The 116212-nt window shown below is 37.5% G+C and overlaps 2 protein-coding genes and 1 long non-coding RNA gene across 5 annotated transcripts; 2 read left to right on the top strand and 1 right to left on the bottom strand.

The window, feature by feature from the left end:
• The first annotated feature begins 19003 nt into the window (after positions 1-19003).
• LOC135615361 (uncharacterized) lies at positions 19004-25542 on the top strand. 2 transcript variants are annotated; one of them, XR_010487991.1, is made up of 5 exons: positions 19004-19141; positions 19227-19277; positions 19382-19415; positions 20633-20650; positions 25416-25542. It is a non-coding gene; the product is annotated as an uncharacterized LOC135615361 (long non-coding RNA). The 2 variants fall into 2 exon arrangements; XR_010487990.1 differs by lacking the exon at positions 25416-25542 and adding an exon at positions 24031-24076.
• A 953-nt stretch (positions 25543-26495) lies between these two features.
• On the top strand, positions 26496-94253 carry LOC135615362 (calcium-transporting ATPase 3, endoplasmic reticulum-type-like). Of its 2 annotated transcripts, XM_065113719.1 has the most exons (34): positions 26497-26622; positions 26705-26755; positions 26859-26892; positions 29215-29232; positions 42915-43051; positions 43887-43961; positions 45539-45584; positions 47209-47268; positions 47352-47432; positions 51517-51602; positions 53588-53689; positions 63633-63686; positions 64342-64443; positions 65074-65132; positions 66930-67074; positions 69623-69730; positions 71663-71815; positions 71923-72027; positions 72403-72599; positions 76340-76451; positions 76726-76824; positions 76900-77045; positions 77466-77523; positions 77658-77750; positions 80201-80251; positions 80364-80495; positions 81014-81115; positions 83155-83209; positions 86460-86545; positions 89709-89857; positions 91949-92054; positions 92186-92239; positions 93566-93614; positions 93858-94253. In XM_065113719.1, exons 1-34 carry the CDS (start codon positions 26590-26592, stop codon positions 93920-93922), a joined length of 3003 nt encoding a protein of 1000 aa, XP_064969791.1. In that variant the 5' UTR covers positions 26497-26589; the 3' UTR covers positions 93923-94253. The 2 variants fall into 2 exon arrangements, with proteins under 2 accessions (XP_064969792.1, XP_064969791.1); XM_065113720.1 differs by lacking the exons at positions 83155-83209; positions 86460-86545 and having other exon boundaries at positions 26496-26622.
• A 17159-nt stretch (positions 94254-111412) lies between these two features.
• On the bottom strand, positions 111413-113304 carry LOC135615363 (lecithin-cholesterol acyltransferase-like 1). The gene is made up of 2 exons (XM_065113721.1): positions 112948-113304; positions 111413-112487 (listed from the first exon to the last, which is right to left on the bottom strand). Exons 1-2 carry the CDS (start codon positions 113259-113261, stop codon positions 111596-111598), a joined length of 1206 nt encoding a protein of 401 aa, XP_064969793.1. The 5' UTR covers positions 113262-113304; the 3' UTR covers positions 111413-111595.
• Between the last annotated feature and the right edge of the window lie 2908 nt (positions 113305-116212).

The following is a 116212-nucleotide window of genomic DNA, read 5'->3' on the forward strand; positions in this document are numbered from 1 at the left end:
CTTGAACCAATTTCCACTTGAAGAACTAAATGGTTCATTGATCACATATGAAATGACGTGCAATGCACGTGAAGAACTTGAGAACCACCTTCCAAAGAACAGGAAGGATTTGGGACATAGAACATTTGAAGACCACTCAAGCATAAGCTCAAGTGATGGTGAACTTAAACTACAAATGAAACAAAAATTAAAAAGTAAAAAGAATGGAACTACTTGCTTTGAACGCAAGAAGAAGAACAAAAATTGGGATGAATCGAGCTCCTCCGAAGACGAGAAGAAAATCAACAAAGGTAAGGTGGCAAACTACGCCTTTACGCCTTTCGACGCTGAGGTAATCAAAATGCCTTTAATTTACTTTGAAATTACATAATGCTTTTCATAATGCATTTTTCTTTTTTAATTTTCTTGAAAATTACATGTTTAATAATTTTATAATGAAAATATAAAAAATTAGGAATCATGCTTATCATTCTAGTAATTTTGAAAATAATCATGAAAATTGCATGTTTATGATAAACAAAATGATTTTAATTAAAAAAAAACCTTATGAAATCATGCTATATGTGGTTGAGAAGTAATAATGTGTATCATGTTGATTTCCATTGTTGTTTCTCGATTTTGAGTATATGAAATCATATATTTTTGAAATTATGTATGATGATTCTTGATATTTATGGATTATCTGCTAGTCATAAGTGCCCAGCAAGCCAATCACGTGAGTGATGGCACGTGTGACTTGATACAGAATCTTTTTGCTTATTATATTTTTGGCGTATATCACTTTATAACTATTGCATAAATGCATATGTATAGTGATGTCCTTGGATTTGTGCAATGGGAATCGGATCGTGATGAGATCACGATAATGAGATCGATTCACCTTTAAACACATATCCTAAATAATCCCGGTCATAGGTTACTCGAGAGGGACATCGTGATAACCGGATAGACTGGTGTGCTGTATACCCGTCCATATGATGGATGCAGCTGGTCTCATAGCTGCTCGTGTAGGGACACTAGGGATACAGTACAGGTGCTCATTGGAGAATGAGTTCACTGATTGATCCGCTTACGGAATGCTGGATGGTTGATGATGCCTTATTGTCAGACAACGATTCCGTAGTCCTAGTGGTGTATCTGGTTCTTAGACTTGAGACACCAAGGATGTCCTGTATGAGTGCTCCACTCTTTGATACCAGACTTATAGGTTTGGCTGTTTCCAGATCTAGTACAGCTGGTCATTGGGAGTGGTAGTCGACCTTACGAGGGCTATTGAGTGTCGATAGAGGATCATCCACTCTCGGTATCATGAGAGGAATATCCCATGTGTTCTTGCTCAGACAAATCCCTGGCCAGGGTCATTCGGGTTGAGAGAGAAAGAGTTCTCCGGGAGAATCCGATTAGAGCGAGACTCGAGTAGAAACCGTATGGGTCTGACAGCACCATACTCGATATACGGTCTCTGGGATATTAGATGGATGAGGGACTATAGGTACATGGTAACTGAGGACAGACAGGTCCAATGGATTGGATTCCCCTGTATCGTCTGGGGACTACGGCGTAGTGGCCTAGTACTTCCGTAGTCGATGAGTCGAGTGAATTATTACAGAGATAATAATTCACTTAGTTAGAAGGAGTTCTGACAGGTATGACTCACGGCCAGCTCGATATTGGGCCTAGAGGGTCACACACATATGGTAGGCATTGCGATGAGTAGAGGTTCGGATATGAGATATCCGACGGAGCCCTTGTCTTATTGGATGCAGATCCAATACCCACTAGGGAAAGGACCCATTAGGGTTTTGACACGGGATCTCTATAAATAGGAGGGATTCACAGCCTCATAGGCTAGAGTCTTTGCTTGCCCTTCCTATTCTCTTCTCCCTCTCCACCTCAGAGTAGGCCTGGAGTTTTGAGGAGCGTCGTCGCAACCCTGCTGTGTGGATCACCGCTAGAGAGGAGGACGCTTGACCTCCTTCACCCTCTCCTGAGGATCTGCAAGGAAACAGGGATATACGATCTCCCTAGGTAACACAATCTCTATACGCAGTTTTGTGTTTTGCGGATTTTGCGCACCAATCTTCGCACGACGACGAACATCTTTTTGGGAATCGGGGATTTTTGTTTTCTTGTTCTTCCGCTGCGCATATGATGTCGCCCCCCATGATTTCCCAACAGTGGTATCAGAGCCAGGTTGTTCGTGCGAATGATTGGTTTTGAACTGCGTATGTTATGTTTAGGAAGAATTTTGACGTCAAAATCGTTGACGCAAAAGCGAGGAAGGGCAGCAACAGTTGCTGCCCTCGATCTGCATGCCTGCAGCCACCTGCAGCGGCAGCCGCAGCCGCAGCCAGGCAGCACAGCGCCGGCGCATGCGCAAGCGCTGTGCCTGCAGTAGCCGGCCGGCGGTCTGCTTGCAGCAGGCTTGATGCTGGCGGGGCTGGCAACCCACGGGCAGAGGCGCCGCAGGGCAGCGGCGCCTGCCGCCGAAAGGAAGCGGCGCATGCCGCCGTGGGGCAGCAGCGCGGGCTGAGGCACTGCAGGGCAGCGGCGCCTGTGGCCGCTGCTCCCACGGGCAAAAACCCCGCAGGGGCGGCCGCCAGCGAGGCAGCACCGCCTGCGGGCGCTGCCTCGCCGGCAGAACTGCCCGCGGAGGCGGCGACGCCCGCGGGGGCGCCCACCTGCAGCGGCAGCGCCGCCAGCGGGCGTGCCGCCCGCAGGCGAGGGCAGCGCCCCGCCCCTCGCCGCACAGGCCGCCGCCAGCAGGGTGGCGGCGGCAACGGCAGCAGCAAAGGGCAGTAGGAAATTAGGGTTTTCTGGGCAAAAGATAGTTTTACCCCTCGGAATTTGAGAAATTCCAGTTTCTGTCTTTTGTCCAAATTACGAAAATACCCTTAGGAATTGAGAAATTCCCTATATATCCCTGTTTTTAGAAAATATTAATTAATTAAAAGGTTTAGTTGATTATTATTTTTATTATCTAGTAGTCCTACATAATGACGATTATTTATACATGTGATGTATGATGAGTGGACGGATGATCATGGACCGTGTGATGTGTGTACTTGTGATTATTATTATTGAGGTCTGCGAACCTCCATTATATTTCTCGTTTATTGTCGGGCCTGCGTGCCTATGATTAAGTTGTAATCACATGAGGAGGCGCAGCGGGAGCGTGGAAGCCATAGCGGGACCCACGAGACGGACGATCGTGATGCATGAAGATGCATCAAGATGTCGACGGAACCAACGAGGACGAGATGGACGATCACAAGGCATGGAGATGCACCGTTGCACACATAGATCTTGATATGAGTGATTAGGCCTACTGGCTCGGGCCTAATCATATTAGGTTGTGGTCCATGATCATCTGGTGTGATTGCTTATACACATACTAGATATGTATATATATTTGCATGCGATGTAGATATATATTAAATATGTACATGTGTGACATGTCATAATAGGAGACCAAATCATAGAAACATCTCTCGATAATATTAAGTCGGTAAACGTGAGGCAATTAGATTGACCCACGTGGCCTTCCATCGTTATGAGTAGGAACCGAATCCCGGTGTAGGTTGAGTTGGTCGAGTCCCTCGAGACTCACCTATATCGCGATTCGCTATCTTGCTTACGACATAGAGATGTCACCGGTGACCTGAGGGCATGATATGCTTGGTCGAGTCCCTCGAGGGTATATCATCAAATCAGACTCATCTTGTAACGAAGGTGTTGACTTAACCGAGCATCATGGTTGGTCGAGTCCCTCGAGGCCATGGTGATTCGGAGGCCGAACAGGACGGGAATCACAAGGAGTTATGATCGGCAAGAGTTGTCTACCTTTTAGGCTTAGTGTGATTGGTCGAGTCCCTCGAGGTTACACTAAGACGCTGATTGGATCCTGATCCCCACTAGAAGTCTGCCGGAGACTTCCGTTTCACGTGCTGAGGGTGTCGCATGACTCGTTAGTAAAATAGTGGGAGCATATTAAGATAGAAGTCCATATCTTAATTGTTTATTTCTTGCAAAATCTGCATGTTATTCATTTTTGCTACATCTTTATTTTCAGAAAATGTCGCTTTCAAATCCCTTACGTGGCATACTTGATGTCAACCGCCTCACTGGTCCAAATTATACGGACTGGCTCCGTAACTTGAGAATTGTTCTCACAGCGGAGAAAATCGTGTACGTCCTTGATACAGTGATGCCTACGCCCGAAGAAGGGGCAAGCGAGGATGAGATCGCTCGCTACGTGAAGTACATTGATGACTCCACTCTTGCTCAGTGCTATATGTTGGGCTCTATGACTCCAGAGTTACAGAGACAACATGAAAAGATGGATGCCAGATCCATTCTCCTATATGTCCGTAAATTGTTTGAGGAACAGGGAAGGACTCAACGATATGAGATATCCAAGAGCCTTTTCCGCGCTAAGATGACTGAGGGGACACCGGTTCAGAACCATGTCCTAAAGATGATTGAGTGGATAGAGAAACTCACAAGTCTAGGAATGGTCCTAGAGGATAACTTGTGTGTGGACATTGTGCTTCAGTCCCTACCAGATTCCTTTTCACAGTTCATAATGAACTTTAATATGAACAAGCTTGAGGTGACTCTCCCAGAGCTCCTCAATATGTTGAGGGAGGCAGAGAGTACTATTAAGAAAGAGAAGCCAGTTCTCTACACTGGTGAGACCAGAAAGAAAAGGAAAGCAGAAAGGTCCCTTAAGAAGGGAAAGGGCAAGGGCAAACAAGGTAAAGCAAAGGTTGCTAAGAAAGACCCAACAAAGGACAAAGGCCAGTGCTTCCACTGTGGTAAAGATGGGCACTGGAAGAGAAACTGCAAAGAGTACCTTGCAGAAAGGGCGAAACAAAAGCTTGATGAAGCTTCAGGTACATTCATGATCGGTCTCCATTTGTCAGACTCTTATGATAACACATGGGTATTAGATACCGGTAGTGCTTATCATATATGTAATTCGTTGCAGGTTCTGGCAAGGCCTAGGAGACTAGAGAGAGGCGAGATGGACCTCAAGATGGGTAATGGAGCAAAAGTTGCTGTTTTAGCTGTTGGCGAGGTCGCCCTACATCTGCCTAGTGGAGCTTTTATTGCATTAGATGCATGTTATTTTGTTCCTTCTATTATCAAAAACATTATCTCCATTTCATGTTTAACAGTTAGTGGATATAAATTTGTTTTTGAGAACAATGGTTGTTCGATATTATTAGATGATAAGATCATCACGAAAGGAACATTGCATAATGGTTTATTTATGTTAGACACCACTCCACATATCATGAATATAAATATGTCCAAAAGGAAACGAGTTGAGTTGAACAGTGCATACCTGTGGCATTGTAGGCTAGGTCACATCCATGAAAGAAGGATTCAAAAGTTGCTAAATGATGGATATCTAGATCCATTCGACTATGTGTCATATGCAACTTGTGAGCCTTGCATTCGTGGAAAACTGACCAACTCTCCATTTAGTGGAACTGGAGAGAGAGCCACTGAGTTGTTGGAACTCATACATAGTGATGTATGTGGACCCATGTCAACTCATGCCATTGGAGGTTACTCCTACTTCATTACATTTACTGATGATTTCTCAAGGTATGGATATGTGTACTTAATGAAGTACAAGTCCGAGGCCTTTGAGAAATTCAGAGAGTATAAGAATGAGGTGGAGAACCAGACTGGAAAGAGTATCAAAACTCTTCGATCAGATCGAGGAGGTGAGTACTTAAGTACAGAGTTTACTCACTTCCTCAAGGACAATGGGATATTATCCCAATGGACACCTCCTTATACACCTCAGCTCAATGGTGTCTCTGAAAGGAGAAATCGTACATTATTAGATATGGTACGGTCCATGATGAGTTTCGCTGACCTACCCATCTCATTCTGGGGATATGCCCTAGAAACCGCAGCTTACCTTCTGAACAGAGTTCCAACTAAGTCGGTGGTGTCTACACCATATGAGATATGGAAAGGGAAGAAGCCTGATCTTAAAGTAGTTAAGATTTGGGGCTGCTCTGCCCATGTTAAAAGACACAACCCCGATAAGTTAGAATCAAGGACAGGGCGATGTAAATTTGTGGGATACCCCAAGGAAACTTGTGGGTATTACTTCTATCATCTCGAGGACCAAAAGGTCTTTGTAGCTAAGAGAGCAGTGTTCCTTGAGAAGGAACACATTCTTGACGGAGACAGTGGGAGAATGATAGAATTGAGCGAGGTTGGAGAACCAAGCTCAAGCACCACTCTACAGCCCGAGTCTGTTCAGGTATCTAATACACAAGTTTCAACTTTACGCAGGTCTGATAGAGTATCCCATCCTCCCGAGAGATATGTGGGACATATTAGAGCAGAGGATGTAGAGGATATTGATCCTCAGACCTACGAGGAGGCTATTATGAGTATAGACTCCGGGAAGTGGAAAGAAGCCATGAATTCTGAGATGGATTCTATGTACTCCAATAAGGTTTGGAACCTAGTTGATGCACCCGAAGGTATTGTACCCATCGGTTGCAAGTGGATCTTTAAGAAAAAGATCGGAGTAGATGGAAAGGTAGAGACCTATAAAGCAAGGCTAGTGGCTAAGGGGTATCGTCAAAGGCAAGGTGTTGACTACGACGAAACTTTCTCACCCGTAGCAATGCTAAAATCTATCAGAATTCTATTGGCTATTGCAGCACACTATGATTATGAGATCTGGCAGATGGATGTGAAAACCGCATTCCTCAACGGGAACCTGGAGGAGGAGGTGTATATGATGCAACCTGAGGGATTCGTGTCCAAGAACTGCCCAGATAAGGTGTGTAGGTTGCTTAGATCCATTTATGGACTAAAGCAAGCTTCCCGAAGTTGGAACATAAGATTTGATGAGGCAATCAGATCTTATGACTTCGTTAAGAACGAAGATGAGCCTTGTGTATACAGAAAGGTAAGTGGGAGCGCTATTAGCTTTTTGGTGTTATATGTGGATGACATCCTCATCATTGGGAATGACATAGGAATGCTATCCACAATAAAGGCTTGGTTATCTAGACACTTCTCCATGAAGGACTTAGGAGAAGCATCTTATATCTTGGGGATTAGAATCTATAGAGATAGATCCAAAAGGATGCTTGGCTTGTCCCAGTCCAGGTACATAGAAACTATTGTCAAAAGGTTTGGCATGGAAAATTCCAAAAGAGGTCTCATACCGATGAGACATGGGATATCGCTTTCTACGAGTATGTCCCCAAAGACTCCAGAAGAAAGGGCGAACATGGATATGATACCTTATTCCTCAGCAATAGGGTCTATCATGTATGCCATGCTATGTACTAGGCCTGATATAGCGCATGCTCTGAGTGTCACGAGCAGGTATCAGGCGGATCCAGGCTTGGAGCACTGGAAAGCAGTAAAGTGTATCCTTAAGTACTTGAGAAGGACTAAGGATCTTTTACTAGTATATGGAGGTAATAGCCTTAAGGTTGAAGGCTACACTGACTCAAGTTTTCAGTCTGATGTCGATGATAGCAAGTCGAATTCAGGGTATGTATACACCTTGAATGGAGGAGCAGTGTGCTGGAAGAGTTCCAAGCAAGATACCACTGCTGACTCGACCATAGAGGCGTAGTACATTGCTGCATCAGATGCAGCAAAGGAGGGAGTCTGGTTGAAGAAGTTCATCACAGATTTGGGAGTCGTGCCGGATAGTGAGGAGCCGATTTCCCTATATTGCGACAACAACGGGGCAATTGCTCAAGCGGAGGAACCTAGGTCTCATCAGAAATCTAAGCATGTTCTGAGGAGGTTCCACCTTATCAGAGAGATCGTGACCCGAGGAGATGTAGCAGTGGAAAGAGTTCCATCCGAAGATAACATTGCAGATCCACTAACAAAGCCATTGTCTCAGATTGTCTTTGAGCGTCACAGGGGTCTGATGGGGATCAGACACATAGGTGATTGGCTTTAGGTCAAGTGGGAGATTGCTAGTCATAAGTGCCCAGCAAGCCAATCACGTGAGTGATGGCACGTGTGACTTGATACAGAATCTTTTTGCTTATTATATTTTTGGCGTATATCACTTTATAACTATTGCATAAATGCATATGTATAGTGATGTCCTTGGATTTGTGCAATGGGAATCGGATCGTGATGAGATCACGATAATGAGATCAATTCACCTTTAAACACATATCCTAAATAATCCCGGTCATAGGTTACTCGAGAGGGACATCGTGATAACCGGATAGACTGGTGTGCTGTATACCCGTCCATATGATGGATGCAGCTGGTCTCATAGCTGCTCGTGTAGGGACACTAGGGATACAGTACAGGTGCTCATTGGAGAATGAGTTCACTGATTGATCCGCTTACGGAATGCTGGATGGTTGATGATGCCTTATTGTCAGACAACGATTCCGTAGTCCTAGTGGTGTATCTGGTTCTTAGACTTGAGACACCAAGGATGTCCTGTATGAGTGCTCCACTCTTTGATACCAGACTTATAGGTTTGGCTGTTCCCAGATCTAGTACAGCTGGTCATTGGGAGTGGTAGTCGACCTTACGAGGGCTATTGAGTGTCGATAGAGGATCATCCACTCTCGGTATCATGAGAGGAATATCCCATGTGTTCTTGCTCAGACAAATCCCTGGCCAGGGTCATTCGGGTTGAGAGAGAAAGAGTTCTCCGGGAGAATCCGATTAGAGCGAGACTCGAGTAGAAACCGTATGGGTCTGACAGCACCATACTCGATATACGGTCTCTGGGATATTAGATGGATGAGGGACTATAGGTACATGGTAACTGAGGACAGACAGGTCCAATGGATTGGATTCCCCTGTATCGTCTGGGGACTACGACGTAGTGGCCTAGTACTTCCGTAGTCGATGAGTCGAGTGAATTATTACAGAGATAATAATTCACTTAGTTAGAAGGAGTTCTGACAGGTATGACTCACGGCCAGCTCGATATTGGGCCTAGAGGGTCACACACATATGGTAGGCATTGCGATGAGTAGAGGTTCGGATATGAGATATCCGACGGAGCCCTTGTCTTATTGGATGCAGATCCAATACCCACTAGGGAAAGGACCCATTAGGGTTTTGACACGGGATCTCTATAAATAGGAGGGATTCACAGCCTCATAGGCTAGAGTCTTTGCTTGCCCTTCCTATTCTCCTCTCCCTCTCCACCTCAGAGTAGGCCTGGAGTTTTGAGGAGCGTCGTCGCAACCCTGCTGTGTGGATCACCGCTAGAGAGGAGGACGCTTGACCTCCTTCACCCTCTCCTGAGGATCTGCAAGGAAACAGGGATATACGATCTCCCTAGGTAACACAATCTCTATACGCAGTTTTGTGTTTTGCGGATTTTGCGCACCAATCTTCGCACGACGACGAACATCTTTTTGGGAATCGGGGATTTTTGTTTTCTTGTTCTTCCGCTGCGCATATGATGTCGCCCCCCATGATTTCCCAACATTATCGATTTTCATGATAATAAAAGTGGCTTTAAAAAAAAAAATTTGATGCATGTTTTCATAAATGAAAAGGCATGCTAACATAAAATCGACCACTTAAAATGAAACACTTAAAAAGGGAGAAAATATATTATCAATGAAATCATGAATCTATTTATGTTATAAATTTTGTAAGCCATAAAAATGATTCTGATGATTTAAATTTGAAATGAGTTTTATCAAAATCATGATCTTGATTTATCAAATTGAATGAATTGAAAATGAATGATGATTTTTCTCTTGAATGATTTGTATTCATGATATGATTTTTATGCAATTCTTTATATTCATGAAATATTTATCTCATCACCCAATTATTTCTTTTCAATATTTCTCAAGTGATGATATGAATGCATGAGATATTCATGAATTTATTTTGATGTATGCAAATGAGAAGTTTCGATCATGCATGGTAGGATGCAATGTGACAAATTAATACCATGATGATTTGAAATATTTATGATTTGGAATGATGCATATGCTTTTTATTATGATAATGTATGATGTGTATCATGAATGCTTAAAAAAAAAAAAATTAAATAAATAAATATTTATATCATGTTAGATGGTTTTATATATTATGCATGATAAGCTATAATGATGAGTGAAACAATGATTGAAATAATATGAATGATGATTTGGAATCATGCATATAATAATGAGTTTATATGTTTTGAAAATGTGCATGTTTTAATTTGAAAATATAATGATGCACAAACCTTTGTCATGATTTAAAAATTGATGTAAAGGGTTTTTCCCTTCTTTTTGACAATGACAAAAGGGGAGATAGCTAGCTTGCACAATTCAAGAAGAAAGCAAAAATTGCACTTCTCAAAAGAGAAGAAATTGCTATCTTGAACATTACCAAGAAGTGCTATCTTGCAAATCTCAAGACATAAATGCAATCATGCAAAATTTGTAATTTTGCACATCATTAAAATTTATGATGCTTTGATGATTATGCATGTTCTAAAATGTTATAAAATTCACTAGCTTACATGATGTAGAACTTAGCTATATTGAACATCACTAAGGAATGCTATCTTGCCTATCTCAAGAAGCAAAAAGTTAACTTGCACATCTAGCAAAACATATATTTCAAGAAGCAAGAGTTGCTTTCTTGAACATCTCAAAATTGCTAGCTTGCGGGCCTTAAAATGTAGAAATTTTTTGGTCGCTTGTATATGGTAAACTTGCTATCATACTACCATGATGATGAGTATGCCTTATCTTCATGATTATATTTGAAAAACTATGGCAAAAATATGTCCGAATGATTAAACGTGTTAAAATTATTTTTCGGACTTTTTTGATTGAATGATCAAATCATTTGATTGCCATAATGATTTTACACAATTACTTGCCATGATTACATGTTGGAAATTATGTGCTTGAATACAAAAATTTCCATGATAATAAGCATATTTTACCTTCATGATTGTAATTGAATATCTCTAGTAAAACCCTGTCCGAATGTATAAAAGTGTCAAATTTCATTTTCGGATTTTCTTGATCCTAACAATTGGATTTTCTTGATACATTATCCTTTTCCGAACTTAACAAGCATATGTCATATCAAGTTTAACTCACATCATTGATCTTTGACATATGGAATCATCTAGCAAATGCACTTATCATATGAAAAATATTTTTCGAGAAATATATTTGATGATTCCCTCTTATAAAAGGAAGATATTTTTACATACAAGGATCTGACTCACTTACATATCTTAATTCTTGCAAAAATGAAGTGTGCTTTAATATCTTATCAATTTGAACTTCACATATGGCTTTCCTCCTTCATGTAAAAAGATAACAAATAAAAAGGAAGAAGCAATAAAAGCTATCTCCATGTCATGTTTTCCTTGAGATGTTTGCTAAATTGGTATCCTATCACTCACTATTGGAAAATGACATAAACCAACTTATGGCATCGCACTTATATTTAAAATTTGCTTATATCGTTCTCCTTGTTATTGATGACAAAGGGAGAGAAATATATAAATTGATACTATAAGTGCCATATTTGAAGAATATGAATAGATGTCATGAATGCCATATTATGATGAGATATCAAAAGCAGCATTCATATGAATAGGTGCTATGAATGTCATATCATGTTAAGATATCAAGAACTTGAATCGCAATTTTACATATTGATATCTTACCATTTAATAATAGCAAACTTGCATGATGGTAATAATATATATTATGTTTTTCATGCAATGAGTTAAACTTACATCACAAACACTTGATTGTGGTACTTCTCCTTTTTGTTGATGACAAAGGGGGAGAAGTATGTTGATGACATGACATGTTATGCATAAGTTTATGATGACATGTTGCTTGGATTTTTGAATCCAAGAGTTTCTATCAATATGGCATATTGATAGGGGGAGTTTGCTTAAACTCTGGGAGTTAAGGTTAACTCCGTTTATGATGACATGTTGCTTAGATTTTTGAATCTAAGAGTTTCTATCAATATGACATATTGATAGGGGGAGTTTGTTTAAACTCCAGGAGTTAAGTTTAACTCCGTCATCAAGTGGTTGTCATCATCAAAAAGGGGAGATTGTTGAATCTCGTATTTTGATGATGAAACTACTTGATATATGTTTATGATTTAATCTACGTTTTGAGTGACGCAGGATGCTTCGATCAGGATGAGACAATTAAAGCAGGAAAATCATGTTGTGCCGGAGGAACATGTCAGAATATTGGACGTCGGGCCGATGGATCGGTCGACATATCGACAGAAGGCTTCGGGCCGTGGACTCGGGCATCGGGCCAAGAAGAGCGGGTATTGTGCCAAGGATATCGTAGTTACGGAGTCAACTGGCCGATTGGGCAATAGGCTGCAGGAAAGGACGATGCGCCGAAGAATCGGACGAAGCGTCGAGGGACCAATGACATGCCGGACAACTTGGTTAATTGCTTAGGATTATTTGTTTCGATCGAAGTTTTTGTTTTGAGTGTGCAGGATTAACTACGATGGAAGAAAGACATGCAGCAGGAGTTGCGCCGGAGTCATGACAATGATCACGTTGGGAGTTCGAGAGCTCGACGGAAGTTCGGACAGTCGTCGGAGGTTCTGCGGGAACAAATCTGAGAAGTCCAGAAACTTGCCAAAGGAGCTCGTCGGAACTTGCCAAGTGGATCGTCGCAGTCTAGGAGTTTGCCGGAAGTCCGCAGGAGCATCACCGAGGGTTCATCGGATGATCGACGGAAGTTCGCCGGAAACTCGCCGGAAGAAGTGAGTGACGCACCGAAGCAAGCTGCAGAATATGTCTTAGGAAATAATCGTAGTTAGCACTTTAATTAAGTTAGAAATGGGAGGTGATCCCATTAGCTTAATCTTGGGGCAATTGGGCCCCTGAAGAACTCAAATTGGGTCGAATGGTTCAACCCATTCGGACCCAGGTTGCTATGGGAGGTGCAACCGCCCAGGCAGGGAGGTAGCACCGCCCAGGCTATGTCTCCCAGCGAGACTGGGCGGTACAACCGCCCCAGCCAAGAGGTGCAACCGCCCAGGGCTCAGTCTTCGAGCGAGACTGGGCGGTGCAACCTCCTCTGTCAGGAGGTAGCACCGCCAGAGCTCAAGTTTCGAGCTCTGCCAGGCGGTGCAACCTCCCCAGTCAAGCGGTGCAACCGCCTGAGCTCGGTCTTCGAGCTCTGGCAGAGAGGTGCAACCGCCCCTGATAGAGGTGGCACCACCCAGAGGCTCAGTCTTCGAGCTCTGCCAGGCGGTGCAACCTCTCCAGTCAGGAGGTGCAACTGCATGATCCCGGAATTCCGGGATTTGATCATTTTGAGCTCCAAATTTGAACTGGGTTGGGGCCTATAAATACCCCACCCATTCAGCACTGAAAAGATGTAGAACTACACCGAATTCTTGATCTTTTCTGTGATTCTAAGAGCTCAAATTTGTGTTAAGTCCAAAAGTTCTCCTCTTTCTGTTCTTCAAGTCTTGAATTGTAAAGAGAGGAGAGAAAGGTTCTGTAAGGGTTATCTCCTGAGCCCGTCAAAATGAGTGAAACTGTAAAAGGGCAGTTGGCCTTCGCCTATTGAAGGAAGGCCTCTAGTTGACGTCGGTGACCTCGTCGGTGGAGGAAGCCAAAAGTGGAGTAGGTCAAGACTTACCGAACCACTCTAAATCTCTGGTTTGCTTTTATTTTGAGCACTTTATCATTACTGCAAACCTCCTACATAGCTACTACTCTCTGCGCTTTTACGAACAAGTTTCTAAGTTCTGATCTTTCCGAATCTGCATTCAGACGTAAATCGATGTTTTCGTACGATCTTTACATTGCAGTTTACATTTACGTTTTGATTCTATTTATAACTGCAAACTGTCTTCTGCGCTTTTACGAACGAGTTTCTTTGTAGTTTACGTTTACATTTTGATTCCATTTATAACTACAAACTGCCTTCTGCGCTTTTACGAACGAGTGTCTAAGTTCAAATCTTTCCGAATCTCCGTTTAGACGTAAACTACGTTTTGACGTAAAACTGTGTTTAGACGCAAACTGCGCTTAGACGCAATCTGCGCTTAGACGAAAACTGCGCTTAGACGCAAATTGCGGTTAGACGCAATCTGAGCTTAGACGCAAACTGCGCTTAGATGCAAACTGCGCTTAGACGCAATCTGCATTTAGACGCAAACTGCATTTAGACGCAAACTGCGTAAACTGTGCTTAGACGTAAACTGTGTTTAGACGTAAATTGCACTTAATCATAAGTAATCTTAGAATCGGCTTTTGCATCAAAATAGTTTTTATCGAATGAACGCAACTTTCGTTTTTAATCGCTGAAAGATTTCCGCTGCACTAATTCACCCCCCCCCCCCCTCTTAGTGCTCTCGATCCTAACACATGCGAGTCATAGCGGTTGTATATCATCAATGTCATCCTCTCTTCTATGTACCACAACATTGTTAGTTTTTCCTTATATAGTCCGTAATAACCCTTGTAATTTGTCTTGTCAAACGAATCATATTATTACATTCAATTATAATATACATAAACATAAATGTAAACAGGATTAAAAAATAAATAAATTTAATTAAGCAAGAAAAATATCGATAATAGCATCCACATAAACATACATCGCTATATCTTTTATGACTTGCTTACAAGCCACATTCTAAGAACATATTCTTTAAATATTTTACATTGTAAAGCTTTTGTCAATGGATCAGCAATCATCATAGTGGTGCTAAGGTTCCCAATTGACACTTGTTGTTTCTAGAGTCTTTCTCTAACTACCAAGTACTTTATCTCGATGTGCTTGGAACCATTATAGTACTTGTCATTTTTAGAGGATGAAAACTACTGTAGTGTTATCATAAAATATCTTTAGTGGCCTGGTAACTGAGTCAACCACACCAAGTCCCGAGATGAAATTTCATAGCCATAAAGCTTAATTTGTGGCCTCAAAGCATTCCACAAATTTAGCTTCCGTTATTGACGATACAATAAGCGATTGCTTTACACTTTTCCAAGAAATTACCCCACCAGCTAACATGAATACAAATCCTGAGGTAGACTTCCTACTATCGAGGCAATTTGTAAAATCAGTGATGAGGGTAATAATGGCGACATGACGCGCCACGACGTCAGCCACGCCTGGACGACACTCTGCCCAAAGAGGGCAATAATGCCGACGCGATGTGCCCTGACGTCACCCGCTCTCAGACAACGACTTCATCGTCGTCTGACCCAACATGCTTGGCCGAGGCAGAGGAGAACGACGACCAAGGCACGCCCATGCCCTGCGGCAGTTCGGTTCTTCACGCAACGCCAACGACAATGTCAGACACCATCAGAGGTACGATCCTGCTCCTGCGGGCAAGCACATCAGGTAGTAGTAAGCTTCCCTATAAATACCTTCTCGTTCATCAAAGAAAAGGAGGGAGACACACAAACACTTCTTCTGAAACCCCCTCCACATCTTTTAACTTGATCATCGGAGGGGTTGGGTCGAGCTTCCCGACCCGACCTTTGTGCAGGTGCGAAGTTGAGGGTCCCCGCCGGTCGCGCGGACGACGAGCCCCTGCCCGGAGGAGACAGCGACGCAACGTCCCGACTTGACCACCGTAATCGGCCACCTCAGCGGTCTCAAGGAACGTCGTTTGAGATCCCCGTCCATTCGGACCCGAACCAAGCCGTGTTGGCCCCGAGGTCACGACATAAAGTTGTTTACACTAACAATCAGCATATGAATATCTTGTCACTTCAAGTTGATTTGATCTCCTATATGTGAACATATAATCTTTAATCCCCCGTAGATATCTCTTTACTTTCTCTGTAGTTTTCCAATATTCCATTTTTCGGTTACTATGCTATCATCCCAATATTGCAATTGTAAAATTGATATCAAGTCTTGTATAGGTTTAAGCATATAATAGACTTTCAACTACACACCCATGAGAAATATTCTTCATTTGATTCTTTTCTAAATAAATTTTCGGGTACTGGTTTTGACTAAAATTTTTACCTCTAGTAATAGGTATATCATTGGCTGAGCAAAGCTATATATTAAATATCTCTAAGATATAATTAATATATCCTTTCTGAGATAATCGTAATAATTCTTGAGATCGATCCTTGAATATTTCAATTACAATAATATAGGCCGTCTCATTTATATCAACTATCTTAAAGTTCTTATTGAGAAATATCTTGATTTTGTATAATAAATCAAGATCACTATTGGCAAGTAAAACATCATCCACATATAAGACCAATATAATAAGTTTGCTCTCACTTACCTTTAGATATATGCACTGATCAACAGTGTTTTCCTTAAATCTGAAAGAACTAATGATATTATGAAACTTTATATACCATTGTCTACGAGGTTGTTTAAGGCCATAAATAAATTTTTTAAATTTAAAAGCCCAACTTTTTATTTTCCTTTTCTATGAATCCTTCATGTTATTCCATATAGATTTTCTCATCCAGATCCCTATTTAGAAATGCTATTTTCACATGATTTTGATGTAACTCAAAATCATAATGAGCTACTAATGCCATGACAATTATCAACGAGTCCTTTCTAGAAAGTAGAGAAAATATCTCGTTATAGTCGATGTCTTGTTTCTAAGAAAAACCTTTTGCCATAAGTCTGGCTTTATATTGTTCGATATAGCTCATTGAGTTACGTTTTGTCTTAAAGGCTCATTTATAACTGATTATTTTATAATTATTGGGCAATTCAATGAGTTCCCAAATACCATTCTACACAATTGATTTTAACTCTTCTTTCATTGAATCATACAATTTTCCAAAATCATTACTTTCTATGGCTTGCGAAAACAATAAGGGATCTATTTTTATTCCTATATCATAATATGATTCTTATAGATATACCACATAATCATCAGAAATGGCATGTTTCCTTTTTCTTCGAGACCTTCTCAAAGTTGTCAATTGTGATTGTTCTACAAGATCATCAGTAGCAACACGTGAGAGTTCTTCGATATTATTATGTTGTTCACCCTCGTCAATACTCTCATTGATTTGAGGAAAAACAATCTCTCGAATATGAGATATATTGGTGAATTTACTTGAATCTCCTCAATATCAGAATTAATTATTTAAGATTTTTTACTCCCACTTATCTCATCATTTTTTAGGAATCTTGCATTACCAGATTCTATTATCCTCATACTATGATTAGGGCAATAAAATCTGTATCCCTTGGATTTTTCTGAATAACCAATAAAATATTCTAAAATAGTTCTTGGATCAAATTTCTTTTTATATGGATTAAATACTCTTATCTCTATAGGACACCCTCAAATATGTAAATGTTTTAAACTAAGATTCCTACGAGTCCATAACTCAAATAGAGTTGATGGAACTGACTTACTAGGAACCCTATTTAAGATATACATAGTTGTCCTAAGAGCTTCACCCTATATTGACTCAAGAATAGAGGAAAAACTTATCATGCTCCTAATCATATCCAAAACAGTACGATTTCGCCTTTCAACAATATCGTTTGACACATCTAGTAATACATATTGAGCACAAATACCTCGTTGTTCTAGGAATCTAGCAAAAGGACTAATATTCTGACTATATTCATCATATTTACCATAAAATTCACCACCCTTGTCAGATCTAATAATTTTAACTTTTCTATCTAATTATCTCTCGACTTTATTTATGTACACTTCAAGAGTATTAACGGTTTTGAGACTTTTCATGTATTAGATAAACATAGTCATATTTGGACAGATCATCTATAAATGTGATGAAATATCTTTCTTTACTAAAACAAGGAATATAGAATGGTCCGCAGATATGAGTATAAATAATCTCAAGGAGTTCTTTACTTCTTGTGGTATTTTTCTTTGCATGTTTAGTTTGCTTTCCCTTAGTACAATCTATACAAACATCAAAATCAGTGAAGTCTAAATGTTCCAAAATATTATCCTTCACTAAACTTTCAATTCTTTCATTGGAGATATACCCTAATCGTCTATGCCACAATATAGAAGATCTTTCATTATTAAAACTACGTTTCAATCCAATACTTGGTTGTAGGATCAATAATGTGTAACACAAGATCCATTAGACGACCTGTCTCTAAGCATAGATGACTTGTAACATCTCATTAGTCCCACATCGAAAGTGAGTAATATATATGATTGACTTATATAAGTCTAATGAGTATACTATGTTAACTCCTTCTTCAGCACGCTGTATATCAATAAATTACTGTATGTTTCTTTCTCTACATATCTTTTTGTTCACTATTTGATTGTGGTCGCCATCCTCGTCCCGTTTATAGGATCATTTAAAACCTTTCCAAAGTGGCTAAGAATATTAGATGATATTTAATACTGTAAGCTGAAAACGTCTTTTTAAAATGAAGACAATTTCGTCTCTTTGGAATCTGTTCGAAAATTAATACTGTAAGCTGAAAACGCCTAATTGTAAACTCATTTCAAAACTAGTTAAAGAATGCTTAAACTCCATTTTTAATTTGTTAAAAATTCAACACATTCACGATAGAATGATTTATGTGTTTGAACTCGAAATCCGAATTTTCTATCTGAATTTATATTAGATTTAAACATGGTTCATGTGGACCGGATTTAAATTGACATTAGAAAACCGGCCGTTGCCATCCCTAGCTTTACTAACAGACCTTTTCTTAAATAAATCCAACTTGATGCGATAATAACTATTTGAATAAATAGCATCCAGTTGTGGATCCTCTCCAATTGTGCTTTTATTTATGTCCCCTCCAATTCGCACCTTAACCGTTGTGATGTTAGAGCAAGATCGAGCCATCTCAATTAGGATCCTAACCACGGCGGCAACCGTGCGCATCCCGTGTGCGGCCAACTAACGGCGAGTGAGCCACCTGAGCCCGCTCCGTCAGTCAAGAACGCCTTTCGCGAGCTCACGCCACCGTCAGCTCCGTTAACTTGTCGTTGCCTCGCCAAGACGGCCCCCTCCTTAAAGCCCTAACCCCCGGTTCTTTGTCCGGCGAGGACACACCATTGCGTCAGATCTCCAGTTCCCCTTCACTCCTCGTCTCTGTCTTCATACTCTTCTCGAACCGCCGCTTCATCTTCGATGAACGACGCGTACGCCAGATCCGTCTCCGAGGTAATTCTGTCTCTCTCTCTCTCTCGATGTTGGATCTCGACCAATTCGTGATTCTAGTCCTCGTTTCTTCTGACCGTGGCCTCAGGTTCTCGAAGAATTTGGTGTAGATCCAACCAAGGGTCTTACTGATTTCCAGGTAGGAACGCGTGTCTTTCTTGATCTACTCGTTCGTTAACTCGTTTAGTCCGAGCTGTGGTCATAAATGGAGCGTTTCCTTATGCTTTTCCCTCCCTTTTTCAGGTTGCCGAGAATGCGTAGATATATGGCAGAAACGGTACGAGTTCTTGTTTCTGCCTTGTGTTTCACTACTGTTTTAAATAGGGAAAAGAAGTATTTGTCAGGTGGAGCTAATATCTTTATTAGGTCCAGAGACATACATCTAAGAAAGAAAGGAAATATAGTACTGAACATTTTGATAGAAGATAAGATTTCCCCAAGTATATGAGGAAATCTTATCTATTCTGTTGAAGATTTCCCCAAGCTCTCTTCTCTCTTCTCGTTGCCGACTTATCATTGTTGCTTTTCCATCGTTAGCCCATCGGTGCGACAAATAGACAATTGTCTTCTCCACTGCCACTCTGCCCCAACGTCCGTTCCCTTCATCTGCGGCGTCTCTAGTGCTGTGCTCACCAACATTGCCCCACCTTTCTTCCTCGCTGTAGCTACCTCCTACCTCTACTGCAGCTTCCTCCTCTGCTTCATCTCTGCTGCAGCTTCCTCCTCTGCTGCACCTTCCTCCTATGTTGTAGCTTCCTCCTTTGTTGTAGTAGCATCACTGCAACATTACTGTAGATTTCTCTTCTGCCATCATTGCAGTCAGCAGCCACAACCGTCGCCGTCGCAGCCATAGCAACAACAATAGCAGCAGCAATATGCTCTTGTCTTACTCATGAAACCTCTTGCTTGTAAACCATATTTTGCATCGATTCAAGATTGATATCCTTGTCAGGAGCACCGGGGCATGATAGAAGATAAGATTTCCCTAACTATATGAGGAAATCTTATCTATTCTGTTGAGAAAAATCCTCAATTCTATTGAGGAAAATCCTCCCTCCTAATCCCTATAAATAGGAGAGGGACATGCTAATGCATTTAAGCTAAAGTTACTTCAATAAAACTTTTTATCTTCTATTTTTTTTATCACATTTTTCAATATTTTTTTTGGCACTCTTTTGTGATAATAGTCTAAGGTGAACTTCAAAAGTTCATCATTAATTTCTTCCTGAAATTGCCAAAATATACATGAGAAGGAAATTCTTATACCTGTAATTGTAGCTTTCTCACCTTTTTCGACACCATCACAACTGAATAGCATTCAATCTATGTTGTTCTATTAAATAATAATTTAATGTAGAATAGTTACTCCTTGTCAACTCTATGTTTGTTTAGTAGCTAAAACTTTGAAAAATTTTGCTTTTTTATGCATTTTCTAACTTGACATCTGACTTATTTTTGTTGCTTCCTTCTCTTTGTGCGTTGCATTTTCTGCAGTACTGCCTCAAGAAGAAAGTAAGTCACTTCTCTGTTATCATTTTCGAAATTATCTTTTTATTAGATACTTGACTTTCATTACTTTGTCATGTATCTTTAATTTTCTGTAATCTTTCAGCTCTACGATGATAGATATTTATGTTTCATTTGGTCATCTTTAGTTTAATGTGCAACACTTACATGTAATTCTTATCTTCTCCTAGATCTTACGTAACAATCTTGTTTAATGCTAGAAATTTGGTAATTGAGATTAGTCCAAGTGATCTTATGGTTCTGCATGTGCATGCTCAAATGGTTAGGTTTCAACTTGACTGGCTTATAAAGCTTTTATGACTCTTACTTCACAATATGCCTAGTTTGCTTGGCATATGTTTTAACGATTCCATTTCAACGTGAAATGTAGAATCTTTTGTAAATCAAATTTCATATGACCTCTTTCTTATGCCTTGTAATTTTATGTCAAATACCTGTGGAATTTTGTTGCTTAGCTATAGTACTCCATAACATTTAAAGTTGAATATGCTACTGTAGTTCCATTGGATCTCTCTTCTTTATCATTAAATCCTGAGAAGCTATTTAGCTAATATGCTGTTATTGATTTTGTTGTTGTTCATGTATTAAGTTATCTAGCTCTACCTGTGGTTAGCATGTGGTTTATGGTGTACATCCCTGGTATTCTTTGGAACCATATGTAGATAGTTATTACAGTTTGAGAATCTATTTGTTAACTTTGTTGGCATTCTGCTAAGAATTCTCTTGAGTTGTGTACCGCTGAGTAATTAAGCAATTGCTCTAGCAGAGTAGGGATCTCTTGCAGTTCAAGCTTGAGAAAAGAAACCTTCTATAGTTGAGCGTAGGAGGATCTACAAAGTAAATTTTGTTGAAATTAATAGTATTCTTATGTGCATGCCAAGCTTGATGGTGCTAGTATGAATTTCAACATATGCAGGTTGTTTACAAGGGCTGGCAATTGAATCTGTTAATTAATGTTAAGTTTAGAGAGTGTCCACCTTGGTAGTCGTGTTTATGGTTGATGTTAACCTTGAGGGGATGTTACTTGAGCTAACTCATCTTTGTTTCACTGAAAAGGCTAAAAGCATTTGTAACCAGATTCAACTAGCATACCAAACTTCTTATTTAACAAGTGGCTTGGACACTGCTGGTATCTTAATGGTGCTGTGCAGTAAAGGTTTGTGGGCAAAAGAGGGCACTTGGGATACTTTTACATGGTGTAAAACTGATGTACTTAATATTGTATAAAAACAGGATTAAGTGAACAAACAAATGAGTTCCAAAATATTGGGACTTTTTTTGGTAATTTTCTCAAATTTAAAAGCAGGAAGAAGTCTGTTAAAAGAATGTGGAATAAGGAAATAAGAAAAAGACATCTGAAAGAGAGGCAATAGGAAAAACAACAATCTGAATGAAGAGACATCAGCAATAACTAAATCCATTAGCCATCAAAATTAGCCATCAAAACTCTTTTCGTGTTACTTAATCCTCTTAAGTCAAATTTGTGTTCAAACAGGAATGAATATATATATATATCCCTTTATTGAATATAGAAAATTCTAATCGTAAGCCTAAACCTAGTACTCTTGGACTTCAAAAAGAAAGTGTCTATTTCTTGACATGGATCAGTTACATACCTGTCCTAGGAAGTATCAAGCAGGATATCCATACTGACTTTACCAAGGCATGTTATTTAATGTGTACAGTACAAGTAAGGTATTGTGCCCTGCTCTTGTGGGTGTGCCGTACAGTACAAGTAAGGTATTTTGTCCTACTCTATTGAGGGTGTGGAGGCACACCCTTGGCAATTTGGGCTTGTTCTAGTTGGCACAAGGTTTGTGCTGTATTAAGTTATTTAATATGTTGATTGGTACATAGTAGTTGAAACTTATAAGGAAGTTTTCTCATCTCCAAAGAAGAGGAGGGAACCTAATGCCAGATTGATGTTAACAATACCTTTAAACTAGTTCAAACTATTTAAAAGTTTTCACTTTTAAATAGGGGAGAACATTACCTCCGGTTGTTTCTGGAGCTTATACACACTACCGAGCTGCGTTGGTGTACTTGAAGTGGAGAGAAAGAAGAAGAAATATTCTCCTCTATTCAAAAGTGAAAACTCAACTTGTCTCTATACACCCTTATCATCATCATTATTATTCTAAATCGTAATCATTTTCATCTTTAAAGTTATTTATGAAAGTGGCAAATTATTTCGAACTAATTTTCTTTTATATACGTTTTCTAAAGCTAACATTTTTCCCGAAATATTATATTAAATTTTATACAAAATATTCTTAACAATACGCCGTATCCTTTTCCGAGTCTTCCTTTATCACTCCATCGTTGAACAACCATACTCGGGCTGACTTAAAGGGAGCTGAATAGAATCGAACCGCACCGTCTCATCGACCGACGAATTGAGCGGTTTTTATAACATGGACCGATTCAGACCGGGTGATAAAATGAACCGTAGCTGAGTTCCACAGACTCCTTTGTTCTTCTACTTCTCTGCCCTATCACGGTTTGCCCTCGCTCCATCTCGTTCGGGTCTTTGCTCCATCTCCGGCATAACGAGATGATAGCCTTGATCAAAGGTGGATTCTTCTTCTCTCTTTCCCATCTTGAATGGTTGCAAACAAGGAATCCTCTTCGATTTCTTTGATCTTGATACCATGTTTTCCTGACTTTACATTCTGATTTAGGTTGGTTGGCTTGCGACTATGTCTTTCGCGATCCCAACTTTGTAGCTGTTATGTTTTGATTCTGGGTGAAAAAAACAATTTATCAAATGGTTGTCCTGTTTGATCTATCATTTCTTAAAATATGATTTAGCACCAAAATTTGATTGTAATATGAGTGTTCTCACTTTTATTTCCCTCAAATATATCAGGCACCATGTACACAATCTCAGGAATTGATATTAACTTTGCCATAATATATTGCTTGAGGGTAATACACAGATCGAAGACAGAATCGAAGGAATTTATTTTAACTTTACCATAGTATGCTGCTTGAGGGTAATATGCAAATAGAAGAAAAACAACAATAATACATACTTGGCAATTCAAAGTTAAAGGGCCAACCACTGAGTGTATAAAAAGAAAAATCTTAACATCAATCTGGCATTAGGTTCCCTCCTCTTCTTTGGAGATGAGAAGACTTCCTTATATGTTTGGTCGTGCTGTCTGTAAGCTGTTGATGGCCTTCTTCTACTTTATGAACTTGGAAAAGAAAGTAAAGAGGTGGATTTTGCGATGGCTGTTGGCTGCTTGTGTAAAAACTCTATGTGGTGGCTAGATACTGACTTCAAATATACACATTTTCAAGTTAGCTGGAATGTTTTCTTCATGCTTAGCTGCTTTTCCTTTATTTTGGTTATGGGCCAGGTGACATTACTGAGCTTATTCTCAAGTTCTCCATCGTAAGCATGGAGCAAACATCTGGAGATGCTTCTGACATTTTTGATTCCATTGTTCTTCTGGACGAAACCCTGTGCCAAGAAGGTTTCAAGGATGGGTATAGAGATGGCTTGAAAACTGGTGAAGAGGAGGGGAGAGAGGTGGGATTGAAGATGGGTTTTCAAGTTGGGGAGGAGCTTGGCTTTTATCAGGGCTGTGTTGATGTGTGGAACTCACTGATCCAAGTTGATCCAGGGTCATTCTCATCTAGGCTCCAAAAAAGTATCCAACAACTGAGAGATCTGCTTAAGAAGTATCCATTGTTGGACCCTGAAAATGAGCATGTTCAGGAGATGATGGATGCCATGAGACTAAAGTTCAGGATTATTTCAGCAAATATGGGGGTTAAGTTGGAATACAAAGGATACCCGAAATCATCAAAGCAGGGGATGGAGGATATGTAGGTGTTACGAATTGTTTCCTAATGCAAGCATTATGATGGTAGGTATTGATGTTTTGTGATGATGTAGTTGCTAATGGTTTTATATTGTTGTAAGTCAGATAATTGGATGTGAATTACGCCTTTACTATCCTGTCAAACATGCATGGGAGAGCAATAGTTGCATGGTTATGTCTTGATGGCTAAATATAGCCATTTTTGTAACTTGTATAAGGTGAAATTAAGAAACATTATTTATTTTTAATTGAAATGATACATCTGAGGTGTATGTGTGAAATTTCTAGGAAGTATGAAAAAACAATTAAATGTGTTCATTCATGAGCAATTAGGTTATAAAATATCGATAAAGAATAAAATAAAAAAAATCGTTAAATTTGGTTTGAATATATACTGAAATAAATATCTATAGATGTTGTTCTTAGACAATATGAGTTGATTAACACTAGTGTTTGAAGGATGGATAAGGACTTTATTAGAAACAATAAAAAGAGAGTTGAATGTTCTTGATATAAACGGAGATGTTACCTAGTATAAAGCAGAGTGATGGGAAAAATATGTATTAAGCGACTCCATATGGTTGCAACATTACAAGGTTTTAGCCTTTATACATACTCTTTATCTCACCTTTGGTTCTTAACATCTTCTGCACTATATTGGCTATTTCTTTGTCTTTCTGTTGTAATTCCAATTTTAGGATACTGCAAATAGCACCTGAATGTTCCTAATTTTTCCCATTCTAACAAGGGTCTTGTATGTGTTTAAACGATATTTTTGCCATCTTCGCTCTGCAAATTAAGATTTAAATGGGAAATATTATCAATATTCTGTGATATTTGATGAATAATTGAATTGTTTGGCTTGCAAATTTAAAGAGGTAAATGACACAGTTTCCCCTTTTTGTTGTTTGCTTTAGTTGTGTGGTCTATCATTCTGAGCAACAACTGTTTGTAAAGCTGTGGTCTCTTTCTGAGTAGTCCATCCGAAAGTAAAAAGACTCGGCATTTTGGAAGCTTCACCACCATTATATGCAGTATTTTGATACAAAATTAATCTGTTAGCACAGGTTGCATGTGGATGTCATGACATGTCATTGACCACATTGTTTCGACCCTGCAGCATGGCTATTGGTAAATTCTGTAACTACATTTATGATGTGAAGAACCTATGCACGCTATATATCTTCTTAAGTCTTCTGTTTCTCTCTTCAAATCTTTTTGTTCACAAAGTGTTGCTTAGATCGTATTTCCTTTCTATTTCTATTTGATTGTGGTCGCCATCCTCGTCCCGTTGATAGAATCATTTTAAACCTTTCCAAAGTGGCTAAGAATATTAGATGATATTTAATACTGTAAGCTGAAAACGTCTTTTTAAAATGAAGACAATTTCGTCTCTTTGGAATCTGTTCGAAAATTAATACTGTAAGCTGAAAACGCCTAATTGTAAACTCATTTCAAAACTAGTTAAAGAATGCTTAAACTCGATTTTTAATTTCTTAAAAATTCAACACATTGGCGATAGAACTATTTATGTGTTCGAACTCGAAATCTGAATTTTCTATATGAATATATATTAGATTAAAACATGGTTTACGTGGACCGGATTCAATTGGACATTAGAAAACCGGCCGTTGGCAACTTTAGCTTCTTTACTTACAGACCTTTTCCTAAATAAATCCAAGTTGATTCGATAAAAACTATTTGAATAAATAGCTTCCAGTCGTGGATCCTCTCCAATTGTGCTTTTATCTATGTACCCTCCAATTCGCACCATAACCGTTGTGATGTTAGAGGAAGATCGAGCCATCTCAATTAGGATCCTAACCACGTCGGCAACCTCGCGCATCCAGTGTCCGGCCCACTAACGGCGAGTGCCCCCACCTGAGCCCGCTCCGTCAGTCAGGAACGCCTTTCTCTTGCCCACGCCACCGTCAGCTCCGTTAACGTGCCGTTGCCTCCCCAAGATGGCCCCCTTAAAGACCTAACCTACGGTTCTTTGTCCGGCGAAAAACACACCATTGCTTCAGATCTCCAGTCCCCCTTCACTCGTCTCTGTCTTCATCCTCTTCTCGATCCGCCGCTTGATCTTCGATGAACGACGCGTACGCCAGATCCGTCTCCGAGGTAATTCTGGCTCTCTCTCGCTCGATGTTGGATCTCGACCAATTCGTGATTCTAGTCCTCGTTCTTCTGACCGTGGCCTCAGGTTCTCGAAGCATTTGGTGTAGATCCAACCAAGGGTCTTACGGATTTCCAGGTAGGAACGCGTGTCTTTCTTTATCTGCTCGTTCATTAACTCGTTTAGTCCGAGCTGTGGTCATAAATGGAGCGTTTCCTTATGCTTTCCCTCCCTTTTTCAGGTTGCCGAGAATGCGAAGATATACGGCAGAAACGGTACGAGTTCTTGTTTTTGGTGTTTTAAATAGGGAAAAGAAGTATTTGTCAGGTGGAGCTAATATCTTAGGTCGAGAGACATACATCTAAAAAAGAAAGGAAATATAGTACTGAACTTGTTATGCGATTTAAATTCTTTTGATAGAAATTTGTTGTACATAATTAGATGTAACTGTATAGTCAACCAAGCTCTTCAATAGTTTTCGTCTATATCTAGGGCTCAAGTCAAATGCTATATTGCTGGACAAGGGTCTACAATTTCTATTTGTAAAAAGTTGATATTTTTACCGGTGAATGTTGTTGGCCTTAAGGATATGTAATTAGGTGACAGTGGAGGAGGGAATTTAACATAATTGATGTAAGTTTGATAGATCGAGGGCCAGATTCTTGGTAGCATGAATTCAGACAAACCTTGATTCTATAGATCCATCAACCAGCTTCCTAAAGGGCTCAACACCCTGCGTTGGTCTCATAGTTTTCCCTAGCAAAAGCAGGAATCTTCTTAACTTGGTTTAATTAATCTGATCATGTTATGCATAACTATGATTGCTCATCGAGTTGCCGTGATATATTATTGATCTCTTTTCTATCATAGTTTTTACTAAGGGTCATTGGACAATAAGAAACTACTAATTGCTTATCTGTGAAGCTGCCCTAGTATGTGATTGATTATTTCTGTTTTTGAACAATTGATATCTTACCTTGATTAGGTTATTTGGATGAATCTAATGGAAGGAGTTCCACTACTATAATATCAAGGTGTGCCTTGTTGTAATGTGGAAGTAGAAATTTGTTTGTCACCACTTCCAACCTTCTTCATTTTGATTACAACAAGAAATTTGTTTGTCACCACTTCCCGTCTTCTTCACCTTCTATGATCTCTATTTTATATTTTTTTAATCTTTGTTGCTATCTTTTAACAAGCTAAGTTTTATGTTATCCCTGATAAAATATTTGTCATTGTTTACTATCTCTTATACATTATTAATTGGATTTATGGTTCTTGATGAGTTGATTTAATCACGACTTTATTGATTGGGTTTCATCCTGCGATTATTCAAATAAACGTAGATAACACTGAGACTGCCTTAGATTGGTACTAGAGCTGTTGTTGAACTTGATTCAATATGTGGGTTGGAACAAACAGTATTAGTTGCATGAGGAAATATTCAGTAAATTGAATAAGACTATTGAAGAAAATTTTACCAATTGAAAATATCAGGACTGAAGATTGCAGTGGAAAAGATGGAGGAACAAGATAGAAAAATAGATAATTTCTTGGCAGTAATTATTAATCTCTGGAATCAATTTAAAAGAAATACTATGGATGGTTGTGTTGTCTTGTGTCATCTGCTATGTTCCAATAGTGGGGAATCGACACTTGTGACATATCTATGCATCTGTACAGCTTTCATACCCACATATGGGCATTGGCTGTTTGACCATGCACATAAAAATCGTCATGTCATAACATACGTAATGTAGTCATCAACTGTAGTAGCATATGCTTAAATGCTACAAATTATTGTTGGGATTAGATCTGTTTGAGTTATTCCAAGAAGCAGACAACTGTTGGCAACTGCCGGTAGAAGCATATGACAAAGAAACTGAAAATCTAGATTGCATGTTGATGATTCAAGCAATTTGTTCAATGATCCATTTTTACTTTGTTAAATTGAAATTATTGCTATGGGCAGTCAATACCTAATTTTGATGTGTTTGGGGGTGTGAATTATGTTGTCAGTTGTTTTGACATTCTCTCCCATTGCACTTGGTGTTAGCATTATAATTACCATGACATTGGCAAGTTAATTGCCATGATTCTTGGGTTGTGCCAATTAATGATACCTGCTCAGCGGTATGTGGTGTGGGCATGCCTAACAACATGGTTTTTATGTACTTTACTGGTATGCATTTTTTTTCTAACATGCCACAACTGAATGCTTTAAATTTATGGTGTGAATGTTGTGTGCCACTTGTATTCTTCAATATTTTTTTGGCACTCTTTTGTGCTACTAGTCTAAGGTGAACTTTAAAAGTTCATCACTAATTTCTTCCTGAAATTGCCAAAACATACATGAGAAGGAAATTCTTATACCTGTAATTGTAGCTTTCTCACCTTTTTGACACTATTACAACTGAATAGCATTCAATCTCTGTTCTGTAAAATAATAATTTAATGTAAAATAGTTACTCCTTGTCAACTCTATGCTTGTTTAGTAGCAATAACTTTGAAAAATTTGGCTTTTTTATGCATTTTCTAACTTGACATCTGACTTATTTTTGTTGCTTCCTTCTCTTTGTTCGTTGCATTTTCTGCAGTGCTGCCTCAAGAAGAAAGTAAGTCACTTCTCTGTTATCATTTTCGAAATTATCTTTTTATTAGATACTTGACTTTCATTACTTTGTCATGTATCTTTAATTTTCTGTAATCTTTGATCTCTACGATGATAGATATTTATGTTTCATTCTGTCACCTTTAGGTTAATGTGCAACACTCACATGTAATTCCTATCTTCTCCTAGAACTTATGTAACAATTTTGTTTAATGCTAGAATTTTGGTAATTGAGATTAGTCCAAGTTATCTTATGGTTCTGCATGTGCATATGGTCAAATGGCTAGGTTTCAGCTTGACTGGCTTATAAAGCTTTTATGACTCTTACTTCACAATTTGCATAGTTCGCTTGGCTTATGTTCTAACGATTCCATTTCAATGTGAAATGTAGAATCTTTTGTAAATCAAATTTCATATGGCCTCTTTCTTATGCCTTATTATTTAGTGTCAAATTCCTGTGGATTTTGTTGCTTAGCTATAGTACTCCATGACATTTAAAGTTGAATGAGCTACTCTAGTTCCGTTGGAGCTCTCTTCTTTATCATTAGATCCCGAGAAGCTATTTAGCTACTATGTTGTTATTGGTTTTGTTGTTGTTCATGTATTAAGTTATCTAGCTCTACCTGTGGTTAGCATGTGGTTTATGGTGTACATCCCTAGTATTTTTCGGAACCATATATACATAGTTATTGTAGTTTGAGAATCTATTTGGTAACTTTGATGGCATTCTGTTAAGAATTCGTTTGAGTTGTGTGTCGCTGAGTAATTAAGCAATTGCTCTAGCAGAGGTAGGGATCTCTTGCAGTTCAAGTTTGATGGTGCTAGTATGAATTTCAACATATTGTCACGGACTTAGCTGGTTTTGCCTAAGTCGTGCGGCACCCTTGCGTGTCCGTCCGCAAAGGTCAGCCTCCTCGAAGCCTCCCATTGTCCCTTAGGACCAACAAAAGAGAGAAGGGGTTAGAGAGAACGCCTCAATCGGGATCCACAAACAAACATCTCCGAAAAACACTTCATAGACAATGCAAATTACAAACAGACTTTACAAGCTCTGAACAGTTGCACAACAAAGGGTAAAATGGTCCATTACAGACCAAAAATCTCTCGCACGTGTCCACATGACACAACCTTTATTTACAAGCCTAAAGAGGCCATCAACCCAACTAAAATGGGACTATTAAGCCTTCGGCCGTCCCTCTACATGCTGTACAAGGCATGAACATACCAAAAGATACGGACATACATAAGCATTACATCAAACATCCTGTTTAGAAGTTTGTCCGTGACATTCTCCCCCACTTATTCCTTCGACGTCCTCGTTGAAGCCTTTGTCGACACTACAACTCCTCGCCTTTGCTGAGTCTTCAATCTTCTACTCCAGCTACAATGCGCCTCTTGGCTCCTAGCTGCTCCTCGCTGCTGTTTTTGAGTAGTCGAACCTTTTGATCCGCCATGCTGCTTCAACTCACCAATGACTCTAACTATGGTGTGGGGTTGGCTGAGTTGTGTTGATCCTTGTTGATTCCTGTGGATCCCCCAGATGAAGGAAAAGACCATCCTTACTGCGCCAGTCTCTCAAATTCCTCATGCTGCTTGAACTGGGTGGATGCTTGTTGGAGCTTTAACGAGCATCGTCTCGCAAACTTCTAAAGTTTTGGATCCTTTCTCCATAAAATTTGCTCATTGACTCTTCTTTCACTTAGTTGTCACATCCAAGTAGGTTCGCATCACTTCCGCTTTCGATTGGCATTTCGTTGGGAAATGAAGCGGACAATCTACTCTCAGTAGCACTGATCACCATTGGTGAGGATTTGACAACTATTGTCTTCCATTATCTTCGAAGGGTCTTTGAACTTGTGCAGAGCTCCTCTGCTGGATAGATAAGAGAATTGGGGTACTCGGTTTCGCCCATTCTCTTAAGGGTTGAGAAGGCAAAGGTTACTTGACTTCGCCCGCCTCCTCGAGGTTGTATTCCATGCATCGAGCTGGTTACTAGCCTTCGCCTGCTCTTTGCTCACACTTCTGAAGCACTTGAAGTGTTTGCACTCTTTGCGTTGAGTTAGTTACTGTGATTCACCTTCTTAATGCCATCGAACTTCTGGAATGCAGGAAGTTTTCACCCTAACTTGGAGTAATTCTCTCATAGGTTTGGTCGCCTCTGGGATTGTACCGTCTTCTCCATCAACCCTGCTGCCTACTCCCCTGAGTAGCGAAGGTACAACACCGTGTACTGCCTGCTTCGTTCCTTGGTTATGCACTCTTGCATGACCCGAAGTCCTTCACTTTCGGCTATCTTGATGAGAAGCTCATTGACACCGGTCTTACGAAGTTCTTCGGCCTCTGCCCTTCAGCCTTGTCTCGGTACTTGGAGATTGCCTCTGCATTCTCCACCTCCTCGGCCCCTTTCACGACCAAGCGCTCTCCCTCCATGAGAGCAAGGGATCAATGACTTTCACGGAAGTCCTGCCTTTGCGGTACCATGGCGCTGCCATGCCCATGGCCCTACTATCCGTCGCCTCGCATCTACATCCCTTTTCTTCACGATTAGTAGATATGTCTCCGTGGCACTCTTCTGAGTCCACTTACATTCTAACTGATGCTTGATTTTGGGTAGCTAAGTCCCTCTGGACTCGTCGTTGCTTCCTCGCCCCTTTCGACCCCCTGCTTCAACACCTCTGTGTTCTCCAAGCAGTTCGTTTGGTCGATGGAAAGACAGACTGCAACTCCCATGCATGGCCTCTACCATCACGTTGTAGGGTTTGCACCGATTCTGTTCTCCTTAGCTTCCTTGGTAGCAACGTTCGCTTACTCGACCTAGTCCTCTTACTTGCCGGGCCCCCTTAAGCGAATATGAGCTCTGGAGCAGTTCAACTCTCCAGCTGCTTCAATCATACCTCTACATGATCAAGTCCCTCCCATGGGACTCACTGGTACTTGCATTCGAACTTTTCCCTTGGTGGAACACTGCCCCTATATGCTGATGACCAAGGTTTTCATCCGATGCAAAATTCAATGCACGCACGAAAGACCTGCCTCTACGGTACCATGGCCTTCACTCCTTGAATCCATAGCCCTTCTTGCCGTCGTGTTGTTCACTGAAGTGGAGCTTCCAGTTGCTCCCGATCATACCTCCATATGATCTAGTCCCTCACGGGACTATGTCGTGTGTATCGCATTGCCACGAACTGTTCCACCACGATCCGCTGCACCATGTCGCCTCCGGGTGACATCTCCATTGCATTCTGATCCTTGTGGAATAAACTCGAATTGTGAACCCTCCTTGTGTGGCCTCTGCCAATACATCGCAGGGTCTCTTCCACCTTCGATTTTGTTCGCTCCTTTGGCAATCGACCTTCATCCACCCACTCTTGGGTCACACCTAGATGAAGCATCGCTCTAGGACAGTCCGTCGCCTAGTAGCTCCCCCACTTGATCTCGCAATGCATCCACCAATGTATTCTCTTGAGCGAGATCATGCAACGACTCCTCGCTGCTTGCTCAGTCCATTGAGCTTCATGGAGTTGTTGTTTGTTGAGGTACTCCTCCTCAACTTGTGAGGTCCGTCCCACATGATTCTCCCACTAGAGAGCCGGGACTTATCCCTCTTGGATAACTGTCCCATTGGAGCAACATCTCTCTTCGTTTCGGAGACCATCATCCCCTTGGACTACTCCGATCTGCTGAACAAACTGTGTATTGTTCTGCCTCCTGCAAACACACTTGCTAGATTGCGACTCCACGTCAATACAACCCCCGCTGCACCACTTAAGGCCTAGCAACATGCTGAACTCGTTGCACACTTCAGCCTCCTACGGATGTATCCTTCACATGCCGAAGAGAAAGTTTCAATGCTCCATGGCGTCGAGTTTCGGTCACCTTGGGATGGCCACGAACATTCCATCGTCCGCATACAAGCCCATGCATTAGTACCAAATTCTTCGAGTTAGCAATTCCCCTCACCTCTGTGAGCTTTGCATAACTCTTTTGGTCGTTGAGCAACTCATTCCACCTTGCATGGTCTCATCCTTTACCAAGCGCCTCGCTTGCCTTGAGCACCATCAAGTATAGTTGTCAACGTTGAGCCGTAGCTCAACCTCAGCCATCCCAACCTTTGTGCGCTCCGCATTCTTCCAAGCTTGCCTGTTCTCGTGGTGCCTCTTGCGCGAAGGGTTGGCCATTCCTTTGAATGCCAATGTCAGATGCCCGCTCCTCCGAGCGACTCCTTTTCCCTACATCTCCATGCCCGTTTTCCCCCAAACGGTCGCGCGTGTGCTGACTGCCCTCAACGCAGCCCCGCTAGGTCTCCCACGTTTGCATGCTAAGTGTTTCTATGAGTGCTTGTCCCGCTCTAATACCATCTGTCACGGACTTAGCTGGTTTTGCCTAAGTCGTGCGGCACCCTTGCGTGTCCGTCCGCAAAGGTCAGCCTCCCCGAAGCCTCCCATTGTCCCTTAGGACCAACAAAAGAGAGAACGGGTTAGAGAGAACGCCTCAATCGGGATCCACAAGCAAACAGCTCCGAAAAACACTTCATAGACAATGCAAATTACAAACAGACTTTACAAGCTCTGAACAGTTGCACAACAAAGGGTAAAATGGTCCATTACAGACCGAAAATCTCTCGTACGTGTCCACATGACACAACCTTTATTTACAAGCCTAAAGAGGCCACCAACCCAACTAAAATGGGACTATTAAGCCTTCGGCCGTCCCTCTACATGTTGTACAAGGCATGAACATACCAAAAGACACGAACATACATAAGCATTACATCAAACATCCTGTTTAGAAGTTTGTCCGTGACAATATGCAGGTTGTTTACAATGGCTGGCTATTGAATCTGTTAATTAATGTTTAAGCAGTGATTTAAAAAGTTGCTCGAGCGCTCGGGCTAGGCAAGGCGAGCCCTTAACGCCTTATATAAGGGCCAGGCAGCGTGCTTCAATAAGGCATCGCGCCTCATATAATGGCCAGGCAGCGCGCTTCAAAGGCGTCGCTTGGGAGCTCACTCTAGCCTGGGCACCGGGCGATTCCTGTAAGGTCCTGGTTGATATAAGGCAACCGAGTTCGGTTAAATGTGCATTTGTTGGTTCGATTGAGCCAACTAACGCACGCAGTTACCTCAAAACCTGTGCGCGACCTTGACTCCCAACCCTAGCGTTCGCTTTCTCCCTCTGCCTCTGCCGTTGACGATTTCTCCCTTTGCCTTTGTTGTCAATGATTTCTCCTGCTACCTTCGAGTCTTCCTTTGTCATCGACCGAGTCTCCTTAGCTTCCGTTGCTGTTCGCTACCGCTGTCGCTGTTGTTGTCCGTGACTCTACTGCTACTGCCGTTGTTTGCTGCCACGGCTGTTATCCGCTGCTTCTCTTCTGAGTTCTGATTTCTTACTATCGATTTAATTGGGTGATATTTTGATCTCTTTTAATAGTTATATTCTTCCCTTCTAACTGCTGTTAACATTAAATAATATATTGCTAATAGTAGATTATTAATTACTGTACAAAATAATCTTTATTTATTAGATTAATAATATTATATGTTTATTATATTTTAATATTTTAGAGCGTCTCGTTTCACTTGGGCAAGCGCCTAACGCCTCGGGCGTTTTGGTACCTAGGCGCCAAAAGCGCTTTTTAAATCACTGTGTTCAAGTTTAGAGAGTGTCCACCTTGGAAGTCATGTTCATGGTTGATGTTAACCTTGAGGAGATTTTACCATACCAAACTTCTTAATTAACAAGTGGCTTGGACACTGCTGGTATCTTAATGATGCTGTCCAGTAAAGGTTTGTGGGCAAAAGAGGGTACTTGGGATACTTTTACATGGTGTAAAACTGATGTACTTAATATTGTAGGAAAACAGGATTAAGTGAACAAACAAATGAGTTCCAAAATATTGGGACTTTTTTTTGGTAATTTTATCAAATTTAAAAGCAGGAAGAAGTCTGTTAAAAGAATGTGGAATAAGGAAATAAGAAAAAGGCATCTGAAAGAGAGGCAATAAGAAAAACAACAAGCTGAATGAAGAGACGCCAGCAATAACTAAAACCATTAACCATCAAAACTCTTTTCATGTTACTTAATCCTCATAAGTTAAATTTGTGGTCAAACAGGATTGAATATATATACCTTTATTGAATATAGACTATTTTAATCCTAAGCCTAAACCAATTACTATTGGACTTCGAGAAGAAAGTGTCTATTTCTTGACTTGGATTAGTTACATACTTGTCCTGGGAAGTATCAAGCAGGATATCTATACTGACTTTACCAAGGCATGTTATTTAATGTGTACAATACAAGTAAGGTATTGTGTCCTGCTCTATTGTGGGTGTGGAGACACACCCTTGGCAATTTGGGCTTGTACAATGTTGATTGGTACATACTAGTTCATTCATGTATTTGTATCTTGCCTTATTGGTCCGAGTTGACATACCGACCATTGGCCGGCATTGCATGTGCCACCTCGTATCGATGTGTTGAGTGTCGGCACGGCTGGGCATGTCGACGACATAGAAAAAGCCAAAAATGATTTGAAATTATCTGAAAAATAGAAAAAAAATTAGAATAGGGTTTTTAAGTTGGAAATAAATGTAAATTTAGTATAATTTCATCAATAATATTCTAAATTAGGGTTTGCAAAATCGTATTGCACCACCCGATATGGGTGGTACGTATCGGTTTGCCAGCACACCGGCATGCAAACCGCTTGTATCGGGCGGTATCAGGCTTGTGGCCCCGTATTGGGCGATACAGGGCTGTATCAAGCGATAATGATCAAAATTTTGATCGTTACCGACCTGTATCAGTTGATACTAGTCGATTTCAAGGGTAAAGCTCTATCTCATTATATCGTCAAATCCCAATCGAAGCCTCTTTCACAAACAAGCTCTCGCTCCAAAGAAAAAGGGATTGTTCGGGAGAACCACACACTGGTAGTCTATGGAAGCCGGGTTCTGCCTTTCGTCAAGACTTGATGGCCGGGTGGAGAAGAAAACCCTGGAAACACATCATGGATCTAGAGCTGACCATGGCCCATGTGGAGAGAAGAGACCGTCACCGCTGACGTTAGCGGGAGCTTTGGAGGCTACCATAATCGATGAGGTTGGCTGAACTCTTCTCAGCGTTGATAAGCATTGGAGAAGAAGCCTAGGATTGAAGTGCGACTCCATGGTTGCTCAGGGATACCAAACGGGGCACATGGTGGAATTTAGTGGAGGGCTAGCATGTGGCCCTCGACGAATATGACCCTGTAAAGTAAAGTAAAGTAAGAGAAGCGTTGGGGGGATCAAATTAGGGAAATCTTGGTTCACGTCGCATTTGGATTAGGCCATGTCATGCTCGAGTCGAACCAAATTGTAGGTGGAACGAGCTTCAATCTTGAACCAATCTTGGATTAGGCCATGTTATGCCTTTTTTAGGTGTACCGCTCGGTACGTTGTACCGTACCGAGCAAAGCTTAGTACATCGATATGGTACGAGATTAAAAATCTTATTCTAAATTATGAAAGAATAGCGACACATATCTTTATTGGGCTTGGAGGAGTAGCTTTGTGGCACGTTCCTGATTGTCCTTCCGTTAATATTGAATTATCTAGAAAGAAATAATTTGAATTATTAAATTATGAGTTAAACTCTAAGATTGAAATGAATCAAATATTAAATGGATCGATTGATGGATATACTTGAATTTACCACCAAAAGAACGATGGGACTTCGCGGGTGGTGGATAGGGGTCTTCGATCCTATGTATTTGTATATCAATATATGTTTGATGGACCGAATTTTGAAATTGATCCCATGACATAGTATACTGATACACCGTATGCCATGGGTGCATCAATGTGGTGATGGTTGTAATCTGATCATCGTGAACCATACGTGTCTGAGGTGGCTCCTAATGTAAGTACGATTGTGGCATGTATTAGTGCAGAGGTTAGAGAATGTCAGAACTTCTATTTCTACCACTAATCTGTTGCTTTGTATCATAAGATTGCTTACTGTACTATTGCTCGAAGAAGAATTACTAACTATCACTATACTACTGTTGGTCATAAGATCCTCCGTCATATGATGGTTGGGAATACGATGTGCTCTGCTCTATGTCTATATCGTATAAGCTTTGTCGCATCTGCTCAAAATCATCCATTACCTTCCCCTTCCCCTTTCGTGTATAAACCTGACCAGTGCACGTCGAGCTCCATGATTTAAATCTTGGGCGGTATGCATAAAATATTGCTTCTCGATCCATGCACCACCCTTAAACTATGTGTGCACTTATGCAGGACCATCAACTCCCCGATGTCGTCGCCATCGTCGGTCGAGGCATTGTTGTCCCTGTCGCTGCCACGTCTACAGACCGAGCAGGTTGTTGAATGCGATTGAGAAGTTGTCTTATCGCACGACTTGATTCTTTCCAACGGTGTAGCTGATGCTATTGCCTTTTCTTTTGCCTTTGCACGTTAGGTGGACACTTGTGACGGTTGGGTGCCTCTGGTTTCTTGAGTAGTCTGACTCGATGTTGTTCGACTTCTTCTACCATGTTCTGACCAAGGGGGATCTTCCTCCTATTGGGAATATGTTTCTTCTTCTTCTATCTCCTCAATGGTAAAACGCTAAGGAAATGGAGGATCTCCCGCCTGATCAAGTAAAGGACCCTTTTGGTTCTCTACTGCTTCGATCCATTGTAACATCGACTGCAAATCTTCATTGTAATATTCAAGGTCGATGGGATCAATCTTTGGTTCCTTTGGCTCCTTGTCCAGCTCGGCATACTGCAACCTTAGTCGCATGTTGTATTGGACATATATCAGTTTCTCTAACCGTTTATACAATAGTCTGTTGCAGACCTTTGTGTGAATCAATACGAACGTTGATCAATTACGTTTGTAACTACTCGATGTCGTTATCTACGTAAATATGCGGACAGGGCAACTTTTGCATCGAAGAGTGGACTTAATGATGGTTATATATAAATTTTATGATCAATTGGGCTCGAACTATACACTTGCTTACTGATGGTAACTCACCAATATCCTTCGGCATTAGGTCTATGCAAATGAGTTGCACATGGAGTCCAAAATAATGTTTTTCTTCTTTCCATTAATTGTAAACCGACATATATTGAAATTAGCTTCATTGTCGGTGATTATATGGATAATGCATTGTGGTTCAATTTTCTCTACCATGGTGTCCATTAAGTTTTTAGTGTAGTTTGCATTTTGAATCTTATTAGAATTATTAACCGACTTATGAAAAAAAACCCATATATTGTAATACACAAGAAAATTGATTATACTTATTCTTGTTGGCTCTGTCCAACTATCACACATCAGTGTCACCCTATACTTGTCCCATTGCCTCTTGAAGTATTTGATCCAATCCTTCGGTTCTGTCATCCCATCTAAATAAATGCCATGGATCTCTTTCAATGTTGGAGGTTGGATCCTTGTGCCAGCCTTTTGGATCAAAGGCACCATGCTTTGATAATATGGACATTGGATTGTGTTTGTTGGAATCCTATAGAAGTTAAACAACTTAGCTGTTGCCTTCCTAATATCCTGCTTATTTTCTTTTGTATATGCATCGTCAATTCATATTTGTTATGCTGTTTATGGAGGATAGACTTACGAATCAATATCAACAATATCTGATGTTAACCTCTTGTTAAGTCCTTTGATAAAACCATAGATTTCACCCTGTCTCATACTACCAATTTTGCTTAATTAAGGAGAAGGGGCAGTTGGTTGCCTCATGTTGGTCGACCTTTGGAGTCCCTATGGCATCGACCCACTGTCGTCGCTATGCTCCCACTATGAGTGAGGCCGCCGATGCCTCATTGCATCCTCATACATGACTTTTATATTCATAAAAAATCGGTTCCTGCTTAGCCTTGTAGTGTTTTTCTTTTTTACTTGACCTTCTTTTTAATTACATCATCCCTTGCCTATTATAACTTGACTTCAAATAATTTACGGATCTCTGTCGGAACCTTTTTGCATTTTGTAACATTGGGATAGCCACCAGCCAAATGCATCTTCAACCAGGTGATTCCTTCACTCCGACTGATGTAGTCACAATGATGTACTGCTAATGATGATGGTACCTATCCAACTTTCGGGCATGATCTTTAGCGTCATAATGTCCTTGTTTCTTTGTATGTTCATACCAAAATTTATCAAATAAACCAATGTTTGTTGTGCCGCCCAAGTCGGTACGATATGGGCGGTATGTATCGGTCCAGCACACCAATAAGACACGGGTCGCCCGAGTCCTTGTCGGCATGCCCCGGCCAGTGATTTAAATAGGTGCTCGAGCGTTCGCTTAGGCGCTCGGGCGAGGCGAGGCGAGGCCTGAGCACCTCGTGTGGGGGCTAGGTGGTGCGTTTCAATGAGGCATTGCTTGGGCACTCGCTCGAACCCAGGTGCCGGGCGCTTTGGGCGAGCGCCCGGTTCAAATAAGCAAACTGAACTAGACTTTTAAGTCTGGTTCGGTTCAATAATGTAGTTTCTTACCCCACCCTTCACGCTTGTGTGACCTCGAGCCAACTGTAGCGCTACTTTTGCCTCCGCCATCGACGCTTTCTGTCGAGCCAACTGTAGCGCTACTATCATGTGTTGGTACATTGGTATGGATCGGTACATATTGTATTGACAAATCTTGGAGACGAGTATGATACACGAAATGTTGAACCTTGAAATAAACAAGCTACGATTAGCCCTGTTTTGAAATAATAAGTTGCAATTATATGTAATGAATTCTACTTTGCCACTATAAACATGTCAATCAACCTAATAGGCATTAAATACAAGAATTGACCTAATATAGGTAAAATTATGATGAATTCATCATTAAATATGCTAATCACGACATTAAAAAACTTAATTACTTCCTAGTTAGTCCTTTTTTACCTCTATAAACATGTCAAATACCCTATTAGGCATTTAAATACACTAATCACACCATTAAAAACACTAGGTACTCCGTAATTCACCATCTTTTACCAATATTAACATTAAATACATAGAATTGACCCAATATAAGGTCAAATTACGATGCATTCATCATTAAATACACTAATTACAGCGTAAAAAAATTTAATTAATCCCTAATTAGCCCTATTTTATAACAATAAATATGTTAAACACTAGGAGAGACATTATACACGTAAATTTGATCCAGTATAGGTCAAATTATGATAAAATCATCATTATACACTAATCACAGTATTAACATAGTTAATTACTCCCTGATTAAACCTCTTTCACCACTATAAACTTGTCGAAGATCCTAATAGGTATTAAATACATTGAATTGATCCAATATAGGTCAAATTTTGATTAAGTTATCATTAAAACCATTAATCACAGTATTGAAAAACTTAATTAAAACCTAATTAAACCTCTTCTACCATCACAAACCTGTAAAACACCCTAATATGCATGAAATACAAAGATTTCACCCAATACATGTTTAATTTCATTTAAATCAGCATTAAACACACTAATTACAGTATTAAAGGCCTTAATTACTCCCTAATTAATCCTATTTTACCATTATAAACATGTCAAACAATGTATTAGACATTGAGAACATAGAATAGGCTTAATCATCTCATAAATCAATAAAAATCTTGAAAAATAATATACCTTTGATTAGAGTGCCTTTCTCTAACTTAGTTGTTAATTCTCTCAAACTTGATCCAATCTACAAATTGTAGTTTTGTTGTGTTTAAGAGGGTGCAAGTGTGAGAATGAGAGAAAGATGTGAGTGGGAAAGAGATTGAGAGAGTAGAAGAGTTTGAGAAAGTGAAAGGAGAGTGAATGAGGGGATAGAAAGGGCTTAAATACCCTTAGATCTTGGTTCAAACGAGCAAAAGGACCATTTGAAATAGAGCTATCTCAACCCTTCATCGGTAACGGTCAAAATCTGATCGTTTTGCCCGATACAGACCCTGTCGGGCGATACGGGGTCATATGTCATGGACCGCTTGGTGCAGGGCGGTCCGTGTGCCGGTCCCCTGTTGGACCGGTACATGCCGCTGCTCGTACTGATGTGTTTCGGGTGGCACAGCGAACCTTGCTTGTATGTTACCTTTACAAGGATGGGTGGTCATGGATGTCTTCTCAAATTTAAAAAAGGTACAAATGCCCAAGCAGCTATTTTATGATAGTGGTAGATGTATGCTAAGCTATCAATAACACTAGACCTGTATGATGACAAATCTTAATTTTGGTCTCCTCTATGCATATGAAGTCTGATATTTCTAGCTTGAACAAGCAGTCACTTTTTAAAGCAATGTGAGCATTATGCGTCCTGCGAGACAGGTTGTGCAACAGATATTCACATGTTTTCTTTTAGTATTGATTTTCCTTAGATTTTTGTCCATGAATATGGTGGCCAAATGAGCTTTAAAAGCCCCAGCAGTCAATTGTCCACATAAAAGCTTTGATTAGATATAGACAATTAGTCATTCTCATCTTCCACATCCGAGGTTTTCCCTTTTTGGTCATTCTCATCCTCAAGTTTCCCTTGGTCTTGTTTGACATTTGTGATTATCTGTATTTTTGGGTACATTACTGTTGGTAGCACTATTGGACCATGCATGATTTTGATAACTGCGATAATGTAATAGTCAAGATTCTCTCTGTTCTAATTCTCTTTATTCGCTCTCTTCCAATTTCCAACCTAAGGTTATTCTAATCTCTTATTATTCCTTAATAACCTCCTCCCCCTCTAAATCCCTCCTACACTTTTACAGACTGTACAAGGACATTTTTGAAAATGGATACACCCAAAGACTGTTGAAATGAGAAGACCCAACCTAATCAAATACATCTAAACCCTAATATTACTCCCCGAGTCAGCCTAATTCTTGGATTTGTCCTTAGGTTGATTTTGTCCTAATTCATATCAAGGTTCGCAATACCGTACCGTACCGAAGTTTCGACCTGGGCTCGGTACCGGTACGGTATGGTATACCGCTCGGTACACCCAGGTGTACCGAGCGGTATATTCTACAGTGCTACAGTACTGTTACAGTGTCGGAACGGTAACCTATGGTCCGTGTACCGAAAGTCTGTCGGACCGGTACGTACCGCCCGTACCAGGCGGTACGGACCGGTACTGCAAACCATGATTCATATAGAGGCATATTTGAAAAGGGTAGTCTTGTGATTTGGCCACTAATAACAGATTTATAACAGTCAAGACTCAAGAGATGTTAGCTAACTTGGGCATTTGTTTGATTTGAGATATTGCAGGAATATACATGCAACAAAATTTTGTGACATCCATCATTTCCTACTTTTGGAGCTTTATACATGAAAAAAAAATCCTTTTGTGTAAATGTGAAAGTTCTTTTTTGACGTTTAGTCTTGCTTGACCTGTAAGGATTAATACTGACGATGACTTGTCTTATTGTACCAATTCTTTCTTCTTAAGTGCAACAACTAAGTATATTAATTGCTGATATTGCAGTTATCAATGTTTAGCATCTTGTGCTTGCAATGGCAAGAAGAATTTTATGTTCAGCATACTCTGAATTGTTGTCATTTTTCTCTCCTGTAATATTATTGGTTCCCCTTCAGCATATGGGGAAAGCTAAATAAATTTATGATATTTGCAGCCTTGGAATTATGCAATCCAACCTAAAGGCTAAATGTCTTGATGTAATTGCTTCGTGCAGGCACTCCTTTCTGGAAACGAGTTTTGAATCAGTTTGATGATTTACTTGTTAAGATATTGATTGCAGCTGCCATTGTTTCGTTCCTTTTGGCTTTGATCAATGGCGAGACAGGCTTAACGGCTTTTCTAGAACCTTCTGTGAGAACTCCTTTATATTATTTATTTAATGCTCGAGTTGCATGCCAATCAAATGTGTTTTGGTTTCATTGATGAAACACTGATCCTTGATTATATAATATGTAAGAGTCAATATGTGAAATTGTGAACCACACATGCCAATCAAATGTGTTTTGGTTTCATAGATGAAACACCGATCCTTGATTATATAATATGTAAGAGTCAATATGTGAAATTGTGAACCACACTCAATTTTACTCGCAACTCAGTTTTCAGAGTGAAATAATGATGTCCAGTACTAGGATTTGATTGTACATGTTTACTTGAATGTAAGTGCATGTTTTCCTCACAGAAGGAGCAAGGTGCTCGATGGATGATTTGTGCATGGCTACCTCTCGGTCTGGGCAAAATTTGGAACATGAATATGAGAATATCAATACTTAAGAATCTAGATACTGATGACAACTCTGTTACGTGTTGACATTTTCGTAATGTTTTGCAACTCTGCAACATCGAAGTTCTTTTTTTATGATGATCACGCTTATGAACTCTTTTTGTGGTTTTCTAATGTTTGAATCTTTTGGAATTTGGAGTTTCTTTTAAACCATTTTCGAGGACCTGAAATACTTGAAACTCCAAAGTAGAAAAAAGAAGCTTCGGAAAGGTCACTCTAGATGAAAATGGAGCCAATTGAGATGATCACTTCTTGTGATATGCATTTCTAGCAATTGGGTTGTCTTTGTTGGTGTGCATTTTTTTATTCTCTTTTGAAACAACTGCATTCAAGTAGAAAAATAAAAGATCAATCATTAACTGTTACCCTTCTATCTTTTACTGATTCTTCGAATAATTACAGGTCATATTTATGATATTGGCAGCAAATGCAGCTGTAGGTGTGATAACTGAAACAAATGCTGAAAAGGCACTTGTGGTAGTTCTATAATTCTTTTTTTTATACTATACTTTCTATGTTGCAATTTGAATATTTTTTGCTTCTATCTTATTATGATCGTATCAGAAATTTATTGTGCATGACATGTCATTTGCAAAGTTCTATATTTAGTTTGTCTTATGGTTCAACAGTTTAGCATGCACATGTTATGTCTGTGATTCAGTTTCTTTGCATAATAACACTTTTATCATGTATGTCAAATCAGTTGCTTAATCTTGAAAACAGGGTTAGAAATGCTCTATATAGTAAACAGAAATATCTAAAATATATAAATGTGTTTGTTTTACCAGCATGCTAGTCGAGTTTCTAGTTGTTGCAACTTGTACATGGCAGCAAGGTTGACTCTTCTTTATTTTACCTAACCTTTACATTTTTTGTTATCATCTTTGTGTATCCAACTGCTGGGCTGTTATTACCATTATTTTAATACAATAAAGATAAAATGTTGGTTTGACATCATTAATAGCAATTTTTTATTGACACCATTATGAAACCCTAACATACATTTAAAAATCATGTTTGCATATATGGCACTTTAAATCAAGTAGCACATTCTCGGTTAGTGGATTGGACTGTATCAACCTTGAAGTAACCAAGGTGCCAAGTGTTTGAAGATTTGATGGAGGAATGAGAGAAAAAATGTCACATATTTTGACTTTGATGGGTCCATAGAGTGATACAACACTTATATCTTGTTTTTCTAAATTCTGCTTTTGGTCCTTATTCAATATATATTTTGATTTTGTATTCTATTTTTTTATAGATCAGATTTACTTTATTTTTATCTAATATGATTTATATGTGTCAAGAAAAAGGGTGGAAGAACACTGAATTAGGGGTTTCCCCCTTTCTTTTGGCTTATTTTTCAGCATTTTATCTGATATTTGGTATATACCGGTGTACCTGTTATGGGTCCGATACCTGAGATTGTGTTCCTTGTATAAAAATAGTATTACTGCCAAAAATATAGTTGTATTACATTTTTTATTGGCATGGTTTTTTCTTGGCGTTGTAAGTTCCTTTAATTTAACAATGTGGTTCCGAGTTTCTCTATGATGACTCATTTAAGATATATGTTGGCAATGTGAACTTGGGGTCTTTTCCTTATCCAAAACTTGACATTGCTAAACAACACCTTTTAGTTATTGTTTGGCAGAACAGAATATAATATATGCATGAAACATGCAAAACTAGGAGTTGAAATTTTGACTTTTAAAAATTAAAACCAAAATGCCTCGAAGATTGGCTCTACACTCTGGAGGCTAACATAATGGAAGACTCATTCAAAAGCCAACTTTGTTTGTGTGTGCGTATAACAATTGTGATGCTTTCTAGCTTTTATGTGAAATTTAAACTGCTGTTGAAATTTGCTATATCACATGGTAATCACTGCTATTCATTATTAGTTTGCTAGCTTGCATTTAGTGTTTCTTAAGTTTTGACACCTTCTGAACTCTGTTTTGTACCTTAAACTGTACATTTTTCTCTACAGTATGATACAACTTATTTAACTTGTATTTATCAGCTTTTTCCCCTTCTATCGTGGTATCTTGTAGGAGTTGCGAGCATATCAGGCTGATGTTGCAACTGTCTTACGAAATGGTAAGAGTAGCTCCAAAGATTAGGCCTCTTGACACATTACAGCTTTGTTAAACACCTATTTAATGAGATTTTTTGTACACACTCTTCGAAATCATTGTTGTTTTGTCTAAATTGTTTTGTGTGGTAGTCTTAAAAGGTGCACCAGAAAGAATCACAAGTCAAACCATTTTTCAAGATAATTCTTGTGAGACTTAGTTGTTGTATGTGTTTTTCGTTGTTTCTTTTCAACTATTTCACATTCTTATCATGCATTAGTTTCTGTTTGACTAGTTATCGAAAGATAATGAAACAAGGTTGTCATTGAGAAAGAAAAATGATATGTATGTTTTTCAACAGATACACAGTGGAACTCTTTCTGTTTTGTATACATATATCTGAGATGCAAACCACCAATCCTGAGGTTGTGGGCCATGGACTAATTGGTGGTCTGAACTTGGTAGTATTACTATGTATCTGGACGAAAATTTTAATCTATGTCAAGATGGTTAGTAGCATGATTTTGCTGTATGATGCGAAACGCACTACTTTGCATGCAAATTTAGAAGACAGAGCCTGTGAAGTAGAGTTAAATGTTGCTTTAGCCATGCTTGATGCAATTCTCAGATAAAATATCAAACTCTTTGGGCAGGAAGCTACATGTGAAGACTTCTGCATGGAACTTTTAGGTTATGAATGGATATGATGATAGGAAAAGGCTAGAGAACTGGTACATTTTAGTGGAAGTTTAATGGGAGTTCATGTTCTTATTCGTGCACAGTTTTGTGATTTCAGAACCAATACATATTACAGATACAGGCATTTTAATCAACCTATGGCAAAACCTTACAGAACAGTCATACTCGACTAGTCAATTTTGGGAGTCTTGATTCTTATAGAGTTATTGTTACAATCAAAGTTATTGTATTTTTATGGTAAGCCTTGGAGGCATTTAGTGATTTGAATATAACTTTAGTTCCTTCTGCTAGTCTTTTCCTTCTCATATGCTATATTTCTCTTTGATAAATTCCTAGCAGTGAGTTCCTAAGCTTTGTATCCGTTGTTAGGCTCATTTAGATGGTGACATCTGCATCCCTTGATGTTTCTACTTGGGTTGTGGCATGGTTGTAGTACCGGTCCGTACCGGTATATCGATCAGTTATTGGTGTGGTACGTACCGAGTTGTACCAAGCATATTGACACATGATACACTAGCGTGTACCAATGTACTGTCCATACCGATCCTTTGTCATACCAGTACGTACTGCCCGTACCGAGTGGTACGCTTCGGTACATTAAACCTTGGGTGGTGGCTTTAGTTTTTTTTCCTTTATCTCACTTTATTTTTTTCCAACTCATCTTTAATATCATATCATACTATCTTGTATCGTTAAAGTCCGGGATTGACATGTTTTAGCCCTTGCTTGAAATTGTACTGTTGTTTCTTGAATTCTTTCAGTTTTAAAAAATGGCTCTTATCATGATATGTCCTTAAAATAGCACAACTCATATGAACTAATGCCAAAACAAGTATAGTCTCCATTTCCTCCATTAGTATAATTGATATACTATATCTAAAATAATATCTTTCTTGTTTACCAGAGTGCAATAGAGGTTGCATATGATTTGAATATGGTGTTCTCTGCAGGTTGCTTCTCAATACTGCCTGCCACAGAACTTGTTCCTGGAGATATTGTTGAAGTTGGAGGTATGTTTGCCCCATTTATTTAAATGCGTGGCTTGTCAAATTACTTATATTATCTGGAACGGAATTTCCTTTTTGTCAATTAGTGGGATGCAAGGTCCCTGCTGACATGAGAATGGTAGAGATGTTGAGCAGCCAATTACGTGTTGACCAGGCAATTCTCACTGGTATGCAGTTTCTTGTTCTTGACTGCTTTAATTTATAGTAGCAACATGGATGCTATGTCATTGGTAAATGTGGGCAAACAATTTTAAGGTTTTTGGTAGCATTGTAAAGTAATAAGGAAACTGGTTATTGTTAGTAGTCTTACTCTTTACAGCTTTGTGCTAATGAATTCTTCATTTTGCATAATGGTAGATTTCTTGGTTGTTACACCCAAGGTTTTTAATTACATATATTTATGAGTAATAATTACTATAAAAATTATTTATAAAAATATCCCCTTTCCATCTCGAGAGACGTAAAGGGGGTGATGGCGGAGCGGGCGAGGATGCGACGCGTTGCCTCCATCCCCAGCTCGAACTCATCCCCCGCAAGGCACTCCACAATGCTCTCGCAGTAGTCGGATCCGGCGGGGATCCAGCCCAGGGTGAGCTCATCTCCCGCTCCCCCGTCGTTGTTGCCCTTAGCGACTATGAGGAAGAAGACCAAGATGATGGTGAGAGCGAGAAGAGGAAGCAATAGTCCTACCTAGGCCAGGATCCCTTCCTTTGCCATCGATCGCGACCTCCCTGACCACAGCGGCCACGATCCCTTCGCCCCCTATTGTGTTTCGCCCAATGGATCAAGGACCCACCCCCTATAGTGTTTCGCTCGACGAAGCGAGGACCCACCCCTTATCGCGTTTCTCCCGACGGAGCGCTTCTTCGTGTCCTGCCATGTCCAACTCTCTTCTCTGTCATGCCTTCTTCGTTCAACGAGTGCCGCAGCCTTGTCTTCCTCGTTGTCGTGCTCCTCGTTCTGTCCGCCAGCTGATACTGCCCGGTAGCGAGCGGTCCATGTGCTGGTCAGCTAGCGGACCAGTACATACCGCCCAGTACGGGTGGTACAATTCGAAATTTAAAACCTTGGTTACACCACATGTAGACAACACCTGGTATATGTCATGATCATGGGCACATTTTTTTCTTATATGTAAAGATCTTACCTTTAGTCCATGACCAACTTTCTTTAGTTATTCTATCTGAGACCTGTTCTTCAGTTATATATGACCTAGTAGTATCTAAAGAATATGCAAAAGATATATGTTATTCGTTACTGTATTATTTTCCCATTTTATTCTATGTTTGCAAGGATCATATAAGTTGCTTATACCAGGTTAAGCACACATTCTTTTGTATTCAAATTATTCCATCAACACATATTAAATGTAAATAGTAAATATAATGTCCTTTTCACATCAGCATTCATTTTACCAAGTGGAAAACTAGTTACCTTTATTTTAAAAAGGTACTATGTGAACTTATATAATATGTTTTTTTTGGAACAAGAAAAACAAAGAAATTATTTATTTAAAAAACATTGCTAGAGGGTTAGGTGATGAGCCCTATCTCACCAGCATTACAAAAGAAGAGAACCATTGGTTCTTTCTAAATTTTCCTGTTCATGTGGTACATAATATGCTCCCACAATTTTTTCCCCCACTAAAACTGGGATATCAAGATTGGCATTGGGATAGCAATTAGTTAGAGATGAGACGATTGGGATCGAAAACAAAAGCTTTTAGTTCAGATTGGTATTATTAGCAGTGATTGAAAAAGGCGCTCTGGCACTCGCCTAGGTGCTCGGGCGAGGCGAGGCCCGAGCCCCTCGCTAATCTCCCAGGTGGCGCGCTTCAAACAGGTGCCGCCTGGGTGCTCGCCCGAGCCCAGGCGCTGGGCGCTTCGGGCGAGCGCCTGGGTAAACCAAGGCGACCGAACCAGGATTTTAGGTCTGGTTCGATTGGTTAGTTGGTTCAATCGAACCAACTAAATCGATATAACCCTTACCCAACCCTAACCCGCTGTTGCTGCCACTCCCGATCCCGATCCCGATCTCGCTGCTCGTCGCTGTCGCTGCTCGCAAACGCTGCCGTTGTCGCCGCTCGCCGCTGTCGCTGCTCGCAAACGCTGCCTCTGTTGCCGCTCGCGCCTCCTGCTGCTCGTCGCTCCTGCTCCCGCTACCGCTGCTCGCCGCTGTCGCTGCTCGCAAACGTTGCCTCTGTCGCCGCTCACGCCTCCCGCTGCTCGCCGCTCCTGCTCCCGCTGCCGCTGCTCGCCGCTGCCGCTGCTCGCAAACGTTGTCGTTGTCGCTGCTCGTGCCTCCTGCTGCTCGTCGCTCCCGCTCCCTTTCCCGCTGCCGTTGCTCGCCGCTGCTTCCTTGTTTCTCAGTCAGCAGGCTCAGTATATAGTATACTATTAATATTAAGTTTATTTGAAATGATTAATTTTCAATACTGTTAATAGATTTTCTTAATTTAATAGCATATTTTTATTTAAAATTTTAAATAATTATATTTATTAATTATATTATATATTTTTATATTTTAGCGCCTCTCTTCGCTCGGGCGAGCGCCTAGCGCCTCGGGCGTTTTTGGACCTTGGCGCCTTTTGGCGCCTAGCGCTTTTTAAATCACTGATTATTAGATTGATCAATATGCTTTTTTTAAATTCATAAAACAGCTAAATATTAGCATGATTTTTTACTTTCATATTACCTATTAATTACGAATTTTACTGCTCATTTTGTTTTTTTACTAATCATTACATATTTTTATTTGTCATCTTATTCATTTTTGGATATACAATACCAGTTATCTTTTACTCCACATTCTCCAAAATCTTTAATTCCTATTGAAAATTTTATTCACACTTATGTTTTCCATGTCATTTATTATTAACAATATTATATATTATATTACTTTTTATAATTCTATATATGATAGTTGTTTTTGTATTTCTATATTTTTTGTATTACTTTTTGAGGATTTATAAACTATTTTATTGTGTATTTTTTTTTATTACATGCATTATCATATATAACATGTTTGGAACATATACAAAAACTAATCAATTGATCATAGTCCTTTTTTATTTTTTTCTTCTTTGTTCTTCTCTCGTGCTTTTTTTTCCTTTTCTGGATCCTACCCTGGAACATATGTTATTCCTTTGCTATGTGTAACTGAAACAGTGGCACTCTTTATTGCTTAGCCAAGGAGAATTTCCTGCTGTACCATTTGCCTTAGCCAAGATTGTAAAGGATTGGCTGATCGTAGTCAATCCTTCCAATCTGAGGTGATTAGAAAAAAAAAAATTTGAGAGGTTGACTTTTATGGCAGTTTCAGAAGTGGACGGGACTGCTCCCAGTTTAGATACAACTATTTCTGAGTTCTGTTTTAGACGTCATAAAGCCCATCGATACATGCTCTGAGGTAAATCAAAAGAGCAAATCAAAAGAGCAATAAGCCCTTGCAGATCCAACACACTGCAACTAACAGTGGTTGCATAAAAAAATGTTTGAAATGACATGGTCTATCAGCTATATGTGGTTCTTCTTTCTTTTAAAATGGCAAATGCGATTGAACTGCATATCCAGCATTACCAAACAACTTTCACATTATCCATGTGCAATATCATTTTACCCCATACAGCTTATTATGTCTTTATGTATATATTTTTCTTGAAGGCTATCATTTTAATAAACTTAAATTTGTTTTTTAAATGATGGATGACTGAAATGTATTGTCTCTGACCTATTCTAAAAACATCGATGATTATATCATTTTCTTGGCTGATGATGATATGAGTACTATCTTGAGTCATGATTTCAAGAGTTAATGTTAAAAATGTGGTTGGTTTAGTCAACAAAAGGCCTACACTTTTAGGAAAGAGATGCATATAATGGCAGGTGTGGAGCATTAGTCTGGTACCATGCTTTTATCTGTAAGCTAGTGAGCATTGGATGATGTTATTGGCTTGTTGCAAAAACAATACCTTATTCAAATTAATATTAAACTTAGTTGATATAAAATATGTTCTAAGCGGTAATCTTTCTGCTGGATGTACTTATATGAAATAACTGTGGCCGTACCCTGTTTCGTTAGTTGGTTTGGCCGTTATGGCTGTACTAAGTTACTTACATATTGGTGCTTATGAGCAGATGCATTGTCAGATCTCAGCTTGCAAGGAATTCATGGAGTTTTCTGTATAATTTCTTAAAATTTTCATGTATCTATAATAGCACACGTCATACTGAGTCTTGTCTTAATATTAGGTGAGAGCTGCTCCGTGGCGAAAGACCTTGAATCCACTGTTGCAACAAATGCTGTATATCAAGACAAAACAAACATCCTCTTTTCAGTAAGATTATTTTCGATAGATATGTGCTTACTCTTTGTTTTAGCTTTTGTTATACTCCTTTTTGCTTCCATGAGGTACAATAAAAAATTGTCTCTCTATAATATGTTAGAATACTGAAACACTTTATTGTGAGACAAAAAATATATTGTTGAGAAATTATCAGCTACAATGTTCTTAGACATGGTATTTCTCTACTTTGCATTATTTTACATATTCTAAAAAATATCCCAGGTTGCCACTATTGGCAAGTTTTGGTGTCATTATAAGGTTGCTCCTTTGCTATATTGACTTGGGCTCAAGACTTGGAAACCTGTTCACTTGTAATGGTAAGGTTGGCACTTACACTTGCAATGGATTGATGAGGCTGCCTGAATTAACAAAAGAATCATCCTAAGATAAATCTTATATTGTTTGTAAGTATGATTAGAAACAATGAAAAGAGATTTGAATACTCTCACTCTGACTAGTGTTATTGTCAATAGAGTTCAGTGGTGGAAAATAATCCATATAGTTAACCCACATAGGAGACATTATCGCCTATTGTTGTAGATAAGAAATCATGTTGATCGATATCTACATGTTTGACTGGATTGGTTTCAAACTATATAGGTTACTGGTTGGTATGTAACTTATAATTTTTTTCAGAGTCACGGAAACAATCTCTTTAAATATTTAAAGGTAAGGCTACGTATATTGACCCTCCCTAAACCCCGCATTGGTGGAAGCCTCGTGTACTAGGTATGCCTTTTTTTATTAATAGTATAGATTCGTTTATACTGGTATGATACTTGTCTAATGGTTGTTGAAACCATGGTTTTTAATTTCGACATGTACCGCTCCGAGAGCCTCTCGACACATGGACCAAATTTTTGGCCTCGTATCGGGCGATACGGGGCTGTATCGGGCTGTAACGATCAAAATTTTGACCATTACCGACCTTTTAGCTATTTTAGGCATACTGTCGGTACGCTTCAATACGTACCATACCGAGCAAGGCTCGGTATGTCGGTGCGGATCGAAATTGCGAACCTTGGTTGAAACCATAGTTCGTCTTACTGATCTGTACCAATGTACCGATCGGCTATTGGTATATTACGTATCGAACCATACCGATATACTGACATATGGTATGGTGGGGCATACTGACAAACCGTATGTACTGCCCATACCGGTCCTTTGTTGGATTAATACATACCGCCTGTATCGGGCAATATGCCATGGTACGACGAACATTTAAATCCTTGATTGTAGATATTTTGGCATCAGTAATAGAATTATTTTTATATCCTTAACATTTGACATTAAAGGATAAACTGCAACTTTAACATAATATATTGTTAAAGATATCAATTAAGTAATATCACATGGGCATGTTGTGAGTTACCTGCAAGATTCAATCAACATTTATGCCATAGCTTGTAAGCAAATTACAAGGTATCTTGTAATAGTAGTATGCCAGTGCCATATATATGTATACTGTAATTTTTACACATTAATCTTGTGTATACCTTTAGCATATTTTTTCAAGAGATGTAAAAGTACAAGTATAGAATTTATTGATAAAATATTAGAATCTTGTGTATGCCTCGCTACAGCAGTATTACAATTCATTTTCTGCTTTGCTATACTGACTTTTCAGCTATAACTCTAATGTTTTTTAACCTGCGATTCTTAAATTTTTAAATAGTCAGTGTATAGGTTTTGATTTCTCATTGGAATCCAGTTTTAGTTCTTAGTTTTGTGGAACTGAATTGTATCTGTTCACTTTCATTTTTAACAGGTCCTGATATTGTTCATATCTATCCTTTTCCAGTATTTACTGTTAAAACTTTGTTGCAACTGTTTGTCACATTAGTATCATATATTTTGCTATTAGTTTCTTATATGCATTCGCATATATCTATTCACTATCTAAGCCTTTTTCCTGCTTCTTGTTCTACACTAAATATGGAAATATATGACCAATTCTTACATATAATATGCAGGGTACTGTTGTGGTGGCTGGTAGAGCGAGAGCTATTGTAGTCGGTGTTGGCTCGAACACAGCAATGGGAAGCATACGTGATGCAATGCTAAGGACCGTAGATGTAAGTATTTTTTAATATTCATAGTCATGGTAGCAACCTTTCTATTATAGAGGTAAGGCTGTATTTATTTGCCATCTTGAGACCCACATTTGTGGAAGCCATGTGCACTGGTTCATATCTGAGTCATGTATTTTAGTTGTTCATTTAGTGATCTTCTTGCATGATATGCTATTGTCTAAGACTCACTTTCATATGAGTCGAATACAATGTGCAAATGCCCATAAGGAAATAATTATAGAGAAAATTTATTAAAGTTTGAGGTTTCATGTACTGGTTGGACATTACCGGTTCGACCAAGCAGTGATTTAAAAAGCGCTAGGCGCCAAGGTCCAAAAACGCCCGAGGCGCTAGGTGCTCGCCCAGGCGCTCGCCCGCGCGAAGCGAGGCGTTAAAATATAAAAATATATAATATAATTAATAAATATAATTATTTAAAATTTTAAATAAAAATATGCTATTAAATTAAGAAAATCTAAGATACAAAATCACAATGTCACATTAACAAAAAGTTTCAAAATTCAAAACAATAAAATTTTACATCAAAGTCATTCATCATAATCAATATTATCGTCATTTTCACACAAATCATCTTCATTGAATTCGTCTTCTTCCTCTTGTCCTTCGATTCCTTCCTCTTCATCAAGATATGTTTCATTCTCTATGTCTTCAACAATAGCAGGAGCCGAGCTTGATGCTTTTGCACTCATTTTTCTCTTTGATATCTGTTTTGTATATGTTTGTAGTTCTCCAGCACCTGAAGCTCTTGTCATATCTCCCCATGTCAATCTATCATCTTCAAATACAAGCTCGTCTTCAGTATCTTGCAAGTTAGCACCCATTTCTCCTACTAACCACTCATTTGAATCATTAATATCTTGCAATGAAATTAAATCAAATCTATTTTTCAAATCATGACAAGTCTTCAAAGCTTGATTATACTTTATGTAAACAAGATCGTGCAATCGTTGATGTTCTAACCGATTTCTTGTCTTCGAGTGAATCTGTCATGTCATATAATTTAAAAATATATTAATACATATATCTAAATAAATAAATTAATTAAAACAAAAATATTTAATAATACTTACATGCTCAAAGACACTCCAGTTTCGCTCACAACCCGAAGCACTACATGTCAAACTAAGTACTTTGATAGCAAATTTCTGTAAGTTCGGGGTGGAATTTCCAAATAGACTCCACCATTCAGCTGCAAAATTTATGTTATTATTAGCAATAACATAGTAACATAATATATATGAAATTAATTATATCAAATTATTAATACCTGGAGAGGTAGTTGTCCTGGATCGAACGACAATTGGAATTCCAAAAAGACCTTCAGCAATTTTATATAAAGATAATTCATGAATAATCTTATCTTGAATCTCAAGGCTAGGAACTAATCTTGCAACGCACTGATATAACCCACCCAAAACTTCTGCATAAAATCCAACAGATTTAATCTTATAAAAGAATTCAGGGTTCAAATAATATCCTGCTGCATGTAAGGGACGATGAAGTTGACAATTCCATCTTTCATCAATGATTATAAAAATTTTTTTATATTTTTCTTCATTTTCATTAAAAGATCTTTTAATCGTCTCCTTTGCTCTATCCATAGCCTCATAAATATATCCCATTGCAGGCTTATTTTCATTATCTACCAACCGAAGGACTCGAACAAGAGGGCCCATTACCTTTAATATATAAACTACATGATTCCAAAAGGATGACATTAAGATGATATCAGCCAGTGATTGAAAGAGGCGCTCGGGCGCTCGCCTAGGCGCTCGGGCGAGGCAAGGCGAGGCCCGAGCGCCTCGCTAATGTCCCAGGCGGCGCGCTTCAAACAGGCGCCGCCTGGGCGCTTCGGGCGAGCGCCTGGGTAAACCAAGTGACTGAACCAGGATTTTAGGTCTGGTTCGGTCCTGGTTCGGTTATTAGTTGGTTCAATCGAACCAACTAAACCGATATAACCCTTACCCAACCCTAACCCGCCGTCGCTGTCGCTCTCGATCTCGCTGCTCGTCGCTCCTGCTCCTGCTCCCGCTGCCGCTGCTTGTCGCTGTCGCTCCTCGCGCCTCCCACTGCTCGCGCTTCCCGCGAGCCCTCCAGCTGCTCGCGCCTCCCGCGAGCCCAGTCGCGAGCCCTCCCGCTGCTCGCGCCTCCCGCGAGCCCTCCCGCGAGCCTTCCCTCTGCTCGCGACTCCCGCTGCTCGCACCTCCCGCGAGCCCTCCCAACTGCTCGTGCCTCCAGCGAGCCCTCCCGCGAGCCTTCCCTTTGCTCGTGACTCCCGCGAGCCTTCCCTCTGCTCGCGACTCCCGTGAGCCCTGCCGCTGCTCGCGCCTCCCGCGAGCCCTCCCGCTGCTCGCGCCTCTCGCTCCCTTTCCCTTTCACGCCGCCGCTCGCCGCTGCTTCCTTTCTCCGTCAGGCTCAGTATACTCTTAATATTAAGTTTATTTGAATTTTGAAATGATTAATTTTCATTAATAGATTAATAATATATTATTTTGATTTTAATGTTATTAATTTTTATTTATTTGAAATTATTGCTAGGTTTCAACATAAATGGCAAGTGTAGAGAGTAACTCAATAGAGTCTCCAATGGTATCAAAAAAAGATCTTGCAATGAAGTATAATTATTTGATGGATCCGAAAGATCATAATGCAGTGACTTGCATATTCTGCGATAAGACTACCAGAGGTGGTATTTTTCGTGCAAAACAACATCTAGTAGGAAATTTCAAGAATGCAGCAGCTTGCAAAAATGTCCACCTGAGGTAAAAGAAGAGTTGTTGAGTTATATAAATAAAAAGAAGACACAAAAGAATGAATCTTACGGGAATTTACCAGAAGACAATGTTGAACATCTCAGGGATGAAGAAGAAGATTATTCTATGAGTATTAACCCAAGTGAAAAAAGAGTATACGACAAAAAGGGAAAAGAAGTTATGAGTACTAAGAAAGGTAAAAAAGGACCGATGGATCTATATATGCTTCAAGGATCCCAAAAACAACAAGGGCAAGCAGGAGGCTCAAAATTTAGACAAACAAATATAAGTGATGCTTGTGATAAAGAAATAAGAGGAAGAACAATTCAGCACATTGCTCGCTTCTTCTATCAGGCTGGTCTTCCCCTTAGTATAACTCGTTTAGACAGTTTTAAAGATATGATTGAAGCTATTGGAAGATATGGTGCAAGATTAAAACCTCCAAGTTATTATGAGATGCGAGTTCAATTGCTGCAAAAAGAGTTGAATTATACAAATGACTTACTAAAGGGTCATAAAGAATCATGGGCAACACATGGTTCTCTATTATGTCAGATGTTTGGACTGATAGGAGGCGCAGGAGTATAATTAATTTTATGGTTAATTGTTCTTTAGGGACTATGTTTGTGAAGTCAATAGATGCTTCATCTTTTGTAAAATCTGGAGACAAGATATATGATTTACTTGACAACTTCGTGGAAGAAATTGGAGAACAAAATATCCTTCAAATCATAACCGACAATGGAAGCAACTATGTTTTAGCTGGTAATATTCATCTTTTGATTTTGTTAATTATTTTATCTTCAATTAAGTGTGTTAAACTCTTAAGTCTTATCATTTTTGTTATCCTTTGTCTCAGGTAAATTGCTTGAATAAAAAAGACAACACTTGTATTGGACTCCATTTACAGCACATTGTATTGATTTAATGTTGGAGGATATTGGAAAGATCTTAGAAATCAAGAAAACCTTAGAAAGGGCAATTTTTGTTGTTGGATTTCTTTATAATCACATTGGGGCTTTGAATATGATGAGAGAATTTACAGGGAATAAAGAATTAGTGAGACATGGTGTTACCCGATTTGCTACTTCATTCTTGACATTACAGAGCGTGGATCGTCAAAAACATACTCTGAGAAATATGTTTACCTCTGAGAAATGGGTGACAAGCAAATGGGCAAAAGAAGTAAAAGGCAAGAGGGCTGCTGATATTATCTTAATGCCATCCTTTTGGAATCATGTAGTTTATATATTAAAGGTAATGGACCCTCTTGTTCGAGTCCTTCGGTTGGTGGATAATAAAAATAAGCCAGCAATGAGATATATTTATGAGGTTATGGATAGAGGAAAGGAGACGATTAAAATATCTTTTAATGAAAATGAAGAAAAATATGAGAAAATTTTTACAATCGTTGACGAAAGATGGAATTGTCAACTTCATCGTCCCTTACATGCAGCAGGATATTATTTGAACCCTGAATTCTTTTATAAGATTAAATCTGTTGGATTTGATGCAGAAGTTTTGGGTGGGTTATATCAGTGCGTTGCAAGATTAGTTCCCAGCCTTGTAGTTCAAGATAAGATTATTCATGAATTGTCTTTATATAAAAATGCTGAAGGTCTTTTTGGAATTCCAATTGCCGTTCGATCCAGGACAACTACCTCTCCAGGTATTAATAATTTGATATAATTAATTTCATATATATTATGTTACTATGTTATTGCTAATAATAACATAAATTTTGCAGTTGAATGGTGGAGTCTATTTGGAAATTCCACCCCGAACTTACAGAAATTTGCTATCAAAGTATTTAGTTTGACATGTAGTGCTTCGGGTTGTGAGCGAAACTGGAGTGTCTTTGAGCATGTAAGTATTAATAAATATTTTTGTTTTAATTAATTAATTTATTTAGATATATGTATTAATATATTTTTAAATTATATGACATGACAGATTCACTCGAAGACAAGAAATCGGTTAGGACATCAACGATTGCACGATCTTGTTTACATAAAGTATAATCAAGCTTTGAAAACTTGTCATGATTTGAAAAATAGATTTGATTTAATTTCATTGCAAGATATTAATGATTCAAATGAGTGGTTAGTAGGAGAAATGGGTGCTAACTTGCAAGATACTGAAGACGAGCTTGTATTTGAAGATGATAGATTGACATGGGGAGATATGACAAGAGCTTCAGGTGCTGGAGAACTACAAACATATACAAAACAGATATCAAAGAGAAAAATGAGTGCAAAAGCATCAAGCTCGGCTCCTGCTATTGTTGAAGACATAGAGAATGAAACATATCTTGATGAAGAGGAAGGAATCGAAGGACAAGAGGAAGAAGACGAATTCAATGAAGATGATTTGTGTGAAAATGACGATAATATTGATTATGATGAATGACTTTGATGTAAAATTTTATTGTTTTGAATTTTGAAACTTTTTGTTAATGTGACATTGTGATTTTGTATCTTAGATTTTCTTAATTTAATAGCATATTTTTATTTAAAATTTTAAATAATTATATTTATTAATTATATTATATATTTTTATATTTTAACGCCTCGCTTCGCGCGGGCGAGTGCCTTGGCGAGCGCCTAGCGCCTCGGGCGTTTTTGGACCTTGGCGCCTTTTGGCGCCTAGGGCTTTTTAATCATTGATATCAGTAGTCCTCTTGCCTTTTGCTTCTTTTGCCTATTTGTTTGTCACCCATTTCTCAAAGGTAAACATATTTCTCTGAGTATGTTTTTGACGATCCACGCTCTGTAATGTCAAGAATGAAGTAGCAAATCGGGTAACACCATGTCTCACTAATTCTTTATTCCCTGTAAATTCTCTCATCATATTCAAAGCCCCAATGTGATTATAAAGAAATCCAACAACAAAAATTGCTCTTTCTAAGGTTTTCTTGATTTATAAGATCTTTCCAATATCCTCCAACATTAAATCAATACAATGTGCTGCACATGGAGTCCAATACAAGTGTTGTCTTTTTGATTCAAGCAATTTACCTAAGACAAAGGATAACAAAAATGATAAGACTTAAGAGTTTAACACACTTAATTGAAGATAAAATAATTAACAAAATCAAAAGATGAATATTACCAGCTAAAACATAGTTGCTTCCATTGTCGGTTATGATTTGAAGGATATTTTGTTCTCCAATTTCTTTCACGAAGTTAAGTAAATCATATATCTTGTCTCCAGATTTTACAAAAGATGAAGCATCTATTGACTTCACAAACATAGTCCCTAAAGAACAATTAACCATAAAATTAATTATACTCCTGCGCCTTTTGTCAGTCCAAACATCTGACATAATAGAGCAACCATATGTTGCCCATGATTCTTTATGACCCTTTAGTAAGTCATTTGTATAATTCAACTCTTTTTGCAGCAATGGAACTCGCATCTCATAATAACTTGGAGGTTTTAATCCTGCACCATATCTTCCAATAGCTTCAATCATATCCTTAAAACTGTCTAAACGAGTTGTACTAAGGGGAAGACCAGCCTGATAGAAGAAGCGAGCAATGTGCTGAATTGTTCTTCCTCTTATTTCTTTATCACAAGCATCACTTATATTTGTTTGTCTAAATTTTGAGCCTCCTGCTTGCCCTTGTTGTTTCTGGGATCCTTGAAGCATATATAGATCCATCGGTCATTTTTTACCTTTCTTAGTACTCATAACTTCTTTTCCCTTTTTGTCGTATACTCTTTTTTCACTTGGGTTAATACTCATAGAATAATCTTCTTCTTCATCCCTGAGGTGTTCAACATTGTCTTCTGGTAAATTTCCATAAGATTCATTCTTTTGTGTCTTCTTTTCATTCATATAACTCAACAACTCTTCTTTTACCTCAGGTGGACATTTTTTGCAAGCTGTTGCATTCTTGAAATTTCCTACTAGATGTTGTTTTGCACGAAAAATACCACCTCTTGTAGTTTTATCGCAGAATATGCAAGTCACTGCATTATGATCTTTCGGATCCTTCAAATAATTATACTTCCATGCAGGATCTTTTTTTGATATCATTGGAGACTCTATTGAGTTGCTCTCTACACTTGCCATTTATGTTGAAACCTAACAATAATTTCAAATAAATAAAAATTAATAATATTAAAATTAAAATAATATATTATTAATCTATTAATAAAAATTAATCATTTCAAAATTCAAATAAATTTAATATTAAGAGTATACTGAGCCTGACGGAGAAAGGAAGCAGCGGCGAGCGGTGGCGGGAAAGGGAAAGGGAGCGGGAGGCGCGAGCAACGGGAGGGCTCGCGGGAGGCGCGAGCAACGGGAGGGCTCGCGGGAGGCGCAAGCAGCGGCAGGTCTCGCGGGAGTCGCGAGTAGCGGCAGGGCTCGCGGGAGTCGCGAGCAGAGGGAGAGCTCGCGGGAGTCGCGAGCAGAGGGAAGGCTCGCGGGAGGCGCGAGCAGCGGGAGTCGCGAGCAGAAGGAAGGCTCGTGGGAGGCGCGAGCAGCTGGAGGGCTCGCGGGAGGCGCGAGCAACGACAGCGACGAGCAGCGGCAGCGGGAGCAGGTGCGACGAGCAGCGAGAACGGGAGCGGCAGCGGCGGCGGGTAAGGGTTATATCGGTTTAGTTGGTTCGATTGAACCAACTAATAACCGAACCAGGACCGAACCAGACCTAAAATCCTGGTTCGGTCACTTGGTTTACCCAGGCGCTCGCCCGAAGCGCCCAACGCCTGGGCTCTAGCGAGCGCCCAGGCGGCGCCTGGGACATTATCGAGGCGCTCGGGCCTCACCTCGCCTCGCCCGAGCGCCTAGGCGAGCGCCCGAGCGCCTCTTTCAATCACTATGACTAAGAACCGGTATTAGATCATATAAACCGGTACTGGTTGGTATTTAATTTTTGTTATTTATTTATTTGTTGATACTGGTTGGTGCATGCCATATACCATCTGATATACTGTGCCGTATACCATCTGATATACTGGTACAATATTGGTTTAACTTTAACCAACTGTCAAGGTTGGTACCAATTTTCAGAGCTAATTAATAACCTATACCATGGCTTGATGTTTCAGATAACGGAACGTTCCCGGTCGGACTGGTCTGGTTCTGGTGCATGCTGGGTGTATTGAAACATGGAATGCTGGCATGGGTCCAATGATAGTTTCAGCCATTTTAAACCCCAGAAACCCTATGAAATCCTATAAAATCCAAGTATGTTTTTATTTAGCCTAGTTCCTTGCAGATCAAACCTAGATCGGCATGGTTTGGTCTTGATCTTTGTGGAGCAAACCTTAAATTAGGTGTAAATCAAACATGAATCTTAAATCAAGTCCCTCAATTGAGTCATTAATCTAAGAAATAGGGATTCAGAGTAACCTAATTTTAAAGCGATTAGCCACTGGATCGTTGACTTGAACATTCTCCTTAAGAATTAGACTTCTCCTTCAACAATCTCTTGAATATGGAAGAGATTGAGTGGGAGGGAGAAGGTTTGTGAAGAGGACTGATGCGAGGGAAGGGAAAGAGAGATAGAGGAAGGGAAAGAGGTTTCATTATGGCTAGCTTCAAGAGTGAAATAGGAGTGAATAGGAAGCGAAAGGGAATATATCTATTAGGAGTCAAAATTACACCTCAAACAAGACCCATACAGGTCTCTTTGAGGTACGAAGACCTACATGTAGCCTTATCGTCTGACCCTCATACCTTATATGCTGACCTGTATACCTTATATGCTGAAATTGAGACCGTTGCATGTTAATGTGGACATTGCACCAAAAATCCTGATAATGGTTTGAAATCATGGTATTTTTGGTGTTAGATAGATATGACACTGAAACTGACACAGTGATCACGGACAATGCAGTTGAGGGTAACCCATGGAAAATATTGTGTTAATTTTTTTGATAAATTGCTCCAAGTTTGCTTTTATTGCAGACTTGCAGTAGACTGCAATATTACGAGAGTTTTGTCACTCTCTTCATTCTCTTATCCGTGAATGGAACCCATTGAACGTTTTTCATTTTTTGTAGCATCACGTTGGTATTTTTATCCAGTTAGGTTTGACTGAAGAGAACCAGAATTTATTAAGATAGATAAATCATGGAGGATATGCATAGTTATCAAAGCAGACTGGATTGACCGGTCCAATTGGAAAAACTAGAAAACCCCTGGATGGTTTGGTCTTGCTTTTGGGTCAGAGATAAAAAATGGAGTGAACCACATTGACCAGGCCTGTTTGATCAAAAGTTCAAAACAAACTGGGTGGTCCAAATGAGACTGAGCTGGTTCTGAAAGTCTGAGAAAAGACCAAGCAAAAATTTTCCAAATTTATAACAGTGAATGATTGGGGGTCTTTTGGTTGTGTACATGTTAGCCATTTAAGAAAGAGATTAAGACCTGAAAATCAGGCTCTAACTTCAAAATTCAGCTGTTGTCTGACCTTTGTCACCCCTGCTATTGCCTCATACCATCTTAACCGTTGAAACACCCCACCATAGCTGATATTGCTGATTGTGCCAAAGGGAGAAAGGAGTGGAGGCACAGGAGAGGAAGAAGTTGAAGGAGAAGAGCAGAGGAGGAAGGAGAGGAAAAGGAAATAACAAGAGGAAGGAGAAGAGGAGAGGATTAAGAAAAGAAAGCAGAGGGCAAGGAAAAGAGGAGAGGATTAAGAAAAGAAAGCAGAGGGCAAGGAAAAGAGAAGAGAAAAAAATGAACATAATTGGAAAGGAAAGGCGGCAAAAAAAGGACAAGGGAAAAAGAGCCAAAGAAAATATTATTTAATATATAAACATGCAGTCTGATAGATTGACCTACTAATCTGACCAGTGACCATTGGACCAAGGCCGTGCATGGTTGATGACCAGTTTGGTTCTAGTAACTGCTGATGTATGAGTGATCTTCCATCATCAACTTGTTTTCTTATTTTAGTGGAATCAGAAATTGATAGGTGGAGAATTAATGTGTTTGCTCAGTAGACTAATGCCTTTGTGCGCCTATTAATAGGATTAAATGAATCTTGTTGGTTTGAAAGAAACCTAAATGCTTAGTTTTTATTGAAGGATTATCATGGGAATCTTGTTCAATGCCCATTTGTTGAGCATATGCCAGTGATTGTTGATTTTGCTATAGATATATGCATGCAGTAGGCTTTTTGGACATGTGATAAAGATGAAATGTTTTTCAGGAAGCAACACCTTTAAAGAAGAAACTTGATGAGTTCGGTACATTTCTGGCCAAGGTAACTATGCATTATTGATTTTTTAATTTTTGAAAAATATAAGTTCTGATTTGTCAGAATTTCTATTCAAGAAGGTATTAATATGTAAAATGAGGGGATGGAAGATAACATGCCTATGAACAGAGTCATGAAAATTGTGCAAATTGACAAATTATATTTGAAAACTATGAGTTATCTGAATTATTGGGAACAATTGTATGAAATGAGATGCCTGAATATCAAGAGTATTTGTGTAATTTCCTTGCTGATCTTTGTATAGTTGTATGACCGTGCATGCCTGTATCTTCCATTTTACTCATCCAAAGAGTTTACACTTTCATTTTGTTTGATGGTAGTATTGCTGCCTCATATTCATCAATTATAGAAATTAATAACTGTGAAAGCTTTAACTATAGTGTGCAATACATGAAAGATGAATTTTTTTTCTGTAAGCTGAACTTGCCAGAAATTTTATGCCATCTGAGCTTTCCTTTGGTAACTTCCTATGCTTATTTTTATCGAATCTGGACCTTGTCAAAGTTTTTTACACTAATAATTTTTAAGGTGTGATAATCTCAAATAGACACTGTTTTATGTTGATCACTGTTGAGAGCCTTAGTCATGGATTTACTTTCTGTTTGGTGTTTCAAAGCTCTTATATACTCTCCGTTTTCAGGTTATTGCAGGAATTTGTGTCCTTGTGTGGGTTGTTAATATAGGCCATTTTCGTGATCCTTCTCATGGTGGATTTATGAGAGGCGCTATTCACTACTTCAAGGTATTCTTTTATGTCCATTAAACTTGTGCTAGCTAAACCTCTGGATTTATTATTCTGGCATGGAGAAAGTTTTGATAATTGATTTGAGTGGTTGGAGCCGAGAGCTGGTAAACTAACTTTTAGATGTGTCATTTAGGCCTTTATTTTCTTTGAAGACAATGATAGTTCTTTACAAGTTAACATGCTATAAAGTATAAACATTAAGCCTTTTTAACTTGGACCACCTTCATATAATTGTATGAGTTGCATTGTAAAACTTCAGTTCAGCTATATTTACTTGTGCTGATAGGTCTATGCTGACATTTGTTCTTGAGCCAATGTTTACTAGTGAATCACACATGGAGTTATGTCCAAAATTCTGATTTAATGAGAGAAAAATGGAAATATAAGCCCATATGGTAAAATGATTTGAATTATGATTTTTATTTACTTATGTTTTAATGTTGTTTGAGATAAGTATCACACAATTAATATATATGGGATATATGGAACCAGAAAAAACTAACTGTGATTAAATCACATCCCATTTATGGTATATAATTATAGTGTTAGATGTGTTCTATGGATGTACACATGAATACATGTCAGTAATTGTACTCCATTATCCCCTCTAATATATCCTACATGCAGATTGCGGTTGCCCTTGCAGTTGCAGCCATTCCAGAAGGGCTTCCAGCTGTTGTTACTACGTAAGTGTTCTTGCTTGCACTCAAATCTGCATCATGATTTCTTTATCTCTTAATGGATACAGTTACATTTTGTGCTTGATGTTAAACTCATATGAGGTTATCATCTTTCAAGAAATAAGATACTTATACATGCTAAAATAATTACCAGTTAAACTTCATGAGATTAATATGCAATTGTAGTTGTTGAAAACACATCCTGATCTATGGATTTGAGTACAGGTCTGATGTTTGATACTGGTTTTGGTAACCTATCAGACTGGTACAGTACTCATATATCAGGTGGTAAACTGACTTGTACCACCTGATAAGAGAAAATAAAAAATGAATGGCATATTATTGTTATCGAGCTATACATTTTGTTATTGGTGCTCGGTTGGACCGGTAAATATCGGTGAGAATATATTGGTTTGGCTAGACTAATATTTAAATCCTTCTACTGAACTGCCTAGAAAATTGTCTATTTTGCTAGAATCAATGCAATCAACCTCGTTTACATGTCACAGTGGTTAAAACATCTAACTATTTCTTTTTAGTATTTTTTTAATTTTTTGAGAACACCGGAGAAGTAACCTGGAGTATATTTTGAATCTTTCTTACATGGGATCAGATCAACCTGCTAGAGCTTATTTGTTTAGAGATTAGTAATGTTCTATAGATTTTGTTTTCTACTTAAGAATAAAATGTCATAATCTTGGTTGGATCTTGTTAAGTCAATAAATTGATAATTCTGGTCTGCAGAGCTTGATCATCTAATCTGCTTTGCAAGTTAGCATCAGTTGGTAACTTGGAAACACCTTATTGAATGTGTCACGTGGGCAATGCTATCTTAGGTTGGATGTAATTGTGGATTTCAAACTTTTGTTCTGTCATCTTTTTATAGCTTTATATTTTCAGAAACTATTGAAACAATAAAGACCATGATTGAGCTAATAAATGGATTTCAGAGAATAAGAAAGAGTCATGTTTAGCAAACAGATTTAGATAAGGTTTTGGTGCTTCTAATCCTTGTATCTTCGTATAAGTTCTTTATGGTTTTGGCAAAATTAGTCTTGTTCACTTTAGTTAATCATTTTATTTAGGGTTGGGTTATAGATGCAACTAACCAATTAGCGCCTCTTAAGAAGAGAAGATGAAAAATAGAGGGGATTGGGAGAGGAAAATGTAAGATGTAAGGCAAAAGGAAAATGAATGGGATAATATAAATGGAAAAAGGGTGGGAGCAATAAGATGAGACAGAAGAAGAAATTGGGTTAAGAGAGGAGTTTTACAAGCCTTTCTTGCGACCATTGGACTGCAAGGAGATAAAAATTGAGTACTAACTGTAGGAAAAAAAATCAAAATAAGTGTTAAGAAGGTAAATGCAATATGAGAATTTTTGGTTCATATTTGTCACTTGGGGTTTTCCTTATTCTAAGATTTGTTCACTTATCTCACCGAAATAAGAAGCTTATATGTAAATATGAAGAGTGGAGGCTTCATTGTGTAAATGAAGAAGTTTTTGTGGATTCATATTAAAAAAATCCCATAAGGCCACATTCTTATGCAAATATCCTATATTTAGACCTCTTTGGCATAATCAAATGTGTTCAACAAATATTATAAAAATCAAGTCAATGTGATGTTTTGTTTCACCAAATGTTGCTTTTCTGATTGTCTATTAATTTGGAAGGAAAATACCTAATTCTGTAAAGAAGTGGTTAACAAATGGCTTATTACGTATTAAATAGGCACATATGCATCTTGGCCGTTTTGTGGATGTTTCCCCTCTAATCATATGACTGCATTGTGTCCATATAGGTGCTTAGCTCTGGGGACAAAAAGAATGGCCCGCCTAAATGCTATTGTCAGGTCCTTGCCTTCTGTTGAAACTTTAGGCTGTACCACGGTGATTTGTAGTGATAAAACTGGTACTCTTACTACGAATATGATGTCTGTCTCAAAGGTAATACATCTAAATGGTTTTGTTGCCTTTGCTGCCTTTTGTAATTACCTTCTTATCTTCAAATTTGTTCTTTGGTCATTGCATTGCAAATGCCCTTTAGAAAAATTTCACCTCTTTTAATAAAGGAATAAGTGACTTTCTTTTAAGGTAAATTCCAGCTGTGCATAGATTAATACTGTCGTACAAATTCATGTTTGATGAAAAGTGTCAGATAATCAGAGCAAGCCTTTTTAATTGAACCTAATACATTGTTGAAGACTATGTTCGTTGGATTGGAAAAGAAAAATCTATGTTACGCTACAACGTGATGTCCAAAAAAGGAGTTTGACCAAACAGCAAAAGTGCATTGGAATCTACCTCAAATGCAACAAAAGATGGCTCTTGGGCACATATGCAAGTCCAGCAATCTAATGGTCCTAGCTTAGTAAGATGAAAATAAAGATGAACAGGCAACGTGATCCATCATTACTGAAATCGTGGATTCAAACATTTCACTATATGTTTTGATGTGAAAATGGCATATACTTTCGACCATGAAATTTACTGCATACTTGAAGGGCTACCATGTAACTGTACTGGTTGGTAATGGGTCAATGCAATTTACTTGTTGTTGACCTCACATAACAAGGTAATTCCAGGTTTATAAACTCTATTGCAGTTTATGCCAGTATTGTTGGTTGATGAATTGCACCACTGGCATCAACTCCAATTTCTATGACAAATTAATTGAGTCAACTTTTAATGCACCGATGTTAATGGAGTTGATTTCATTCTTGGTATAGGAACCACCTTTTATCTGTTACCACACCATGAGAATCAAGTTTGAGCATAATGATTGAGAAGAAGTGCGAGCAAAACAACCTATTTCTAACATTAACGAGCCCAAGCTATCCACCGATCTCATGTTCTAAATTGGTGATATCAATGCTTCATCTTGCGGGTGAGGTGAAATCCAAGGAGGGGCGGGTAGTTCCATTGTCTTCTTTCTTTTTGGATGCTAACCATAGATAATGGCCGTGACAACAGAACTGAGGAACAACAACAAAATAGCAGTAGTAGCTGCATAATTCTTAAAGGTCCATCCAGTCCTTAGGACCTAGCAACCCTCTCCTTGTGCATACAGAAGATAGGGAATTTTCATTTAAATAGGGGAGCAGGGCTCCTTGTGCATATATGGAAATAGGGAACTTCTCATTCAAAGAGGGGAACAGGGTCCACTCTATTCATGAGCAAGAGACTGGTATCTTCCTGATTTTACAGAGGAGTGGCTGATATGTGATTAATGCAAAAGATCTTTGATCCTATTTGGGCAATGACGCATCAGATAGGGTCCTGATCGTACTCTGATTAAGGGTGAAATCTCTTAAGTCCTTGTGAGACTCCGTATAGGGCAAATGGTTGTCTTTCTGATTCTTACGCTGCATGGACAATAAAAAAGACCAATCAATGAGAAAAAAATATCGAACTATTGTTAGTTACAAGGGCAGCTTGGTCGTCTTTTCTCTTTTATTTATTTGGTAGGATTGGACATTAGTAGCCTGTTTATATGAGACTCTAAGCCGTCTTAAAGCATGCTTGGACTATATTTTGCAATATTCCAGCAATAAGTCATCTATTTTTAAAATTTTCTTTTGCGAGGTTTATTCTCTTCCTTGAACTAGAGAAACACTATTATGAGGTGTAATCTCTAACATTGTGGCAGGTTGCTGCACCTATATCCAAGCTGAACCAGACCAATTGAATCCTCTTCTTAGATCCAACCCAACCTGACTTTCAGTACTAGACCCCCGGGGTTTCTAGATGCTGATTAAATTTAATGTTTGTTCTAGTTGCGTTAGACTTGGGTGTGGGTAGTACTTGTTTAGTATTGAGCTTCTGAGTGACATGGGGTGTGGAAATGGTGTTTGCCGTTGGCAGAGAGAAGAAAATGGAGGAGAGTGAGATTAATATAAATCTTAGAAGATCCTTCATTTCTTAAATGATTGAATTCAACATGAAATTCAATAACACTTCAAACTGTGTCTTCAAATGCTAATAGATAGTGTTGATTGGCACTAGCCTGACCCTCTATGAGTGTGAAATATATTCATTACTGAAGTATACCAAAAATTAAAAAAATAATTTTCTTTCTGCAGTGGTATACCACAGTTTACCTAATTACTATACCCACTGATATTCTGCACTACTTTGACACTCGTTGCTGTACGGTACGGACTGGTTTTAAAATTTTGCAGTCCAAACATCAAATTCTTTGGATACATATAGAAATAGATCAAAGAAATATCTTTTATATGAAGATGGATAAAACTCAAAAGCCCAGGTGCAAGATTTTTTATCTTGAGATCTTTCATATGTTTGATCTTCACCATTCAGCTCTCTTATTAGTCACATGAAGATTTGTTTCGTGGTATGAAGCAGAACTAAAGAATTATGCTTGAAAATGTATTTTCTGGAGTGGAGTTCATATTTTATGATTTTTTATTTCCAGTTAAAATTTATGCTGATGTATCCAGGTCTTTTGATCAGTAACATTCTTAAATGCTTTTAGGTCTGTGTTGTCCAATCTGTGCACCGTGGTCCTATCACTAATGATTATGCAGTTACTGGAACAACCTTTGCACCAGAGGGCATGATTTTTGATTCTGCTGGAATGCAGGTAAACTGCTTTTCTTCTGTCTTCCCTTTTTAAGGGGGCTTGAGTTGTATACAAAATGCATATTGTTAGATGAATGGAACTTGTGAAGCAGTTTAGTCCCAAAGAGTAAAACAAAGAAATCTATAAGACATCTCTATTTAAGTAAAACTTCCAGATATTGTGGTAAGAATGGCATGCTATTCGAAGCATGTTTCCTTAAGTTCCATGTTTGCTTAGGGCCACATATTTGGATATGGAACTGGGTCAGGCTGATTTTATATTCAGAAAAGATTGAGTAGTGTGTAAACTATGAAGTAAAACAGTCTGTTATTTTTTCTTATTTATACTGAGTTACATTACTCTTGTACTTTCTGGTTGGAGGCTTTTTAATGAGGCCTTCACAATGCAGAGCTTTTGTTTGGATGTCTCAAGTTTTGCTTGCTTATTTCTCATATTCACTTGCTCACTGCTTATATATGAACAGAATTCATCTTCAACTTGCCTTCATGTACAACTTCATTTCACTTTCTTTTCTTGTTATCAAACCCTAAATGAGAAAGCAGTTATGTGATGGTTTCTTAATTACAAAAGAAAAGTATTTAGTACAAGTTACAGTATATGTTGATAAATACTACTGCTTTAACCTCCAGTTGACACTTGTTCTTCTATGGACTTCATAAGGGTGTTTCATGGAAATGTTGAAAATTTCGTGCACCCTTTAGATGACATTATCTAACAATCCTGCCCTTAATCGGTGTTTTTATTTTTGTTTTTGCTTTTTTTAGTGGAGTTGTGGGAAGGATGGGTTGATGAGTAATTGGAAGATGATATGCTGGATAATGTTCGTTTATAACATAACTGCACAAGTCTTTTGATGTGTAACAGATGAAGAGATAAGGAGAGGGCGAGAAAAAGTAGTGAGATATGAGAGAACAAAAGAAACTCTCTTTTTCAATTTTTCAAGAGAGAACTAAGAGCTAAATCTAATAGCTCGAAATGTGAAAGTTTGATAAGGTTTCAAAAACTAATATGCCGCACCAATCTTCCTCCCCCCTCTCCTTTTATAGATACCTTGTACATTGGATCCCCTCAACCACCTAATTAATAAGTCATAAAAGTCAAGCACAAATTACAATATATATTAAATTCGTGGTGCTTTGTACTTGATGGTTTTGAGTTTTAATAGTTATCACAAGATACAAACCATCTTTTTGAAATTTGATAGGTTTGAGATTCGAATCTATTGTCTTGGAATTTGGTAGCATTCATTGCTTAACATGAACTGCATCATCTTTCCTTGAGTAAATTGAAGTATTGAGGTAGTGTACATTTTATATTGGGTTGTCAATGGACAGATCAGCAAACTAGCTTATTAGATCTTATTATAAACTGGATTTAGACCAGCTGTGGTTGTGGAGGTTGAGCTTGGCTTAAAGTGTTTTTTGATTAAATTTATTGGTTAGCGCACCCCAAATTCTGGGCCGAGAACAGCAAAAGCAAATTTTGGGCTTGATTTCCATAATATGTATCTATATTATCTTTACTCTAGTTTGCTTAACATTTACTATGTTTTTTTTATGTATTTATGATTTCATATTAGCTATAGGCTGCTTGACTGTTGTGACCAGTGTCATGATAATTTTGTTAAGAACTAGCAAATGCTATCGTTCCGGTCCGAGAGGATGCGGGTATGCGGACCGTCCTCTACCGGGCGGTACTAATGTTTTAACTGGTACCGAGGCATATTGATCGGTACCAGGACGTACCGACCAGTTTGCCTTGGCATATCGACGATACATACAGGTACGTACCGTACCGAGCTGCGCTTGATACGTTGGTACGGACCAGTATTCAAAACCCTGATCTTACCATCTCTTTTGTTCCCTACTTTCCTTCTTATCCTGTAGAATTTTTACAAGCACAATGCTGACATTTTTCTCACATCTTATGTAGCTTGAATTTCCTGCACAATTTCCATGTCTTCTTCATATAGCAATGTGTTCAGCTCTTTGCAATGAGTCTATACTACAATATAATCCCGATAAGAAAAACTATGACAAAATTGGGGAGTCAACCGAGGTTGCCTTGCGTGTTCTAGTGGAAAAGGTCAGTAAAACTTGTCTTTGTCAGGTTTTGGTTAATTTCTTTTTGTTTCATTTTGTAACAGTTGCTCTTCAGTAACATGTTGCAATAATCTTTATTGAATTTTTCAGGTTGGCCTTCCTGGTTTTGATTCTATGCCTTCTGCTCTGAATATTTTGAGTAAGCATGAGCGTGCATCATATTGCAACCGTTACTGGGAGCACCAGTTCAAAAAGGTATATGCTGATGCAAACATTTTAGTTTTGATAAATATGATGATAACTGTCAGCATTACTTATCAAACTGTGCTGTACTGACTGTATTACTCCATTTCTGCTTTTAACCTGGTCTAGCTAATTGCAAGAGATGCAGTATGTGCCAATCATTAAGGATGTTGCCGTCGTCAACAACATTTTCTTGTGTTTGCTGTGCATGATATCAAACCATGTGGTTCTGAATGTCTTGGTATTTCATGTTGCATTGTCCTCCAGACTTTCCCAAATTGGAATGTATTATGATATATTTTTAGGACAATTGAACAGTAGATATGATGTATGCAGTGATATTCATCATCTGTTTTCTCTAGTTGACAGCCATTTTCTTTTCCTTAGATATGTGTACTGGAGTTTTCTCGTGACCGCAAAATGATGAGCGTCCTTTGTAGTCGCAAGCAACAGGAGATCATGTTCTCAAAAGGTGCACCAGAGAGTATAATCACCAGGTGCACACATATCTTATGCAATGAAGATGGTTCTTCTATTCCATTAACCACAGATATCCGCAACGAGTTGGATGAGAGGTTTAAAAGGTCAGCTATGTGGTTGCTTTTTCTATACTATGTCATGAATATTCATATTAATTTTTGGAAGGTGAATATATTGTGCTATGACTTCATTGCTATTGATCTATTCTATTGTTCAAGTTGAGCCACACATCAATGACCATTCATTGTCTCTCTTTTGGAAGGTTTGCATCATTGGATGTGAACTTTTCATCTGATCACTAGATATTTACTTAGCTCTAATATGGAAGGAAAATTTTCATCTACTTACATTTGATAAGTCTACAATCACATACGTTGATCACATGACCGATACTTAAACAATGACTATGACCTTGACCCTGTTTTTCTTTGCTCTTGCACCAAGTCAGATGTACATGTAATTAGCTAGTTTAGTATTAATCTAGATGCTGTAAACTTAGTCTTTTATTTAAATCTTTTCTAGAAGCAAAAGACTTTTTGACCTTTTATAACCAGCAGTAGCTCGATTATAGCTTGTATTTGGAGGATCAAATATTGTTAGGTACCTCCATCTTTGGATTCGTATCTAATAACACAACTGTAATTCTACCAGTACCAGTTTTGGACTCTTAAACTCTTATTAAACCATTTTTAAAATTTTTTTGCCTCAACAATGAATCTGAATTTTGTTTTAAAAGACCTATTATGAACCACATATAAGAACACATTCATCAAAACTTCTAGAAATGCATGAAGCTAGCACATGATGCGTTATAGGTATTGCAAACCATATATTACAAATAATGAATTAAGTTGGATCATACAAGTCATACTTATGAGTGAGGCGGTTACTACCACCAAGACTAGTGTCATGTTTCTTGGGGAGGTAGGTCTAAGTCCACAATGTCACATGATTGTTTTGTCAAACCCATGAATGATACTAGTCCTGCAACTTTTAATATCAGTGTTGCTAGATATAACTTGTAATGGTTGTGGCATTTTTTATTGAGTTTAATTCTGGTATTGGCGATTATGTCAGCATATTAGGGTAAATAAGGCTTCTGTACTTACTGAAATTGAGCCCGTTCTATGTTGTGTGATCATGACAATTGTTGAGTAGTAAAATTGTTATTACTACATTGCTGATTTTGGTAAACTAGAACCATGTTAACATCGTATTGTAACCTTTTTATTCTATGTTGGTAGGAAGGTTTTGAACATGATAAGATCGTGTCTGACTTGTAGCTATCGCATCTTCTCAAAGCCATCAGCTGCCTTCACCTTATCTTCCCTCCCATGAATTAATATGTTGGATGATCTGATACCATGATCGTTGTCTTTAAGGACATGAATAAAATAGAACTCCTTTGTCCACCTCCACCTCTCTGTGTTTTGCTTGCTGAGAATATAACATCCCTTTCCTTGGCCATCATCATTGGTAGGCATGTTACTATTGATCTCACTATCATTGTTGTAGATTTATTTTATGGAGACCAAAATGAGATTGAGAAGTCTTATCATCCTCGAAGTGTTACTCATTGATGGCATCACATTAGCTTATTGATCAAGAAAGTGGCCTTTCCCCTTGTCTCCTTATAGGAATTATTGAAACAAATTTTCTGTACCTTGATAAACTGACATCTTATAGCTTGACTGTGGCCTGGCATCTACATTGGTCTTTGTATCAAGTAGTTTCATCCTATTAGGTATCCTTAATTTGTTCTGAAATGAACCAAGAGTGGATGTTGTGGACCTCCTATCTCATCGAGAAATGAATCATCCTAGGTTTTCCTACACATAACTGGTTTTTTATTGGGTCTTAAACATCCAGATTAAAGTCATTGCCAACTGTCTCTTTTCTTTCTTTGTGCAACTTTAGGAAATGCAACTGTAGATGCTTGGTACACCGATACTGCACTAGTCTGACTGGTTGCTGAAAATGGTACCAGACAGATTTAAATCCTTGAATGAAATTACAATTTCTTCGATGATACAAAGGGTATAATCATCATATCTCCAAGGGTCAGAGAGAACCTTTGTAATCTCCTTGGATAAGTGCATACTGTACAAGGTGGTAAAAATAGCCAATCTGCAACCTTTTTGCCATGTTAACTTAGCATATTATTATGCAAGGTTCGCCGTACCATAGAGGACCACTTGGTATGGACCGGTATGGTTTGGTATAGCTTGGTACGTATCGTACCGATAGTTGGTCTATACACCGGTATAGACCGATAAGGCAAACCATATTATTATGTACAACTACCTAACCATGATAATGATATTATTCGCTGCATCATGTAATCTAGAAGACAAAAAATGTGCTTCTCCAAGGTGTCCTAGTGGATGAACTCACAAAATGGGAGCTATATGAGTTACTCAATGTGAAGATGACCTTGAATCTTTTTCTTTTCGGGAGTAGACTTCAAGATATGAAAATGGAAAATTGAGTGACAAAAGGCTCTAGGAGCTCTCGCTTTGTAAATTTCTTTGTTAAGATATGCATCTATTGATGATTAATTATAATTCAAACAAGCCATCTGTTGCACCTTTGTCACTCAGTGATTGTCGTATCGCCTGAGACACTATAAAACTGCGGTACGTACCGGTCCGGGCATGGATTGATATGTGGACCACCCTCATTTTAGGTGGTCCGGTATAACCCGTGGAAAAATACAAAAGTAATGTTAAACAACCCTAGTTCTCGTCTTTGCCATCTTCTCGCTATATTGTTGCTGTTCGATGTTGCTGCTGCTGCCATTCGTTAGTGTCTATCTCCTAGGTACACTCCCACCTTGTCTTCTCCTGCTTTTCTTCCTTTTTCCATCTGCTCCACCGCATCTACTTCTCCTTCCTCCATTGCTTCCTCTTCTTCCTTATTCCTCTCAATCTTCGTTCCTCTTCCTCCTTTCTTCCTTTGTGAAGCATATGTATGTACCATTGTGTTGACACATGGTACACTAGTACTGATCGGTACATCTTGGTCTGATCAGATCATTAAAACAAGGTTGGTACCCGAAACGCCGATCCTTGTTCACTCTCCTCTTTATCTATATGATATGAAGAATATGGTGTCCATAAAAATTATGTAAATATATGCCCATAAGCTTGTCACCAACCCTTTTAAAATTCAATGGTATTATCCAAGGTTTGTTGTATCGATGCATATCGCTTAGCATGGGCAGTACATATCGGTCCTATAGGATACCTATATGTGGACCACCCTCTACCGGGCGATACCGATCACTTTACCCTGTATCGGGCGATATGGGGTCTATACCGGGGGGTAACAGTCAAAATCCGATCGTTACTGACCTGTATCGGTTGGTAACGGTCGGATTTCGACCGTTATCGATCAAGGACTGAGATTGCCCTATACTCATATTATCATATTTCCACTCTCCTAACCTTAATAAAACTATGATTTGTGGATTGGATCAAATTTAAGAGGTTAATTTGTGAGGACTAAGAGGAAGAACACTTTAATCAAGAGGTATGTATTCTCTTTCTAGATTTTTATTGATTTATGAGATGATTAATCAGTTACCGTTGAAGCAGTCTAATTTCACTATATCTTTCATGTCTGCTCTTCCAGATGTCACTTATATTTATGTTTCAGTTATTGATCATCAGACCTACTGTTACCACAATTAATTTGGCCTATTGTTACCACACATATAACTAATTTTGCCAGAAAATTGTGACTTCTAAACTAGTACATTCTTTGCAGCCAATTATTTAATATTTATTGTCTAATTTTGACAATCTTGTATCTAGACTTTGCTAATCATTTATTGGATGATCAGTTTTGCAGGAAAAGATACCCTAAGATGTTTGGCATTAGCATTGAAGCGCATGCCCATGGGTCAGCAAACAATTTGCCATGAGGATGAGACAAACCTTACATTTATTGGATTGGTAGCAAAATTTCTTTATTTATTTGTTATTTTCCACTGCTTTAGTCCATTGTCAATATGTGCAACTATCTTGCTTATCTAATCTTTTGGTTTTAGATGATAATTTTTGATAACATGTTTGGTGAACTTGAAGTTCTATTTGCATGACTAGTCATTTAATAGTTTTATTTTTTCACCTTTTACCCACTTAAATTGAATTAATTAAATATTTTGTTACAAGCGTTATCACTGATAGTATTCTATATTCTGTTCATCTTCTTGCAATACCTGTGAAGGTTGGAATGCTGGATCCACCAAGGGAGGAAGTAAGAAATGCGATCTTATCATGTATGTCTGCTGGAATACGGGTAATAGTTGTCACTGGTGATAATAAAGTAAGTATCATGTTTTGAAATATATTATCATTTGATATTGCCCTCAAGTGAAATATTTGGTCTTTTCCTTACTAGACTACAGCAGAATCTCTATGTCGGCGAATTGGTGCTTTTGAGCATCTGGGGGATTTCACTGGGTATTCTTATACAGCCTCTGAATTTGAAGAACTCCCACCTTTACAACAGACATTAGCATTGCAAAGGATGGTGCTTTTCACTAGGTACATAAAACCTTTGTACTGGATATTCTTTCACTTATTGAATACAATTTGATGAATCGTGGACTTAGTTTTGTTGTCTGTACAAGTTAGTATCAGCTTTAAGGGACAGGTTTAAAATCTATGATATTGGTTTTTGACATCTTGTTGGATTGTTATACTGCCCAGTATCACTTCAAAATAATTTAAAATGAATAAACAAACAGTACCAGAAATATGAGACGTACCAGCCCTTGGTTGGATTGGTAAGTTCTGGTCAACACATACTGGTCCGACCAATATTTGAAATCTTGATTTCTCATTGGTGCCAATATGTGTTTTGTGCTGGTGATCAATTAAAAAATGGTATTGTTTTGTGCATTTCAACAAATCACTGTTTTCATCTGGGAATAGTTGATATCTGGTTTATTATCATACTGATAGGGTTGAACCGTCTCACAAGAAGATGCTGGTTGAAGCCTTACAAAATCAGAATGAAGTGGTAGGCCTGTTGTCTGATTGTCCAGTTACATCAGCGGTTGTTAATTCAGTAAAATAATCTAGTCTATGCAGCATAATGTTTTTTATAAAATTGCTGAGTGACGACATGTTTGAACTTTTGTCATTCTGCACAAGGTTGCAATGACCGGTGATGGTGTTAATGATGCACCTGCATTGAAGAAGGCAGACATAGGAATTGCAATGGGATCGGGAACTGCTGTTGCTAAGGTAAACCTTTTTTGCCTAAATTTTCATAAAAACTCTGATAACTGTAGTACTTGTATTCATATATGTGCTTAAGATGTCATCGTCTTTATCTTCTAGCTCAAAGTTGATATGTTTAATGTAAAATTAACTATTGACATCAGCACTATTGATACTGAATTGTTAACCATGTTTAATTGATCAATGAGAGAGTCTGCCTAAGATGCTAGGAGGGTCGTTGGTCAACGATAGTATCTTGTAATACTCTGATTGGATTTAGTTAATACCAAGTCGTTTGAGTACTCCTGAGGGTTTAGCCCACATGGTTTTGGGTTCAAGATGTGGCAAATATGTTATTGAAATAACCACTTATGGTCTGTGGGCAAAGTTGGGACTTACTGTACTACTTGGTGAATCTCTTGTCCAGTGGAGACGTGCACCAAGTGTGACGACAACGGCATGGTGGGCTATAATGTCATCAGACCCTGCATCATGTGTGGGGATTCCTGGGTAATCCATGTGATTTGATACGGGTGACCTCAGGAGGACATTGGTGATTTAACTGGGGTGACTATAATACTCTGGTTTGATTCAATTAATATCACATCATTTGTGGTCTTGGCTTTGATTAGAAGATGATTTACAATCCACTCCTATTTTGTGAGGACTTTATTGGAGAGGGGACTTTAGGCTTTGGTTATGACAATCTATATTTTTGGTTGCAACTAGAGCTAGCACCTGAAGTTGCCCAACATTTAAGAACTCTTGGAGAACAGTAAATAACTGGTTTTGCCATTGGGGTAATGTTTATGTCAAAAGCACAAATAAGTTAGTCTGATATAAGTTAACCTTATAACCTGCTGGCCTTTTTGGTGGTTAGAAAGATCCACCTAATGGTCAATGTTTAAAGTTGGCTGATGGGAAGAAACTCTACAATGTTTCTTATCACTCAAAAATTCTATAAAGGTCCACCCTAGAGAAAAGTGCAACTGAGTAGCTTATTAAGTCTTTAATTCTGTTCTCATTACAATTGGAAAGAAAATTGACATGGAAAAAATACACATTTTTTATTTTGTAGTATAAAAGTTAAAAAGTATACTTGGGACATATAAAATTCTTTTTAAATTAGACATTTTTGGTGCTTGAAAGCAAGGTTTGAAATATCGTACCGTACTGGCGTTTCGACATTCGCTCGGTATGGTACGATACAGTATACTGAGCGGTATACCGTTCGGTATACCATTCGGTATACCGCTCGGTATATATATATATATATATATATATATATATATATATAAAATTCGGCGACGTCGCCGAAGCAACGTCGCCTCTTTCTTCTCCCCAGGCGAGGCGATGTCGCCTCGTTTATATATATATATATATATATACCGTCCGGTAATGGGCGGTTCGTATACCGGTCAGCTGACGGACCGGTACGTACCGCCCGGTACGGGTGGTATTATTCGAAACTACATACCTTGCTTGAAAGTTGCTTTTGATGCTACCTTAATTTTGATAAGGAAGTAGGTCAAGAGGTTTGAAGGTTGTAGTCCTAAATTTTATGGGAAACATAACCCGATTGAATGAGTGTGATTTATTGCCTACGCCATGTTATGCCAGATTTAAGAGGGTGCCTGGTTCCTACGATAATCTGGAAAATAATCATTTTTCATTAGTTCATACATATTACCATGGTTCGTCTTACTGGTCCATACTTGTGAACCGATCAACTGTTGGTACGGTATATACCAAGTTGTACCAAGCATCTTGACACACGGTATATGGGGGCGTACTGATATACCAAACATATCAGTCCCTTGTCGGACCATTACATACCGCCCGTACCGGGTGGTACAATGAACCTTGCATATTACATCTCATTCTTCTGGAAATTTCAGATTCAAGATTGCATTTCCTTCTTCTAATTGTCATATTAGTTTAACATCAATGGAACATAGCAATGCTATTCAAACACAAAGGTCTTTCTTCCTCTCTCTCTCTTTCACAACTTACAAACACTATTTATGATGATTAATGTCAAGGTTTGAAATATCGTACTGTACCGGTGTTTCGACATTCGCTCGGTATGGTACGATACAGTATACTGTTCGGTATATATATATACTTGGCGACGTCGTCTCGTTTATATATATATATATAATTTATATATAAAATATTTTTATAAAAGGCGATGTCGCGTCGCCTCGGTGACGTCGCATTTAAAAAAATATATATATTTTCCTTCTCCGGATGACGTCGCCTTTAATATATATATATATATATATATATATATATATCGTCCGGTAATGGGCGATCTGTGTACCAGTTGATGGACCGGTACATACCGCCCGGTACGAGCAGTATTATTCGAAACTGCATACCTTGGTTAATATATTATATATGTGGAATTTGTATAGAAATTTAAACCTATACTCCATGGTTCATAAATGACAAATTTTCCTTTGGTTGTTCAGAGTGCTTCTGATATGGTGTTGGCTGATGACAATTTTGCTTCAATTGTTGCGGTAGGTCTCTTACCCGTGTGGTTCTATCACTTAATAATTGTGTCTTAAAAGATCTTTTGAAAGGTGTCTTGTTATTCCTGTTGCCATTTATTGTAGATATGATTCTGAACAGGCTGTTGCAGAAGGAAGGGCTATATACAATAACACAAAGCAATTTATCAGATACATGATTTCATCAAATATTGGTGAAGTAGTCTGCATTTTTGTGGCAGCTGTTCTTGGAATGCCAGACACCTTGGTTCCTGTAAGTACTTGATTTAAGGTTTTTTTTCTTCATGTTCTAGGTAGCAACCAATGTATAATAATTTCTTCGTTCTAACACCACAGAGAATATTCAGTTATCTGTCACTCTTTAATATAATGCTTATGCATTACCTGTTCTCCTATTTGTGTTCCTCCTCTCTGACGCCACCCAAAGCTAGGTGATATCCACATCAAGAATTGCACATACTTCCTTTATCATTTTTACCCATGTTATATAGTTGAAGTTCTTTTGCCCTACACAGGACTCCATGGTAAGACAACATCGATGTAGGCAACCCAAAGTGCTTGTTGTTTTTGCTGTATTGTTGGACTAACAAACCGACATTAATATCATGAACCTATTTTTGGACTAACAAACATATGCTAGTATAGTATCATGAACCAACTTCTTGCTGTTCTTTGAGAGCTTGCATGCCATTATTTTGTTTGTAATAATAGTTGTTATTGTATACTGGACCTTGAGAACCAACATGAACAGTTGAATGTTTCATAATTCAGGTGCAGCTCCTGTGGGTAAATTTGGTAACTGATGGCCTGCCCGCAACAGCAATTGGTTTTAACAAGCAAGATACTGATGTGATGATGGCAAAGCCTCGTAAGGTATATTACACCAATAATTCTAGAACGAACATCAGCTTTCTTTGTTAGGAGCTGGCGATCTTTGTTGTGCAAAGTGTTGACGTGCAGTCCAACTAAACCTGCATCTGATGATTACTGAACAATTGTTTATCCTTATTTTATTTTTTCCACTTTTTGTTCTTTACGTAATGTCAGTAATATACATGACTTGGTGTAGCTCCTTAGCATGGACTATTTAAGCAGTTCAGCATGTTGGATAGTCTGAAGGTGCTAAGGACATCGTTAGATGGTTGGTAACAATGGCCACCATGTAAGACATTAATTAGCTGTGATAATGGATGAATTTCTGTGTATAAGATCAATGTAATACATGCTTTATACTATGATGCTTGGAGTTGGCTGTTACCATCATATCCAAAATTTTACATTTCGGGTACTCGACCCACGGCAGTACATGGCCAGGCCAGTATTGGTCCGGTCCTTGTTGGCATATTGATGCATGGTATGCCTGTGTGTATTACGGAACAAGGGGGAATGAAGAGATGGTAGCCGAGAAGACAACATAGTAGAAGAGGGCAGGGGAGGGTGGCGGAGAAGAGGAGAAATATTCAAGCCTGGACCGATGTGTTTGGCCTGGTACTTACCGGTCCTGGCAGAACCTAAAACCATGATAATACTCATGTCAACAGAACACTACATATAATGCTAAGGATGATGAGCTTGGCAGACATGTAGCACTCAGTCAAACCTGTTTGGACTCTGGTGGTAGCTGGACTTGATTGATTCTGGTTGATTATAGCTATTCTGGAGTAGTGCCAACTGGTAGCCAATGCTGCCGAGTTTTAAGTCCATGAGATGCCCTCAAAATTTCTACACAAAATCCATCGACTAAATAGATAAAAGAGAAGAGAAAAGGAGAAAACGAATAAGAAAAGAAAAAGCATTTTCAGAAACAGATCTAGAATTTGTTAATCTATTTTACCTTTAAAGCAGCTATAAGGATAGATTAATTTATTCCTAAAATTTATGAAATAGTTTTAAAATTATAGTATTTTACTATATAATTATCTTAGATTTTATTCATTATAGTATTTTACTATATCATTATTTTAGATTGCATTCATTAATATTTCAATAGTTAATCTTTATGTACTTCAAATTGGTTGCAAATCCACTTCGAGGCGAGTATTTTTCACTTTTTGGGTTGCTCTTTATATCAAGTCAGCCCCTAGTAATGGGAAAAGGCTTAAAAGTGGTGGCTGATTAGTATTTGTATCTTATTATTAATTATAGACAAATCCCTGAAAAGCTTTATTCATATGTTGATTATGTTCTCCTCCTTTTGCAGGGATTGCCATTTTGGGTCAAACTCAAATACGTGTTGAAGTGAATTTTATTCATTAACTCTAATGCTTCCTAAACTTGAAAGAATCCTTTTTTGAATCTTGAGAATCCTTGAATCATGTTTGTTCAACATGATTTGACTTATTATTTCAAGTAAGCTGTAGTGTGTAAAATTGGTAGACATGCTGCTCCTAGGAAGTAGCACTAGCGCATCTTGGTTTAAGTCCAAATGGCAGCATCCTATAAATCCTATTATCTCTTGGCTTGTATGCATCTACAACTAGACCATAGTGTGGATCAGCCAAACTTGGATTGTTAAAACTTAACTGTTTTGGTTGGGACACTCTAAAAGCCCATCCACCTATCTCAGAAGACAGGTTAAAGTTGAGTCTAGATCTTGTTAAAAGGTTTAAACAAAAGTTCCATGATCCTCTTGTTAACAATGTAGAGTTTGAGACTTATGCATCATGAACCTCCATTGTTCTCCAACAGTCAGTGATTTACCTCAAAGGGTATTGTCATAAATCATCTGGTTTGTCATTGGCAGGTGCCACAATAGATATGTTAATAAATCCTCAAAAGGGTGTTGTGCATTACAATCTAATTTTTCTAGGGATTAATATGTGTATCAATGTTTACAGGTCATTAAAATGCAATATTTCCATGAGCTATACATAATGCAAAGTTTTGCTGAATTTGGTATTGCATCTTTGCAGGTTAGTGAAGCTGTAGTTACCGGATGGTTATTTTTCCGTTATTTAGTTATTGGAGGTATGTTGGAGCCCTGCAATTGTCATCATTATATACTATTACAGCCTAACCTGAAAAGCTATAGTTACTAGATGGCTATTTTTAGTTATTTAGTTATTGAAGATACGTTGTAACTGTTATCATTACATAGTGTTACGACCTCTTTGTCTAATTGCTTTTTTATTTGATAAATGAAACTTGTGTATACATTTGGATTATGTTTTACATATTATATTGATAAGTTGATAATGTTAAGTTATTCATCTGTTTTATATATTCTTAAGTGTCCTAACTCTCAAAGAGTTAGGAGAAGTTGCTGAATCCCCAGGGGGAATGACGATTGGCCAGATTTGCTCAACAGTTTTGCTATAAGGGAGGCTGTGGTAGAAGAAAGGAGATAGTGTTGGTGAAAAGGGGAAAGTGGTTTGGAGGGTCGTGAGTGTTATCCATGATTTTTTTAGGGGGCTCTATTTTCAGTGGGGTTTCAGTGAAATCAGGTTGCATTGCATCCTAATTTGTAGATATCTTAGTTGTTTAACCAGCTCACTAGAATATAGCTAGAATCTAAGTAATCTATGTCCCAGTCGCCTGTCCGACAAGTACATACCACTCTTTATGGGCAGAAACTGTGTATGTCAATTCATGCTCACCAATGGTCAAAACATCCACACCGAACACTCTGCTTCTGGTGCATTTGAATTAACAGAGTAAAAAAAGGAGGTTGGCACGGAGTGTGGTGTGAGAAAAATATCTTTCTGAAGTTTTTTCTTGTTTTTCCTCTTTAACTTCTCCATTGTTCTTTTTTTAGTTTATATGGAGCAAGGATTATAATTTCGAATAATACTGCCCATACCGGACAGTATGTATTGATCCTTCAGCAGATCGGTACACGGACCGCCCACTACCGAGCGGTATATATATATATATATATATATATATATATATATATATATATATATATATATATGCGACGTTGCCTTCGCGATGTCGCCTCTTTCTACCTAGGCGGGAAAAGGCGATGTTGCGTCGCCTTTTTTGGCAACGTCACCCCGCCTGGGGAGAGGAGAGACAATGACGTCGCCAAATTATATATATATATATATATATATATATATATATATATATATATATATATATATATATATATATATATATATATATATATATATATATATACCGAATGGTATACTGCTCGGTATATAGTACCGTACCGAGCGAATGTCGAAACTCCGGTATGATACGATATTTCAATCCTTGATATGGAGTACTTTCACTTTTTGTTTTCCCTTGTACTATCTACCCTGTATCCTACCCATTCTCTGTCTTGTTGTTAATTTTGCATGGCTTTTGATTATTACATCTATGATGAAGATTCCAATAGCGAAGTAACAATCTAGAGAATCAATAAAATAAAATACCCAAAAAAAATAGTTCAAAGATTTAGATTTACATGGTTTGACACCCTAATTTGGAGAGAAAAGTCGAAAACTATGTTCTTCACTATGTTAATAGGAAAATACAATAAAGAAAATTTTCTTTTGAGTATTTCTTAACTCAATCCTAAAGCTTTTCTTGTAAACTCAAAATTTTGCTTACTCAACCAAGGTATAACGAAACCATGAGAGCATTCAAGGTCTTTTTTTTTTCCTTCACAAACCTAATGCCTGTGATACACAGTAATTTATAAAATAATCAATCCTTAATTTTCAAGGATTCTTTTACTTCAAGCAAAGTCTTTCCAAATTTGGATTCCTTGTTAATCAAGTCAGTTTACTTTCAAGTTTTCTTGTAAGTAAATATATTACTAATTAATAACTTTTAGAAATACTTATCAATCTCAGCAACAGCTTGTTAGTTTTTATGGTTATGCTTTTTTTCTTCTCATTTTGATGCTTCTTTTCTTTTGACAGTAGCTAGTAGCAATGACTTGATCAGATGTCTCCTCATCCTTTTCTTTATCTTTCATCTTTCTATAATTTTTTCAATTCCCATTTTGCTTCTTGAGGGCATATAATCTTAGATTGTTGTCATGATGAACAAGTAGGACTGTCGTTATGAGCTTTTGCTAAAGCAGCATTTATCTGTGAGGAAATGGCAAGGTACGTGAATGTTATGTTGCTCCATAGCAACTTGGAGGTTGCAGGTCTGAATTGTTGAGTTTCGTCTGTTTGGGTGACATTATGTACCTGTGACCCTCGCAACACCATATTTAGCAATCTGCACTATGTGCATTTTGCTATACTTTGATCTTTTGCATGATTAATGTAATTTGAGAACTCAGCAAGGCCTTCTGCTAGAGTATAATCCGCGGTGGAACTTTAAGAAAATATCTACTGAACTCTAGTGTATTTGTGCCTAAGATCCTTGAGTGGAATCTCCATTTTCTACTTCATCTTGTCTTTCTTTAGGTAGTCATAGGAAATTAGAGGTTTCTATCTAGTCCCTCAAGCATACATTTTAATTAGTGAGATTAAATAGGTTGCCCTTCTCGCACAAAAGCATTTTATGGTCCCACTTCTCCCCAGATTTGCCTAAAAGTAACATTTAGGTTTATATCTTTAATTGTGAGCAATCCACTCGAACATTTTTTGTGGGCATGGAGTTAATGTCATACCTACTGACTGTTGATGCATGATAAACATAATGATAATGGTTCATAAAAGAGTATGAGCATAAAACTAAGGGCATGCAATTTGACTAGAAATATGAAATATGTGCCACTAGGCTAGAAGGTTGCTAAAAGTTAGCCCCTGTGAATTTCCTAGCAATATCTTAAATTTGCAATTACAAAAAAAAAAAATAAATGGGCGAAGGTAGGAGACATAATGGATGGATATTGTTTTTGGTGCTACCCAGTTGACAATCCAAAAGGTAAAAATGGATTGAGAAATTAGCAAAAGGAAAAAAAGGCTCTCAAGTGCGCTTTTGTTCGGTAAAGCATGTGTGCATTTGAAAAGGATGTGTGTTGTAAAAATGAAAGAACTGAGTGAAAAACAACTCTGCGATAGGAGTTGTATCACTTGTACTTCATGAGGACCAGAGTGTTGTAAGTTGCGATTGTTTCGAGGAATGACATAGATGGGAGGAAGGTTCTTTAGGAGATATATAGAACTTATGCTAAAGACTCTAAAGCTTGTAGTAACTTTGTATAGCACTGCTAGCATCAAGATTTCCTTAATTGCTTATGTTGGTGCTTCTATGTTGCAGTACGTAACTGCCAAGATTTTTTTTTTCAGTATCTGGTTTTTACTCAGTTGTATTCTTGATGCAGCTTATGTAGGTCTTGCTACAATCACTGGGTTTGTATGGTGGTTTGTCTATTCTGATAAAGGTCCCAAATTGCCATACTATGAATTGGTAATCTGTCAATTTTGTCTTTATTATTTTTCCAACTATTTCCTGCTGCTTAGGAAGTCCATCTTCTGTTGAGTTGGATCGGACTGCCTTGTTTTGTACCGATTCAGGTGAAACAGGCTTCCTTTGTTTTATATATTCTAACTACAATTTGTAATAGTCTCCTTAGCAGTCTGTGACACTTTAGATAGTTTTCCCTTTAACTTATTCTCTATCAAAACTACTGCAAACAAAAATATCTTTTTTTACATCTTTCCTAGTAACTCCATATGTTCATCTCAACATTTTCATTTTAATAATACAAACTTTCTGTATATGTTTTTTTTTTTTGCTTAGATCCATAAAACATAGCTGGTATAATAACAACAGTCCTATAGATATTCCTTTGACTGCACAAGACTCTTGATTCCCCTCTCCATTTCAATCATCCGGAATTTATTTTATGAATAGTATCTTTGTCTATCTCTTCATTTTATTAAATAATATATATCCAAGATACCTAAAAATTTTACTTATAGAAACTTCTTGGTTTTGTACAATGTAACCATATCCTCATGTCTACTTCTAGTATTACTTAAATTATATCTCATGTATTTAGGCTCACTCCTTTAGAATGGGTTTGTGTCCATAACTCAAATCATTTCCAAAGTTTGTGTCCATAAGTCAAATTTAGAATCAATTACATTTAAATTATCATTTACTAAAACAATACAATTCACCAAGGAGGATTATCCTGAATATGAGTGGTAAGGTCATTACTAATATGAAATGGGAAGGACTAAGGACTTTATGCACTTGATTTAGTCCTATATTAACAGGTATAACAATAGACACGCTGTAGTAATAATGCTAGTGACTACATCATAACTATCGTACATATCTTTTATAACAATATAACTAGTAAAAATTCTTTCTTTTCTAAAAGAAACCATAATAAATCTTTTAAAAACTTTATCATAAGTCTTTTCTAAATCAATAAAAACCATTTGCAAACTATGAAAACCATAAGAATTAGATGGCCCATAAAACTATGAATTAGATAACAATAGTTGGGCCATAACACTTGACTGGAACATATCATTTTGCATCAAGCTATACTGCTATATTCATAAACTAGTGGATCCACACTGTTTGACATTCATGTCTTGAATGACATACACCTGAATAGATCTGCACATGTTGTACCGAAGATTTGGCTTGTTCACTGTGTCTTTCTTTGTAAGTTTGTGTGCAAACTTTAATCCATTATCCTAAGTTTCTCGGTGAGAATTGTATTTATGTTATTATGTATTCTTTTGGTATTATTTTACTCTTTCACTCTGGTGTGTATGTGTTGATTTTGACATTTTTAGCAATGCAAACATTAGTAAACACTTCTGGTGAGCAATTTTGTTTGATATATGATGCTGAAGACATTACAAGCAGTAATAAACGTGAAACTAATAAAAGCAATAAACCTACAATTGAGTCATGGGCTGAACCGAGTTAGCAAAGGTCATATTCTTGGATCTTGACTCTTGGAGGTCAGGTCAGGTAACAGAATTGAGCATCAAAGAAACACAATGATGAAAATTTCCTGTGGAATAGTAATTTAATTTACAAGTTAATGTTACTGATTCCATTCCAAGAGGAAATATCAGGTAAAGTTTTCTTCAATGGTCTTGATATTTTGAATATTTCAGAAAGTATTATACAGACATTAAATTTAACATGAGTAGTTTTTTTGCTGAAAATACTAGAGATCAGATCTCATCTGCATTCCTAGTCCTAATTGACTTATAACAAGAACCATTGTAGGAATAAAACTAATATGGACTGGGAAAGGTTTAAGTCCTAGAAGTTTAAGGAGCTAAAAGAAGAAATACAGGAATTACATTTGGACTCCCATGCTAGTATAATTTTGGCTTACCAATGGTGCTGTTGCTGCATTGATGTAATACTTTGGTTTTTATTTGGATGTTGGAGGTAGATAGCAAATGGGGAAGGGGAAGAACTAACAGAGAAGAAGAAAAAAATAAATTTAGAAGGAAGAGAGCAAAGATAAGAAAGTCATTTCATGATGAGTGAACAATTATGCTTCTAAGAACTTATTTAGTTACTCCTTGTTCTTATAGCTCACATGAAAAAGATTCCTTTTTTTTCATACCAAGGTCTTACAAAAACTGTAGAAGAAAGGAACAGCATGCAACATGAACAACATGCCACAAGAATGGGCAGCAAATATATGTAAATTATAGTTCTACCTTATCTGAGCAATTGACTAAAAGATATGGTGATTAGTGCATGAGGCTACTGCCAATGCAGAGTCTGGGAAGGATCAAATTGTGCAACCTTGCCTCCATAGGGGCTATTTTAGTGACTAAAACCTTAGTAACCTAGTTTGCAAATGAGCAGTTTTACCATTGTATAATATCAAACACCAAGTTATAGAAATCTCCGATGAGAGCTCTTTTTAATTATTAGGCCATTAAGCCATCACAAATATTTCCTATTCTTCTAAAAGAATAAGTTACAAGTTACAACATTATCCAATTTATCCAAAATTCTTTCCAAATTAGTTGAGTGACTAAGATGGTCATTTATTTATATGGTGCTTGTAAATTTTAATCCTTCACAATCTTCATCATTTTGGTGGACCTACATCTCAAAGCTGGTAATGACGCTCAAGTCTTATGCAAGAAATCCTTTACAATCGGGTGATATGTTTCATTTACAAAAATGATACCGACATGAATATAAATATTAAGCAAGTTACTGATTAAGCAAAATGCTGCTCTGGGTGCAACTAAGAGTGAAACCCTCCAGGAGATGAGGCCAGCTGGAGATTATTCTTTGCAATCAATACTGATACTTTTTCTTCGGAGTTAAAGAGGGACAAGCCTATTCAACAATAATAATTATATGAAGAAATAATGTATATATATTACATGTCACTTTGAGTTATACTAGTCTGATAAAGATGGTAGATATTATTTTCTTAGGCTATCATGTGACTAGGCTTTCCTCTTTCATGTGGGCTTTTTATGTATGTATGTATTGACTGTTTGAGAATTTGTTCCTTAATCGTGATGACAGGACTTTATCTAGTATGCTCTTTTGTCTTGTTCTTCCTGTTTATGCTGTCTTCTAACATTTGCACAACCTGACTTTTTTCTAATGATGTTAGGTCAATTTTGATTCTTGTCCAACAAGGGAGACATCATATCCATGCAGTATATTTGATGATCGGCATCCATCAACTGTATCAATGACTGTCCTCGTTGTCGTTGAGATGTTTAATGCTTTGAATAACCTAAGTGAAAATCAGTCTCTCCTGTAAGTGAAAATTAACTGAAGTAGCCTTCTTTTTGGACGTTGTGAGCCTCATCTTAATGTCCATATATTTTGAAATGAACACAATGCTCTATCTTTCGAGTCTGTAATTATTTTGTTAACATTTTGATTATCTAGATTCCTTTAGATCTATTGTTTTGTACTTTGATTTTATTTTAAATATTATTATCAATAATTGAAGATTTATCAATTATTATCAAAACAGCAAGTGCTATTTCATTGACGATAGATCTCTTGTACCGGTGTTCGGTCAATTGTTTCCTCTTAGACTGAGTTTTGTGCTACCCAAAGACCGAGTTACCCTACTCGAAGAGTGAGTTTTCCTACATACATTTATTGTTGCTCGACCCCTCGACCAGTTGACCTAACCTCGAGCAAACATTGGCATCTTATTTGGGTTGTTCCTTTGCTACCTAGGTGACAAAAGGTTTGAGCTTTGGTAACAACTACTTTGCTTACAAGATTAAGGTTGCATACATTGGGCCTCTCTATGGCCCCATTGGGAAGAGTTTCATGCATCAGCTGACTCTTATTTTAACTATTTTTTACTGGAGATTGAGTTTTTGCACCATGATATGGTTTCTTCCCTGTTGGTGGCGAAGATTCAAGTCATGAAAATAACATCTTTACTTATAGAAGTAAGGCTGCACAACCTCACATTGTAGGAGCCTCGTGCACTATTATCAATGATTATCATTCTTAGTGTGGCCTCACATTGTGTTTTATGATTAGGCTTCAACAGGCCTCTGCGCCATAGTGCACTTTAGAGTGTTTGAGAACTCATTGTACTTGTCCAAACAATTTTCTGAAGTTATTACTCTTTAGTCGGTTGTTTTGATTGTAATAAATCAATCTTTTTCATTTTGCCTTTATGATATGCTGAACTAATAGGTGTCTTAAGTCCATCATGAGTTACCTTTCATTTGTAAATTCATGACTGTCCCAAAATTACGTGTTATGCCGCCATTAGAACCATATTACAAACTAGTAGTTCCTAAGAAGCTCAGCTTATGGCACTGTTCTATCATAAATCCATGAATTTCCCAAAATAAGGCATGTTGTTGGTATTAGAACCATACCACAACCTATTGATTCATGCCTTCTGCTAGGGACAAAAAGATCTACAATGACATCTAAGACAACCAACAGAGAACGTGGCAAAAAAATATAGAAAGGGGCTTAATTCAAACTCGCTCATAATCTAAACAGGTTCACCATTAGTTGCATCAACACAATACTGGACCCAAGTCAATTTCTACGAAATTCTTTTTTCTTAAATCAGATTTGGTTAGTAATGGGCCTCATAGACAGCTAAGCGTGACACCTCATAGACATGTTACAGAGAGCTAAAAGCTTGGGCTTGAAAAACTTCATTGAAATGAAAGAAGGTATGTTTTTACATAGCACGAACAAGTACCTTGGCAACATATCTGTTCCTGGTAGAATGTTACAGAGAGCTAAATGTAAAGAAGAATGTTTTGCCAATTTGCCTGAGCTTAAGCTAGAAATTTCTTTTGAATGTGTTCCCTTCTGTTGATTATTGTTTCTAAACTGCCTGCAGAATGTTGTTCGCCTGTAATAAGTCAACTGCACCTGAAACTTGCACCCATTCTTTATTTTGAGGCTTGTCTCAATTGTCAATATGAATAAACTATCCAGTGCAGTTAAATGGTCGCAGATGCTTGATGCTTAGTTCATTCCTTCCCTTAATTTTGTGGTTTCTCGAATTACATATAAAGCAGGTTAGTTATGTACTTGAGTTAAATGTGAGACAACATATCTTTTGCGTGCTTCATTGATCTTTGCTCATGAAAGTTCAAAATGCCTTGATCACTGTGCTGGATAGTTTTCTGTGAAATGGTTGAAGACTGAATTTACCATTTGTTGTTCGATAATCACTGTTGGTTTGAGTAGGTATTGGTTCAATCATTACTCAAGCATAATACTGTGCCTTGGAAACAAGGATTTTGTGCCTGACTGTAACTTCTTTGGTAGTTTGTAATATTAGTTAGTAGTCATTCTGAACTAGGGGAGATGTTCTAATGTTAGTGTTCATGCTGCCCTACTTTGCAGTGTCATTCCCCCATGGAGTAATCCGTGGCTACTAGCATCAATAGCTCTGACGATGCTCCTCCATGTAGTAATTTTGTATGTAGAGCCTCTGTCTATGCTTTTTTCGGTAAGTCCTTGTTCTCCTTAACTTGTTAATGAACTTCACATTGTGAATTGACTTAGAAGCTGAATTTTACTATAAAGGCTTAAAATTAAGAAGAAGAAAAGAAGAAATATAATAAATTCCACGTGATTCAGGTGACTCCACTGTCATGGACTGAATGGACTATCGTTATGTACCTATCCTTTCCTGTAAGCATTCTTTCTCTCTTATATTTACCATTATGTATGTAATATATATGGTAACTCATTTATATTTATATTTATATTTATAGTTTTACCACTTCATGATTTCTGGATTACAAAATATTATAATTTTGTTGTAGTTAGATGAATTTAATATTTAGTTCATTTGCATTGATAATTGAATTCACTTGCAAGTGCAAGGGAACAAATTTCCTGTTTTGACAATTACAATATGCCCCTCATGCTTTACATTGTTTTGTTACTTTCATTTTAGATGCATAATGTCCAGATACTATGAAGCATTCCTTCATGAAGAATTCATAGTATAATCTGTTTTCAAATTCCATAATCCACAATGATGTCTTCCCAAGACCAAAAATAAAAAAATTACATTTAGTGTAAGTTTCAAATGTCTGAATTATCTTTTTGAACCTTTCCTGATTTCATCGGCTAGTAGAAATCATGCTGAACAATAAATGGTTATGAATGTTGGACTTTTGAAAACTCATGCAGTGGAACCCACTTAGGTTCTCTCATGTATATATTGCCAGCTTATGTGACGAAACATATACTGTGTTCATTCTACCTTACATTTATGCATGTGGGTCTATGTGAGTTTATATAAAGTTGGATGCATGTCTCCATTTAATGGATTTGGGTGTTTGTTATACTTGTAATATTTTTATTTAGGATCATTTTATGTGATGAAAGGCAGCTTACATGTATTCATGTTGATCTCAGTGAATGTGTCGGTTTGACAGTATATTTCTTGTATTTAGAAATACTTGTGTTGAGGTATCTGGTACACATCTGATTTCAATATTTATTGGCTATTACTTGGTGCTGGACCTTGTTTTTCTACAATGACCTTCTGATAATTCAAAATATTGATATTTCTGGATGTCAGTGTCGTTGCTTCCTATGAAGGGTGTTTATCTTAAAAACACTCTTGGTGTGTGTGCATGCTTGTCTGCACGGTGTTTGGTTGTTTGTATTTTGATCTGTGTTCATTTATGCCCTCTGCCCCTGTCAGAACTATCCATTCTGTTTGATCAAATAATAGCAGTTTATTCAAAATTGGACACCTTTTTTCTGTTGAATTTGTTTGATCCCTTCTCCTGGCATTGGTTCAACCATGGTTAGTGGGGTGGATGACATCTGCTTTTCGATAGTGGCATTGTCCAGTTATTCTTTTGTTCCTTGATCTGTCTTACTCTTTGCTAAGATTTGTTGCTTTAAATAAGAATTATTGTCATGCACGTGCAGGATAATTTTCTGTATAATCAGTTTTTACTAAACACTTGCTTTATTGATGACATGAATCTATTGTAGGTAATCATTATTGATGAGGTGTTGAAATTTTTCTCAAGAAATTCCAGAGGTACTCTCTCTGTTATTTCCTTAATTTGTGTTCTCGTTATTGAATGCTGTAATTTAGCGAGCTTTTTGTAATTTGATCCCAAGTATGTATGTTATTCTTCTTGATTGTGTTGGATTTTCATTGCAAAGACATCTAAGAATCTAGAAGATTGAACACTGTTAATGCAATATGGAACCTGCTGCATTTATTTCAATACCATAGATATTTCATCTACTGATAGGTAGCTTATTTCATTGTCTGCAGGCAGAAGGTTCGGCTTTAGATTCAGAAGACCTGATGCACTTCCAAGAGAAGCCCGTGACAAATAAACTTTTTCACCCAGCTTTGAGCAAATTTTGACTCAATCAGTGCCCGAGTTAGTAATGAAAAAATCCTACCGATGCTTAGGTTCAGTGAAAGTACATGTAAAGCAGATGTTCTTCGAACTGATGTTTTTGGCAACAGTTCAATTCCTTTATCTCATCGTTTATAGCGTGTACAACTAATTATATGGGATGATTCAGATAGTTTTGTTCAAGTTCATCTTTTGTTTTCCGTCAAATTATAGAAGATATTTCCTTGTAATTGTTTTATTCCCTTGTTTGTGGCATTTACAAAGATCTGCTATTTTGGAGGTCTTTGTACAACTTTTATTGTCGAGATTGAACATGTCAATACAATGTTGTCACCAAAAAAATAGAATTGATAATTTGAGTGTCTATATATATATATATATATATATATATATATATATAGAGAGAGAGAGAGAGAGAGAGAGAGAGAGAGAGAGATTATAGCAATCTTTCATGGAACTTGAATAAGGTTAAGATTTTGGGAACTTGCTATCATGAAGAATTTTAGCTATGCAGCACCCTCAAAATATATTGTAGTAAAAGTAAATTTTGGTGAAGAGATGATTAGATAGTGGAACCTTCTTAACAATTAATAACTTTAAAGGCTATCAAGGTTTAGATCTCTTACTATAGGTCACATGGCCACTTGCAATCTGTTGGGACCAATTCGTTAGCGGCTACCGTTGAGTCACCCCATGGAGTGTGGGATGAGGAAGTGGTCAGGATGGGGGAGTGATGGGGAGGGGACGCTCGGTAAATATAGTGAGCGCAGGGTGATGGCGCTTCCTCCTGCATGGTGTCGCTCCGACGTGATACGGCCGTGCAAGGGAAGCGTCAATCATGTTCTAGAAGCTGTGGAGGACGATGACGTAACGCCTCTCACAAATGCTGCGGCTAGCCCGATCGCCACGCAATTGGAGGTTGTGGTGTGGGACTCGCACCGACCAAGCGGGTTGGCAGGGAATCAGAGCAGGCGACGGAGTCGTAGTCGCACGTCGCGTCGGCCTTCGAAGCAGGACGAACACATGAAATGGAGGAAGATGATGTTTATGACGTTGACTTTATGGTGAAGCCTATTGCATCTTCTCCTTCGGAGGACGAATGCACGAAGCACGACGCTTTTAGCGTTGAGAGAAGCCTATTGTGTCTTTTTTTTTTCTTTTTTTTTTAACTGACTATTAGAATATATATTATAGATATGCTTTGATTCTTGTGGTTATCGACTAATAGAAATAAAATTTAATTATAGTAATATTTCTTAGGAGATAATATTAATGACAAGAACTTTCCTAATTATCATCCTAAACCTTCTGCTCTTGTCTATAAAAATTAAAAAAAAATTAATTTTAAAGAGATTATATATATTTTCTCATTTCCCCTTTGTCTCTAATTCATTGCTTATCGTAAACCTACCAAGGTAGGAAGAGAGGAGACTTAAAGTCTAGTTTTCTTTACATATTGATATTGATATTGCTATAGCTTTTCAATCTGACGTCGGTGCAATCAGATATCTGAATAACATCAAAAGGTACACATTATAAATTTGATTTATTATTATTTGATTTCAGTTTTTAGCATCAAAATTTTGCATAACAATAGCATGTTATAATTTTCATACTTAAAAATGATATCAAAGTCATATTTTAAAATCAAATACTTTAGATTGTAAAATTATTTAAGATCTATTCCGTATTTAGATCTATTTATTAGCATCTTTTGCTTGTGAAAGGGTGTTATTTGATTTTGATTTACGATGTTTAGATGATCCGTCTATATAGTAGTGTTGCTACCTACAGCGACGATTGTAGCAGTGCTGCTATGTGCAACGGTAGTAGTAGCACCACTGTGTGTGACGGCTATAGTAGCACCACTACGTGCGACGACAATAGTAGCATCGCTATAGCTAACATTAATTGGACGTCACAAGTCATGATTCCCGACGGTTGTGTAATGAAAAAGGGAATAATGATGGTGATTGGTAGGCTATGTTGTTAGATAGTTGTATGTGACGATGTTGTGTCGTCGATAAAGGGAGAGGTGATAGAACCCCAGAAGAATTCTATGTAAATTGATCTTTGAGGGGGATCAACCCTCGGAACACTATAGGGTTCCACCCTCCAAATGACTACAATATTAGATAGATCTTATTCTCAAAAAAATGGAGGCTACATGCTTATATAGGGCTCCAAACCCTAGCCCTAGGGGCTGCTTCCTAAGTGAGTTACCCCTTTTGCCCTTAACCCAAACCAACCAACCCAGTAAAAGGGGGCGACAGGTAGGAAGCCCAAATGCCCAAATATAAACCATAGCCACTCTTCTTTATAGGATAGAGGTGGCTAGGTGGGGTTTATTACAATCTCACCGAGTTTTATTAGTTGCTTCTTGGTTGAATATGACCCAACTCTGCTAGGGTCCTATCAAGCCCACCCTCTTCAAATCAGCCTTGTCCTCAAGGCTGAGGTTCCATGAACTCAAGGAACCGGGTCTTCAGCTCCTCATATGATTCCCATATGCCATCTTCAGGTGATTAATTATTCTAATGCACTAGTACTTCAGTAGAGGGACGTCGACGACGCTTCACGATCCTACGGTCGAGGATGGCTTGTGGTTGGGCTTGAATATCTCCATCCTCGATGGTGTTGGGCAATTAGATTTGGGGTGACTTGTGTCTCCCAACTTGGGTTTCAGGCATGACACGCAGAAGACATGGTGAATTTTAGCACCCCTAGGCAATTTAAGTCGTACGCCACGGCTCCAATACGCTCTGTGATCTGATAGAGCCCATAAAAATATGGGGATAGCTTCATAGAGGCTCGTATATTGATAGAGAGTTGCTTGTATGGTTGTAGGTGAAGATAAATCTAATCTCATACTGAAAATTCTCTTTTGCTTTGTCGTGTGTCGGCTTGCTGCTTCATTCTAGCTTGAGTGGAAGAGAGATTATCCTTTAGCAACTCTAGGAGTTTGTCCCTGTCAATTAAATCTTGGTCGACCTAATCTACCTTGGTCGAGCCAATTACATACTTTAGAATCACAAGGGCCGGCCGACCATAAAGTGCTTTATATGAGGCACATTCGAATGATATGTAGTATTATACCATCATTCGGCCTAGGGAAGCCATTTCGCCCACTCTTTTGGTTGGTCACTAGTAAAACACCGAAGGTACGTCTCTAAACACATGTTCACCACCTTTGTTTGAACGTCAGTTTATAGATGATATGCTATGCTCATCTTGAGTTTGGTGCCCTATAACTAAAATAACTCGGTCCAAAATTTACTAGTGAAGATCCTGTCATGATCACTTACAATGGACCTTGGCATCCCAAGCAGTTTAACAACATTTTCTATGAAAATCTAAGCAATACTAGCAGTAGTGTAGGGATTTCACACAGCACAAAAATGAGCATATTTCGTAAGTTGATCAACCACCACGAGAATTATGTTTTTACCTTTGGAAGGTGGCAGCCCTTCGATGAAGTCCATGGAGATGTCAGTCCACACCGAGTCCGGTATGGGTAGTGGTTGTAGCTTCCTTGGACTTGCCACTGTTTCACCCTTGTGTTGTTGACATACATCACATTGTGCCATATATTCATAAATAATTTTTTTCATCCCTCTCCAATAAAAATTTTGCTTCACTCTTTTGTAGGATCTTAGAAATCCAGAGTGCTCTACTGAAGGTGTGGAGTGCATTTCATGTAGGATGATTTTGATGCAAGGGGAGTCGAGTATAAGCACAATGCGACCTTTGTAGCGTAGATCCCTCGAATCCCAAGTATAGTGGGCTATTGTGCTTGGATCCTCTTCTAAATTTTTTATGATGTTGCTAATCTCTGGATCCTTCTTCCATTCTTCCCTAATGTTCTCGAGGAAGTCGGTGGTAGGAAGGGAGATGGCTGAAAATTTAGCTTGCTCAAGTAGTCATGAGAGTGCATTTGTAACAACATTTTCTTTCCCCTTTTTGTAAATAATTTCATAATCAAATCCTAGAAGTTTGGTTACCCATTTTTGTTGCTCAAGGGATGATATCTTCTGCTCCAAAAAGTACTTGAGGCTTCTATGGTCAGTTTTAATTTGAAATTATCGGCCAATCAGGTAGGGTCTCCACCTCGTTACTGTGTGCACAATGGTGAGTATCTCCTTACAATATATTGACATGTTTTGATGAGAGGTAGACAATGCCTTGTTGGTGTATGCGAGTGATCGACCATCTTGTATGAGAACGGCTCCAATTCCGACTCCAAATGTGTCAACCTCAATGATGAAGGGTCGGTTGAAATCTGGTAGCGCTAGCACCGGCATTGCCGTCATGGCTGTCTTAAGTTTATCGAAGGCAGCAGAGGCTTTGTTCAACCATTGGAAGACATCTTTTTTCAGTAGAGAACTAAGGGGTGCACTGATCTTCTCATAGTCCTTGACAAATTTTTAATAGTAGCCCGTTAGTCCAAGGAACCCACATAGTAATTTCACGTTTGTAGGTTTCAGCCAGCTTTGCATTGCTTCAATTTTTGTTGGGTTTGTTAGGAAATCTTTGGGGGCGACATCATATGCGCAGCGGAAGAATAGAAAACAAAATCCCCTATTTCCAAAGAGATGTTCGTCGTCATGCGAAGATTGGTGTGCAAAATCCACGAAATAGAAAACTATGTATAGTAAAGATTGTGCTACGTAGGGAGATCATATATTCCTAAATCCTTACAGATCTCTAGGAGAGGGTAAAGGAGGTCAAGCGCTCTCCTCTCTAGTGGTGATCCACACAGTAGGGCTGCGACGATGCTTCTCTAAACTCCAGGCCTACTCTGAGGTGGAGAGGGGGAGGACAATAGGAGAGGTAAGCAAAAACTCTAGTATATGAACTACTGAATCCCTCCTATTTATAAAGGTCCCCTATCAATCTTAACCCTAATAGATCCTCCCCTATTGAGTATTGGATCTTCATCTAACTACCCAAGCCTCTTAGATTAGTGGATCTCTATCCAATAATCTCTCATGGGCTTTTATTGGATCTCGTTCATGAGATTCAATAATTCATGGGCTTATTGGATATCTGATAAGATAGGGGCTCCATTGGATATCTCATATTCGAACCTCTACTCATCGCAATGCCTACCATATATATGTGACCCTCTAGGCCTAATATCGAGCTGGCCATGAGTCATACCTGTCAGAACTCCTTCTAGGTCAGTAAATTATTATCTTCATAATAATTCACTCGACTCATCGATTGCGGATGTACTAGGCCACTATGCCGCAGTCCTCAAATGATACCGAAGAATCCAATCCATTGGACCTGTCTGTCCTCAATTACCATATAACTATAGTCTCTCATCCATCTAATATCCCAGAGACTGTATACCGAGTATGGTGCTGTCAAACCTATATGATTTCTACTCGAGTCTTGCTCTAATTGGATTCTCCCAGAGAACTCTTTCTCTCTCAATCCAAATAACCCTAGCCAGGGATTTGTCTGAGTAAAAACATATGGGATATTCCTTTCATGATACTGAGAGTGGATGATCCTCTATCGACACTCAATAGCCCTTATAAGGTTGACTACCACTCCCGATGACCGATTGTACTAGATCTGGGACACCAAAACCTGTAAGTCTGGTATCAAAGAATGAAGCACTCATACAGGACATCCTAAGAACTAGATACACCACTGGGATTACGGAATCGATGTCTGACAATAAGGCATCATCAACCATCCAACATTCCGTAAGCGGATCAATCAGTGAACTCATTCTCTAATGAGCACATATACTGTATCCCTAGTGTCCCCACACAAGCAGCGATGAGACCAGCTGCATCCATCATATGAATGGGTATATAGCACACCAGTCTGTCCGGTTATCTCGATGTCCCTCTCGAGTAACCTATGATTGGGATTATTTATGATTTGTGTTTAAAGGCGAATCAGTCTCATTATCGTGATCTCTTCACGTTCCGATTCCCATTGCACAGATCCAAGAACATCACAATATATATATGCATATATACAATAGTCAATATAAAATGATAAATACTAAATATAATAAATAAAATAACTACGTGTCAAGTCACACATGTTATCACTCACGTGATTGGCTTATTAGGCACCTGTGACTAGTAGGATCTACCTCCACTCCTTTTGATATTATGTGCCCAAGGTACTCTACTTTTTGCTAGAGAAAGCTATACTTTTGCTGCTTAACAAAATGAGTATTCTCCCGAAGGATCGTCAAAATAATCCATAAATGCTGAAAGTGAATATCAAGAGAAGGGCTGTAAATGAGGATATCATTGAAAAATACTAGCACAAATTTACGAAGAAAGCTCCGAAAAATATCATTCATGAGACTTTGAAAGGTTGAAGGAGCATTAGTGAGTCCAAAAGGCATTACCAAGAATTCATAATGGTCATCATATGTGCGGAATGCAGTTTTTGGAATGTCATATTCACATACCCGAATTTAGTGGTAACAGATCGGAGGTCCAACTTCGTGAAGACTCGAGTTCCTTTTAACTCATCAAGAAGTTCATCCACCACTAGTATTGGGTACTTGTCCTTGATGGTGATGTCATTTAAAGTTCGGTAGTCGATGCACATCGTCCAAGTTCCATCCTTCTTACGTTCAAGTAGCACCGGTGAGGAATATAGGTTGCAACTTGGCCGAATCACTCCTGTTTCAAGCATCTCCTTTACAATCTTTTCAATTTCATCCTTCTAGAGGTTAGGATAATGGTACGGCCAAGTGTTCGCTAGTGGCTTGCCTGGAAGGATTGGAATCTAATGGTCATGCTGCCGAGTAGGAGGAAGATCGCGCGGCTCAGTAAAAATGTCGACAAATTCAGCAAGCAATTGAGCGAGATTTTGATCTTCAATTTCTATTTTCTTCCCCTTTGGTTGCTGCTGGAGATGTATAAAAAAGCCACCATTTATCTTGTGTAAAACTTTCTCCATTTGTTGGGTCGAAACGGTAGTTATGTTGCTTCCGCGCTTCCCATGTAGGATAATCTATTTGCCTTTGCAATAGAATTTCATAATTAATTTGAAAAAGTTCTAAGAGACATCACCTAGCATAGTTAGCCATTCTATGCTAAGCATGGCCTCATAGTCATCAATTGGTAGGAGGAAGAAGTCGGTAATAATTTCTTGGTCTTGTAGTAAAAGTTTCACCTGCGGGCATCTTTAGTCGCACTTTAGGATTCTACCGTCAGCGACTTTTACGTCGAACTTGCTGCAACCTTCGATATGAAGCGCCATCCAAGTAACAACCTTACCATTTGATAAGTTATTAGTGCTGCCCGTGTCGATGAGAACAATGATCGGTTGTTGTTTTAGAAGGCCTCCAACTTTTATCGTTTGCGGTTTTGAGTAGTCGGTTAGCGCGTGTACCATAAAGTCGGTCGGTTGTGGCTCTTCTTCTGCATCTTCTTCTTCATGTTCAAGGTTCTCTTCTGGATGTTTAATGACCTCTTCTTCTACTAGTTCAATCACAAGAAGTCTCCCTTTTTTACAATAATACTTGCGGCTACACGGCTCATTACAATTGCAATGCCAATATAACCCCTTCGCAAATCATTTCCGAAGCTCTTCTCTTGTCAACGTTTTTGGTGTAGGGGCTCGGTTGATAGTAGGAGGGGCTGAGGGCTTTGGTATTGCTAGTCAAGGAGCGACCCTAGTCCTCTAGGCTTCATGGTTCAATCGCTTCTTTTGAAGTCGTGCGAAAGAGATGGCTGCCATAAGCATGTACGGTTGTCGCGCTTTAACTTCTCCCTAGATCTCAGGCTTCAAGCCATCAATGAAGGTCCCCAATAGTTGTTTTTAGACCAATCATAAGTTTGATTAGATAACCTTTTAAATCTGGTTTGGGACTCCTGAATGGTAGAGGTTTCTCGGATCTTTGCTAGTTGTTTGTCAATGTTTTCATAATCGGTTGGTTTGAAGCAGATCAACAGTCTTTCTTTGAATTATAGCCATGAGAGAACTCTATGAGTGTGTTTAAACCATTCAAATCACTGTATGACATCTCTTTCAAGATGTATGGCCATAATTTCCACCATAGATGTGTCTGTGGTTTTGTGGTATCGAAAATATCGCTCCGCGCGCGATATCCAACCAATCAGGTCTCCTTCTTCCCATCTAGGGAAGTCCACCCTCATGTGTGGATAGTAGGGATCGGTCATAGAGTCTCCCCTCTCTTGGATCTCATCTCTTCGAGCTTAGTGTGATTGGTCAGAACTCTCTCCTTGATGTGATTTCTTCGGGCTTGGTGGTCAGCCCAAACTAAGTTCGGTAAATAGAGCCTGAATCTTATCCCCTCCATTCGCGTCTCGACGGCTTCAAATTTAGCATTGATTGCCTCCTCGTATGCCATAGTATATGCCTCCAAATTTATAATATTAATATCTCTCTTTTGTTGTCAAGTTAAAGACATGTATCGGTTGAGAGAAGTGATGGTCGAGAGGGTTGGTGGATGTAGGCTACGGTTTTAGGCTTGTTTTGTGACGGTTTTGGGTGCAGTTTGAGAGTGTGGTTTGGTAAAGTTTTAGGGTTGTGATGGTAGTGGATGAAGGATAGGAAAAAAAAGTTTTAGATCTATGGTAGATGGCAGCAAATGTTTGATAGAAATCAGTGGAAGTTGTTGTAGATGTGTGTTGTCTTGTAAGAGTAGAATTGTCGTCGAAAAATTAGTGGTTTCTCGATGAAATTTTTAGTAAAAACCAAGAGATTTGAAGAGAGAATTTGATAGTGAAATCTTGGTTTAGATAATAGCAATGATGACTAATTTAATCAAGAAAATTTTGGTAGTATAACAGCAAGAAAATTGGTGGAAGTTGCGATAGCAAAATTCTGGTCGAAAAATTCTAGTGGTTTGCGACGAAAATTTGCAGTAACACAAGAACGTTTTTAGAGATGAATTCCTTAATAAATCAATCTTAGATAGAAGCTAAGATGATATATGAAGCGTATAAAAAATTTTGTTTAAGAATGATAGCAAATAGATTGGTTAAAGGCAATGATATGTGATTGAAATTTTTTGCAACAATTCTTTTTTTGCAAAGATGATAACTTTTGCAACAAAAGGAATTCACAGTACGGGATAGATAAGAAGACTTATTTTGAATAGAAAATTACAATAGTAAAAGGTATTGGTGATAGGAGAATACCAGATTTCTTGATGTAATTAGAGGTGACGCTAATAGATTGATTTGATCTACGGTAGAAAATGACGGTGGAGATGGTGACGTTGAGAGCATTTGTGGAAATTGCTTGGCTGGTGGTGGGTGGCAAAGGTAGCAGCAAAAGTAGTAAAATTGCTGCTCTGATACCAGAGGATAGAACCCCAGAGGAATTCTATGCACATTGGTCTTTGAGGGGGATCAACCCTTGGAATGCTATAGGGTTCCACCCTCCTAGAAGTCAGTCAAATAGCTACAATATTAAATAGATCTTATTCTCAAAGAGATGAAGGCTACATGCTTATATAAGGCTCCAAACCCTAGCCCTAGGGCTTGCTTCCTAAGTGAGTTACCCCTTTTGCCCTCAACCCTAACCAACCAGCCCAGTAAAAGAGGGCGGTGACTAGGAAGCCCAAAGGCCCAAATATAAACCCTAGCCACTCTTCTTTATAGGATAGAGGTGGCTAGGTGGGGTTTATTACAATCTCACAGGGTTTTATTAGCTGCTTCTTGGTTGAATAGGACCCAAACCTACTAGGGTCCTATTAAGAGGCAGGCTGCCTTATCACCGGTTGTAGGTGGCACCGTAATGACCGTAAGCAATGCGCAAGCCTCGTTATTATGAATGGTACAATTAGTAGATGATCGATGCATCGTCAGTGAGACATGCGCACGTGGTCGCGATGGAATGCAACGACAACAACTAAGAGAGGTTTCAGGGTTTCTTTCCCTTTTAACTAAAATGATATTTTTATTCCTTAGAAATCAGATAATTCTATTCTGTATCATTAAATTCAACATAGATAGTTATACCATTTAGAAATTAGATATTTCTATTATATATCCTAAGTAAAATTATAATTTTGCCCTTCAAAATTAAAAATTTTTGGCTTAGGTCCTCAATTTTAAAATTGACTAATTTGATCAAATATTTTGATTGGACTTGATTATAATTGTATTTTGATTGTTTGATTGGATTTAGATTTGATTAATTATGTTTTGATCAAATTCAAAGAAAGTCAAATTTGGATCAATTTTAATTTTAATCAATTTTAAATTTTGATTGACTTAGTTTGACTTATGTTTAATCCAATTTTAGGTTGCCCAATTAAATAGGATTAACAATGCTAGTCAAATGTGTCATGCAAGCCAATCATATGAGTGATGACATATGTGACTTGAGTATTTTATCATTTTATATTGCTTGTTGTTTTAATATATTATGATGTCCATCGATCTGTGAAATAGGAATCAGATCATAATGAGATCACGATAATGAGACCGATTCGCCTTTAAACACAGATCCTAAATAATCCCAATCATAGGTTACTCGAGAGGGACATCAAGATAACTAAACAAACTGGTATACTATATACTCATTCATATGATGGATATAGTTGGTCTCATAGCTACTCATGGGGGGACACTAGGGATATAGTAAAGGTGCTCATTGGGGAATGAGTTCACTGATTTATCTACTTACGAAATACTAGTTGATTGATGATATCTTATTATCAAATAGTGATTCCGTAGTCCTAGTGATATATATGGTCCTTAGACTTGAGAAACCAAGGATGTCCTGTATAAGTACTTCACTTTTTGATATCGAACTTATAGGTCCGAAGGTTCCAGATCTAGTACAGCCAGTCATTGAGAGTGGTAGCCAACTTTATGAAGACTATTGAGCATCGGTGTCGTGGGAGTAATATCCCATGTATTCTTGCTTAGACAAATCTTTGGCCAGGGTTATTCGGATTGAGAGAGAAATAGTTCTCTAGGAGAATTCGATTAAAGGCAAACTCGAGAAGAAACCATATGGGTTTGATAGTATCATGCCCGGTATATGATCTTTGGGATATTAGATGGATGAGGGACTATAGATATATGGTAACTGATGACAGATAAATCCAATGGATTGGATACCCCTATATCATCCAAGGATTGCGGTGTAGTGCCTAGTACGTCCACAGTCGATGAGTCGAGTGAATTATTATGGAGATACTAATTCACTAAGTCAGAAGGAGTTATGACAGGTATGACTCACGACCAGCTCGTTATTGGGCATAGAGGGTCACACACATATGGTAGGCATTGCGATACGTAGAGATTCGGATATGAGATATCCATCGGAGCCCCTATCTTATTGGATATCCAATAAGCCCATGAAATATTGGATTATATAGATGAGATCTAATAAAAGCTAATGAGAGATTATTAGATAAAGATATACTAATTTAAGAGGCTTGGGTAGTTGGATGGAGATCCAATACCCAATAGGGTAGGATCCATTATGGTTAAGTTGATAGAGGACCTCTATAAATAGGAAGGAACCAATGGTTCATAGGCTAGAGCTTTTGTGGGTGATCTCTCCTATTCTCCTCCCCTTCTCCTCCTCAAATAACAGGCTTAGAGTTTTGAGGAGTATCGTCATAGCCTTATTGTATGGATCACCGCTAGAGAGGACACTTGACCTTCTTCACCCTCTTTTAGAGATCTGTAGGGATTCAAGGATATATGGTCTCTCTATATAACATAATCTTTCATATACGTAGTTTTATGTTTCGTGGATTTTGCGCACCAATCTTCGTACGATGACGAACACATCAAAGGGAAATTGAGGATTTTATTTTTAATGTTCTTTCGCTACGTATATGATGTTGCCCTAGATTTCTTTACAAACTGATCTAAGGGTTTCATATGTAATTAAAAAAATAAATTAAGATTTTCTTTTATAGTTTTCTACATATTTATAAAATTTTATATGTGATAATTAAAATTTTAATTATTGTTCTTCGATATTTGTTTGGTTATTCACTTACATATGTTTAAAATTATAATAATATTTATTTTTTACTTAAAGGCATGATTTATGTTTTATCATGATTACAATTATCATATAATTTTTAATATTGATTAATATTCAATAATTATTATGGTTATTATTTATTATTAATGAATTATGTTAACATAAATTAGATTGAAAATTTTAGTGAATATTATTTGTAACTCATATCTCTCAGTTTTATCTTATTGATGACTTCCAAAGTGGCCTATAATGGTAGGCTTTTGGGATGTGATTTATAATAAATATTTTATTATTTATAAGATATTATAAATTATATTTTATATTATTATATTGGTCTTGTGGTCATCAAAGTATCCTAGACCAATAACTTATAAAATTACACTAAAAAATCAGTCCTAAATGATATAAAGAAAAATAATATTCACAATGAGACACATAATTAGGAGGTTTGGATGATCCTAAAGGATAATTTATTTCGAATATTTATGTGATGAGATAAGATACTATTATTTTGAATATCCTTACAATTTAGGATTGTATGCCTAATGATATAATACTATGAACGCTAGATATATTAATATTTCACCCAAAGGTGAAACAAAGATAATATCAATAGTTCAAAATTTATTAAAAAATTAAAAATATTAATATAAATATTTTAATTAAAAACTAAAATCATTAACACTAGATATGTCAATATTTCACTCATAGTGATATTTTCTTCATTGCATTCTTATAAATATCCTTATTTTTTAAATTAAATTATTATAAATAGCTTGAGCATATGCAATTTATACTTATTGTGTTAGATGCTGATCAGACTAATTGAAAGGATCACAAACATAACCATTGAAAGTTTTATGGAATAAATAATTAAGATAAATTATCAAAAAAAAGTCTAAAATACTCAGTTTTATGATAGTTGTAAATAATATTTAGACTTCATTATAGTCAACAACTAGTGCACTAGCATATTTTAAAGATCAATTTAAATTTACTAACAAGTCATTGGTTAACATATTAATAAAAAAATTAAATAAAATTTAGTATAATAGTATTTGAGAAATTCAATATTATACTCTCAATATGACTGATAAAGTTGTAACCTCAAGAACTAGGCATAAATATAATTGAGTCATTTCTTATATAAACTATTCTTTATTTTATTTTATATTAGTTTGGCTCATTTAAAATTTACTTATAATTAAGGATAAGTTAAATTTTAATGAGCTAACTAGTATATATGTTTAGAAAGAATTAAAATTAAAATAAGAAATACTCATAATGTTTTGGTGACTACTCAAGAAGTGAATAACAATAAAAAAAAATTGAAGCGTAAATCATTAGAATTTTTAAATATCATATAAACTCATAAAAGAAAAAATCTTCATAGTAAAATACTACCTTTGTGGTAAGAAAGATCATGTAAAAAAGAACTATAAGGTTTTAGTTCGAAAGGGAAAGGTATAAGTATGAAATTTGTATGTTTCGAATCAAACGTTATAGAAGTCCTTTTCTAATACTTGATAGATGATACTAACACTTCAACTTATGTTACCAATAATAGAGATTCATTTTAATATAGAATCTAAAAGAGTATAAAATATTCATTATTATAGGGAATCATATTCAAGTGAAATCTATAATAGTTGTTATTTATCGCTTACACCTAATGACGATTCATTTGATGGATATTGAGGATGTACGATATGTTTCTATAATCCTAAAAATTTGATTTCTTTATATATAATTATCAATATATTATTATTTTTTGTGACTATAAACTCTATTTATGATTCAATAAAAGTTAGCTTTTAAATTATATATGATGGTTTATATATAATTAATATGAATATTGAGTTTACAATAATTCTATAATCAAACATTAGAATGAAACATAGTTTCATGAACTTCTTGAGATTTTATATGCTTATATTTATATTTATAGGTCACTCCACGTTTCTTATTTTAGTGGAGAGAGATATTTTATCACTTTATAAATTATCTATTGAGATATAACTAAGGTTTCAAGCTATTGACATCTTTTGATATACATAAATGAAGTTGAGAGATAATTATATAGAAAAGTTAAAATTATGATCTGATGGGAGTGATAAATTTTGTACTAGCTACAATGTGCTCGATCATAATTTTAACTATTTTATTCAATTCCTAGCAAAGCAGGATATTTGTATTCAGTATGTTTTACTAAATGTAGAACATGATTGTTGAAAGATAAAATCATACTTATATGAATACGATTAGAAGCATAATGAGTTATGTTTTTTAGACTCGAATCAATATGAGGTGAAGCTCTAAGAATAGTCATGCATATCTTGAATAGGATTCCTAGTAAATCGGTTCTATTAACTTCTTTTGAGTTATGGATTAATAAGAAACTTGACTTAAGACATTGACATATTTAGGATTGTCATACAATGATAAGGATCTTTAAATCACATGAAAAGAAATTAGATTGAAGGACTATTTTTAAATATTTTATTATTTATCTAGATTTATATTAATTATAACATAAACTATTCGAGAAAAGAAATAAAATTTGGTATGTAAATTTAGGAAATTCATTTATGATATTAAATAAGTCATCAAATAATGGTATACAAAGGTTTTTGATACTATTACTTCCTTCATATTTAAGAAAATGCTATTGATCAATATTTATATCTGAAGATCAGTGGGAGCAAGTTTATTATATTAGTTTGTATACAAATAATATTCTGCTTGCTAACAGTGATCTTGATTTATTATACCAAACTAAAAAAATTCTTACTAAGAATTTTAAGATGGTTGATATGAATGAGACATCTTATCTTATGTTATTGATATTAAGATATTCAGGAATAGATCTCAAATATTGTTAAGTTTATCTCAGAAAAGATATATTTAGAGATTTAGTATATAACTTTGTTCAACAAATGATAAAAAAAATTCAGTTAAAATAAATATTTTTAAAATAACTTTAAAAAAATATATAAATTTTTTTTCCTTATGTATGTGCAATTGAAAGTTTATTACATGCTTAAGCCTATAACAAATCAAATATTAATTTTATACTTAATATATTAAGTATATATTAGAGTTATCGAAGATTAAACATTAAAAAGCTAGTAATAAGATATTTAGAAAAGACGAAAGATTATATACTCACATATATAAAATTATATTAGCTTGAAATGATGGTAATTTCATATAATTTTATAAATTATCTTGATAGCAAAAAATTCACTTTATGTCTTATAATTATTAGTTGAAGGGGCAATTTATTAGAAAAAAATATAAAATAATGTATTACTACATTATCAATAATAAAGGCTAATTTTATGGTATTCTTTGAGGTCACTAATCAAACTTTATTAGTGTAAAATTTTATCTCAGGACTTGGTGTGGTTAGACTCAATTAAGTCCCTGAAAATACTTTGTGACATATCACAGTAGTTTTTTTTTTTAAGAATAGCATGTACTTTAGCAGTTTTATACATTATAGTATAAAGTACTTAATGATTAAAGGAGGAGTTCATAAACAATTAATGTCAATTAAAAACTTAATTTTATTATATTGATTGTTGATCCATTCACCAACACCTTATAATATAAAGTGTTTAAAAAAATATGTTCTTATTATTGGGTTTTTGAGCACTCCATAAAAGATATGTGATAGATGTTTAAGTAGATATTATAATTGATATTTTTTTTTATGTAATTAAAGTTATTTATTTCTATTATCCTATCCACTTTTATATATATATTATGGTTGAATATGATAATAGGATTATCTTCACAAGATAAATTATAAGGATCATTTTGGACTATATTAGGAAGCACGATAGTATTGTGATACATAAAATAAAGTATAATATTGATGACATACAATCATTATGACTCACATTAATAGTCATACTTAACATGATATTATTATGTTTATTAGATTTATTAGCCTGTTTTATAAAATTCGTGTGTATGAGTAAAATATTTTTTTTAAAGTTTTAGAATATAATTAAATAAAATTATTTTAAAATAAATTTTGATTTTATTTTTTATATCTTACTAATTACTAGATCAAGTGGAAGAATATTATGTATAATATATATATATATATATATATATATATATATATATATATATATATATATATATATATATATATATATATATATATATATATATATGATTGGATTTTGATTACAATTACCGATCAATAAAAAGGAAGTCTAATTATAGTAGTATTTCTTAGGAGATAGGCATCGATGATGAAAGGGACTCTTTTAATTACCATCCTATATCTTCTGTTCTTACCTATAAAAATGGATAAGACCTCCTAGGGATAAAGAATCAATTATTTAGATATTATAGATATTCTTTCATCTTCTCTTTTATCTCTAATTTATCGTTAGTATAGGTCTTATGAAAGTTAGAAAAGATAGGAAGAGAGAAAAAAAATAATCTCGATATTATAGCTTTCAGATTTGATGACGGTATACCAGTTTATTAGATAAAGATTTTTTGAATAGAGATGCATAACGTAAATTTGTACCATTTACAATAATTTTAGGTAGGTTTAAAATTATTTTTGTTATAATAGTCAAAATACTGTAATTAGCCAAAATATTGTACCTATCGAGAAAAGTACTATTAGGGTTGGTAAGAGGTATTTTGAATATTATTTAAAACATAAAATACTAATGATATTTGCTATTTTTACGTTAATGATTTGTCTATTCAATGTGTCTTTCCTTTTTTTTTTTTTTTTCTTGACAATAACTTTTCGAGGAAGGTTAGGTTTATTTTTACCGGTGGATTGAAATTGGAGTTGGAATGGAAATCATATCTTTTGTTGCTTCTAGCTGAGACCTTCTGTCCCGATTTGGAGTGTGGAGGTTGTGAAAATAAAGCAAGTTGGGACAGAATGTTTTGAGTGTAGAGTTTGTGGAAATAAAGCAATCTGGCAGCTTCTGTCCCTATTTTGAGTGTAGAATTTGTGGAAACAGTTGTTATGAGTGGTTTATTTATTGTTAGTTACAAAAACGATTATAGAGACAACTTGATTTGATTCGGCCTTAAATCATGCATAGTAGGAATCGTCCTACAACACGAATTTCGAGATGATAATAAGGTTCAGATGAATATACGCACTCTCTCAAGGAAAGATTGTTATTAAGATACTGTGATTCCTCTAACGCTCAAATCAACTTATATATAGAGAAAGTGAAATTCTCAATATTAGAAATAGGAGAGAGAATATACGTTATGGTTGAAAGGATCCTTATTTGTATAGTTCAAGATATAATCTCTTGCTATTAGAAAAATAATTTCTAATCATTCATAATTTGTAGAATATATTCTTTTATGATTTATGATGTCCATCTCATAAGCCTATTTTTGTTAGTTGATGTACATGTGCCAAATTATGGTTGGATGATGAACATTGCCTGCATAATCAAAAGTTGCTCCAATTAAAACATAACAGTTCATGTAATTGATAGAAATAAAGATAGTTGAATGCATTATTCAAGTTTAACACTTGGAATAATTTTTCTAAGAGTTTCCAAACTTGGAAGCTTTCATTAAAAACTGACAGAATGTAACGATATATGTTACCAACCAATGGCAATAAATTGTAGAAGCACAAATATTTGTTATCCCTCAACAAGGAAACAATTCATGCAGGCACAGAGTTGACATCCAACACTCGTCTTATTATTTCTGTTACGGCAAATTCTTGGGTGAGAATGCCAGCATGAGTAGCATTTGGGATTTTGATGACTTTGAGCTCTTGTTCTGGAGCATCAGACCACTCTGATTCAAGTGCCAATAAGCTAGCCAGATTCACCAACCCATCCCCATCACCAGAAACCACCTCAGGAGGCTCGTCAAACTTTCCTTCACCATTGTAGAGAAATGTTTCAGGAGTGTCCACCCCAACCCCTATAATGCAAGTCACTGGAACTCCCGGCGCCGCCATCTCCTCTAGCAACGGCAATATACGAGATACATAAGGTTTTACGCCCTCTTGGAACCCAATTGCTTGCAGGAATTCTGCCATGTTGGTTGCCGAGTAGTTCCTGTCTCTCGTAACGACGAGCGGTCTGTTTCCAAATGTTTTAGGGAAAGGCAGAAGCCAAAGGTTGCTTTCTGTTCTCCTGAATTGTTCTCTTATTGTTAAGGGGTCCACCAAAGGCATCCCTATTGTGTCTCCACTGGTGAACATGAACATTTCCACGACAATGCCTCCCCACGGTGCAGACAGTGCTATGAAGTGCTTGATGAACTTTCGGCGCCACCATGAAGGATTGCGATTAAGGAGATGAAGGGTGAGCAATCCACCATAGCTGTGTGTTAAAATGATCACAGGTTTGTCTCCGTTCATCTTGCTGGCCTGCTCAACTAGCTCTCTAAGATCTTGAAGGTATTGAGTAGCCACCTTTGATGGATGACCTCCTCCGGCAAGGCTGTATCGGAAATCGTAAGGTGCTCCGAAAAGGTTGAGGTTGTCTTGGTACCCAATTTCTTCCAAGGACTTCACCAGGGTATCCATGCAAATAGAAGAATCCCTGGAAACTTGTCATGGTTAAAAGACTTAGCTTATCATGCAAAATTATTATCCTAAAGTAGATCAGACCACTCATTCAGAATGCATCTGCAATTACAGAATATATTTGGATGATTTGCAACCAGTGCTTCATTTCTTGGTCAGAAAGGGCAGTTTATTTGGTCAACCTTGTGCCAGGCTAGGATAATTTGGCTGGAGGCCAAAAAGTTCGAAAGAGTAACATATGCAAAAAATCTAATAGAAATTGTCAATTTTATTGATTATTATGGTCATTTTCTTACTTGAAATCAAAGGAAAAATATAGCACCATGTTTTCAGATCCCAAATGTAAAATAGAAACAGTGCAAAAAGAAGATGAAGAAGAAAAGAAATAAAACAGAGGACTGCTTGATCCTGTAGATCAATCAGTGGCCCAAACCTTGAAAGAAAGAAGGATGAAGGAAGGGGGGGCTTTTGCTTACTTGCGGTTGGGATCGAGGAATCGTAACCCCTCGGTGGAGCCGAAGAAGGGGACGCGGGTTTCGACGCCGGGCACGTTGCGGAAGTCGTCGGCGTCGGGGTCGTAGAAGAGGCTCAGCTGGTGGGCGAAGCATCGCTGGGCGGCGGAATCCAGGAGGAGGGAGCGGTCCATCCAGATCCTGAACCAGCCAGCGGCTTGCGGAGCTTGGAGGGCGGGCAGGGGCGGGCGGTACTCCTCCGTCAGCCGGGCCTCGAGCTGGTTTCCGCTCAGGCCGGGGACCAAAACGAGGGGGTGGAGCTCACGACCGGCCGCCATGAGACGGTGAGTGTCGGTGACCCACGGGAACAATGTTCCGTTGCTCCGCTGCTCTTATTGTCGTCGAATCATCTTTTTCTTGCTTTTTTTTTCTTGTAAATCCGTAAACAGTAAATATATTAAAAAAAAGAAAATATCAGATTTGCCTAACATAATTCTGAATATATCCTTAATTTGACCATCAGGCATCCACCTCAATTTCTATCTCTCTCTTTTCTTATCCTCTATTGTTTTTTAATTATGTTACAATATTTTTTTGATGGCAAATCTTGCAACCGTCTAATTTTCCAACCTTGCACGGGTTTCAAATATATATGGTTCTCCATTTAACCCAAAAAAAAAAGTAAGCACTCAAATAATATTTTTTTACAAAAAAAGAAAAGTGCTGATATGCTTCGTAATTACTTGTTCATCAGACAACAATACTTAGTGGGGTGACCCCATCTGATAAGATAAAAAAAGGAAGGAAGAGGAACTCAAAGCAATTCATGTTGTGGAACTCGGTTCCAAAGTGTCATTGTCCACTTTAAGTGAAATATAGTCAAAGATGCCTAAGTGCACGTATTCAATATTTTGAGATTGGCTGTATTAATATTTTTTCCTTGTCAAAGTCTTGTGTGGTCGATCAAACAATCTTTTTTTCATAAAAAAAAAGCTTTTAGTTTTTGATTTTTCTAAATCACGTCCCACTTCATATTATTCATGCAAAGCGATATTTTTATCTCGATGAACCAATATACTCCAGAAAATGAATAAAAAGAAAGCCAAGTTGATTTCTAGACTCAAACGGTGCTGGATTGACTAAGGGGCATTTATTAGATTTTATTGAACCAGCGTAACTATCCCCATTCTTGAATTGTTTGCTCAAATATATTCCGGCAAAAGATGCACGAGATTGGACAAAATTGGATATCGGTCAGTGTAGTTTTTGATCAAATTACAAGGTTTTTCAGAAATAGTATAAATATTTCAATCTTGAGTACTTACTTTGACCCAAATGATCTTTTTTTTTTTAGAAGATCATCCTTGAACAAAATTAAGGACCATTTAGTGCTGACTTTGATCTATCGATAAAATTTCTTACAAGTAAGGTATTGTTATTTCTCAAAAAGAAAACCTTGTAACCGATCAAAACTTCACCAAATGGTGTCCAATTTTGCCCATCTTCTATAAGGAGGGTCATCGTGGTAATAAATCAAATACATTATGGATAAGAAATGCTCGAGCATTGAACGTTGACATCGTTTTTAGAAGATCTTGTAACCAAAACTTGATAATTATCTAATTTCATCCATCTTATGCGGTGAAGGTCTTTGTGATGAGAGGTTCTTTGCATTACATAAATACTTCAAAAATGAGATAGTTATAACTAACCAAAATTGCATTACTAAAAAAAATTTAGTATTATATATATATATATATATATATATGGGTTAAGATTTATTTTAACTCTTGTTGTTTTTAACATATATTACTTAAGTCTTTATTACTTACTCGTGTCTAAAATAATTTTTATATTTTAAAAAACATAGCATATAAGCTCCTTCAATCAAGTATGAGTTAATAGACATTAGAGTCTGCTTATAGGACATGTTGACTCATAATAAACTATTAATATAATGATATATATAATTAAGTTTTAAAAAAAATTAATTTTAGCCCTTATAGCTTTAATCATGAACTACTTAAGCCATTATATTTTGTTTGTATCTAAAATAACACATACATTTTTTAAAATATATAATATTATAGGAAAATCTAGGGGCAACATCACATGCATAGTGAAAAAATAAAAAATAAAAATCCAAATTTTCCAAAAAGATGTTCGTCGTCGTACGAAGATTAGTATGCAAAAACCTGTGAAACTTAAATTCACATATGAGATAGTTATGTTTTACCTAGAGAGATCGTATATCCTTGAATCTTTACTGATTTATAGGAAAGGATGAAATTGGTCAAGCGCCATCCTCTCTAGCGATGATCCACATAGAAAGGCTACGACGATACTCCTCAAATCGATGCCTAAATCTCCATACCTGCCCTCTCAAGAGGAGAAGGGAAGAGAAAAATAAGAGATGGCAACCAAGAAGCCTCTAACCTATGAGCCTTTGGTTCTCTCCTATCTATAGAAGGCCCCCTATCAACTTAACTCAGATGGATCTTACCCTATTGGGTATTTGATTTTCATCCAACTAGTCAAGCCTCTTAAATTAGTGGATCTCTATCTAATAATCACTTATTGGCTTTTATTGGATCTCGTCTATAGAATCCAATAATTCATGGGCTTATTAGATATCCAATAAGATAAAGGCTCCGGCGGAATGCCTATTATATGTATGTGACCCTCTAGGCCCAATATTAAGCTGGTCATTAGTCATATCCGTCAGAACTCCTTTTGGCTCAGTGAAATATTTTCATAATAATTCACTCAACTCATCGAATACAGACGTACTAGGCCACTACGTTGTTGTCCCCACATAATACAAGGGAATCTAATCATTTGGATCATATTTGTCCTCAATTATCATATACATATAGTCCATCATCCATCTAATATCCTAGAGACTATATACCGGGCATAGTGCTATCAGACCCATACGGTTTCTACTCGAGTCTCGCTCTAATTGGATTCTCCCGGAGAACTCTTTCTCTCTCAATCCGAATGACCATGGCTAGGGATTTGTCAAAACAAGAACACACGAGATAATTCTCTCATGACACCAAGAGTAGATGATCCTCTATCGACACTCAATAGCCCTCATAAGGTTGATTGCCACTCCCCATGACCGATTGTGCTAGATTTGAAACTTCCAAACCTATAATTTTGATATAAAAGAATGGTGTACTTATACTTGATATCCTTGGTGTCTCAAGTTTAAGGACCAGATATACCATGCTAGTCATAGGTGCCCACCAAGCCAATCACATGAGTGATGACACGTGTGACATGA

The sequence above is a fragment of the Musa acuminata genome, chromosome BXJ2-6 (assembly GCF_036884655.1).
Source record: "Musa acuminata AAA Group cultivar baxijiao chromosome BXJ2-6, Cavendish_Baxijiao_AAA, whole genome shotgun sequence".
NCBI lineage: Eukaryota > Viridiplantae > Streptophyta > Magnoliopsida > Zingiberales > Musaceae > Musa > Musa acuminata.

Coding starts and splice junctions, on each gene's coding strand:
- LOC135615362 (XM_065113719.1), top strand. CDS start 26,590: ATGAACGACGCGTACGCCAGATCCGTCTCCGAG. Junction 92,055..92,185: donor CTCTGTCTATGCTTTTTTCG/GTAAGTCCTTGT, acceptor CACGTGATTCAG/GTGACTCCACTGTCATGGAC. Junction 93,615..93,857: donor TTTCTCAAGAAATTCCAGAG/GTACTCTCTCTG, acceptor CATTGTCTGCAG/GCAGAAGGTTCGGCTTTAGA.
- LOC135615363 (XM_065113721.1), bottom strand. CDS start 113,261: ATGGCGGCCGGTCGTGAGCTCCACCCCCTCGTTTTGGTCCCCGGCCTG. Junction 112,488..112,947: donor TTCCTCGATCCCAACCGCAA/GTAAGCAAAAGC, acceptor ACAAGTTTCCAG/GGATTCTTCTATTTGCATGG.